Here is a 144,179-nt window from a genome sequence, read left to right as displayed (position 1 = left end):
GTATTTCTGCCATGTTCCATACCTGCTATAGGTTGTAAACTACCTGAAATGAGTAGTGCCCTAAGTGTTTGGTTTATTTTGTTCAACCTTCTAAAACTTCAAAACAAGCCTCTATACAATCGACTTTTAAAAAAATTAAAAATTATAAGTTTTGAAAAGTAAAACATTGTTAAGATATGCCTATCACTTCTTGCCTAACTCACTACTACCTGTTTATATTCTAGAAATAATTTTCAGAGTTTTTATTTTAAAGTAGTTCATTTTTACAGCATTTATTTTATTTAGACTGACCTAGTATAAATGGCCTTTGCAAAACGTTTGTCATTAATCTTTTTATTATGATGCCAGCAGAGAGTTGGGTCATCTAAATGGCCTGTCCACATGTATTTTAAAGATGATTAATCATTATTTGGAGAAAGGAAATTGACTAACTGTGTGCCTGAAGATATTTTTCAACTTGGCCAGTCTCCTTTTTAAAGTTCTGTGTACAATCCCATAGTTACCAGGAAAAGAAACAAAATGTTCTTCATTAATATTGATTGGTAAAAGGTTTGAGCTTTATAAATGACAGCCAGAGATCAGGATCATTGTTCCTGATGGATTAAATATGATAATCCAGAGAAAATGCAAGCTTTCTTTTTCATTGTCACAATGGTTTTTAAATTATATTTATGCAGATCTAGCATAAGGTTTAAAGAATATTTTATAAACAAATAGCTGAGTGTAAAAAGCAACATGGATGACAACATAGAAAGGCTTAACAATATTATGGAACCTTCATGTGTTCTTAAATGGGATTCCCACTGATGATATGGACACACATTGCTTAAAGGACATCATCAGAACATTATATATATATATATATATATATATATTTTTTTTTTTTTAATATTTCAGTGCTTCTTTGCGACTTTCACTACTGCTGTTATAGAGGACTGCAGAAAATATTTTGTGATGTCAATATATCTATATGTGAGCTAGATTGCTAACAATTAAAATTTTAAAGGAAAAATGTCATAAGAGAAATATATAGGCTGCCACCCCTTGCCTCTTCTGACAAAACCTTGACTGGCTGTCAAAATGATGCTTAGGCTTTCATATCTTGTATCACTGAGTATGGAAGGGAGTTCTGGCTTGTTTAACATTCATTTGCTGCATGCTTGTTTCTGACTTAGAAGTGAAGCCAAACACAACCAGTTAACTAGTATTTTAAAGAACAGAAGCAATATCAGTCCCCATATTTTTCCTGTAAGATATATTTTAAGTGGTAAAGTTGCCTTTTACACTATAGCTGTCTGAAAGAAACACTATGCCTGAAGGAAATCATAAGTACTAGACAGGTAGGTAGTGATTTTCTCTATACAGTATATTTCATAGCTAAAGATTCAACATTATCTGGAATTTACTGAAAAAATAGCACCATGTTTATAAAAGTCTAGATGCAGCCAGTGGCAATATCTCTTTCTGAAAATCTAGTTTCTTGGCTGTAATGATATTTTCTTATACAGTATGTCAACTTTGGACCATGACTGTGTAGTGAGTATTGAAATGCCCACTTGTCGTCTCAGTCAGAAGCTAAGGGGGAGAAAGGGAAAGAGTGTTGTCACCCTATAATAAGAAGTGCTCAAATTAGAACCTTGATGGCAATGTTATCAGGTATTATTTTAATGAGGACTGCAGATTTAAAGGAATGTAATAAGTGCATATAAGAATCTAGTGATTGGGTTTACATCTGATTTAAACATACTTGTGCGGTGACTCCAGAATCATACAGCTACTTATCTGTACACATAATTGCTTTCTTTAATTGCTAAAGCTGGCCATACTGTAGATGGATCCAAATTCAACAAGTTCAGCAGGGACTGGCCAAATTTCAATCTATGTGTGGTTCCTTCCACTTCACAGAAGTTGATCTAGTGATCGACTTCTGTTGAAGGGGATTTTTGTAAAATGTTTCTTGATCAGCTGCAGCTGCTGAACATTGTATTATGACAGTGGAAGAGTCCCGATGCCAAAATACAGTATCACAGTGGGGAGGATTCCTTCATCCACCTCAATTGTATAGATGGGGGAAATCTGTTTGTTTTATCATAAATAATGAACAATATTTTGATTGTTGCTGCTTAACCCCATGTCCATGTTTGTGGTTCCACATTCAAAAACATAAAAAAAAATTACATTTGTGCAGTGCTAATAACTATCCCCTGCCACCACAGCTGTCCAATATTACTGGAGTTGCATTGCAAGATTTATGAACTTTTAACATTCCAACAATCTGATATAATGTGAGTGCGATCGTGTGTGTGTATGTGTGTATGTGTTTTTGTGTGTGTGTATATTTATATATATATATATATATATATATTCAGCCTTCATTCTGCTAAACATTGTAAACAACTGGAAGATGAAGGATGAGGGTCCCACTGTTGCAAGGAAAAGGGCATAGTGGTTATTTTATAACGTAAATATAGTGCACTCCATGCTTGTACATTATACTGCTTGGCATAAGAGTTTTAATTTTTCTAATCCTGACTACTGGGAAGTTTGGGTTAGATTTACAGGTATAATTGTTGTTCTACCTCCAGCAGGGGACTATATTATGCTTGTCCTGCCTGCAATATCAAATGTGACCACTAGATGTAGCCAGTAATAAATCGATCATTTAACAGAAACTAGAGACTGCTTAGTTAAGAGTTAGGAGTCAAAAGTGCTACTAAACCTAGGGCCCTGCATTCACCATACAGTATCTGGTCTCCCACAGTAAACAGAATATGGAAATGCTATTATTTTAGTAAATATAAACTGCTAAATACCTTTTCTCATCAACAGTTAGAGCAGTCTTGTGGCTTCTATCAGTGTCCAGCAGAGCACTGGTAAAGCTTGTAGGAGGAGTTTTCATTCTCCCCCGATTGGTCCTTGAGGCTGCATAACCTCTGGACCCAGCAACTCTAGACAGCACTGATTGGCCCTGTGATGATCACATGCACCCCCCCCCCCAAAAAAAGAGAAAAACGCTCTAGCAATGCACACCAAACTGAGCATGTGCAGCTTGCCTCCAAGGCTCTGTTCTATCAGCAGATGGACTTAGGACAGTAGAAAAAGGGGAGGATCAGAGAAGACAGGATCAAACATCCTTTTTTACACAATGCAGAGGATTAACCCCTTAGGTTTCACAGTGAGTATAGCAGGTGCGCTTTGCTGCATATAGCAACTGATTTTACTGTTATGGGTTTAGTAACACTTTAATAAAAATTCCTGCAATTCTGAGAGATAGAAAAAAGATGCATCTTGGGAGCTCAAACTCCATCTTAGAAACTGGGAGAGAAGAAGCCAGCTATCAGAGCACATGTTGGACTAAATGCATCTCTTTGCATCCCCTAAAGGCAGCAACGCTGGTAGGCATGGACTTTCTTCCATCAATAGCCTAACTGTTCATCGTGTTTTTTGTATGTTCTTAGATAGATTGCATTCAGTCTGGCTTATTGCAGAATAGGAGGGTTTAGCTGCATTTCAAGTTACACACAGGGAAACGTGTAACGAGGAAAGAACAACTGTGCTAAAATCAAAACTATCTCTAGTGTGCGTATGACACACATAAATGAACCTCCCCTTTTTAGATTACCTTATGTGATACATACATAAAATACAGAAATCACTAATCTGAAAGAACTCAAGACATGATGTTTTGCTCACTTTTATGTATGGTAAAAGTACCGTACATACTTTTATGTCCAGTAAAAATTTAAATTTTTAAAGTATTGCCAACAAACAGTACATCTGAGCAAAGGCTGATTAATAAATCAGTCTCACTGAAAACTTGTAAGTACCATTAAACTATACAGTGTATAAATAGTCAAACTTCAGTCTGCTGAGCATTTTAAACAACTATAGAATGAAAGATGAGGGTCCCACTGTTGCATAAAGGATGTTGCAAAGATGAAGCACAGATATGTTAGAAAAACTGCATATATACAACTTTTACTGGAAAACTATTTTAAAGTGATGGACATTTTCACTTTTTTGGACAAAAAACATCAGCACATAGCCATCAGACAGAATTTATGTAGACATTTATGATGAAACCAAAAGTATGTAATGGACTGTTTTACAATGCATATAGTGTTCAGGGCAAAAATAATAGTATATGAGCCTGGTGATTGACATACAGATCTCTAGATACATAGTTACGTCCTAGCAATAGTTTCTTTCTATTTGTACAAATTCTTTCTTGTTGCATATAGTGCATATAGAAGTGGTGTTATAAGATGAATATAACACAATCCACACCAGCTGAGCAGCCTGTTTGGCATGAGAGCTTTAGTATTCTTGACTACATAAAAGCCTGGGTTATATTTACAGATGTTATTGTATTAGAAATCTAGTTTGAATGTGACATGTGAAAACAATATTGCTCTCCTTGAGATTGCCAATAACACGTGGAACATAGATAAATTACTGCAAGTACCATGTTTATTCTGAAAGACTCCATGCCATGTGGTTTTGCTTGTTTTTGCAGTTCTTCGCTGAAATGATACTTATGTATGTGAAGTAAAGTAGTAACAACAAACCTCATAGCTGTTATAAAAAACAGACTGCAAAATGTCAAAGTGCTTTATCAGATTGTGCCCTTAAAAACAAATTCCAAACAGCATGAGGAGAGGAGGAATAAGTGCAAGGTGGTCTAGACATGCAAGATACAGTATAATGACAAGCCATTTGAAACTAGCCTTTTTAAAACTGCTGAGCAAACACGCTTGGAGTTATAAAGTTTCATTTTTTTTCCAGTTGGATGACCTTCTCTTTTCTCAGAGGATATTTTTTTTTTTAACTGCCAGAAAACAGTACATTTTGACAATTGGAGTTGGAGAAAAGTTTATTGAATATAAAGCAGGACTCCTACTAACTGTTCAACATAAAACTGAAATGCATTTTAGTAAACTCTCTTACTTGTCAAAATATATTTAATTCTGTTTGGCTATATTTGTGATACACACACACGCTAACATATTACTTAGCTGGGGAGATGACACAAGGAGGGATAAGTCAACCAATGTGTACGAGTTTAGCTCAAAACATCAGCCAAAATCAGATACAGCAGAAACTGGCCAACTTTCGGGCAGTGTGTACAATTGCTTGTCACTCCACTCATGACCAGCTTCTGTTGAATGAGCATGCTGGAAACCAGCAGCCGATCAGCATCCGATCACCACTTACAGCCAGTGGCTGTGAGTGCTGACCAGTGTGTTCTGGAAGGAGGGGGAGGGGGTGGGCGTAGGTCCATCGCATAGTTAGTACCAGGGGCAGACTGACCATTTGGAAACTCGGGCACTGCCCGAGGGCCGGGGTCAGTAGGGGGCCCCATGAGATGCCCCTGGTACCTTTTTCATAGGCTTTTTTGAGTTTGGGCAAGGACACAGGGGCCCCATGATCCCCTATTGCCTGGGGGCCCCATGAGTTGCCAGTCCGCCCCTGGTTAGTACAGAGTCCTCCTCAGTTTTTTTTTACATTCAGACCTCTGGGTTGAATGAAAAAACCTATTGTGTGAACCAGGCATTAGAGTTTGGGCAGCTTCTTACAGATTGCTCTTTCAAGCGATTCACAGTGGATTGATTTTCAGAGGGTGGTATAGCATTGGTTAGCAGACAGTCAAGAGATGATATTGTTGCCTCCGAATGCCTGTTTTTTTTTTAAATTGTTTAATTGACAAATTACAATTTTACATTGTAGGATTGAGCCTTGATGGTCAAATTTGACAGGTGCCAGGAGTAGCCACTGGAAAGAATGCTGTGGCCACCAAGCAGAGCTTTATGGCTATGGCATATGTACAGCCCTGTCAGGCTGTAATGTTAGAATTCATACCATGGCTCAACTGCCTGCTTTTAATGCCACCCCTCCCCCCTAAGGCTCCATTCACACCAATGCGTTTTTAGTGCTTTTTGCAGAAACGCACTACAGTCCATTTAACATGGTTTCCTATGGAACATGTTCACATCTGTTTTTTTGAGCTGCTACATTTTTGGAAAGGGTCAGGGAATTTTTTTTAAAAGCAAAAAGCAGTGTTTTTGCTACAAAAATTTCAATGGGGAATTTGCTGAAATGCATAGTAGTGCGTTTTCGCTGCCGCTTTTTTACTGCGTTTTGCTTTTTTCATTTTTATTTTGCCCAGCAACAAAAAAAATTCAACTGAAAATAAAAAACGGACAAAAAACAAATCTCATAGGTGTGAACGAAGCCTTAGTGACCACCACACAGTTCTGATTTATGTGATTTTGCTGCCATGCCTGTGTCTGTTTTGAAAGTAGTAGGCCTTTGCAGAAAGCATTCTTCCTGCCATCTATATATGTAAATCATCAGTCTCTCACAAAATATCTTAAAAGGGTAACTCCACTTTTGTGGGGAAAAAATAGCAAAAAAAAAAGATAATTTAGTATATACAGTTGCTACAAAAGCTATATTGTAACTGAATGTTATTAAAAATTACCTTTCCTTTTTAATCTGCAGCGCTGTCATTTTCTATAAAATGCAATGCAATATGGCAACATGGAGGGATTCTGTACACAGTGGTTGTGTAGAAAGCCCCCCAATAATGAAATTTCCTGCTTTAGCGATTGGTTCTCTGATTTTCCCTAAAGTCTGCACTAACATGCAAGTCAGATTTGGGGATCCCCTGCAACAAAAATGTCATTTTTGGTGAGATACTCCCAAAGGGAAATCACGTCTAAAGGGATACAGACCCTGCCACTTTCCTTTATAGAACCCAGCAAGTGCAGCACCTGATTGCTAATTATAAAGTCTCACAATGGTTTTTTTTCTCAACAAACGTTAAGTTACTCTTTAAAATACTTAGCACCTTAGCATTGATATTGTATGGACTGGGATGAGAGGGAAAACAGGGGGTTTTGGTAGTGGCTACTGTTACATAGGAGTTTTCTGTCACAGCATTAGTTGAGTATTGTACCATGTTAGCTAATAATTAATTAGTGAATAATTAATTAGCAACAAGTTTGAATACCAAGATTTTTGCAGGAGGATTTAAAATAAATTCAGCATCAGTTATGGTCAGTAATTTGGGACATGGATGATGCAGAACTCACTGTGCCATAACCATTTAAAAAAAATGCCAATGTAAGCAAATGTGCCAATGACATCTGCTGATTCACAACATTACCACAGTGCTAAAGCATTTGTGTAACAGAGAAAACTGCCAATCTATGTTTTTTTTTTTTAATTGGCAACAGAGTTGTCACTTCTCATATCGTTAAATGTTTCACTTTAAGAAGTCAATACTAAAGACAACGTGTAATAGAATATATATACAATATGAACTATATTGCCAAAAGTAATGGGACGCCTGCCTTTACACAAGTGAACTTTAATGGCATCCCAGTCTTAGTCCGTAGGGTTCAATATTGAGTTGGCCCACCCTTTGCAGCTATAACAGCTTCAACTCTTCTGGGAAGGCTGACCACAAGGTTTAGGAGTGTATCTATGGGAACGCTTGACCATTCTTCCAGAAGCGCATTTGTGCTAATCTGGGAACTACACAAAGTTTGGAGGTCTTTAGCTATTGACTCTGCAAACAGTTGGCGACTTCTGCACACTCTGTGCTTCAGCATGTGCTGACCCTTCTCTGTCAATTTACGTGACCTACCACTTGGTGGTTGAGTTGCTCTTGTTCCCAATAGCTTCCACTTTGTTATAATACCACTAACAGTTAACCATGGAATATTTAGTAGCAAGGACATTTCATGGATCGACTTATTGCACAGATGGCAACCTATCACGGTACCACTCTTGAATTAACTCCTGAGCTCCTGAGAGTGCCCTACTCTTTCAAAAATGTTTGTAGAAGCAGTCTGCATGCCTAGGTGCTTGATTTTTTATGCCTGTGGCCATGAACGTTATTACAACACCTGAATACAATGATTTAGAGGGGTGTCCCAATACTTTTGACAATATAGTGTATATGACCAAATGCTAGAAAGGCTTACATTTTAACCACTTGACCTCCGGAGGATTTACCCCCCTTAATGACCAGGCCTCCTTTTGCTACTCGGCACTGCACTAATTCAACTGATAATTGCGCAGTCATGCAATGCTGCACCCAAACGAAATTTACGGCCCTTTTTTCACACAAATAGAGCTTTCTTTTGGTGGTATTTGATCACCTGTGCGCTTTTTATTTTTCACGCTATAAACAAAAAAAGGCCAAAAAGTTTAAAGAAAAACAATATTTTTTACTTTCAGCTATAAAAAATATATAGTAAACTCAAAGTTGGTTATAAATTTAGGCCAAAATGTATTCTGCTACATGTTTTTGGTAAAAAAAATCCCAATAAGTGTATATTGATTGCTTTGTGTGAAAGTTATAGCGTCTACAAACTGTGGTATAGATACTGCAATTTACACCATTTTTTTGCTATACAGCACTGCGCTAGTTTAACGGACAATTGCGCGGTCATGTAATATGGTACATAAATGAAATTTACATCCTTTTTTTCCCCACAAATTGAGCTTTCTTTCGGTGGTATTTGATCGCCTGTGTGGTTTTTATTTTTTGCGCTATAAAAAAAAAGGCTGACAATTTTGAGGAAAAAAAACAATATTTTGGACTGTTTGCTATAAAACATTTCCAGTAAAAAAAACTATTTAAAAATCAAATTTAGTCATAAATTTCTGCCAAAATGCACGTCTTTGCTAAAAAAAAAACCCAATACGTGTAAATTAATTGGTTTACGTGAAAGTTATAGCATTTACAAATGGCGGGAAAGATACTGGTATTTTTAGTTTTTTTTTTACTAATAATGACGGCGATCAGCGACTTATGGCGGCGATCGGGGACTTATGGCAGCGATCAGCAACTTATGGCGGGGCTGCGGGACTGCGGCGGACATTCTGACACTGGGGGGGTACTGACTTGGGGTCACTGACATCCCCAGTGACACCAATACAGTGATCAGTGCAAAAAAAAAAAAACACTGACACTGTACTAATGGCACTGGGGAGGAAGAGGTTAAGTTTATTTTGCAGGGAAGGGTTATCTATGTGAGGGGGAGTGTTTTACTAGGGGGCGGGGGTGTGTACTGCAGGGGACACGGCTGATCGGGAGAGTGAAACTCTTCTGTCCCGATTAGCTTGTCCTCGAGCTGTCAGGGAAGTGACAGAAAGCACAGCTACTTCAGCTGTGCTCTCTGTCACTGATTGCCGCCGATCGCCGGGAGATAGCAGGTAAGGACCGGCTGTGACCCGGCGACTGACATCTGCGGCTGTGATCGGCGGGACAGGTAGGGCGGCGGCGCGCCCTACCTGTTTACAAAACACACGTTTTAAAACGTGGTTTTGCCTTCCCGTGTCGCCCTGCCGCCGTATTTCTACAATGGCAGGGCGGCAAGTGGTTAACACAGCAATTAAACTGTAACTAAAGGCAAAACGTTTGGTTTTGGACAGAGTGGAGAGGGATTAGAACCCCTATCGGGTTTTATCATTGTCTGTGCCTCCGTTAGGGAGATTCACCCTCTCAAAGGTGAAAGTAAAAGAAAATCACAAATTTTGGGTTGACTCCAGAACAGGAATAAAGGGGAATCGTTCAATGGGGACTCTAGTTCTGGTGACACCCCGCAATACTCTCACTTTAGAGGGGCTTCATCTCACTTCCTGTTCTGACTATGGGAATTAAAGGGAAATCTCCCCTATGGGATGCAGATGGCAAAAAAGAACCAACAAAAACCCTGGCAGTTATTATAACCCACCTTTACTCTATCCAAAATGAAAAAAATAAATATATAAATAGAAGCACCTTTAGTTACACTTTAACTGTCAATTTATACCCATAGTAATGAATACAAAAGCTTTCATTATTAGTAAATATCAAAAGACATACATTTTGAATGCTTATCTTTCCTCTGTAGAAACACAAATTTAAAGGCATTTAAAATTCCTCAGCTGTACATAAAACCAACAACAAGTTAAAAATAAACAATCTTCATATTTCTCCTCTATATAATCTTGAAATTGTAAGGTTCCTGCACTCAACATTTTTTTTAGGTGAATATACATTGCTCCAAAAAAATTAAAGGAACACTATGAAAACACATTAGATTTCAATGGGGAAAAATATCATGCAGGATATCTATCCTGATATGGATTCGGTAATGTATTAGGAACATAAGGATGCCCCATTGTTTGATGGAAATGAAAATTATCAACCTACAGAGGACTTAATTCAAAGACACTCCAAAAATCAAAGTGAAAAAAATGATGCAGCAGGTTAGCCCATTTTTGCTGAAATTTCATTGCAGCAACTCAAAATGGTACTCAGTACTTTGTATGGCCCCCACATGCTTGTATGCATGCCTGACAATGTCGGGGAATGCTCCTAATGAGATGGGGTATTTCCTCCCACATCTGGACCAGGGCATTACTGAGCTCCTGGACAGTCTGAGGTGCAACCTGGTGGCATAGCATGGACCGAAATATTATATCCTAGAGGTGTTCTATTGGATTTAGGTCAGGTGAGTGTGGGGGCAATTCAATGATATCAATTTCTTCATCCTCCAGGAACTGCCTGCATACTCTTGCCACAAGAGGCCGGGCATTTTCATGCATCAGGGGGAACCCAAGACCCACTGCACCAGTGTAGGGTCTGACAATGGGTCCAAGGATTTCATCCCGATACCTAATGGCAGTCAAGGTGCCATTGTCTAGCCTGTAGGGGTCTGTGCATCCCTCCATAGATATAACTCCCCAGACCATCACTCACCCACCACCTAAACGGTCATGCTGAACAATGTTACAGGCAGCATAATGTTCTCCACGGCTTCTCTAGACCCTTTCACATCTGTCACAGCTTCTCAGGGTGAACCTACTCTCATCTGTGAAAAGCACAGGGCTCCAGTGGCAGACCTGCCAATTCTGGTGCTTAATAGCAAATGCCAATCGAGCTCTATGGTGCTGGGCAGTGAGCACAGGGCCCACTAGAGGACATTGGGCCCTCAGACCACCTTCATGACGTTTGTTTCTGATTGTTTGGTCAGAGACATTCACACCAGTGGCCTGTTGGAGGTCATATTGTAGGGCTCTGGCAGTGCTCATTGTGTTCCCCCTTGCACAAAGGAGCAGATACCGGTCCCACTGATGGGTTAAGGACATTCTATGGCCCTGTACAGCTCTCCTAGAGTAACTGTCTGTCTTCTGGAATCTCCTCCATGCTTTTGAGACCATGCTGGGAGACACAGCAAACCTTCTGGCAATGGCATTTATTGATGTGCCATCCTGGAGGAGTTGGACTGCCTGTGCAACCTCTGTAGGGTCCGGGTATCACCTCATGCTACCTGTAGTGACACTGACCCTAGCCAATTGCAAAAATAGTGAAAAACAGTCAGAAAAGATGAGTAGGGAAAAAAATGTCAGTGGCCTCCACCCGTAAAACCATTCCTGTTTGGGGGGTCGTCTCATTGTTGCCCATCTAGTGTACCTGTTATTAACTTCATAAACATCAAAGCAGCTGAAACTGATTAACAACCCCCTCTGATGCTTAACTGACCAGATCCATATCCCATGAGTTTAATTGACTTGATGCATTACTCCGATTAAAAAGTGTTCCTTTAATTTTCTTGAGCAGTGTACTGTGATTTGGATGTACAGTCAGTGTCCCCTATTTATTAATGTGGAATAGTAATAGTACACTAGTCAATACAGTACCAGTGCATTTACCAGACTCCTAAGAAGGTACAATGCCAAGCTACATTTCTCTAGCTTTTTGAATTATTGCCTGTTTTCACTTTGAGAAGTGAAATGTTTAGTTGTGTTTAGCAATAGTATTTGCCTTACTATCGTCCAAACTGCCAGCAGAGGATCTGCTTCTTTGCCTGAAAAGCTCACACTCTTACTCTGGAAAACAACTCAGCATACCAAGCAACTATATATATTATAGATAGAGAGCTATTTGTTGTTTAGAGTTATGCCTAGGTAATTAAAAAATGTATCTACATTTTTCCTCATCTTTGTTCTTTCTGTATATGATTGCTGTCAGTAATTATTTGGAACATCCCATTAAAAACATTACTATTACCATAGGACAAATGATAAAAAGAGGGAGGAGTGACATACATACTTGAAACAACATTGTTAAGAACTGAACTGTATAAGTTTAATACAACAAAAAGAGCAATTCATGCTTTCACTCAGAATTTGGTTTTATTGAGGTCCTAGCCTGACATTTTAGCAGTCTCAAGGTAATAATACTAATCAAAAAATCATTAGCTAGATTAAAATATAATCACCAAAGTGTATAATATGTCAAACATATAATCCCATTATTAACAATGCTTTGGTGTTAAGTAGTCATGGCTGCAAATGAATTAATTTCTTGAACTGATAATATTTTAAACAGTGCAGTAAAAACAGAATATGACTACATCCTTTTTCTTTTTTTTTTTTTTTTTAACAACATGGCACAGGATAATGAATGTTTTGTGTATGCATCAGACATCAACCAGCCTGCAGTCTGCATAGAGGGTGAATCAATTGTTGCACACATGGAACATTTTTTCTACATACTGTGGAACAGCTGGAAATGAAACTCATGAAACCAAGTCAACTCCAGGAAAGATCCTCAACAACTATCCACATAAATGTTCTAGATTAACCTAAACAGGAATATGAATGTATTATAAGACAAACTATACAGTGTATATAGATAGATAGATAGATAGATAGATAGATAGATAGATAGATAGTATTTCTTAAATATATATTTACTGTATATAGACAGGGAGAGATGGAGAATGCCAAAATAAATGAAAGTGGCATGGACACACGATCTGTTTTTTTTGCATAACAGCGATTTCTGTGGCTCTCAGCGAGACTTCTGCACCTGCCAACAGGTAGTTTAGCCCACTTTTCCTGGACAAATCAATCAAGCTGTCTTTGGTCAGCAAAGTAGCCCCAAAACATAAATGATCCTCCTCCATGTTTCACAGTAGGTATGGTGTTCTTTTCTTTGAAAGATTTATTTTTTGTTTGTTAATATTGAGCTTATGTGACTTACTGAAAAACTCCAGTTTTGTTTGTCCACTGTCAAATTTTGTCTCCTCTGTACAGAAGCATTGTAGCTTGTCAATATACATTTTATCATTTAACATTTCTTGTTGCCTGCTCTTGATTTCTATATGCTTTAAAGGCATGGCTAGCATTGTGCCACCTACTATGCTTAAAAGAGTAAAACCTTTTTCTGGATTTGTTTAATCTCTTTTTTATTAGGTTTTGTGTTTATTAAAGTACAAAAGAACAATGTCCATGATGGACCAAAAGGTACAAACACATCAATAAAAGGCAAACATATGCATACTCATACCTATAAGTGCTATACAGTGAGGCAATTATAAACCACAACATTTTGGTCAAAAACCGAAGAAATAGGAAGGACAATAATCCTCATATCAGAAGCTAGCCAAATACACACTGGGTATGGTAATATATAGTAAGCAGACAGAGGACAAAAAAGGTTCCCATCTATAATATAGAGGAGAGAGCATCTACATATGTGGATATTCAGTACTAAAGCCACCGCTTTGTAAAGGATGCTATCTCTAAACAGTGGACCCAAAAATGGGACATTTCAAAGAGAAAAGAGTATCGAAAGAAAAGAGCAAAAGAGAAAAGAAGAGGGAGAAAGAAAAAAAAGGGGGGGCAAATGGAAAGAAAAGGGGAGGAGTGGGGAAATGGCTATTAAATGGCTATTATCCTCATAACAGGATCCTGGCAGTAAACACACATTCAAACCCTAGTAGAAATGAAAGTAGAAAAATTGTAAGAATAACAGAAATAAGTCCAAACTGTCCACATGAGACTGTGAGATTCGAATTCGTACACATTCTTTGCAATCATGTTTTCCACATATTCAATATTGTTCATTTCACAAGCCCAGGAAGCCAAAGATGATGGTTCAGGCTGATGCCAACATCTGGCAATGCCAAAACAGGCTGCTGTCAGGAAGTGTCTAATATTACATTTCTTAATTTGTTTGTAGGATCCTGGCAGCATACAGAGTATTGTGATTTGGGGTTGATTTGGATATTTATCGCCCACCAAAGCATCATACAAGTACCCCAGATATGGAACAATGTGCCAGGAGCCTAAAAACAACACCAAAATACATCGTTGACAGAAGGGTGAATTATGTGGAGGGTGGTGGGGCAATTATCAGCCAAGAATTCAGTAATTGCATTCTTGGGCATAGTATAGGATCGATAGGTTATAGGATAAGGCAAATATTTTGTCCCATTCCAGTTCATCTGCTGCTGTTATGTTCAGTTAATGTCCCCTTTTAGAAAGAAATGAAGGTAGAATTCCCAGGGAAAAATTTGGTATATCTGAGACAGCAGATGATTGAATGATAAATAATGACTCAAAGTCCATGTGTAATCTTGTCAGTAGGTCATAGGAGGGGTATTGTCTAAGGCAGGGGTGGGCAAACTTTTTGACTTGAGGGCAGCAATGGGTTCATATATTGGACCTGGGGGCCGGACCAAGAGTAGATGAATGATGTGTCTGTGTCATGCATAGTAAGTATAGTAATATTCCCCCATAGTAAGCATAGTAATTAATCCCCCATATAGTAATTCATCCCCCATAGTAATTCATCCCCATATAGTAATTTATCCCCCATATAGTAATTCATCCCCCATAGTAATTCATCCCCCATATAGTAATTCATCCCCCATAGTAATTCATCCCCCATATAGTAATTCATCCCCCATAGTAATTCATCCCCCATAGTAATTCATCCCCCATATAGTAATTCATCCCCCATACAGTAATTCATCCCCCATATAGTAATTCATCCCCCATATAGTAATTCATCCCCCATAGTAATTCATCCCCCATATAGTAATTCATCCCCCATAGTAATTCATCCCCCATATAGTAATTCATCCCCCTATAGTAATTCATCCCCCCTATAGTAATTCATTCCCCATATTAAGTCCCCAAGTCCCCCCTGTGTCAATTCACTTACCTTTGCTCCGTGCGTTCCTCTCGCCGTGTTCCCGCGCCGTTCTGGTCTTCAGGGCGGACTGTGAGAGGAGCCTAGCTCCCCTCACGTTCCTCACGCTGCCCCGCCTACACACATTCTGACAGCCGATGTTTGCCACGCTCCGCGGGCCGTATTAAAAGGTCCGCCGGGCCATATACGGCCCGCGGGCCGTAGTTTGCCCAATGCTGGTCTAAGGTAATGTTGCAACTGCTTATATTCAAGTCACGCTTTTTAAGGGATTGAGAAAATCTGAGAAAACTGTAAAAATTTTCTGCAACATGTGACATAATAACGGATTATTGCTCTTCTGCCCAGAGAGGAATTTGGAACTAGTAAATGTAACAGAGTATACTCAGAGATGGACGCGGTTCAACCATTTTGGCTTCAACCTCCATCTTGGCAAAGGGATTCACCATCCTGACAAATATATTTCTCCCTCATTCTCCCCCCCTCCCTCCTTAGAGAGGCCCAGCGACATTTGGCCAGTATGTGTGTGAGTTGGGAATGTCACAGGAGGGTCAGAGGAGCTATAAAGCCCCCCCAAGGGAGCAGGGGCCTCCCTGTCCAAAGAACCTGCAAATTGTAACACCTCAAAAGAGATAAGGCAAGCTTTCCCAGGAGTTGAAAGAGATTCCAACCTAATAAACCTAACTCAGCGTATGTGACAGAATCAGATAAACACTTTTCAAAATCCATTTCTCCCCTATGTCTCATATCTTGGAATATGAGAAACTTACATAAAAACTGGACCTATAGTCAGATTGGCCACGAGAAGGCGAACAGTTTGAAAGGTCACTCGCATTGTCTCGGATACATAGGAAAACAGAAAAGTAGATCTCGTGAACCGTACAGTGTATAATTTCATAATTCATATCTAATCAATCCTCAGACATGTCTGCATAATAATCTACCTGCGGGTGGAATGTCACTTGTGCAGCTGGAAAGTTATGGGCCAAAATATGAGTTACGGGAGATTTTGGCTCTAGTTGAGGTATCCACCCATACCTACACGCCCTAAACGAGGTATTGGTCCTTGACTTCAGAGACACCCCCTGCTGGGGAACTACAAAATAGGCTGTCAGGCCTAAGAGAGCTGAGTTGAAGATGTCTCCCATTTTAACATCAATACCACCTGGGGAGACCCGTGCCCTTTTGCTCTGAAACTTGGATCTGCTAGCCCAGGACTTTGGCAAGTACCTTAACCCTTTCACCTCTCTCTGATATCTCTTTGCTGTGCTTTTGGTCTCTGTATGTTTATATATATACTGTATCTTAGTTCAATCTTTTTCTGTAAATATTTTTATTGCACCTGTTTGACCTTTTAGTAATAAATCTTTCCTTCTGAAAGTGTTGAAAGGTTTCTATAGCGCTTTATTGCAATTTACGAATTCCTGCCTCTAAAGAGACGCTACTGTGTGTATTTAACCCTCTGCATAATCGGCCTGCGGTGACCGTATTATGCAGGCGATTATCTCAACCATTATAGTGTTTTAGCTGATATTGCCGAGTTTCCTCTTTGTCTGTACAAAAAGGAGGCGGTGGCAGTGTGAAGGGTTAATTGCATAATTAACCTGACCCAGTAACAATCGCTCAGGCTGCTGGTACATCGATTGTGGTCCAATTAGCTGGAAAATCGTTGTGCAGGGTGCAGCTGGGTGTGGCATTGTTACGCACATGACATCGCGGTTTTAGAATGGCTAGTCCTTCGGTCACGAGTTTGGTGAGAAGGTCTGGGGTCTGACGCCGCGATCGTGACAGTAAACATTGGCCAGCTCCAAAAAAAAGTAGTAAACATTGGAGGGAAAGAGGCATTGCCAAATAAAGGGGCCATAGCAAGTTTCGTTAACCAGTGTTGGCAACAGGTCTTTCAATAGTCTTTTTTCTGGATTTGTGATAAAAGTGATGTCATTAATTTGTCATTTTAGTTCCCCTTTTTTAAAGTTTGCATTACTTTCTGTAATAGAGACAATACAACCACCCAGCAGCAATCGCTTCTCCCACAAAACACATGAACCATTCATATTTTGTACGGAGTATTGTAAGTGAAAAAACATCTCAAATAATATCATCATTTTCATTTTGGTCCACACATAGAATTATATTTTTTTTATTGTTTTGTTTTTTCAGTGTCCTTTTATTGTGCACGATTGTCATTGTCCTGTTGTATTTCAAAGGCTATTATCATTACTGGATGCAGATATTTTTTGTAGCCTTTTAATTTTGTAAAATGGCCAAACCCTTGGAAAGCCCAATAGTCAGAATTTATCTCAGGCTAAAGAAAATTGTTTATTCCTATTATTCTTCAAAGGTGTAAAAGTTAAACTTCATGATCTCATTGGAAAATAAGTGTGATGGCTGTATGCATGGCACAGATAACTCCTGTGCACCATTCACCAAAAGTATAAATGATATGATGGGAGGTAGGTTTTTGTTCACTAGTGTTACATATCTGCAAGTCATTTATTTATCTCAAGAAGTCTAAGATTGAAAAAAACAGTAGATAGAAATAATCTTCAGTTAACTGAATTATGTGAAAGAAATCCCAAAAATGTACCTATATAAAAAGAGAACGGTTATTTTTTTTTTCAAGTATCATGTAGTATATTCCAAACCCAAGTTACCCCTTAAACATATCCATAAGAGAACACATTTACAGTTATACTATTGTATGTATATTTAAATGTGTTGCAAAATAATACATCATATTTAGACCAAAATGCCATTAATATTATTAAACATATCCAAGTAGAAGCACAAGGTCCCAGCAATCTGCATATAGGCAGGGAAAATATATGGAAATATCACCATCAAACATATAGGGCCACATGGGAAAGTGGAACCCCCATACAAGAGATCCAAGCAATATCGCCTTCAAATACATAAATCCCACTTACTGGTCCAAGAAGGTACCCACAATCAACCATGTCTTGGGGGAAGAACCTACAACCTGGAATGACAGAGCAGGTAAAGAGGGAGATGAGGATGACACTTCCTCCTTAAATAACTCTCCAACCCTCTGTGTGTGCCATACCTGACACAATGGCATCACAATACAGTCCAGAAGTGACGTCATGATGTCAAGAAGCACATTGAAATTGAATACTTTTCAATCTGATCATACAAGAAAAAGAGCTTTTCACTATGAAACAAGCTTGCTAGTGTGCTCACAACACATTTCACCCTGGAAGTGAGGCAAAGGGCATCCAGTTCAACATGGAGGAGATCAGCTATGAGGAAAGATTAGAGGAACTGAATTTATTCTCTCTTGAGAAGAGGAGATTAAGGGGGATATGATCAACATGCATAAATACATCAGTGGTTCATATAGTGAACTCGGTGTAGAGCTATTCACCCTGAGGTCATCAGAGAGGACAAGGGGCACTCTTTATGTCTCAAGGAAAAGAAATTTAATCTCCAAACACAGAAGGGTTTCTTCACAGTGGGAGCTGTGAAAATGTGGAATAGACTCCCTCAAGAGTTGGTTCTGGACAGCTCAGTGGGTTGCTTCAAAAAAGGCCTGGATTGTTTCTTAGATACACAGAATATAACTGGATACTAACATTTATAGGTAAAGTTGATCCAGGGAATATCCGATTGCCTCTCAGGGGATCAGGGAGGATTTTTTTTTTCCCAGCAGGAGCGAATTTGATCATGCTTTGCTGGGTTTTTTTTGCCTTCCTCTGGATCAAATGTGGGTATATTAAGATTAGGATTATAACTTTTTTTTTTCTATGGTTGAACTGGATGGATGTTTGCCTTTTTTCAGCCAGACTAACTATGTAACAATTGATGGATTGTACAGCCTTAGTGGTCAAGTCTGTTTTAAACTCGTGAGGAAGCATGCTATTGGGCTTTATTACACCTTTCATAAATTATTTAGTGGTTGTTAAAGATCATTTTTTCTATGTTAGCTATGTCTAATTGCTAAATTTTGGACCCAACAGAGGCTTTGTGTCAGATAGTGGCAAGAGAGGGTTTCAGTAATAGTTTCTTTCAAAGGATTTCTAGAGAGGGTTTCTAGGTGAGCATTGTAATTGGGCATCTTTGTTTCAGTTTTGAGAATAGTGCTATCCAATTACCTTTGTTAGTTGCTTTATGATCTTCCTACAGTGCACTATTGATGAACTGATTGTGGGTTAAGTAGTTGGGAGTCAAATATTAAATCTTGTGAATATTGTTGGTATACTGTATTTATGTGTTGGAGCTCTGCCCTTTGGATCACCCATGAATCAAGTGTCTTGGGGTTAAGGGTAGATCCCAAGATATCCATTCATGAAGGTATATCTAATTACCAAGGTGGTTTATTTGAACCTCCCAAACTGCCTTTCATATCATTTAAACTAGAAGGATCATACCTTTCTTTGAAGGTGAGATTTATGCTTTTAAATGTAAAAGGAGGACATTTAAGAATCAAATAAGATATAGAAATCTGGCTGGAATTTAATTTAAGTTAGATGTGTGGGATGGATTAAGATAATACAACATCATAATTTACTGTACATAAATTAAATATACAGTATATCCTGCTGGGAGAGGTAGTCTGTTGTATGTTGGGGTTAAAGAAAAGGAGAAGGAGGAAAAGAGAATGCTAAAGGAAGGTGGGGGGACTTAGGAAGGGGAGGTTAGGGTAGGAAGGGTGGTGTGAGGATACAAGGAGTAAGGAATGAATTGGTCTATGATAGTAGTTACTTAATAGCAAAAACTCTGGTAAATGAATATTACCGGAAAAAGAGGAAATAGTTTTGTGAAAATTTAAAGTGCCTTGATTGGTATTCCCAAGTTATTCTTTGGTTTATAACTTCTCTTTGGCTGTGTATTTAAGGTAAACAGATGCTTAGAGTAAGGCACTAGTTACAATGGGTCCAAACAGCAATATCCTTTTTTCTGCATCACATGAAGATAAAAATAATATAGTTAATAGATTAGGGCACTGTATAAGGTGGACACAATCCCATAAAAGAGAAGGTCCTGTTGTGGGAGAGATGAATTGAGTAGAAATATGAAAGAGTGATTTTGAGAATTTGATCAACACACATTAAAAAACTGTATAGCACTCAGAAGGCAAATGCTATGTTTAGTATGTTGTGATCCTTCTGCATGGGATCTCCAAAGATATTGTTTAAGATCATCTGCAGAGTATTCTTTAGGTGTTTTTGGCTTATGGCCTGTAGTAGACCTCTACTTTAACGTTGGTTGTGTGACCTCAGATGGCTAAATCCCTTGGCCATGAATTGATGTGTATCTTTAAAAAAATTGTGAAATGCAGCTCTATAAATATGATAAAAAACAAGGCACTAGTGCATAAATGAATGAATACATAAATTAATAATGTGACAATAGTGACAGATACAAAGTGAGGCACTTAAATTAAGCGCTGACGTGAGTAATATTCCATAAGTGCCTCACAATTTGGCAGCAAGAAAGTGATATTAGTAAATATAAAGTGACAATGGTGAACAGTCCAGTATAAAATATGATTATTCAGGAAAAAATGGCAAAAACAGCAAAAACTGTCCACATAATCTCAGCGATGAATAAGTGAAAGTGACTCCGTGCTAGAAAATGCTGTATGAATGCACTCACCAAAAGCGCATATTAAATGCGCATAATAATATATCCAGCTCTTCCACATGTAGGGAAAAATTCCATCAGTAGAATCATGGTATAGAGACAGGAAAAACCCCACTGGCTTCTCACAGCATGACAAGGGAGACTCAAACACCACCACTGGCCTAGCTGCATTACAGGGATGGCTCAGAGTACCTCTCCACTATGGACAGAGCCAGCAGAAACAGTATATTCTACCTTAGGGAAATAGCTCACACAAACGAGCCATGGCAGGAGTGCTAATAGTGTAGTAGTTTTATTATTGCATAGGGTAAAAAAAAATCCACGTGAGTAACAGAGAAAAAGAACACAAGCTGGCAGCAAACACTCACAAAAATGGCCATAGGACCTCCATGAGGACACGACGGCGTGACGTCAGTACGGCAGGCTCCTCTCTGACACGTTTCATGCGCAGGCACATTGTCAAAGGGATGTGCCTGTTACCGATGCCATAGACAGCCTTATATAGCCCTGAGTGTGTGCGCGGTCGGGCACCATTTTGACGAAGAACAAGTGATCGGCACACCACAATCTGGAAGGACCGAAGCCAAAAATCTACAAACAATGCAAGTAGAAGGGATATGTTAATCCCAGAATATATTTGCTAATGTATACGGGAATGCTTTCACAGCATAATAGAAATGTAATATAAGGAAAAAAACTCATAAATAGCCGCGGTCGCCATATTGTTGTGGTCTACAGGAACCACGAGTACCAGTGGCTATGAAGTTTACAAAAAAACAGCTGGAATGGAATGAATATACTATTAAAATGAATAAATATGCGTTTAATACATCAAGGAGTGACACATGATTTCTAAATATGTGTATATCAAGAAAGTGTGTAAAATTATAGGTCCTAGCTGATGTGGGTGATTATGGGTCACAAACAAAGTTACAATATATAATAATGAATCATAATCAAGATGAAAATCATCACAGCATGATACAATGTAAATCAAAGAAATATCAAGATGTATATATGATATGAGAATAAAGAAAATTATGAAAATATAAAAGACACCTATGGTGTTGCATAGTATTAAAAACAATATCAGAAAACACTACAAGATATTAAATAAAACACTTATTTAAAAGAATATTAAATATAATATTTAATATCAAATGAATATAAAAAAGAATAAAAATAAAAATTGCAAATGGACATAACTAATATTATTCAACATAGGAAAATGAAACAAAAATGGAAGAGAGGAATGGCATATAATAAGCCATACTAATGTGACCTGTATAGAGGCACAGATAAAAATAATTAACGAATAATAATAATAATGGATAGAGCGAGGGTATACTGTGACCCCCGAAGATGGATAAGCAAAAGGAACAAAACAACCAAAAAACTGGAAGAAAATATATATGTGTAAAAAACGTATGTAAACGAGACAAGGTATGGTCAACTGTTGTCTATAAAACAATTAATGTCAATGTCGATATTATGTCCCTGTGGCGCTACGGTTTGCATCTCAAAAATCCACCTCGTCTCGAGCATTGATACTGCTCGGTGTTTGTTATTGCCTCTCCAGTATGGACAAATTGAAACAATGCCCATAAATTTTGGGACTGTGGGGTCCCTGTGATGATGGTATCTAAAATCTTTCGAAAGGGAATGTTCCTTCAGACCTTTCTTGATATTATAAACGTGTTCCCTAAGTCTCTCCCTTAGCCTTCTTGTTGTCCTGCCGATGTATTGCTTCTTGCATGGACATTCAAGAAGGTATACTACATGCATGCTATTGCAAGTGATGAGAGATTCCAAGTTATAAAATTTGCCCGTAGAGTTGGATGTGAAAGTGTCAGTCATTCTTTTCTGAGTACCATCACATCTGCAGATAACGCATTTGTTACATGGGTAAAAGCCTTTCATCCCAGAGAAAACAGATGTATTAGTGGTTGGATCTATAATATTAGGTGCTATTCTATTTCTCTACGAAAGCAACTTCAGGTCTATCAGGCAATATATTGGCCAATAATGGGTCATTTTCAATACTCCCCAATTATTTCTCAGGATCCTGGTTACCTCTTTATATTGGACCGAAAAATTGGTTACAAAAAGAACAAAATCGTATGGACTTGTCCTTATTAGAAGATGTGAGGAGAGATGTTCTGTCTAGGTTTGCAACATCATCAATATCTTGGTTAAGGGAGGATAGATTATATCCTATTTCAACAAATCTTTACTTTAGGTCCTCCACTTGGGAGAAAAAAATCATCCAAGTTGATGCAATTTCTGCGTATTCGTAAAAACTGTCCCCTGGGTATATTCCTAAGCCAGGAAGGATGGTGACAACTATCCATGGGTATATACTGTAGCTGTTCCTATCTGTGGTCTTGAAGAATGATTTTGTTACAACCCTGGTACCAGCATTCATCAAAGTTAGATTTAAAGCACTGAAGAAGTTAAGCAATGCAAATTCACTACCTTGCCATAGAAGGAAGATGTTATCTATGTAACAACGATAAAAAAAATCAGCTCTGACCGTTCCCTTGAATATATTAAGTCCTCCTCCCATCTGGACATAAATAGTTTGCCAGACTGGGTGCGAACTTTGCCCCCATTGCAACGCTCATGATTTGAAGGTAGAATTATTATCAAACCAAAAGTAATTATGCTGCATTGCATATTCCAAAGTTTCAAAATGTATTTCTTTTGGCGAAGAGGGATATCTACAGCCTCATTCAAATAAAATTACCATCAGCATGCTTAATGTTGCTATAGAAAGAAGCAACATCAGCAGTAACTAAAAAAGTTGAAGAGTTAACCGAAATGTATGGGCATTGATTTAATTCGTCCACACAATAACAAATGCCGAGCAGTATCAATGCTCGAGACGAGGTGGATTTTTGAGATAAAACCGTAGCGCCACAGGGACATAATATCGACATTGACATTAATTGTTTTATAGACAACAGTTGACCATACCTTGTCTCGGTTACATGCGTTTTTTACAGATATATATTTTCTTCCATTTTTTTTTGTTATTTTGTTTCTTTCACTTATACATCATCGGGGGTTACAGTATACCCTTGCTCTATCCATTAATATTTTTATCTGTGCCTCTACACATGTCACATCAGTATGCCTTATTAAATGCCATTCCTCTCTTCCGTTTTTGTTTCACACCCCTGTGTTGAATAATGTTAGTTATGTCTATATACAATTTTTTATTCTTTTTTATATTCATTTGATGTTAAATATTATATTTAATATTCTTTTTAAATAAGTGTTTTATTTAAATCTTGTAGTATTTTCTGATATTGTTTTTAATACTATGCCACACCATAGGTGCCTTTTATATTTTCATAATTTTCTTTATTCTCATATCATATATACATCTTTATATTTGTATGATTTACATTGTATCATGCTGTGATGATTTTCATATTGATTAGGATTCATTATAATATATTGTAACTTTGTGACCCATGATTACCCACATCTGCTAGGACCTATAATTTGACACTTTTGTTATATACACATCATGTGCCGCTCCTTGATGTATTAAATGCATATTTATTCATTTTAATAGTATATTCATTTCATTGCAGCTGTTTTTTGTAAACTTCATAGCCGCTGGTTTTTTTGGTTCCTCTAGACCACAACAATATGGCAACCATGGCTTTTTATGAGTTTTTTTCCTTATATTACATTGCTATTATGCTGTAAAAGCATTCCCATATACATTAGTAACTTTTTTATATATATATATATATATATATATATATACACACAGTTGCAAGAAAAAGTATGTGAACCCCTTGGGATTACGTGGAGTTTTGCATGAATTGGACATAAAATGTGCTCTGAACGTCATCTGAGTCACAACAATGGAAGAACACAGTCTGCTGAACATAATGCTACACAAACATTAGATGTTGCCATGGTTTCATTGCACATAACATGTAAACATTCACAGTGCAGGGAGGAAAAAGTATGTGAGGCTCTAGCTTAATGACTTCTCCCAGAGCTAATTGGAGCCAGGAGTGAGCCAACCTTGACTCCAATCAGTGTGATGATATTGGATGTGTTGCTGACAGCTGTCCTGCCCTTAAAAAACACACACCTGTTTTGGGTTTACTGGTTTCAAGAAGCACTGTCTGATGTGAACCATGCCTCGCAGAAAAGAGCTCTCAGAAGACCTACGATCAAGAATTGTTGACTTGCATGAAGCTGGAAAGGGTTACAAAAGTATCTCCAAAAGCCTTGATGTTCATGTGTCCACGGTAAGAGACTGTCTACAAATGGAGAAAGTTTAGCACAGTTGCTACTCTCCCTAGGCATGGTCGTCCTGTAAAAATGACTGCAAGAGCACAGCGCAGAATGCTGCATGAGGTAAAGAAGAATCCCAGAGTGTCAGCTAAAGACCTACAGAAATCTCTGGCACATGCTAACATTTTTGTTGAGACATCTACAATAAGGAAAACATTAAACAAGAATGGAGTACATAGGAGGACACCATGGAGGAAGCCATTGCTGTCCAAAAAGAATATTGCAGCACGTTTGAAGTTTGCAAAAGAGCACCTGGATGTTCCACAGCACTACTGGCAAAATATACTGTGGACAGATGAAACCAAGATTAAGTTGTTTGGGAAGAACACACAACACTATGTGTGGAGAAAAAAAGGCACAGCACACCAACATCAAAACCTCATCCCCACTGTAAAACATGGCGGAGGGAGCATCATGGTTTGGGGCTGCTTTGCTGCCTCAGGGCCTGGACGGATTGTTGTCATTGATGGGAAAATGAATTCCAGAGTTTATCAAGACATTTTGCAGGAAAACATACGACCATCTGTCCGCCAACTGAAGCTCCACAGAGGAAGGGTGATGCAACAGGACAATGACCCAAAGCAGACAAGTAATCCAACAAAACAATGGCTGCAACAGCACAGAATACCCCTTCTGGAGTGGTCCAGTCAGAGTCCTGTCCTCAACCCAATTGAAATGCTGTGGCATGACCTTAAGAGAGCGATTCACACCAGACATCCCAAGAATATTGCTACACTGAAAAGGTTTTGTGAACAGGAGTGGTCCAAAATTACTCCAGATCATTGTGCGGGTCTGATCTTCAACTACAGGAAACGTTTGGTTGAGGTTATTGCTGCCAAAGGAGGGTCAACCAGTTATTAAGTCCAAAGGTTCACATACTTTTTCCTCCCTGCACTGTGAATGTTTACATGTTATGTGCAATGAAACCATGGCAACATCTAATGTTTGTGTAGTATTATGTTCAGCAGACTGTGTTCTTCTATTGTTGTGACTTTTATGCCCAATTCATGCAAAACTCCACATAATCCCAAGGGGTTCACATACTTTATCTTGCAACTGTAACAGTGAGACTTCTACTCATTGTTTATGTGCAACACTCGGTGTCAAATACCACCTTGTTAAACATTTATAATTCATTTCAACCGTGTTCATGTTGATCACCCCATGTGTTAATTTAAACATTTTATTTTTCTGTGATTCATTCATTTTTGTTCCCAGTTTCCTTTCACATTTCTTTAAGTACAGCGGAGGACTCCCTAACCCCCCCCCCATTCAACGAGGAGCTTATATATCCCAGAAGTGACGTGTTTTGGAGCCATATTGGAACCCAACATCTTTTCAAAGAGGAGCATGTCCTCCTTCATCCTCAGTAGTTGAGGCAACTTCGCAACAAAATGTCTTAATTGATATCTCAGTTCGTGTAATGCCACAAATAGAGATGAGCGAATTATTCAAAAATTCGATTCGGCTGATTTGCCGAATTTGCGGAATAAATTCGATTCAATGCGAATTTATTCGCTGCGAATTTAACTTATTAAAAGGGTTTCTAGGCTTCAGAGAGCCTTTATATTAGTGCAGAACACTGTACCTTTAATTTAAATGCCCTTGGAGTCTGCTGGGGAAGAGAAATAATACTGTCAGTCAGTATGACATGCAGATGAGTGCCGTCGATCTTAGAATCACCGCACACTTCACTCATTTGGGCAGTCACGGGGCAAGAAGAAGAAGAAGAAGAAGAAGAAGGAGAAGGAGAAGGAGAAGGAGGAGAAGGAGAAGGAGAAGGAGAAGGAGGAGAAGGATGAGAAGAAGAAGAATGAAAAGAAGAAGAAGAATGAAAAGAAGAATGAAAAGAAGAAGAAGAAGAATGAAAAGAAGAAGAAGAAGAATGAAAAGAAGAATGAAAAGAAGAAGAAGAAGAATGAAAAGAAGAAGAAGAAGAAGAATGAAAAGAAGAATGAAAAGAAGAAGAAGAATGAAAAGAAGAAGAAGAAGAATGAAAAGAAGAAGAAGAAGAATGAAAAGAAGAAGAAGAAGAAGAAGAATGAAAAGAAGAATGAAAAGAAGAAGAAGAATGAAAAGAAGAATGAAAAGAAGAAGAAGAAGAATGAAAAGAAGAAGAAGAAGAATGAAAAGAAGAAGAAGAATGAAAAGAAGAAGAAGAATGAAAAGAAGAAGAAGAAGAATGAAAAGAAGAAGAAGAAGAAGAATGAAAAGAAGAATGAAAAGAAGAAGAAGAATGAAAAGAAGAATGAAAAGAAGAAGAAGAATGAAAAGAAGAAGAAGAATGAAAAGAAGAAGAAGAAGAATGAAAAGAAGAAGAAGAAGAATGAAAAGAAGAAGAAGAAGAATGAAAAGAACGAGAAGAAGAATGAAAAGAAGAATGAAGAAGAAGAATGAAAAGAAGAAGAAGAAGAAGAAGAATGAAGAAGAAGAATGAAAAGAAGAAGAAGAAGAAGAAGAAGAAGAATGAAAAGAAGAAGAAGAAGAAGAATGAAAAGAAGAAGAAGAATGAAAAGAAGAAGAAGAATGAAAAGAAGAAGAAGAAGAAGAATGAAAAGAAGAAGAAGAAGAAGAATGAAAAGAAGAAGAAGAAGAATGAAAAGAAGAAGAAGAATGAAAAGAAGAAGAATTCCAGTACAGCAAAAAGTGTATCTGCAGAGAGCTCCGCTATTTCTGACAGTTCTCTGACAGTTCCTTCACATTTACAGCGGTTGAAACATTGTATCATTTGTTTCCGAATAAAAACATCTGTATCCTAAATGGAAACAAATAGATACAATGTTTCAACCGCTGTAAATGTGAAGGAACTGTCAGAGAACTGTCAGAAATAGCGGAGCTCTCTGCAGGGACACTTTTTGCCGGCTGTAGAAGGGATGAAAATCGGCCGATCGGGAAAAATTCGATTCGTGCATCCGAAGTTTGCTAATTTTCGGATTCGGTGCGAATCGAATTTTTCCTAATATTCGAAACGAATTCCACTTCGCCAAGTTCGATTCGCTCATCTCTAGCCACAAATAACTTTTTATGATTTAAATCTTGAAAAATGCCCAACTTCCCTTTAACTACTATATCCCTCAAACGTGCATCTTCATCTTTAAACCATTTCACATTGGCTCATTTAATAAGCCGAAATGTTTTAAATCTTTCTTGTGTTTTCTTCACTTTGATTTCCATATAATGTAAACGATCATATTGCTAATTTCTTTTGAAGGTAATCTCATATTAGCCGAGTAGAACTTTATTCAGGATCAATATAAAGTTTTTTTTTTTATTTCAAATACCATTTTACATTCTGTTCTACTCAGGTAAACCTGGTATTTTATTGATGCAGTATTCCAGTATTCTTACTCTATATTTTTTATTTCAAATATTCATTGTTATAAGTTATAACAGCTTTTCATTTTATTACATAATTAACAGTGCTATTTCTCAGTCCTTTTGATCATTCCTTCCTTTTACTTTTTAGAGTATAACTAGATCATTATGGAACTGCTCCATTCTGTATGCATTATTGCTGTGGATGTGACCCTACAATGCATATAGCTCAAATCACTTCTAATGGGACTCTGGAGACATTCTGCAGGCTAATTACCTGAGGCACATAATAGATTTAGTCTTTGATTTTAGCATCCAAAATATACTTAAACTCCTTTACCTAAGCATTAATGAAATGCTGAAAGCAGGCAGCAAAATCAAAAAGTTTCCACGAAGGTCATTTTAACATAAAATATATGAAAAAAATATATATTTATAAATGTTTGAATTAAAATAAAATTAAATCATTGAATAAAAGCTTGCTAAAATATTAAAGTATTTTAAAAAACAAGGTGTACTTTATATACTGTACAGTCATGGGCAAAAATATTGGCACCCCTGCATTTCTGTCAGATAATGCACCACTTTGCCCAGAAAACTGTTGCAGTTACAAATGTTTAGGCATTCTCATGTTTATTTCTTTTGTATGTATTGGTATAACACAAAAACGTGGAGAAACAAAAAGCCAAATCTGACACATTCCACGCAAAACCCCAAAAATGGACTGGACACAATTTTTGGCCCCTTCTCAAAATTGTAAGAAATAATTGCATTCTAAGTTTATGTTGCTCTTGTAATTTGTAATTAAACGCACTTAACAGGCGCTGACAATATATAAATCACACTGGCAACCAGTTAAAATGGTTAAAAATGTACTTAACGTTTCTGTTGTGTGTCTCTGTGTGCCACATGGAGCATGGAGAAGAGAGAGAGCAGCAAAGAATTATCTGAGGATATGAGAACAAACATTGTGGAAAAAATATACCCCTATGGGTCTTTATTGCAGCAAACATATCATCACACATATACTCAAAAGGAACTCGTTTTTAGTCATATACGTTATTATCCAAAAATATTGGTAAAAAGTACATTGCCTTTAAAAACACTGGCTCTGATAACTATTGCAGGAATATATTTCCTTAAAGTTGCAACAATACAACATTCCCAAAATTACTCCATTGAGTTTAAATCGTTCCAATTTAAAGATCTTCCTCAGGGAACATAAATGCAAAAAAGATCTCGAAATATACATATGTGAGATTAGGAATAGTTTGTATATAAAAATTCATCAATGACAGTAATATAATTTTCATTTTCATACTTTCATACAAGGGAATTAAGCAATCAATATTGATCAGAGTGGTCATAAAATACTGACATCCAAGATGAGACTGCATTGTCCCAAATTCAATGGTGTAAACCGTCGGAGGGGCCAGGGTGGTCAAATATCCATCTCGTAATACTGACAGCAGAGGAGGAAAGACAAATTCAAGCTGACCTACAGGCACAGGGTACAAATGTGTCAGCTCGCATCATATGTCGCCATCTGAATGAAAAGGGATACTATGGTAGGAGACCCAGGAGGACCCCACTGCTGACACAGAAACATAAAAAAGTCAGCTTGGAGTTTGCCAAAACTTACTTGAGGAAGCCAAAATCCTTTTGGGAGGAATGTGTTGTGGACAGACAAAACAAAAATTATAGCTTTTTGGTAAAGCCTGTTCCTACTGTTTTCAGAAAAAGGAGGCCTTTAAAGAAAAGAATAGAGTCCCTACAGTCAAACTTGGTGGAGGTTTGCTGATGTTTTGGGGTTGCTTTGCAGCTTCAGGCACTGGATGTCTTGGTGAAGCATTAGATAATTGTCTATGTCATTTCACACTGGATGTCTTGACCGTGTGCATGGCATTATGAAATCTGATGACTATGCTGAAGAATTCCAGGGTGCAATGTAGGGCCCAGTGTCAGAAAGCTGGGTCTACGTCAGAGGTCATGGGTCTTACAGCAGGACAATGACCCAAAGCACACGTCAAAAAGCACCCAGAAATGGTTTCAGACAAAGCACTGGAGAGTACTGAACTGACCAGCAATGAGTCCAGATCTCAATCCCATACAGCATCTGCGGAGAGATCTCAAAACAACAGTTGGGAAAAGGAAGCCTTCCAATCCAAGACACCTGGAGCAGTTGGTGAAAGAAGAGTGGTCCAAAATTCCAGTAGAGAGGTGTAAGAAACTCATTGATGGTTACAGGAAGAGATTAATTTCAGTCATTTTTTCCAAGGGATGTGCTAGCAAATATTAAATTGATGGTGCCAATAATTTTGACCAGTCCATTTTTGGGGCTTTGCATGGAATGTGTCACATTTGGCTTTTTATTTCTCCACTTTTTTGTGTCATACCAATACAAAAAAGAAATAAACATGAGAATGCCTAAACATTTGTAATTGCAACAATTTTCTGGGCGAAGTGGTGCATTATCTCACAGAAATGCAGGACTGCCAATATTTTTGGCCCTGATTGTATATAGTTCAGTCCATCCCTTTTTTCTTGTATTATCTAGCATATTCAATAAATATTTAAAAAATTAATTCCACCCCTCTGCTATATGTTATACTGTACCAACATTAATTAATATTATATACATTATATATAAATATATATTGTGTGTGTATTTGTATATATAATAGTAATTATTGCTAGTTTGTTTTATCCCATGTTAGAATAGATGCAGACAGTAAATAATAAAGGAGTGAAATCTGGCAAATGGACCAAAGGATACATAGAGGTGCTGTATAATGTGACAAAAGTTTTGCAAAATATATTTCAGTAGAAATACACACTTTACCTGATGGATGTAATATAGTATAGCAGTAGGGAACAAAAGATAAACAGATAGCAATGCCGTTCTGCTCCCCCAGACCGGAAAGGGAACCAACCAGGAAGAGAAGAGGGTGCTGCTGGTAAGATATACTGTATGGGTGACTATAACAGAAAATAAAAAGACAGAAATGAAGAGAATGAGGTGATCATACTGTTGAGGCCTGGAATAAAAAGAAAAAAGGTAAGTTAAGGTTAGTAAGTTAGCAAGAAGATCCCTGGGAGGGAGGTAGTGGAAGGAGAAAGAAGGGATTAAGGGAGAGAAAAGAAGGGCCACTGGATACAGCTGTTATTAATGCAGCCATTGAGCTTAGGGGTTTGTCATTAATGAGAAAGTATTTAAATAAGAAATACATGCTCTCACCCCACATATTAGGTGGATAGTCAGAGAAGACTTGTATTTCGTAAAGGGCCACTCCGTGAAGAACATAAAGAAATGCCTCTGGTTATTGCTAAAGTCTACAAAGGTGAGTTGTTTAATAGTATAAACAAATAGTGCAGCGCATAAAATATACAGTAAATATATAAATTTGGAAATTACCCTAAAAACATCTGCAAACCACACAAAGTGTCCAAACAAAAAACAAAGTGAACAATAAAAACAAATAATAATATATTCACTAATTAATAGTGCTTATAAAGTGCCAAGTGATTAAATGTAACAAAAGTCCATTATACGGAAAAAAGTCCTATAAGGATTTTTGATAATCATTGCAAAAGTGTTCAGTTCAATGTGCTCATCCACAGTGCAAGGTCCTCCACTACCATGCACTCACCAGAAGGCCAACGATAAATAGCCTATAGCTCAATTATAAAAGAGCTTCATAGACTGCTCTGCAATACTGCTGGAAATACAACCACAACAGGATCATGTCTTTGTTTACTCCTCACCTTCCAGCAGGTTCCACCTGATTTCAGTTATTTGAGGTAGGAGAAAGAGGCATGATGAACCCTTCGGAAACCCACTGAGGAAAAGACTCCCCCTGTGAAACTCCAGGAGAGTGGTTGCAAGGTTCCATAGAAACAGTAGATGGTCAGTATTAGGAAAATATACATTAGGTATAACATTTCAGATTTTACAAAACAAAAAATAGGGACGCCAACCCTAACCAAAATAAATATGAACCAAAAGGAGATAGCAGCTCTTCAAAGTGTACACCACCTTAATCAATATCAAAAGCAAAAAAGCTCTTATCTCCCATAGAAATGTGCCATCACAAAAATCAATAGAATGTGAATTAAAAAATGGTAATAAATAATGAATATAATTTAGGATGGTTAATATGTGCCGTAATCTGTAGATGCAAACACATGCATAAGCATTCTAAACATCAACTCAAGAGTGAACCAAATAAATCAGTGAAATAAAGAATTCTGTGAAAAATAAAACATTCATAAAATTGCATAAAATAGCATACGTGAAGTCCCCATTCATATATTTACATAAAGTAAATGAGTGAAGTGTCTATTATATAATTGATCAGTGCCGTGATGTACTGATAGATAATTTATTTTCCATGTGCCCATGAAACACATGCAATACAGGTGATCCACTAATACTTCACCACGTGATGGTGGAACACACTCCGGCTGGAATACAGCGAACAGCGTAGTACAGTGTTTTTGACCTGTGTTTTATTCTGGTGCCTGGGGGGCACAGTACCATGTAAGTACAATACTTTTATGTATTTATATTGATTCCATTAAACATACCTTACTATGGGAGTGATCTTTTCTCTTCTTTTTTGAACATATATAGGGTTGATACCGCTCTCTGCATCTTCAGAATATTGCAAGAGTCTCTGCTGTTTTATTTTCATTTCCCTTCAACATGATGATGTTATTTTGGCTACTGAATAGGCTGGTTAAGATGGGCATCTGGTAAGTTGTCAACCTCAGTACACGTCATGAAGGATTAGTGGGGGAAAAGGAAACGTGGAGCTGGGAACTGTATGCTAGTCAGAAAAAGCTGCACAGAGGAAAAGGCCCCAACAAAAAGGATGTGAAGATGTATATAGTAAAATGCCAAAAATAAAAAAGTAAAGGCAAAGGGACTCAGGGGTCAAAGGTATCACAGACATCCAGCAAGATTGACCAGATCAATGAGCTAGACCATAAGAAATCAGGAAGCAGGCTGAGTAAAGTTAAATTAAGTTTATTAACATAAATATCACTCTTACAACACCAATACAAAGCTATAGACAAATAGAGGGAGCACACAAGAGCAGGGCAAGATCAGGACTGAGACAGGAAACAAGAGGAGAAGGAAGCAAAGTACTGGGAGAGCTGGATGCAGGGTACAGAGAGCAGGTCACAGGAGCAGGTCTCATTGTCAGATGCAGGTACAGGAACAAGGATCAGGAACAAAGATCAGGCTCAGGCAGGGACATGGTTTGCAGGAAAAATACTGACTCACTGAACCTCAGTTATGAGTGGGACTATATACCTCCCAGCAGCCCACGTCAGGTGCATCCTAATTACTCGGACATCACAGCTGATGGGAGACACCCACTTGTTACCACCAGAACTGTACCCGTTGACTCTGGGAACAATAGTGCCACCAGCAGGTGACCCAGGTGATGACACAAGGCCAAACTGCCTCCTTGAGGAGTGGTCTCCAGACACTCCTTTCTGCCTTTAATTTGAAAGTCCATGTGGGTGCAGGATAAGTCCAAGAAGGTTTCCCTTCAGTTTCTGAAGACTCTCTCAAGCTCTTCAGGCCCAAGTCTTTTAACCCGCTAGATGGTGTGCCACCTGAGTCTAATAGCTGGTCATGCTCCCCACCGCCAGGGTCTGAAAGCTGTCTGGTTTCCCCACAGGTCAGATCACTAAAGAGGTGCAACATCTGAAATGTGTACATCCCAAATGCAGCATATGCCCCAATGCTGGGACCCCAAAGGCCAGCTGAAGGGCTAACACCACTATAACAAAAGAAGTAGCAGTTGCCATGAGCCAACTACCAAAGTAGGTAATAAACACCCAAGCAATGTGGCTTATATGTAAAATCACATATTTCTATAATTCCCTTTGGGAGAAAAGGTAATATCCGTAGATGGTGACTAGAGATGAGCGAATCGAAGTAGGCGAAGTGGAATTCGCTTCGAATATTAGAAAAATTTCGCGCCGAATCCGAAAATAAGCAGACTTCGGATGCGCGAATCGAAATTTTTCCTAAAATGGCGGCGACATGTGCGGCGACGGAGCGGGGATGTCTGGGAAGGCGCGCAGACAAGGCGCGCTGACCCATAATGCATTCATTCATGACATGTGATCGCATTAGCCAATCAGCAGCCAGCCACCCAGCACTGTGTAATGGTCGAGCTATAAATGGCGGCCATTTTAGAATTCTCCATTTGCCTCCAGTCATTCAACAGAGGCAGACCTGGCTGTATTCAGGGAGAGAGTTAGGGACACAGAAACGTTACTTAGGGACACAGAAACGTTAGTTAGGGCCACAGAAACGTTACTTAGGGCCACAGAAACGTTACTTAGGGCCACAGAATCGTTACTTAGGGCCACAGAATCGTTACTTAGGGCCACAGAAACGTTACTTAGGGCCACAGAAACGTTACTTAGGGCCACAGAAACGTTACTTAGGGACAGACACAGAATTGTTACTGAGGGACAAAGAATTGTTACTGAGGGCCACAGAACTGTTACTTAGGGCCACAGAAACGTTACTTAGGGACACAGAATTGTTACTCAGGGACAGACACAGAATTGTTACTGAGGGACACAGAATTGTTACTGAGGGCCACAGAACTGTTACTTAGGGCCACAGAAACGTTACTTAGGGCCACAGAATTGTTACTTAGGGACAGACACAGAATTGTTACTGAGGGACACAGAATTGTTACTGAGGGCCACAGAACTGTTACTTAGGGCCACAGAAACGTTACTTAGGGCCACAGAATTGTTACTTAGGGACAGACACAGAATTGCTACTGAGGGACACATAATTGTTACTGAGGGCCACAGAACTGTTACTTAGGGACACAGAAACGTTACTTAGGGACACAGAAACGTTACTCAGGGACAGACACAGAATTGTTACTTAGGGACAGACACAGAATTGTTACTGAGGGACACAGAATCGTTACTTAGGGCCACAGAAATGTTACTTAGGGCCACAGAAACGTTACTTAAGGCCACAGAATTGTTACTTAGGGACAGACACAGAATTGTTACTGAGGGCCACAGAACCGTTACTTAGGGCCACAGAAACGTTACTTAGAGACACAGAATTGTTACTCAGGGACAGACACAGAATTGTTACTGAGGGACACAGAATTGTTACTGAGGGCCACAGAACTGTTACTTAGGGCCACAGAACTGTTACTTAGGGCAACAGAAACGTTACTTAGGGAAACAGAAACGTTACTTAGGGCCACAGAAACGTTACTTAGGGCTACAGAAACGTTACTTAGGGCCACAGAATCGTTACTTAGGGCCACAGAAACTTTACTTAGTGCCACAGAAACGTTACTTAGTGCCACAGAATTGTTACTTAGGGACAGACACAGAATTGTTACTGAGGGACACAGATTTGTTACTGAGGGACACAGAATTGTTACTGAGGGACACAGAATTGTTACTGAGGGACACAGAATTGTTACTCAGGGACACAGAATTGTTACTGAGGGACACAGAATTGTTACTGAGGGACACAGAATTGTTACTCAGGGACAGACACAGAATTGTTACTGAGGGACACAGAATTGTTACTGAGGGACACAGAATTGTTACTCAGCGACAGACACAGAATTGTTACTCAGGGACAGACACAGAATTGTTACTGAGGGACACAGAATTGCTACTGAGGGACACAGAATTGTTACTCAGGGACACAGAATTGTTACTCAGGGACACAGAATTGTTACTGAGGGACACAGAATTGTTACTGAGGGACACATAATTGTTACTCAGGGACAGACACAGAATTGTTACTCAGGGACAGACACAGTATTGTTACTGAGGGACACAGAATTGTTACTGAGGGACACAGAATTGTTACTCAGGGACACAGAATTGTTACTCAGGGACACAGAATTGTTACTCAGGGACACAGAATTGTTACTGAGGGACACAGAATTGTTACTCAAGGACAGACACAGAATTGTTACTCAGGGACAGACACAGAATTGTTACTGAGGGACACAGAATTGTTACTGAGGGACACAGAATTGTTACTCAGCGAAAGACACAGAATTGTTACTCAGGGACAGACACAGAATTGTTTCTGAGGAACACAGAATTGTTACTGAGGGACACAGAATTGTTACTCAGGGACACAGAATTGTTACTGAGGGACACAGAATTGTTACTCAGGGACACAGAATTGTTACTCAGGGACACAGAATTCTTACTGAGGGACACAGAATTGTTACTGAGGGACACAGAATTGTTACTCAGGGACAGACACAGAATTGTTACTGAGGGACAGACACAGAATTGTTACTGAGGGACAGACACAGAATTGTTACTGAGGGACACAGAATTGTTACTGAGGGACACAGAATTGTTACTCAGCGACAGACACAGAATTGTTACTCAGGGACACAGAATTGTTACTGAGGGACACAGAATTGTTACTGAGGGACACAGAATTGTTACTCAGGGACAGACACAGAATTGTTACTGAGGGACACAGAATTGTTACTGAGGGACACAGAATTGTTACTCAGGGACAGACACAGAATTGTTACTCAGGGACAGACACAGAATTGTTACTGAGGGACACAGAATTGTTACTGAGGGACACAGAATTGTTACTCAGGGACAGACACAGAATTGTTACTCAGGGACAGACACAGAATTGTTACTCAGGGACAGACACAGAATTGTTACTCAGGGACAGACACAGAATTGTTACTGAGGGACAGACACAGAATTGTTACTGAGGGACACAGAATTGTTACTGAGGGACAGACACAGAATTGTTACTCAGGGACAGACACAGAATTGTTACTGAGGGACACAGAATTGTTACTGAGGGACACAGAATTGTTACTCAGGGACAGACACAGAATTGTTACTCAGGGACAGACACAGAATTGTTACTCAGGGACACAGAATCGTTTAATTAAAGAGTATGTCAGACAACATGCATAGGAGTGGCAGAGGAGGCAATGTTTTAGGAGCGAGCAGACGTGGCAGCAGAGGAAGGGGTCGAGGCAGCACTAGTCGCAGCCAGAGGCCAGTGCTCCCGGTGTCATCCAGCGGTCGTGTCTCCACCGACAACCCTGCCGTCATCGATTGGTTGGCTCGGTCGTCTTCCTCTTCCCAGGTCACCTCTGACACCTACAGCCAACGGTCGGTGGGTACGTCAGACACAACCGTTAGTTGGCATGGCCCGGGAGCAAGCCCACTGAAATCACGTGTCCTCGACCTGCCCCTGTCCTTTGGTGTTCCCTCACCAAGCGAAGTATCGTATGCTGTGGGCTCAGCCCCACTGTACAGTGAGGAAGAGCTAACAGAGGGCGGTCAGGAACGGGGGGAGACATCCGCCTCTTCAGCAGCCAGGCGAAGAAGTAGTGGCGAGGAGAGTGGCTCGGTAGCCGTTCTAGAGACAGGTCTGTCTCCTGACCCACACGCAGCCGAGGGGGCTAGTAGTGAGGCGGAGACCCTAATTGATGATGATGAGGCTGATCGCACTTGGCAGCCTCGTCGTCATCAGGCTATTGCTTTCGCATCATCAGGAGAAGAGGGTGGCAGCTTGGCAGCGAGCAAAACAGTCGGTGGGTTGCCCAGGAGGCAGCAGGGTCGCAGCAGTGTCAGTGGAGGCAAATGGCCACGGAGTAGAGCACCAGCTCCACTGCAGCCTACCACCACGGCCAGTAGTGGTGCCGGTGTGCACGGAGGAAGTAGCAGTCAGCCAGTGAGGAGTATCGGGGGCAAAGTTTCCTACTCGGCGGTGTGGCAATTTTTTGTCAAGCCGCCCGAGGAAGTAAACGTAGCCGTATGTCGACTATGTGGCCAGAAAGTCAAACGTGGCCAGGGGGCCCATGTTGGGACTACAGCGTTGCGGCAGCATATGCAGCGTCGCCATTTGGTGGCCTGGGAAAACCGTGATAAAGATACGGCGGTTCTGCCCGCCCCAGCCCCCGCTCCATCACCCGCTCCGTTACTTGCTCCGTCACCCGACGTCAATCGCCCTCTATCAGCCAGTCAAGGCTCCAACACCTCTGCTGAGGGGAGTTGTCGCTCGTTGGCATCTTCCGCTCGTTCTGATGCTCCTTCTCCTGCTACTCCTCTTCACGGATTCCGTCAGCAGTCTTTCTTGGAATCCGTTTCCAAGAGACAACAGTTTGCAAGCACGCACCCGACGGTGCAAAAGCTGAACGTCCTCCTGTCCAAGTTGCTGGTGCTGCAGTCCCTCCCTTTCCAAGTGGTGGACTCAGCACCTTTCCGAGAAATGATGGCTTGTGCCGCGCCGCGGTGGAGAGTGCCAAGCCGTCATTTCTTCGCCAAAAAGGCAGTGCCAGCCCTGCATTCACATGTAGAAGAGATGGTGGGCCAGTCTTTGAGCATGTCGGTCTCTGCCAAAGTGCACGGCAGCGCCGACGTATGGAGCTGTAACTACGGTCAGGGACAGTACATGTCATTTACAGCCCACTGGGTGAACGTGGTGCCGTCACAGCCGCACCAGCAACTTGGACAGGTCACGCCGCTTTTGCCTCCACATTTGCATGTCCTTGGTCCGGCAAAGATGTCCGCCTCTACCACCTCTTCTTCCGCCGTGTCCTCAGCCGCCACCCCCGTGCCAAGTCCCATTACCCGACCGGCATATCACATGTGCAGGGTGCAACGGTGTCACGCTGTGCTGCACCTGGTATGCCTTGGCGAACGTAGTCACACAGGGGAGGAACTTCTGAGTGTAATGAACAGAGAAATCGACAGATGGCTGTCTCCGCGCAAACTGAAAATCGGAACCATGTTGACCGACAACGGAAAGAACATGGTGTCTGCTCTGCGTCAAGGAAGGTTGTGCCATGTGCCATGCATGGCTCACGTGTTCAATCTGGTTGTCAAGCGGTTCCTAAAATCCACCATCCCACTGCAAGACATCCTTAAAATGTCACGTAAACTTTGCATGCATTTCAGCCATTCCTACACCGCAAAGCACACCCTCCTTGAGCTGCAGCGGCAGAACGGAATTCCACAGCATAGCCTGATCTGCGACGTTGCAACAAGGTGGAATTCAACCCTACACATGTTAGACCGCCTTTACGAACAGCGAAAGGCCATCACCGATTTCCTGATGTTACAAGTGGATAAAGGTACTCCCCTGTGTAACTTCGATGTCAGCCATTGGCAGCTCATGCGTGACACCTGCCGCTTGCTCAGGCCCTTTGAGGAGGCCACGTTATTCGTGAGTCGGCAGGACTATGGGATGAACGACGTCATTCCTCTGTTGCACGTCCTGGAACAAATGCTGTTAACAATGGCTGGTCAGGGTGCGGTAGACGTGGCGCACAGATCTCAACGCCACATGACCCCTGTGGGGGCAGGACAGGAAGAAGAGGAGGAGGTAGAGGAGGACATTTGTGCTCAGGAATTATTGAGTGAAATGGGTGGTTTTTCCACTCAGCGGACAGGAGTGGAGGAGCAGGAGCATCTGGTAAAGGAGGAGGAGGAGGAGACAGAGGACCCAGACGCACCGTGGCAGTATGCTGTGGAGATGGAAGCAGGGAGTCCCTCGCATTCCTTGGCACAAATGGCCCATAGCATGCTCGCTTGCTTGCGTAGCGACAGCCGAATAATAACCATCAGACAGAGGGATGACTTTTGGCTGTCCACCTTGTTGGACCCTCGCTACCGTTCAAAAATGGTGGCCTTTTTCACACCTGCTGAGAGGGAGGCCAAAATAACGTACTATAAAAACCACCTATGTAGTCAGCTGGTCTCTGCCTTTCTGCGCCAACGTCCATCCTCAGACACTGTGGGCCCTGTGCGCTCGCGTTCCGCTGCCATGGCAGCAGGGGAGGGGTGGGGTGGTAGGAGCAGTGGCAGCTCCACCAGCAGCGGCTGCCTCAGTCTGCAGTCGATGATGAGTAGCTTTCTTCACCTGCGCAGTGAGGAAACTACTAACCAGCCTCAGCAGCAGCATCAGGTGGACCTGGAGCAGGACCTCAAACAACAGGCTTGGGCCTACTTGGACAGCACCCTGCCAACCGAGGTAGACAATCCCCTTGACTACTGGGCAACGAAACTTGACATTTGGCCCCAACTAGCTGAATTTGCCCTTGAAAGGCTGTCATGCCCGGCCAGTAGCGTGGCATCGGAGCGCGTGTTTAGTGCGGCAGGAGGTATTGTAACTCCGCGGAGGACACGACTGTCCACCCAAAGTGTGGAGAGACTCACGTTTGTGAAAATGAATCAGGCGTGGATTAGTCTGGATTTCAAACCACCAGTTCCTGACACAACTGACTAAATCCGCCATGAATCATGCCCCAAACATGTGCCACTTTCAGGTCTCCTCACACTGCTGGTGTGTTCCATTTTTTGTCATAGGGTGCTGGCAGATTACGGGCCTCCCATAGCTGCTGCCAGGCCCCTAATCTGCCATGGGCCCCTGTACCGCCTCCTCATGCTGCTGCCAGGTCCACAGTGTCTCATGCCATGTGCCACTTTCAGGTCTCCTCACACTGCTGGTGTGTTACATTTTTTGTCATAGGGTGCTGGCAGATTACGGGCCTCCCATAGCTGCTGCCAGGCCCCTAATCTGCCATGGGCCCCTATACCGCCTCCTCATGCTGCTGCCAGGTCCAGAGTCTCTCATGGGTCCCTGTACGGCCTCCCATTGCTGCTGTCTCCATCGCCACACTCTGCCATGTGCCACTTTCAGGTCTCCTCACACTGCTGGTGTGTTCCATTTTTTGTCATAGGGTGCTGGCAGATTACGGGCCTCCCATAGCTGCTGCCAGGCCCCTATTCTGCCATGGGCCCCTATACCGCCTCCTCATGCTGCTGCCAAGTCCAGAGTCTCTCATGGGTCCCTGTACGGCCTCCCATTGCTGCTGTCTCCATCGCCACACTCTGCCATGTGCCACTTTCAGGTCTCCTCACACTGCTGGTGTGTTCCATTTTTTGTCATAGGGTGCTGGCAGATTACGGGCCTCCCATAGCTGCTGCCAGGCCCCTATTCTGCCATGGGCCCCTATACCGCCTCCTCATGCTGCTGCCAAGTCCAGAGTCTCTCATGGGTCCCTGTACGGCCTCCCATTGCTGCTGTCTCCATCGCCACACTCTGCCATGTGCCACTTTCAGGTCTCCTCACACTGCTGGTGTGTTCCATTTTTTGTCATAGGGTGCTGGCAGATTACGGGCCTCCCATAGCTGCTGCCAGGCCCCTAATCTGCCATGGGCCCCTATACCGCCTCCTCATGCTGCTGCCAGGTCCAGAGTCTCTCATGGGTCCCTGTACGGCCTCCCATTGCTGCTGTCTCCATCGCCACACTCTGCCATGTGCCACTTTCAGGTCTCCTCACACTGCTGGTGTGTTCCATTTTTTGTCATAGGGTGCTGGCAGATTACGGGCCTCCCATAGCTGCTGCCAGGCCCCTAATCTGCCATGGGCCCCTATACCACCTCCTCATGCTGCTGCCAGGTCCAGAGTCTCTCATGGGTCCCTTTACGGCCTCCCATTGCTGCTGTCTCCATCGCCACAGTCTGCCACGTGCCACTCTCAGATCTCCTCACACTGCTGGTGTGTTACATTTTTTGTCATAGGGTGCTGGCAGATTACGGGCCTCCCATTGCTGCTGCCAAGCCCGTAATCTGCCATGGGCCCCTGTACCGCCTCCTCATGCTGCTGCCAGGTCCACAGTGTCTCATGCCATGTGCCACTTTCAGGTCTCCTCACACTGCTGGTGTGTTCCATTTTTTGTCATAGGGTGCTGGCAGATTACGGGCCTCCCATAGCTGCTGCCAGGCCCCTAATCTGCCATGGGCCCCTATACCGCCTCCTCATGCTGCTGCCAGGTCCAGAGTCTCTCATGGGTCCCTGTACGGCCTCCCATTGCTGCTGTCTCCATCGCCACACTCTGCCATGTGCCACTTTCAGATCTCCTCACACTGCTGGTGTGTTCCATTTTTTGTCATAGGGTGCTGGCAGATTACGGGCCTCCCATTGCTGCTGCCAGGCCCGTTATCTGCCATGGGCCCCTGTACCGCCTCCTCATGCTGCTGCCAGGTCCACAGTGTCTCATGCCATGTGCCACTTTCAGGTCTCCTCACACTGCTGGTGTGTTCCATTTTTTGTCATAGGGTGCTGGCAGATTACGGGCCTCCCATAGCTGCTGCCAGGCCCCTAATCTGCCATGGGCCCCTGTACCGCCTCCTCATGCTGCTGCCAGGTCCAGAGTCTCTCATGGGTCCCTGTACGGCCTCCCATTGCTGCTGTCTCCATCGCCACACTCTGCCATGTGCCACTTTCAGGTCTCCTCACACTGCTGGTGTGTTACATTTTTTGTCATAGGGTGCTGGCAGATTACGGGCCTCCCATAGCTGCTGCCAGGCCCCTAATCTGCCATGGGCCCCTATACCGCCTCCTCATGCTGCTGCCAGGTACAGAGTCTCTCATGGGTCCCTGTACGGCCTCCCATTGCTGCTGTCTCCATTGCCACACTCTGCCATGTGCCACTTTCAGGTCTCCTCACACTGCTGGTGTGTTCCATTTTTTGTCATAGGGTGCTGGCAGATTACGGGCCTCCCATAGCTGCTGCCAGGCCCCTAATCTGCCATGGGCCCCTATACCGCCTCCTCATGCTGCTGCCAGGTCCAGAGTCTCTCATGGGTCCCTTTACGGCATCCCATTGCTGCTGTCTCCATCGCCACACTCTGCCATGTGCCACTTTCAGATCTCCTCACACTGCTGGTGTGTTACATTTTTTGTCATAGGGTGCTGGCAGATTACGGGCCTCCCATTGCTGCTGCCAGGCCTGTAATCTGCCATGGGCCCCTGTACTGCCTCCTCATGCTGCTGCCAGGTTCACAGTGTCTCATGCCATGTGCCACTTTCAGGTCTCCTCACACTGCTGGTGTGTTCCATTTTTTGTCATAGGGTGCTGGCAGATTACGGGCCTCCCATAGCTGCTGCCAGGCCCCTAATCTGCCATGGGCCCCTGTACCGCCTCCTCATGCTGCTGCCAGGTCCAGAGTCTCTCATGGGTCCCTGTACGGCCTCCCATTGCTGCTGTCTCCATCGCCACACTCTGCCATGTGCCACTTTCAGGTCTCCTCACACTGCTGGTGTGTTCCATTTTTTGTCATAGGGTGCTGGCAGATTACGGGCCTCCCATAACTGCTGCCAGGCCCCTAATCTGCCATGGGCCCCTATACCGCCTCCTCATGCTGCTGCCAGGTACAGAGTCTCTCATGGGTCCCTGTACAGCCTCCCATTGCTGCTGTCTTCATCGCCACACTCTGCCATGTGCCACTTTCAGGTCTCCTCACACTGCTAGTGTGTTCCATTTTTTGTCATAGGGTGCTGGCAGATTACGGGCCTCCCATAGCTGCTGCCAGGCCCCTAATCTGCCATGGGCCCCTATACCGCCTCCTCATGCTGCTGCCAGGTCCAGAGTCTCTCATGGGTCCCTGTACGGCCTCCCATTGCTGCTGTCTCCATCGCCACACTCTGCCATGTGCCACTTTCAGATCTCCTCACACTGCTGGTGTGTTACATTTTTTGTCATAGGGTGCTGGCAGATTACGGGCCTCCCATTGCTGCTGCCAGGCCCATAATCTGCCATGGGCCCCTGTACCGCCTCCTCATGCTGCTGCCAGGTCCACAGTGTCTCATTCCATGTGCCACTTTCAGGTCTCTTCACACTACTGGTGTGTTCCATTTTTTGTCATAGGGTGCTGGCAGATTACGGGCCTCCCATAGCTGCTGCCAGGCCCCTAATCTGCCATGGGCCCCTATACCACCTCCTCATGCTGCTGCCAGGTCCAGAGTCTCTCATGGGTCCCTGTACGGCCTCCCATTGCTGCTGTCTCCATCGCCACACTCTGCCATGTGCCACTTTCAGGTCTCCTCACACTGCTGGTGTGTTCCATTTTTTGTCATAGGGTGCTGGCAGATTACGGACCTCCCATAGCTGCTGCCAGGCCCCTAATCTGCCATGGGCCCCTATACCGCCTCCTCATGCTGCTGCCAGGTCCAGAGTGTGTCATGGGTCCCTGTACGGCCTCCCATTGCTGCTGTCTCCATCGCCACACTCTGCCACGTGCCACTTTCAGGTCTCCTCACACTGCTGGTGTGTTACATTTTTTGTCATAGGGTGCTGGCAGATTACGGGCCTCCCATAGCTGCTGCCAGGCCCCTAATCTGCCATGGGCCCCTATACCGCCTCCTCATGCTGCTGCCAGGTCCAGAGTCTCTCATGGGTCCCTGTACGGCCTCCTATTGCTGCTGTCTACATCGCCACACTCTGCCATGTGCCACTTTCAGATCTCCTCACACTGCTGGTGTGTTACATTTTTTGTCATAGGGTGCTGGCAGATTACGGGCCTCCCATTGCTGCTGCCAGGCCCGTAATCTGCCATGGGCCCCCGTACCGACTCCTCATGCTGTGACGTTGCAACAAGGTGGAATTCAACCCTACATATGTTAGACCGCCTTTACGAACAGCGAAAGGCCATCACAGATTTCCTGATGTTACAATCGGATAAAGGTACTCCCTGTGTAACTTAGATGTCAGCCATTGGCAGCTCATGTGTGACACCTGCGCTTGCTCAGGCCCTTTGAGGAGGCCACGCTATTCGTGAGTCGGCAGGACTATGCGATGAACGACGTCATTCCTCTGTTGCACGTCCTGGAACAAATGCTGTTAACAATGGCTGGTCAGGGTGCGGTAGACGTGGCACACAGATCTCAACGCCACATGACCCCTGTGGGGGCAGGACAGGAAGAAGAGGAGGAGGTAGAGGAGGACATTGGTGCTCAGGAATTATTGAGTGAAATGGGTGGTTTTTCCACTCAGCGGACAGGAGTGGAGGAGCAGGAGCATCTGGTAGAGGAGGAGGAGGAGGAGACAGAGGACCCAGACGCACCGTGGCAGTATGCTGTGGAGATGGAGGCAGGGAGTCCCTCGCATTCCTTGGCACAAATGGCCCATAGCATGCTCGCTTGCTTGCGTAGCGACAGCCGAATAATAACCATCAGACAGAGGGATGACTTTTGGCTGTCCACCTTGTTGGACCCTCGCTACCATTCAAAAATGGTGGCCTTTTTCACACCTGCTGAGAGGGAGGCCAAAATAACGTACTATAAAAACCACCTATGTAGTCAGCTGGTCTCTGCCTTTCTGCGCCAACGTCCATCCTCAGACACTGTGGGCCCTGTGCGCTCGCGTTCCGCTGCCAACGTCCATCCTCAGACACTGTGGGCCCTGTGCGCTCGCGTTCCGCTGCCATGGCAGCAGGGGAGGGGTGGGGTGGTAGGAGCAGTGGCAGCTCCACCAGCAGCAGCTGCCTCAGTCTGCAGTCGATGATGAGTAGCTTTCTTCACCAGCGCAGTGAGGAAACTACTAACCAGCCGCAGCAGCATCAGGTGGACCTGGAGCAGGACCTCAAACAACAGGCTTAGGCCTACTTGGACAGCACCCTGCCAACCGAGGTAGACAATCCCCTTGACTACTGGGCAACAAAACTTGACCTTTGGCCCCAACTAGCTGAATTTGCCCTTGAAAGGCTGTCATGCCCGGCCAGTAGCGTGGCATCGGAGCGCGTGTTTAGTGCGGCAGGAGGTATTGTAACTCCGCGGAGGACACGACTGTCCACCCAAAGTGTGCAGAGACTCACGTTTGTGAAAATGAATCAGGCGTGGATTTGTCTGGATTTCAAACCACCAGTTCCTGACACAACTGACTAAATCCGCCATGAATCATGCCCCAAACATGTGCCACTTTCAGGTCTCCTCACACTGCTGGTGTGTTCCATTTTTTGTCATAGGGTGCTGGCAGATTACGGGCCTCCCATTGCTGCTGCCAGGCCCGTAATCTGCCATGGGCCCCCGTACCAACTCCTCATGCTGTGACGTTGCAACAAGGTGGAATTCAACCCTACATATGTTAGACCGCCTTTACGAACAGCGAAAGGCCATCACAGATTTCCTGATGTTACAAGCGGATAAAGGTACTCCCTGTGTAACTTAGATGTCAGCCATTGGCAGCTCATGCGTGACACCTGCGCTTGCTCAGGCCCTTTGAGGAGGCCACGCTATTCGTGAGTCGGCAGGACTATGCGATGAACGACGTCATTCCTCTGTTGCACGTCCTGGAACAAATGCTGTTAACAATGGCTGGTCAGGGTGCGCTAGACGTGGCGCACAGATCTCAACGCCACATGACCCCTGTGGGGGCAGGACAGGAAGAAGAGGAGGAGGTAGAGGAGGACATTGGTGCTCAGGAATTATTGAGTGAAATGGGTGGTTTTTCCACTCAGCGGACAGGAGTGGAGGAGCAGGAGCATCTGGTAGAGGAGGAGGAGGAGGAGACAGAGGACCCAGACGCACCGTGGCAGTATGCTGTGGAGATGGAGGCAGGGAGTCCCTCGCATTCCTTGGCACAAATGGCCCATAGCATGCTCGCTTGCTTGCGTAGCGACAGCCGAATAATAACCATCAGACAGAGGGATGACTTTTGGCTGTCCACCTTGTAGGACCCTCGCTACCATTCAAAAATGGTGGCCTTTTTCACACCTGCTGAGAGGGAGGCCAAAATAACGTACTATAAAAACCACCTATGTAGTCAGCTGGTCTCTGCCTTTCTGCGCCAACGTCCATCCTCAGACACTGTGGGCCCTGTGCGCTCGCGTTCCGCTGCCATGGCAGCAGGGGAGGGGTGGGGTGGTAGGAGCAGTGGCAGCTCCACCAGCAGCAGCTGCCTCAGTCTGCAGTCGATGATGAGTAGCTTTCTTCACCAGTGCAGTGAGGAAACTACTAACCAGCCGCAGCAGCATCAGGTGGACCTGGAGCAGGACCTCAAACAACAGGCTTAGGCCTACTTGGACAGCACCCTGCCAACTGAGGTAGACAATCCCCTTGACTACTGGGCAACGAAACTTGACCTTTGGCCCCAACTAGCTGAATTTGCCCTTGAAAGGCTGTCATGCCCGGCCAGTAGCGTGGCATCGGAGCGCGTGTTTAGTGCAGCAGGAGGTATTGTAACTCCGCGGAGGACACGACTGTCCACCCAAAGTGTGGAGAGACTCACGTTTGTGAAAATGAATCAGGCGTGGATTAGTCTGGATTTCAAACCACCAGTTCCTGACACAACTGACTAAATCCGCCATGAATCATGCCCCAAACATGTGCCACTTTCAGGTCTCCTCACACTGCTGGTGTGTTCCATTTTTTGTCATAGGGTGCTGGCAGATTACGGGCCTCCCATTGCTGCTGCCAGGCCCGTAATCTGCCATGGGCCCCTGTACCGCCTCCTCATGCTGCTGCCAGGTCCAGAGTCTCTCATGGGTCCCTTTGCGGCCTCCCATTGCTGCTGTCTCCATCGCCACACTCTGCCATGTGCCACTTTCAGGTCTCCTCACACACTGCTGGTGTGTTCCATTTTTTGTCATAGGGTGCTGGCAGATTACGGGCCTCCCATAGCTGCTGCCAGGCCCCTAATCTGCCATGGGCCCCTGTACCGCCTCCTCATGCTGCTGCCAGGTCCACAGTGTCTCATGCCATGTGCCACTTTCAGGTCTCCTCACACTGCTGGTGTGTTCCATTTTTTGTCATAGGGTGCTGGCAGATTACGGCCTCCCATAGCTGCTGCCAGGCCCCTAATCTGCCATGGGCCCCTGTATCGCCTCCTCATGCTGCTGGCAGGTCCACAGTGTCTCATGCCATGTGCCACTTTCAGGTCTCCTCACACTGCTGGTATGTTCCATTTTTTGTCATAGGGTGCTGGCAGATTACGGGCCTCCCATTGCTGCTGCCAGGCCCGTAATCTGCCATGGCCCCCTGTACCGCCTCCTCATGCTGCTGCCAGGTCCAGAGTCTCTCATGGGTCCCTGTACGGCCTCCCATTGCTGCTGTCTCCATCGCCACACTCTGCCATGTGCCACTTTCAGGTCTCCTCACACACTGCTGGTGTGTTCCATTTTTTGTCATAGGGTGCTGGCAGATTACGGGCCTCCCATAGCTGCTGCCAGGCCCCTAATCTGCCATGGGCCCCTGTACCGCCTCCTCATGCTTGTGCCAGGTCCACAGTGTCTCATGCCATGTGCCACTTTCAGGTCTCCTCACACTGCTGGTGTGTTCCATTTTTTGTCATAGGGTGCTGGCAGATTACGGGCCTCCCATTGCTGCTGCCAGGCCCCTAATCTGCCATGGGTCCCTGTGCCGCCTCTTCATGCTGCTGCCAGGTCCAGAGTGTGTCATGGGTCCCTGTACGGCCTCCCATTGCTGCTGCCAGGAGGCAGCAGGGTCGCAGCAGTGTCAGTGGAAGCAAACGGCCACGGAGTAGAGCACCAGCTCCACTGCAGCCTACCACCACGGCCAGTAGTGGTGCCGGTGTGCACGGAGGAAGTAGCAGTCAGCCAGTGAGGAGTAGCGGGGGCAAAGTTTCCTACTCGGCGGTGTGGCAATTTTTCGTCAAGCCGCCCGAGGAAGTAAACGTAGCCGTATGTCGACTATGTGGCCAGAAAGTCAAGCGTGGCCAGGGGGCCCATGTTGGGACTACAGCGTTGCGTCAGCATATGCAGCGTCGCCATTCGGTGGCCTGGGAAAACCGTGATAAAGATACGGCGGTTCTGCCTGCCCCAGCCCAGGGTTCCATTTTGTCATAGGGTGCTGGCAGATTACGGGCCTCCCATTGCTGCTGCCAGGCCTTAATCTGCCATGGGTCCCTGTGCCGCCTCCTCATGCTGCTGCCAGGTCCACAGTGTCTCATGGGTCCCTGAACCGCCTCCCATTGCTGCTGTCTCCATCGCCATACTCTGCCATGTGCCACTTTCAGGTCTCCTCACACTGCTGGTGTGTTACATTTTTTGTCATAGGGTGCTGGCAGATTACGGGCCTCCCATTGCTGCTGCCAGGCCCGTAATCTGCCATGGGCCCCAGTACCGCCTCCTCATGCTGCTGCCAGGTCCACAGTCTCTCATGGGTCCCTGTACGGCCTCCCATTGCTGCTGTCTCCATCGCCACACTCTGCCATGTGCCACTTTCAGGTCTCCTCACACTGCTGGTGGGTTAAATTTTTTGTCATAGGGTGCTGGCAGATTACGGGCCTCCCATAGCTGCTGCCAGGCCCGTAATCTGCCATGGGCCCCCGTACCAACTCCTCATGCTGCTGCCAGGCCCGTAATCTGTCATGGGCCCCTGTACCGCCTCCTCATGCTGCTGCCAGGTCCAGAGTGTGTCATGGGTCCCTGTACGGCCTCCCATTGCTGCTGTCTCCATCGCCACACTCTGCCATGTGCCACTTTCAGGTCTCCTCACACTGCTGGTGGTTGCCATTTTTGTCATAGGGTGCTGTATGGCCTCCCATTGCTGCTGCCTCCACCGCCACACTGTGGCTCCACACTCTGGTTTTGGCCCCGTGACTGCCCAAATGAGTGAAGTGTGCGGTGATTCTAAGATCGACGGCACTCATCTGCATGTCATACTGACTGTCAGTATTATTTCTCTTCCCCAGCAGACTCCAAGGGCATTTAAATTAAAGGTACAGTGTTCTGCACTAATATAAAGGCTCTCTGAAGCCTAGAAACACCCTTTTATAAGTTAAATTCGCAGCGAATATATTCGACTCGAATCGAAATTTTTTCACGAATTCGCCGAATCAGTCGAATCGAATTTTTGAATAATTCGCTCATCTCTAATGGTGACACATACAATCACTGAATACACATTAAAAACAATGAAACACAAGCAATCCGGATTGCAACATTGAATATGTCTAGTGGTATTCACTTTAACTGGTTGAGATATACAGCAGCATATTAGCAAAGATAGCCAAAATTCAGCCGTTTATCGCAAGGCTTTGTGTTGTACACATATATATCCTGCATATACAATGATAGCAGTGAGACAAAAAATTAGCCAAGTATATAGGTAGATATGCATAATCATGATCATTAGATATGTGAGAACTGCAAAAAAATGCAAGTTGAAAAAAGAAATGAGTATGTCCAGTTGCTAGTATTAATATTATAGAGAGTAATAGTCTGAGGATATTATCAGGGTAAAAAGCACAGGAACAAACAGATGGGGGGACAAAAATAGATCCCCCAACATCTCTACCAGTTCTGCACCCTCAACCCCAGACACCAATGCCCAGTGGGTGCAAACTAAAAGGGATGTTCGGATAAGAGATACTATTACACACAGTTTTTGAAGGAAATCAACAATAGTCAACAATATGTTTAGATTTCAAATTCGATTTAGTTTTCAAACTTAAGTCTAATTTGTTTTAAATTCGGATAATTCATTTAAATGTGTTACCACTGTAATTCAAAAATTCAGATATATCTGGATCTTTAAATAATTAAAATTTCATCTGAATTTTGATTCAGAATGAAATGAATCTCACATGTCTAGCTGGATCCTTGGACAGGTGAGTGTCTGTTTATTAAAAGTCAGCAGCTACAGTTTTTGTAGCTGCTGACTTTTAATTTTTCCACATCTGACTGAAGAACTGCTTTAACCACTTGTCCCTTATACCCTCTTCGTGCCCAGGCCTATTTTTAGCTTTCAGCGCTGTCACACTTTGAATGACAATTGAGCAATCATCCAACATTGTACCCATATGAAATTTGTATCATATTCTTCACACATATAGAGCTTTCTTTTTGTGGTATTCAGTCACCACTGGGTGTTTTATTTTTTGTGCTATAAACAAGGCAACAAATATGAAAAAAAAGTGTTTTCTATTATAACTTTTTGCAAACAGGTAATTTTTCTTTCACTGATGTGCGTTGATGAGGCTGCACTGATAGGCAGCACTGATGGGCATTGATGAGGTGGCATGGATAGGCAGCACTGATGGGCACTGATGATACTGCACTGATAGGCGGCACTGACTGATGGCCCTGACTGGCGGCACTGACTGGAGGCACTGCTGGGCACTGATAGGCGGTGTCACTAACGCGGCATCAGACCCCAGCCCTTCTCACCAAACTCGTGACTAAAGGACTAGCCAATCTAAAACCACGATGTCACGTGCTTAACAATGCCACACCCAGCTGCACCCTGCACAACGATTTTCCAGCTAATTAGACCACAATTGATGTACTGGCAGCCTGAGCGATTGTTACTGGGTCAGGTTAATTACGCAATTAACCCTTCACACTGCCACCACCTCCTTTTTTTACAGAGAAGGAGGAAACTCTGCAATATCCACAATAACACTATAATGGTTGAGGTAACACGGTTATACAGAGGGTGAAACAAACACAGTAGCATTCTCTTTTGAGGCAGGAATTCATAAATTGCAATAAAGCGCTATAGAAACAGTTCAACACTTTCAGAAGGAAAGATTTATTACTAAAAGGTCAAACGGGTGCAATAAAAATATTTACAGAAAAAGATGTAACTAAGATATATATATATACAGTGGGGCAAAAAAGTATTTAGTCAGCCAGCAATTGTGCAAGTTCTCCCACTTAAAAAGATGAGAGAGGCCTGTAATTGGCATCATAGGTAGACCTCAACTATGAGAGACAAAATGAGAAAAAAAATCCAGACAATCATATTGGCTGATTTGGAAAGAATTTATTTGCAAATTATGGTGGAAAATAAGTATTTGGTCACCTACAAACAAACATGATTTCTGGCTCTCACAGATCTGTACCTTCTTCTTTAAGAGGCTCCTCTGTCCTGCACTCATTACTTGTATCAATGGCACCTGTTTGAACTTGTTATCAGTATAAAAGACACCTGTCCACAACGTCAAACAGTCACACTCCAAACTCCACTATGGTGAAGACTAAAGAGCTGTTGAAGGACACCAGAAACAAAATTGTAGACCTACACCAGGCTGGGAAGACTGAATCTGCAATAGGTAAGCAGCTTGGTGTGAACAAATCAACTGTGGGAGCAATAATTAGAAAATGGAAGACATACAAGACCACTGATAATCTCCCTCGATCTGGGGCTCCACGCAAGATCTCACCCCGTGGGGTCAAAATGATCACAAGAATGGTGAGCAAAAATCCCAGGACCACACGGGGGACCTAGTGAATGACCTGCAGAGAGCTGGGACCAACGTAACAAAGGCTACCATCAGTAACACACTACACCGCCAGGGACTCAGATCCTGCAGTGCCAGACGTGTACCCCTGCTTAAGCCAGTACATGTCCGAGCCCATCTGAAGTTTGCTAGAGAGCATTTGGATGATCCAGAAGAGGATTTGGAGAATGTCATGATGTCAGATGAAACCAAAATAGAACTGTTTGGTAGAAACACAACTCATCATGTTTGGAGGAGAGAAAATGCTGAGTTGCATCCAAAGAACACCATACCTACTGTGAAGCATGGGGGTGGCAACATCATGCTTTGGGGCTGTTTCTCCGCAAAGGGACCAGGACGACTGATCCATGTACAGGACAGAATGAATAGGGCCATGTATCGTGAGACTTTGAGTGGAAACCTCCTGTCAGGGCTCCCGGGTGTGACCAGAGGTGTGTGACTGACGCAGGGAAACGCAGACTTCAGATAAGTTATAAACAATTTATTAACACTAACAATACAAACATAAACGCAGTGCAATACTAAAACATAACACAGTGCAAACGAACCAAACCAACCACAGATAACAGTACATACAGTGCAAGCGTCGTCAGGCAGGCTGGGTCAATATCAATCGGGCAGGTAGGTACAGGGGGAGCAAGCGGAGAATAGTCAGGTCACGAGCAGGGTACAGCAACTAACAGGCAGGTAGGTACAGGGGGTCAGGCAGAGAATGGTCGGGGTCACAAGCCAGGGATCAGAACAGGAGAAGTCATCAGAGGTCAGAATCAAGCCGGGTCAGCAACAAGACAGGAACAGGAACAGGAGCAGGAGCAGGATGCAGGAACAAGATACAGGGCCCAGGAAAAACACAACACCAAGGCAGAGTCTGCAGGTCTGAATGTCCTTTAAATACACCTGTATAATTAGTTCCAGGTGTTTGACTGGCTGCAAGGTTGAGTCTCTGATTGCTGGGAGCACCCGCTGGCCAGCCCTGGTACTGCAGCTCACAAGGCAGGTGAGTCCCACTATTGCTGGCCAGTCCATTCCTGACAGTACCCCCCCCTCAAGGAGCGGCCTCAGGACGCTCCAAACAGTCCTAGCTGGGCAAAAAGTTCCACAGCCCGGGTCTGGTAACTGGCGGGATATCAAAGACTGGCACACCGGGCAGGACTCCGGGCAGCGGCACACCGGGCAGCGGCACACCGGGCAGAGGCACACCGGGCAGAGGCACATCGGGCTGGACTCCGGGCAGAGGCACATCGGGCTGGACTCCGGGCAGAGGCACATCGGGCTGGACTCCGGGCAGAGGCACATCGGGCTGGACTCCGGGCAGAGGCACATCGGGCTGGACTCCGGGCAGAGGCACATCGGGCTGGACTCCGGGCAGAGGCACATCGGGCTGGACTCCGGGCAGAGGCACATCGGGCTGGACTCCGGGCAGAGGCACATCGGGCTGGACTCCGGGCAGAGGCACTCCGAGCAGCGGCACACCAGGCAGAGGCACATCGGGCTGGACTCCGGGCAGAGGCACTCCGAGCAGCGGCACACCGGGCAGAGGCACATCGGGCTGGACTCCGGGCAGAGGCACATCGGGCTGGACTTCGGGCAGAGGCACATCGGGAGATTACCAGGTGAAGCAGCAGGCACCGGGCCCCCAGGTGGGGCGACAGGCATAGGGCCCCCAAGCGGGGCGACAGGCATCGGGCCCCCAAGCGGGGCGACAGGCATCGGGCCCCCAAGCGGGGCGATAGGCATCGGGCCCCCCGGCGGGGCGACAGGCATCGGGCCCCCAGGAGGGGCGACAGGCATCGCACCCCCAGGCGGAGCAGCGGGCGCCGGGCCCCCAGGCGGAGCGGCGGGCGCCGGACCCCCAGGCGGAGCGACAGGCATCGGGCCCCCAGGAGGGGCGACAGGCATCGGGCCCCCAGGCGGGGCGACAGGCATCGGGCCCCCAGGCGGAGCGGCGGGCACCGGACCCCCAGGCGGAGCGACAGGTCTCGGGCCCCCAGGCGGAGCGGCGGGCGCCGGACCCCCAGGCGGAGCGACAGGTCTCGGGCCCCCAGGCGGAGCGGCGGGCGCCGGACCCCCAGGCGGAGCGACAGGTCTCGGGCCCCCAGGCGGAGCGGCGGGCGCCGGACCCCCAGGCGGAGCGACAGGTCTCGGGCCCCCAGGCGGAGCGGCGGGCGCCGGACCCCCAGGCGGAGCGACAGGTCTCAGGCCCCCAGGCGGAGTGTCGGGCGCCGGACCCCCAGGCGGAGCGACAGGTCTCAGGCCCCCAGGCGGAGCGGCGGGCGCCGGACCCCCAGGCGGAGCGACAGGTCTCAGGCCCCCAGGCGGAGCGGCGGGCGCCGGACCCCCAGGCGGAGCGGCGGGCGCCGGACCCCCAGGCGGAGCGACAGGTCTCGGGCCCCCAGGCGGAGCGGCGGGCACCGAGTCACCAGGCACGACAGTGGGCACCGAGTCGTCTGGCAAGACTGCGGGCACCGAGTCGTCTGGCAAGACTGCGGGCACCGAGTCAACTGGCGGAACAGCGGGCATCGAGTCAACTGGCGGAACTGCGGGCACCGAGTCGTCTGGCAAGACTGCGGGCACCGAGTCGTCTGGCAAGACTGCGGGCACCGAGTCGTCTGGCAAGACTGCGGGCACCGAGTCGTCTGGCAAGACTGCGGGCACCGAGTAGTCTGGCAAGACTGCGGGCACCGAGTCGTCTGGCAAGACTGCGGGCACCGAGTCGTCTGGCGGAACAGCGGGCATCGAGTCAACTGGCGGAACAGCGGGCACCGAGTCGTCTGGCAAGACTGTGGGCACCGAGTCGTCTGGCAAGACTGCGGGCACCGAGTCGTCTGGCAAGGCTGCGGGCACCGAGTCGTCTGGCGGAACTGCGGGCACCGAGTCAACTGGCGGAACTGCGGGCATCGAGTCAACTGGCGGAACTGCGGGCACCGAGTCATCTGGCAAGACTGCGGGCACCGAGTCGTCTGGCGGAACAGCGGGCATCGAGTCAACTGGCGGAACAGCGGGCACCGAGTCGTCTGGCAAGACTGCGGGCACCGATTCGTCTGGCAAGACTGCGGGCACCGAGTCGTCTGGCAAGACTGCGGGCACAGAGTCAACTGGCGGAACAGCGGGCATCGAGTCAACTGGTGGGACTGCGGGCACCGAGTCGTCTGGCAAGACTGCGGGCACCGAGTCGTCTGGTGGAACAGCGGGCATCGAGTCAACTGGCGGAACAGCGGGCATCGAGTCAACTGGCGGAACAGCGGGCACCGAGTCGCCTGGCAAGACTGCGGGCACCGAGTCGTCTGGCAAGACTGCGGGCACCGAGTCACCAGGTATGACAGCGAGCACTGGGTCACCAGGCATTGGATCGTCTGGCTCGACAGCGGGCATCGGGTCACCAGGTATGACAGCGGGCACTGGGTCACCAGGCATCAGGTCATTTAGCTCGCCAGCGGGCACCGCGTCATCTGGCACGGCAGTGGGCACCGAGTTACCAGGCACGACAGTGGACTCTGACTCAATTGGCACGACAGCGGGCACCGGGTCATCAGGTACCGGATTGTCTGGCTCGACAGCGGGCATCGGGTCACCAGGTATGACAGCGGGCACTGGGTCACCAGGCATCAGGTCATTTGGCTCGCCAGCGGGCACCGCGTCATCTGGCAAGGCAGTGGGCACCGAGTCACCAGGTACGACAGCGGGCTCTGAGTCAATTGGCACGACAGCGGGCACCGGATCATCTGGATCAACAGCGGGCATCGAGTCAACTGGCCTAATAGGATCATCAGGCTGGATCAGTTCATTATGCTGGGTAGAAGCATCCGGCTGAGTAGAGGCATCCGGCTGAGTAGAGGCTTCAGGCTGAGTAGAGGCTTCAGGCTGAGTAAGGCTTCAGGCTGAGTAGAGGCTTCAGGCTGAGTAGAGGCTTCAGGCTGAGTAGAGGCTTCAGGCTGAGTAGAGGCTTCAGGCTGAGTAGAGGCTTCAGGCTGAGTGGAGGCATCAGGCTGAAGAGAGGCATCAGGATGAGTAGAGGCATCCGGCTGAGTAGAGGCATCCGGCTGAGTAGAGGCATCCGGCTGAGTAGAGGCTTCAGGCTGAGTAGAGGCTTCAGGCTGAGTAGAGGCTGAGTGGAGGCATCAGGCTGAAGAGAGGCATCAGGATGAGTAGAGGCATCCGGCTGAGTAGAGGCATCCGGCTGAGTAGAGGCTTCAGGCTGAGTAGAGGCTTCAGGCTGAGTAGAGGCTTCAGGCTGAGTACAGGCATCAGGCTGGGTACAGACATCAGGCTGGGTACAGGCATCAGGCTGAGTAGAGGCATCAGGCTGAAGAGAGGCATCAGGCTGAACCACGGAAGGCAGGTTCTCAGACGGCAGGCTCACCGGTTTGGATACTGGCAGGATGGTACTGGTTGGAAAGAATTTTCGCTTTTTTCTGGTTTTAACTACTGGGGCACTGCAAGTAAACGCAGGTCTGCAAATGAATGGAGCAGCTGGAGACAGAGAAGAGCTGGAGGATGGAACAGAGGAAGGAACAGTCGCTACAGAGAGCTTCTTTACAGGGTTAAAGGCAGGATAGGTGCAGCGAGTGGGAACAGGGGACTGACATGCGGTAGATAGCCAAGTATACTGGGCTGTAACTGGAGGAGCTGTTGGGAATACAGGAGTAGAGCTTTGAGGAGATAGATTAGAAGCAGGACTGGGTCTTTGTAAGCTGACTGAGGCTGGGTGTAACAAATCTGTCCATGTCTGCAGTATGGGTTGAACAAATCTGAGCTTACACAAAGCCTGTCTGACCAAAGACTGCACTGCGTTTATACAATCTCTTAGTACCTGTGGTAAACATGTGGAATAACGCTCCAGAAAGCAATCCACATCATCCTCTAATAACCATACCAGGGACTCTACCTGGTCTGCACTAAATGGTGGCACAAATTCATCCCTGCATTCGGGGGTACCAGATGAAACCAACTCAGCACAAACCTCAATCAATGGCTGCACCTCAGAGAACTCTGTGCCCTGATCTACTAGAACATGAGCGAGCCGTATACATTCTAGCAGTTCATCCCGGGTATACTCCTTCAGAGTTTGATAAGCATACTCCCTGTCATCAAACACTAGCAGATATAAATACGCAACCTCATCCAGATCCATCCTTCCCATCAACAAATCAAGATGGCTTCCCTGTGCAGCCACTTCTGGTCAGGATTGGCCTTGGTGTAATGTCAGGGCTCCCGGGTATGACCAGAGGTGTGTGACTGACGCAGGGAAACGCAGACTTCAGATAAGTTATAAACAATTTATTAACACTAACAATACAAACATAAACGCAGTGCAATACTAAAACATAACACAGTGCAAACGAACCAAACCAAACCACCCACAGGTAACAGTACATACAGTGCAAGCGTCGTCAGGCAGGCCGGGTCAATATCAATCGGGCAGGTAGGTACAGGGGGAGCAAGCGGAGAATAGTCAGGTCACGAGCAGGGTACAGCAACTAACAGGCAGGTAGGTACAGGGGGGTCAGGCAGAGAATGGTCGGGGTCACAAGCCAGGGATCAGAACAGGAGAAGTCAGCAGAGGTCAGAATCAAGCCGGGTCAGCAACAAGACAGGAACAGGAACAGGAGCAGGAGCAGGAGCAGGATGCAGGAACAAGATACAGGGCCCAGGAAAAACACAACACCAAGGCAGAGTCTGCAGGTCTGAATGTCCCTTAAATACACCAGTATAATTAGTTCCAGGTATTTGACTGGCTGCAAGGTTGAGTCTCTGATTGCTGGGAGCACCCGCTGGCCAGCCCTGGTACTGCAGCTCACAAGGCAGGTGAGTCCCACTATTGCTTGCCAGTCCATTCCTGACACCTCCTTCCATCAGCAAGGGCAATAAAGATGAAACGTGGCTGGGTCTTCCAACATGACAATGATCCCAAACATACCGCCCGGGCAACAAAGGAGTGGCTTCGTAAGAAGCATTTCAAGGTCCTGGAGTGGCCTAGCTAGTCTCCAGATCTCAACCCCATAGAAAACCTTTGGAGGGAGTTGAAAGTCCATGTTGCCCAGCGACAGCCCCAAAACATCACTGCTCTAGAGGAGATCTGCATGGAGGAATGGGCCAACATACCAGCAACAGTGTGTGCCAACCTTGTGAAGACTTACAGGAAACGTTTGACCTCTGTCATTGCCAACAAAGGATATATAACAGAGTATTGAGATGAACTTTTGATATTGACCAAATACTTATTTTCCATCATAATTTGCAAATAAATTATTTCCAAATCAGCCAATGTGATTGTCTGGATTTTTTTTTTCATTTTGTCTCTCATAGTTGAGGTCTACCTATGATGCAAATTACAGGCCTCTCTCATCTTTTTAAGTGGGAGAACTTGCACAATTGGTGGCTGACTAAATACTTTTTTGCCCCACTGTATACAGTGGGGATCGAAAGTTTGGGCACCCCAGCTAAAAGTTTGTATTAATGTGCATAAAGAAGCCAAGGAAAGATGAAAAAATCTCCAAAAGGCATCAAATTACAGATTAGACATTCTTATAATATGTCAACAAAAGTTAGATTTTATTTCCATCATTTACACTTTCAAAATAACAGAGTTATCTTGTACTGCCCCCTTTGGCAAGTATCACAGCTTGTAAACGCTTATTGTAGCCAGCCAAGAGTCTTTCAATTCTTGTTTGAGGTATCTTTGCCCATTCTTCCTTACAAAAGTCTTCCAGTTCTTTGAGATTTCTGGGCTGTCTGTCACGCACTGCTCTTTTAAGGTCTATCCATAGATTTTCAATTATGTTGAGGTCATGAGATTGTGAAGGCCATGGCAAAACCTTCAGTTTACGCCTCTTGATGTAATCCCCTGTGGATTTTGAGGTGTGTTTAGGATCATTATCCATTTGTAGAAGCCATCCTCTCTTTAACTTCAGCTTTTTCATAGATGGCATCAAGTTACCATCCAAAATTTGCTGAAATTTTATTGAATCCATTTTTCCTTCTACTCGTGAGATGTTCCCTGTGCCACTGGCTGCAGCACAACCCCAAAGCATGATTGATCCAACTCCATGCTTAACAGTTGGACAGAGGTTCTTTTCATTAAATTCTGTGCCCCTTCTTCTCCAAACGTACCTTTGCTCATTCCAGCCAAAAAGTTAAATTTTAACCTCATCGGTCCACAGAACTTGTTTCCAAAATGCATCAGGCTTGTCTATATGTTCATTTGCAAAGTTCAAATGATGATTTTTGTGGTGAGGACGTAGAAGAGGTTTTCTTCTGATGACTCTTCCATGAAGACCATATTTGTACAAGTATCTCTTTATAGTGGAATAGTGTACCACAACTCCAGTGTCTGCCAGATCTTTCTGGAGGGATCGTGCAGTCAAACGTGGGTTTTGAATTGTTTTTCTCACAATCCTGCGAGCTGTTCTGTCTGATATTTTTCTTGGTCTTCCAGATCTTGCTTTAACTTCCACTGTTCCTGATGACTGCCATTTCTTAATTACATTCCGAACAGAGGATACTGACATCTGAAAACGCTTTGCTATCTTCTTATAGCCTTCTCCAGCTTTGTGAGCGTCAACTATTTTCAGTTTCAGTTATCTAGACAACTGCTTAGAAGAACCCATGGTGCTGATTGTTGGGGCAAGGTCAGATGAGTCTGGGCATTTAAAACCTTTGAGATTGACATCACCTGGTCTTCCCAGACGATGATTGAGAACAATCCATGACACTGGCAGGTCTCAGCTTTGCAAAGGGGGCAGTGCATGCTATAAATTCTGCAGGGTGCCCAAACTTTTGCAGACGCCATTTTTTGGTTTTCTGTTATTTTGAAAGTGTAAATGATGGAAATAAAATCTAACTTTTGTTGACATATTATAAGAATGTCTAATCTGTAATTCGATGCCTTTTGGAGATTTTTCCATCTTTCCTTGGCTTCTTTATGCACATTAATACAAAGTTTTAGCTGGGGTGTCCAAACTTTCGATCCCCACTGTATATATATATATATATATATATATATCTAAATATATAGAGACTAACAGCACAGCAAAGAGATATCAGAGAGAGGTGAAAGGGTTAAGGTACTTGCCAAAGTCCTGGGTTAGCAGATCCAAGTTTCAGAGCGAAAGGCCACGGGTCTCCCCAGGTGGTACTGATGTTAAAATGGGAAGCGTCTTCAACTTTTTTCTCTTAGGCCTGACAGCCCAATTTGTAGTTCCCCAGCAGGGGGTGTCTTTGAAGTCAAGGAACAATACCCCGTCTAGGGCGTGGAGGTCTGGGCGTAGCCCTAAACTAGAACCAAAATTTTGTGTAGTTCAAATTTTGGCTCATAACTTTTCCTATGCACAAGTGACACTCTACCAGCGGGTAGATTATTATGCAGACATGTCTGAGGATTGATTAGATATGAATTATGAAATTATACACTGAATGGTTCACAAGATCTATTTTTCGGCTTTCCTATGTATTCAAGACAAGGCGAGTGACCCATCAAATTGTTCATCTTCTCTTAGCCAATCTGACGATATGTCTGGTTTTTATGTAAGTCTCTCATATTCCAAGATAGGAGACATAGGGGAAAATGGATTTTTAAAAGTGTTAGCTGGTCCAGCCTTCCTTGGAATGTCTTGAACTCCAGGGAAAGCTTGCCTTATCTTATACGAGGTGTTACATTTTACAGGTTCTTCAGACAGCTAGGCCCCAGCTCCCTTGGGGACTTTATAGCTCCTAGACCCCTGCTAGGCCCTGGCCTCCTGTGACACTCCTAACACATACACACTGGTCAAATGTCACTGTGACTCTCAGAGAGGGAAGGGGGAAAGTATGAGGGGAGAAAATGGAGGTTCTCAACAAAATGGAGGCCTGTGTCAGTCTCTGGGTATACGCCGGTTACAGGCGGCACTGATGAGAACTGATGGGTGGCACTGTTGGGAGGGCACTGATGTGTGGCACTGCTGGGGGCACTGATGGGTGACAGTACTGGGCACTGGTGGGTGGCACTGCTGGTAACTGTTGGGTGGCACTAGTGGGTGTCACTGCTGGGCGGCACTGTAGGGTACTGATCATCAGTGCCCTGATGATCAGTGGTGATCTCTGTGACAGCTGTTGGTTATCGGCAGTACTTTCCTCACGCTAAGAGCATGAGGAAAGTGCTGCCGTTACCCAGCAACTGTATCTACTCCGTGATCTGCTGTGTCATTGGATACAGCTGATCACGTGGTAAATGGCCGCTGTGATTGCCCTTTTACCTCATCACTTGATCATCACGTAATCTATGGACACATAGATTACGGAGATCGCCAGGTGCGCACCCCTGGGGGCTCACGGGAGGGCGCGTTCTGGGAGGACATCATATGACACCCTCCCAGAACTGGGTAACCACGCTGTAGCCATCTGTCAGGAATGGACTGGCCAGCAATAGTGGGACTCACCTGCCTTATGAGCTGCAGTACCAGGGCTGGCCAGCGGGTGCTCCCAGCAATCAGAGACTCAACCTTGCAGCCAGTCAAACACCTGGAACTGATTATACTGGTGTATTTAAGGGATGGCCAGACCTGCAGACTCTGCCTTGGTGTGTGTTTTTCCTGGGCCCTGTATCCTGTTCCTGCATCCTGTTCCTGCATCCTGTTCCTGTCTTGTCGCTGACCCTGCCTGATCTGACCTCTGCTGACTTCTCCTGCTCTGACCCCGGCTCGTTCCTGACCATCCCTCTGCCTGACCCTCTGTACCACTCTGCCCGCTACCTGCTGAACCTGGCTTGTGACCCCGACCATTCTCCGCTTGCTCCCCCTGTACCTACCTGCCCGATTGATATTGACCCGGCCTGCCTGACGACGCTTGCATTGTATGTACTGTTATCTGTGGGTGGTTGGTTTGGTTTGTTTGCACTGTGTTATGTTTTAGTATTGCACTGCGTTTATGTTTGTATTGTTAGTGTTAATAAATTACATTGTTTATAACATATCTGAAGTCTGCGTTTCCCTGCGTCAGTCACACACCTCTGGTCATACCCGGGAGCCCTGACACCATCATTTGGCTATAGAGTGGTTACAAAGTGGTTAAACTACCAGAAGAGGAGATAGGCTTCTGTTCAGAAAGTTACCTCTAATTAAATCTGGAGGGAAATACGGTTAAAAATTCTACATAAAAGCATAATAGACCTTTATTATCCCCATTCAACAACCTACTCAGATTAATTACCTTACTAAATGTCCAAACTGCCACCTTAACGCACCTGATTATTATGGGCCTGTCCACAGATTCAATCAGCATGGTCCCAAACTTGTGATATTTTACTCAATTAACAGGACAGGTATGCCCTGTTTTCCCTTTCCGGTTATTATTGCAAGCTCACTTTTTTGTAGGAAGCACATCCTCTCTGTTAAATAGATTTGAACATCTTGCTCTCTAATGAAAAAATTATTATTAACCATTTGGATTAATCCGGTTATTCCTGCACCTGAAGATCTATCCCCAAAAATGTATATGTTTATGCGTTTTGATAAAATGGAAGCTGTTAAACACAAAGAGTCCCTTACAAAAAAGTTTTTTTGATACTTGGACCCCATAATTACTTTGAGAGCCATCCAGCCTGGAAAACTTCTATTGTTGTTTATATATTCTAGATAATACACAGAAATTGAAAAGCTCTCTGGGCCTTTTAGATTTTTTTTTGATTAAAGTAGAATTCTGTGTGAGGAAAATGCAGACTGGGCATCTCACAAGGCTGCATGAAAGGGCAAGGCCACCATGATGTTTAGAATTTGCCATTACAGTTGGTAGCAATAGGAGATCCCCTTTACATCCTCACAGGAAGGCATCTGCGAAAACAGACTTTTAGCTGGTTTCCAGAACATTCTGATTAATCTATTGAGAAGACACCAAATCTTATCAACCCTATTAATCCAAACCACATTTCAGCCTCACCCTAAGTTTAGTAATTAGGAAAGCCAGCAGATATCCTCTCACTAACCTGCTATCATAAATAACTTAACAGGAGTAGTCAGCGAATACACATTGCTGTCTATCTTTTCTTGTAGGATCAAAAACTTCAATGTATTCCATTACTACTAAGACAATAACAATAAACATCTGACCTGGCTATCAGCACTTTCCACCAAGGGAATTAGGATTAGCCATTGTAAAATGAAAACATTTTAATTCTATCATGCTTGGAGCCTCAAGGTAATTTAACCCATAAAAGTATATAGTGTGGCATAAAATGTCTTACCCAGGGCTAATTGATGTTGTAAAAGCTATTTAGGCCTAAAGTGACCTGCAAAAGACCTCTGTCTACCTCACAGCTTTGAAATATACACATAATTCATAAAATCAGCAGGGCCCAAGTTAGATTACTACTATTACTATACAGTATATTTGAATGTGGAAGAAAATACTGAACAAATCAAGGTCACACATAACTAGGCTATCACATACAGAAGGCGAGATAGCTGTCTCCCACCTCCCAGGTGGCAGATCAATCTGCGGGATACCATAATTAGTATCTCTGAAATAGCAATGCAATGCTGAGCAATAATCTAATAGTTCCCAAAATGCATCTGGTACATATTTGAAGATATTAACATCTGTATAAAACTGTATTGTAAGCAGTAGCAACTGTGCAGTCGTAGGCTTGTGACATCCCATTGCCCATTCCTCAGGCTTCTGATTGGTCAGATAATTTGTGACAACGCCCTGCTCATGAACAAGAAAAGAGGGGCTGCACCTGCAGTCTATAGCTCTTGTTTTACCACCAAAAAGACATTAGAGCCCCTTTTTCATCTTGTTCATTACTTGGAATCTGTGGAATGCACAAACCAGGACATTGTTAAGTATGTTCACCCTTAATTCCTCTTTATTACTAGGTTGCATTATTAAACAATCTTTTGAAAAGTTTTTAAATTGTCTTTAATGCACAAACACAGAACTTAAAGAATCTCTGTCTCCTGAAGAGCTCTACTATAGTGTAAATCTCTGGATATACAGTACCTGTCTCTGGTGACAGTGTGTGTTACAGACATTTATTCTAAAGTTATATTTGCTATTACTAATGATGTGAACAAGTGATAGGCTGATCTTCCTGTCTGTTGGCACTTAAATTTTGGTCCCGTGAGCTGGAAAATCTTTGTGCAGGGTGAGGCTGACAGTGTCATTGTTGCATATTAGTTGCAGCCCTGTGTTTAACCAGTCATTTGTCACAAGTTGGTGAAGGTCATGGGTTCGATTCCTGACCATGGCACCTCCTGCATGGAGTTTGCATGTTCTCCCTGTGCTTGCGTGGGTTTCCTCCGGGTACTCCGGTTTCCTCCCACACTCCAAAGACATGCTGGTAAGTGAATTGATTCCTGTCCAAATTGGCCCTAGTATGTGTATGTATGAATGTAAGTTAGGGACCTTAGATTGTACACCCCTTGAGGGTTAGGGATTGATGTGAATGTACAATATATATATGTAAAGTGCTGCGTAAATTGATGGCGCTATATAAGTACCTGAAATAAATAAATAAGGTGGCAGTGGACTGATGCTGCATCCACCACATTGGTTTTTTTTTGGAATGCAATTTGTGAATATTCTTGAATTATATCTTTTAACCTAGGTGCTAAGATAGAAAACGGTTGCTTGTTTGCGCGTACAAAGAGATGCTTATTGACGGTTTATGGTTTTTTAAATTTTGTTTTGTGATTAAGGTAGCTCAAATAATAATGTTTATAAAGGTTAAAAGGGTTTTCCCTCTTTGTTCCTTGCTGGGAACAGCTCTCCCTGCTTCACTATATGTGATTATAGATCTGTTCTTTATATACCCTGGAGGTACTCTGAATATTATCATTTTTGATTTGTGTGTATCTTGTGTGCTACAATGTGAACATATTTGTATATTTTGTATTTATGAAAATGCAAATAAATATATTTCTTAGAAAAAAAAATAATTCTTCCTATGCTTTAAGTTATTTTTAGCAAAATTACATTTTGATTTATAAATGATATAAATTATAAACATATAAAATGAATGTCTCATAAATCATGAAATCATGGCACTCCTACTAAGTACATGATGTTTTAGATGCATCTTTTGCAATCAAGGAGTTAAAACAAACTCATGCTTGCTAACGAAACTAAAATTAGCCTTAGTTAAAATATTTATTTTTCACAGTTCCTAGACCATATCTATAGCCACATGTCAAAAGCCAAGGCATTGCATACAATAGCTGTAGGTCTCAGTATGTTAAGAACAATGAATTTCAAAATCCCCATTCCTCAAGCTGCATCATACTTTCTCCAGGCAATGCTAGTAATTGTAAAATATACTACATACAATTAAAGAGTACAGAATATTTAGTAGCTTTAAAGAACAATATTTATTGATATATATATATATATATATATAATATTTAAAAGATGAACTCCAATTAAATACAAAAATATGTAGTTGACATAGACACAGTTAAATGGTAGTATCTGCCAAAGGATTTGTAATTCAGTCCAGCAATTTTGTGATTTATATACCTCTGGTAGACAGCACAGTCAGGAGGGTGACACCTTTGTCTCTGTTAGGCAAAGGAATAGCATAATGTCCCCCCCATGCTTGCTTATTAAATAAGGACATCAGCAACACACTGATAAACAGGGCCACCATTAAAGATCATGGGTCCCCATACAGCATACCTGCCTACTACTGGAAAATTTAAAGGGTTGATTATGATATCAAGGTATACAGAATACAAATAGATATGGATGTATAAATGTATAGAGTCTTGACACTGAACATGATCAAAATAATTCTGAAATATTTGCAGTGATAGATATATCATGATATTGGAATATATAAAATATGTGCACAATTGGGTATGTATAATATCAGAATGTACAGAAGTGCAGAACATGATGCATGGCATACTCACAGTACTGAGAATATATACCCTACATACTGAGGGAAGAAATATTTTAAGACTCATTTACACTTGTGGTGTACTCTTAAGTCAATCTGCATTGAATCACTTTTCAGATGGCTTTGACATGCAGAGAGAAGGGATTATGTTGCCTTCTCACTGTCTTTTTAACCCCTAAAACCCCCAACACCACCCTTTCGCAACTGTAAGCACTGCACATGATCATAGGACTGTTGCAGCGCAACCCTATTCAGGTAAATGGGTAGCAGGCAGTACTGCCCATTGAGCGCAACAGGGGGATTAACTTGTGCTGTGTCTATGGCATGTGTACAACCCTACCTGCTACCTTTGCATTTCAAGAGGGAGTGGTTGGAGGGCAGTAAAAACATGTTTACCACCCCACAACCACAAGTGTAAATGAGGCTTCAAGACAGAAAGAGTTATTGGCAAGGTAACATCTTTTCTCCTTCTGTAGACACCTTCGGAGAGATTAACTAAAAAAAATGTGACCAATTGTGCCATGGATGCCCTGGATTACTGAAAGAACATGAAGGCTGAGCTGTAGCTGGTCTCTCTGAACATCTACCATACCCTAAGCCCATGCCTAGGTTTCCCTATAGCTGAGCCATCTCTGCTCTAGGAATTACAAATCCTGGAAACTTTTGATCAACTACATCACACCTAGCATAGTGAATAGCAGAGATCTTGGATTGTGGTAAATCAAAGAGTACGAGTGGACCAATTTTGTTTTTCTTTTTTTTTTATTCTATATAGAATGGGTGAGTTAAAACCCCTAACATGTTGTTTTGTGCTGTTTGTGCCTCACTGGGGAGACTTCCCTTAACCTCCTATCCTGGAGAAACAGCAGAAAATGAGAAGAAGCGCATGGGGAATTCCCATCTTAGATAGTTGCCATCTAAACATTTGTTCCCATTGGATGGTTTCTCCTCACTTCTTGCTTTGGTGACAACTATAAAATGTTTCATTCCCTCTCACCCTTTGTGGTGGGGTGTATGGTCATCAGTACATATAAAGGGTTGAAAACACACAGAGCAAAAAAAAAAAAAAAAAGGTAAACAGATGGTCTAACCCTTCTCTACTTTATCCAAACCAAAAAACAAATGTTTTCCTTTACATACACTGTAGGCAATTTTTTCCAATTTTAGCACAACTGAAGTGTTTGGTAAAATGTTTTAGATACTCTCTGGCTAGCTTTTGTATTTCTCTGAAACTGCTTTTTATTGAAATATTATCAACAAAATAAATCAACATATTATTTCTATTATTCATGGACATCTGGAAGACAGGGATAGTTCTCAATGCCTGAAAATAATCATGTTAATCAAATTTAAAGAAAAAAAAAAAAAAAAGAAAGAGGATTTAATATAATGCAATAGATAGTGTAACATAATAATTCTCTCCATAGTAAGTAAAATATTTACCCAAATCTAGAGTAGAGTATGCCAGGTATAGAGAAATTAGATCATGTGGTGATCAAATAAACATGCTTAAGATGATTATCAAGCAGTCAGTTGGATATAATTCACCTCTTTACATGATGTCTGTGGACTTTGAGCAAGCCTTTGATAGGATTAACAGAGAGAAAATTTGTAGGGCCTCAAGATTGTCTGGCATAATATCAAACATCATAAAATAGATAAAGGAAATGTACAGTGACTTGAATACCAAGTGAAACTCAACAAAGAATTATCAGAACCTTTTGAAATTTAGACAGGTGTACAGCAGGGAGGACTGATGACATTTGTCTGCTATCATTGCCATGCAGAGATGTGAGGGAAAAACTGGAAGATCTAAATATCTAAAAAGGATCTAATGTGTGTCTTACACACTAGAAAAATAGACATAAATAGGCTGATCATGTTGCTAGGGAAGTTGGACTTTGCAAGGGAATTGTCCCCAGACCGTCAAGTGGTTGTAAACCTCATGCATGGAATACGAACAAAGCATATCCCTCAATAGAGTAGACTTGTCTTATTTAAGAGCGATAAGTGTAATTTCTGTCTTCTGCCTTGTTGCTTTGCTATCAGTATGAATCCCTTCTAACACCAAGAGAAAAATGGTGAAGAGGAGGGACCTCCAACAGATTGACAGCTTCAAATCTGTTCCTGTGAGCTGAAATATGGGGGAGTGTGTCCCTTTCCTCCAATCAGCTCTCAGAGTTCTCCTCACTGAGCTCTGCAGTGTGTAATTTCATCTCTCCGCCCCCTTTTTTCAAAATCTCAGACAAGCGTTATAAGTTCAGCACTTTGAATGGATGTAGAGAAGAAAAGACCGAAGAAAAACAGGTACAACTTATGTAGGGTGATTTGTTTAGTCTCTGTATATCACTTGAGTCCAGCCATTTCACTGGATACTGTATATGTAAGGATTTACAACCACTTTAATGACCTTAATGAATGGGGTAAAATTTCACTTTGCAACACATACATAGAAAATAAAATGTTGCTTGCACAAGATTGAATAAAGGAAATCAGCAGTGCTTCCCCTAAAAAGAACCTTCATGCGACTAGAAAATATAACAATAAAACAACATCTGCTGTTTGAAACAAAGTTAAAAAAGGGAGGCATACAAATCAGCATCCCTTTGTAAAACCAGGGAGGTTACAGTCAACATCAAAGAGAAGGTAACAATATTCTTCAACAAACACTTTTTATTGATATAAATTATCTGGTAACCCAATGTTATCTTATATATAGACTTAAAGGAAAAAAGCATACTGGAAATCTTCAGAAATACAAATTACAGAGGGAATGTGCAAATTGATTGATCGAGTACAAATGCATAATGTTTAGTGAAGATGCTTTTACACTTTGCGAAGAGAACTAGATTATTATTGTAGATATTTATTGTTTACAATAAGAAAAATTCTTAAATTGGATTAATGATTGAATTTCATTGCTTCTCTGATATATGGACATTTCAAAACAACTCTTATTTGAGGTGAGGAATATTCCTGGACTGCTTATCTTTGGGTCAAGTAGCCCAATGATTCTTGTAAACTAATTTTATCTCTATAGCATAACCCTTTACAATAGCTGTTACTACTCAAGTCTGTCAGAAAAGTTATTAATGTTTTACTGTAAATGTTTCTATTTCATTGCTCTACCTTGTAACTATTTGTAAAAATATTTGGGTTTCAGAACCATTTTCAGAATTGTATAAAGCCTTACAGTGGAGATCCACCCAAAAGGGGATGTTCCACTGAAAGGCCTTGTCCTCCACTCCCCATTAAGGATTAGCATCTTTGGGGAGAGAGCGGGTACCCAATTTTGTCAGGTACCCACTCCCACTTCAGCTGCGATCACCAAAGGAGGGACCATTCACAATGCGCAACTTAAGATGCCAGTGCCGGGGACACAGGACAGCCGGTGAACCCGGCTGCAGTGAGTACACACCTGGATCCTAGGACAGGTAAGTGGCTGTTTTTTAAAAGTCAGCAGCTACAATTTTTATTTTTTTTGACATAAGACTGGAGCTCTGCTTTAAGAAAGGATCAAAGGTAACCAAAAATCTTACTCCTTTAATAAATTTAGTTAGGCAAAAAATGTGTATCACTTAAAGGGGAACTCCAGGCACAAGTACAGGAAGTACGGTTTTTTACCACAGTGTCTGGCACATACCAGTTTATAAGTTGCAACGTAAAATGAAGTGATCAACACTGTTAGCATACCTGCCCAGAGATAACTTTTTCTTACACCTAATAGTCTATAAAGTTGTCTATGAATGGAGTGCCTCTGTAATTACTTCACTACCACCATAAAAATAATGAAGTGGTGGATGCTTATTTCTGGACTACTGTTTATAAATGTTACAAGCAATCAGTGCACCTATTGAAGGTCATGAAACAGCTCAGATTATAGGCTAAAGGACAATCTGGGTGTCTCTGTGCCTTGTGACTGCTCTGATGGCCAATCACAAATGTAAATAGTATTAATGTTTCCAATTCCTCTTCCTTTTCCACTTTCCTTTTCCATGCCCTTCCTCCTCTGCTTGTCAATTCTCCCAATCCTCTTTCTCCCTCCTCTCTCAGCGGTTATCCTGCCAATCCTGCAAGTTAAACTTCTACTGATTGTTAACAAAAGAGAGACAAACTGAGCAGCAAGAGGGGAACACTTGTAAGCAGGTTGGAATTAGCTATATAAGTGCTATATACCCCGGAAGGGAGGGTAGGGGGTTAACGCCTTTCCCAGTTCTTTGGCTTTTGGCGGGAGCTCTGGGTTCAACCCATTGCACCTCTGGTAATAAGAGGAAACAGTGGGCCAAGTCCAGTAGACTTGCTCAAGTCTTTAGCCCTTTTTGCCTTTGTGGTCTTTGTCTTATCTATTTCCCGGTCCCCTGAGGAGAGCCGCACCTGGGAGGATTACAGGATGCTGCTTCCTACTACTCTGATGTAAAGTCGTCAGAACTTACATGCTTACTTTTGATCTTAATATAATGTAGCTGTGGTCTTGTTTTGTGATTGTTGTGATGCATAATACTTATACATGAAAAGCATATTGTACAAAATAAAATGTAACTTCTGGTTTTGGAGCTTTGTGAGGATGGAGTGAGCCATCACTAGACAAGATAGAAGATCTTGAAAACAGGTCTCGCAGGAATAATTTGCACATTATAGAATTACCCGAGTTCTATAAGCCATCCTCATTAATGGAGCTATGCAGTTATCGCATCTCTGAGGCATTGGGTCTTCGCTACCCCTGTGTAGTAGAGTGCGTACAACAGGTGGGCCCCCCGCAAGAACACCAACCCAAATCAAAAATGATTATTGTCCGCTATTTAAATTATGTAGATAAACATGCTCTACTGCAACACTGTCGCAAGGCTCAGAGCCTTTCTGTGGACAACCAAAAATTACTACTCTTTGCTGACTACTCGGTGGAAGTCTCCAAACCGAGCATATCTTTCGCTCCCACCTTCTCTCTTCTTTACCAACATAATCTGAAATTCTCTCATGCATATCCAGCGACCTTACACCTACAGTCTCCCCAAGGAGAGCAGCTATCCTTCACATCTCCTATGTTAGCTCAACAATATGTGGAGTCCATGCTATCTGGAGACCTGACTTCTGCTCACCTCATGAATGATACCCCCGTTATCCCATCCACCACAGCTTCAACTACAGCAAAACATCAAAGCAGCCCTATGAAACACCCTTCCAAGTGTGGTCAGCCTGATATAGCCCTTCTCCAGGAGACACACTTGACTGAGAATGATCTCCACCGTCTCAAGAAACTTTGTGTAGGAGAGGTTATTGGTTCCTCAGAAGTAGGGAGCAAAGAAGGAGAAGCCATCCTCTTCCACAAACGACTGTCATATTTTATTCGTTCAATAGACAGGGACCAGGAGGGCCATAAACAGATGATCCATTTAGCCAGTGCATCAAAAGACCTAGCCCTTACCAATGTTTATGCAGTCAATTCTCCAGGCACAGCTTTTTTTCAGGCTCTATCCTGATGGGTCATGCATGCCCCTGAACCTTTACATATATTAGGTAGGGACTTGAGCAGCCTAATGGATAAAAATAGCTATCTCAATAGGACCATAGTCCTGTTGTGGTCACAATGGATGACATCAAGCCCTGTGACATGCCTGACCCATTGAAGTTTCCATCTTATTTAGCAGATAATGAAGATTTTCACCATGCAATCTTTCATGCTTGGAACAATCTTGTTCTCACTAATGCTGACATACCTATGATCCCAATCTGTTTTAGGAGACAGGTAAGGCTGTCTTACGGGGAAAGATCATCCATCTCATATACCACCCAGCATTCCTTGGAACAATATTGTTAGGCGAGTGATGCACTCTGAAAATCCCAAGCAGATTTACATCTGAATCGTTCTCTGGAGACTAGACAGGCCTGGACTACAGCTAAATGATATTTTGATATATGAATATATCAAAGGGAATGGATTAAGTCATCCTACCACTCCCTACAATTCCATAGATTCATCAACAAGTTGCTAGCCAGTCTCTGTTGAGGACCTCACTCATGGCTCTTAAGGACGCCAATGGGAATCTTACAACTTACATCTTACAACTTCTTCACCAGAAAAAAACTCTTTGCTGACTGAATTTTACCAGCAACTATGCTCTGAGCATGCTGTAGACTTAGACAAAGCAGAATCACTTCTCTTCCCTCAAATTACCTATTCTGTCATATTTTCAGCTGGATATGCTAAACGCCTCTTTCTCAATAGACAAGATCCTCTTTACCATTTAAAGCCTATCGAACAATAGAGCGCCAGGCCCTGATGGATATTCATCTGAGTTTTACAAATTGACCCAAGAATATGTACCCTACACACTATTGCATGTTTTCAATGGCATCTGGGAAGGAGGGCCTTATCTTTCAATGGGATCAATGGCATTTATAAAGCTCTTGGCCAAAAAAGGTAAGGACCCAACCCTCCCTGGCTCCTATCATCCCATATCTCTCATTAATGTTGATGCCAAAACTCGATCTCTAAAATAGTTTCCTCCCATTTAGCCAGCATCCTTCCTAAACTCCTACACCCAGCACAGGCAGGGTTTGTTATGAGCAAATCAGCTGTCCTTCATATCCGTAAGGTTATTCTAGCCCTAGAACACTCCAAGCTTCATCTCAAACATGACACAGCTATCCTCTCCCTTGATGCAGAAAAGCATTTGACAATATTAACTTTCAATGGTTATTTTTGGTGTTAAGGAAATTTGAGTCCCTGGGTCCGAAAATTCCTACAGTCACTGTACTCCTTCCTCACAGCATGTCTGGTCACCTAAGGAAATAATTCAGCCTCTATTCATCTATTAAAGGGAACACACCAGGGATACCCTTTATCCCAATTACTCTTCAATTTGGCTATAAAAACCCCTTTCCCTGCTCAATAACTATCCTCTTCTTACAGGTATTCCAATTGGCGACGTTAGAATGCACATAGCCCTCTTCGCAGGTGATATCCTTTTCCTCGGCGGTATCCTCTGATTTTTCTATCATCCAAGATCTTTTCTCCACTTTTAGGCATTGCTCCAGTCTATGCATTAATTTCACCAAGAGTGAAATCCTTCCACAAAATCCATCATGCTCCTGACTCTGGAAGAAATCTTCTCCACTTCAGGTGGCCACTCAATACATAACATAATAATAAAATAAGCAAACATAATGAGTGACTACCCAAACAAACAAAAATAATATAACCAAAAAATTATATATCAAATATAAATAAAGTCCCATACACCTAAAGTCCAAATAAAGTATAAAGTCCAAAATCTTTATAAGTGATCTCTCAATATGTCTTTATCCCCGGATAGGATTGGTGATATATTCCAGATAATCTTCCAGTGCCTCAAAAAAACAAAAAACTCAACATAGTGTGTTACCCTAAAAAATATATATATTATGTGCCACACGTGTAACATGCAAAATACACAATAAAGGTGTCACAGCAATCGTGAAATCTTCAGGGTATAATTTAAGTAAATAGCTTCACTGCACACAATAGATGAAGTGCATAATTACCCCCATCAAAGATATAATCAGCATAGAATCCATATTAGAGGTGAAAGTGTCTCCACACATGGATCAGATAGCGTCTCCTGCCTTTGCCCACAGACCTCATAAAATAGACCAGGGATCAGTATATATATAAAATATAATCAATTTTATTGTAGCAACTTACACTTAAGTTAGATGAGTACAGCTTCCATACACTGGGAACGTCCCATAAAGAGAGCCCACTCCTTCGTGGTGGCTGTTTACAGCCCCTTATTCCTAAAGCCGAGAGAGCCAGGTAACCATGGGAGTCTCAGGGGTTGGAACTACCGCATGTTCCCGAATCCAAGATGGCCGCCCGGTACTTCCGGAGAACGTCAATACGTCACAACGTCACGTGCCCCGGACGCGTTTCGTCACATCCGGACTTTTTCAACAGGGATACGGACGTGTGCCCTCACTTGCCTTAAATATCCGCTAACTGGCAAGTAAACTCCAGACGCGGCCATCTTACTTTCTGGAAAATACAGCATATATCTCCATGCTTCCCAGGCATATACTGGCTGACAGAAAGGGCAAAAACATTAGCCCCCTCATATACCTTGGTCCAGCAGGAGCATATAACTATATGACCATCATAAGGTGGACAGCAAGTCACAAACGGCCATTTACACCAATAATACCAATTACAAACTTAAAAACGGACAACTTAAAACCAATAAATTAAAATTATATGAAATTATATTCTAATATATTATATTACTCCTTCTCACCTATCCTCCAAACTTAAACTCTTTTTAATAATATATACCTATCAAATATAACTGCATAAATATAAATACAACAAATCAATAAAAATAAAATAAAATAAAATAAAAAATTAAAGGAAAATAAAAATAAAAAATGTATTAAATAAAAATAAGAATAAAAATAAAAATAATAATAAAAATTAAAATAAAAATACAAATAAGAATAAAATAAAAATAAATGTAAATAAAAATAAAAATAAAAATAGAAATAAAAATAAAAATAATAGTAAAATTAAAATAAAAAAAAAATAAAAATAAAAGTAAAAATAAAAATAAAATTAAAAAAAAAAAAAATATATAATAAATAAATCAGTTAATACAGATCTTAGAATCAAAGTGAATAAATATTCCCTAAACCAATAATATATATATAGTCCTACATATCTTCCCATCCCTCATAGTGAAGAAACCATAGATCCCCCTTTTTTTTAAACTTTACCTGATTCCCCCACTTATTGATCAGAAATGAAACAGTTCAGATCTAGCTCAACATTGAGACCTCTGGGTTTCAAGGTATTTAACCTATAAATCCAGAAGGTCTCATTCCGGGATATCTCTTGTACTTTATTGCACCCCCTCCAATGGGTATCCAAGATGTCAATACCACAAAATTTTATCAGACTTGGATCGGAATTGTGAAAATCCCGAAAGTGTTTGGATACACTATGTTCTTTCTTCCCTTTTATTATATTACCTACATGTTCTTTAAGTCTGACTTTGAGCTCCCTTTTTGTTCTGCCGACATATTGAATTTTACAAGGGCATTCAAGTAAATAGGTTACATATTTCATATTACAGGTAATAAAACTCTTGATAACAAATATCTCCCCCGTAACTGAGGATGTAAACGTAGCAATTTTTCTCTCTTTCATGCCTGTAATTTTGCATATCCTACATTTTTTACACGGGAAAAAACAGCCACCACGCAGGGGTGGGCTCTCTTTATGGGACGTTCCCAGTGTATGGAAGCTGTACTCATCTAACTTAAGTGTAAGTTGCTACAATAAAATTGATTATATTTTATATATATACTGATCCCTGGTCTATTTTATGAGGTCTGTGGGCAAAGGCAGGAGACGCTATCTGATCCATGTGTGGAGACACTTTCACCTCTAATATGGATTCTATGCTGATTATATCTTTGATGGGGGTAATTATGCACTTCATTTATTGTGTGCAGTGAAGCTATTTACTTAAATTATACCCTGAAGATTTCACGATTGCTGTGACACCTTTATTGTGTATTTTGCATGTTACACGTGTGGCACATAATATATATATTTTTTAGGGTAACACACTATGTTGAGTTTTTTGTTTTTTTGAGGCACTGGAAGATTATCTGGAATATATCACCAATCCTATCCGGGGATAAAGACATATTGGGAGATCACTTATAAAGATTTTGGACTTTATACTTTATTTGGACTTTAGGTGTATGGGACTTTATTTATATTTGATATATAATTTTTTGGTTATATTATTTTTTTGGTTATATTATTTTTGTTTGTTTGGGTAGTCACTCATTATGTTTGCTTATTTTATTATTATGTTTGTACTTCAGGGGAAGGAATGTTAAGCAATTCATTAAGTTTTTGGTAGAGGAAGAAAGTGCTACTTATTTTGGATCAATACATAACATGTTTGGGCATTAGAATAGGACAGGAACCATCATCTTTATGTCATCTTACCTTTTCTCCAATTTTTTAAAGGGATCACACATGAACTGAAAGCGTGCACTTTCCTTCCCATCTTGTTTTTCAGAAGATGCCACCTTTATAAGATGGTCTCATTTGCCAGGTTACTATACTATACCCCCTACAAACACTACCATTATTGCTCAAGCATAAAGATGTACAAAATCTCAACAAGACCTTGACAAGCTTTCTCGGGCACTCCAAAAGCCCTTCTATTGCTCTTTATGAACTGCATCTTCTGAAAAACAAAGGGGGGTGGGGTTTCCTAATCTCCACCTATAAAACTTAGCTTGTCTTCTTAGATAGGGCATACACTGACTGTTATATAGGTCCACATATTCCAATTATGCCCTAGAAATGGCCCTGGCATCCCTCCTAAATCTATCAGCAGTGCTCCATTCTCCACTCAAAGTCTTACAAACTCACTTGAAAAACAACTCGCTAATACTGTGTTAGCTTGGCGGGAAATATGTAAACTTACAGGTGCCCCTTCTAATATGTCTAATCACTTGCCTGTGCAGGGCAACACTATGTTCCCCCCAGGAATGGATCATGAGCCCTTCATTTATTGGACTTCCAGAGGCCTAACTTGTGATAATTTTCTACTTTGCCCTGGCTCGTTCCTTCAAGGAGATATCTCAACAGTACCCTCTCATCACATTTTCCATTACTGCCAACTGGTGGACTTTATTAAATCTCAGCTAGGCCGAGGGAGGACGGAACTGGCACAACTGGTGGTGAATAGGGCAATAAAACAAAAAATATTACTCTATTTCAACATTGTACTCTCAGCTATTGCAACAAAACACCTCCTCGCTGACCCTATCCCTACTGATAGGCTGGTCTAAAGATATCCCAGAATTGGAGGACACCACTAAACTCATGGAGGGATACAAGACAATCCACAAAATTATCAGCAATGGGCATAGGACATTCATACCCGCCCTGATGGACACGTCAAATCCTATTTAGCTGTGCACTGTCTACAAACACTACCCCTCTGGATACAGGGAAACCACTTTCCTTCTCCCCATGGATACGTCTATGCCTCTTGATGGCTAGGAGAGTTTTACTCTGGGTCTGGACTTCTCCACACAGCCCAGCACCTTCCTCAGTTAAGAAAGACCTGAAAACGCTCCTATACCTGGAAAAATTGGATGCTTTGGTACAGAACTTTGGGCCCATCAAAGTTTCTTTACACAGCTAAGAACTTTTATTGAATACACCTTCACACCAACTGAAATTCGACAACTCATGACCACCTTTCAGTTTACCACCTGGTAAGCAAAGGCCAACCTTGCCAACACCCTGGGCAAACTTAAGATACCTGAATCTGCTCCCACCCTAGGTAATGAACCCTCTCGCCCTAGTTGGATGTTAACTACACCCATCTATTAAAATGTATCATCACACTTTATGACCACATTAGTTGTACATAATGTTCTCTTACTGTGACTCTACGCAGATTTATCTTAGGCTAAAGGTTCGTGTATAGTCTAGTTACAATATGGTTCTCTGTTTATGGTCCATTTCCTGAACAGAGACCCCGTTCCTTTTCAAACCAATACATTGTGGTATGAGACAAAGATACTCATAACCTACATGTTTCTCAGTTCTTATGACAATAAACATATCTGCCCCTGATCCTTGGGACGATAAGCCTTGCAATGGTCAGCTATTTTATATAAAGCTATGTTGAATGTTACTTTTTAAAATGTATGATGTCTGTGTGTGATATACTGTATATAACTTATAGTTTTGCTTTTTCGACTTTGCTGTAATATACAAAATTTGAATAAAGATGAAAAAAAAACCCAAAAAAACAAAATTTACTATTTAGTGAGCTAAAATAATTCCAAGAATTCTATTTAGAAGGCATTACATGAAAAGTCTCTGTCTTCATTGCAGGGTCCCATATTTATCCAGAATCTGATTAAATATTAGTGCTCATCATAAATGAGTACATCCCAACAGATTTGTCAGAAAACCTTTTCTTTCCTTTCAGAATCAACATTTTCTATGGGACACTATACTACAAAATACTCCCACAAATGTGATCCATTGATTGCAAACAAGGTTTGTTAATTTGCACACACAAAAAAAGTATTTTTCCTAACAAATTAATTCAAGACCATACTGCAAAAATGAATACACCCCAATGAAAGTCTTTGCAGAAAAGCTGAATCAATCAAAAAAATCCTAATTAACAAGAATACAACTACAGGTGAGTCTAATTATTCATTAAACAGGTGTCCAGCAGACAGTTTATTATAGAAGAGCGTAACTTAACAAATAAAACCCCTTTGCATTTCATGCTGTCAGCAATGGCGCCACATGGAAGAGAAATATCACAAGACCTGAGAAAAAAAATAATTTCTTTACACAAGAAAGGTGAAGGCTACAAGAAGATCAGCAAAGCTTTACTTATCAGTCAGAATAATGTAGCAAATGTGATACAAAAATTTAACAATGATGGAACTTCAGACATCTCACAGAGACATCATGCCTGCCCATGGTGATTAACACCTCAACAAGAGCGTCTTCTGATGAGAAGGAAGAAAATTGCCACGCAAGTTCACCTCAGTTAGACAAAGAAGCAGAAATCCAAACTGGGGTGATTGTTTCCCGTGACACAATACAGCACTCACTGCAGAGGAATGGCGTGTATGGGTGTTGTCCATGAAGGAAGCCTCTCCTAAAGACCATGCACAAAATTCCCACCTAGAATTTGCCAGGGTCTAGGCTGAAAAAGACTACTGGGACTCTGTATTCTGGAGTGATGAGACCAAGATAAATGTTTTTGGAACTGATGGCTTCAAAACTATGTGGTGTTGCAAAGGTGAGGAGTACAAAGAAAAATGCATGGTGCCTACAGTGAACCATGGTGGTGGTAGTGTCCTTTCCTGGGGCTGCATGAGTGCTGCTGGTGTCAGGGAGCTGCATTTCATTGATGGTATCATGAATTCACAGATGTACTGCTCTATATTGAAAGAGAAGATGCTACAATCACTCCATGCCCTTGGTCGTCATGGACTTTTCCAACATGACAATGATCCAAAACACACATCTAAGGCCACTCTTGCATTTCTGAAGAAGAACAGGTTGAAAGTGATTCAGTGGCCAAGGATGTCTCCTGATCTGAACACCTATGGGGAATTCTGAAGAGACAGGTTGAGCATAACTCTCCATCCAGCATCCAGGCTCTAAAAGAGGTAGTTCTTGAAGATTGGAAAAAGATGTTTCAATATGTCGCCAACTTGTTCATTCCATGCCTAGAAGACTTGGTGTTGTCCTTACAAATCATGAAGGTCATACATAATACTAGATGTAGTAGTTTTTGTTGTGGGGTGTATTCATTTTTGCATCAACTAATTTGAGTAAAACTGAAGATTTTGTAATCTAAGTTATATTATTACCCTTACTTTCATGTAATGAGCTAAGTAAAATGTTCTATAAAACTTAGTTTTGTCAACATTTTGGAAAGTATTCTTGTGTTCATTGATATATTTATTAAAATCTTACTTTTCAAAAGGGGTGTACTCATTTATGCTGAGCACTGTATTGATACTGTCTTGATAGAGTGAGGAGGAGTTAGAGCCTCCATCAGGTTTTCATTGCCATCTACTTTTCTTTTGACATTTCCTTTTACTTTCTGTCAGGACAGGAATTGATGAAAATCTTCCTAATGGAGGCATACTGTAGGTCAAAATACAAATCACATTTTTAGAAAGATTGCAACTTCCGATGATGCCAGTGCTCTCTTTGCCTCTGCAGTAAGCACTACTCTCCTCATTTCCTGTGTAGAAATGCATCACAGGAAGAGAACATAAGGAACGCTTCCTAATGGGGCCAAAGATTGGCTTTACGTGGCATTAAACCCAAACATAAAATTTTATTGCAGCTTACCAATCATTAGATGCGCTGGCTGCATCAGTTTTCTTTCCTTTGGTTTTTTCCCCATCATTGTCAGTCTGTAAGGGGAATGTTAAATGTATTAGCAGATTTGAATACAAATGATGATTTGAATCCAACTCTAGCTAACACTTTGCAGAAAAGGGTCTCATCCATGTAAGCTGATACATTCTGTTAGAGAACCTGAACTTCTAAAAAACAGTAGAGTTGCTGGCTGATTTAAAGAAAGAAAGAAAGAAAGAAAGAAAGAAAGAAAGAAAGAAAGAAAGAAAGAAAGAAAAGTAAACTAATACAGCCATCACATCTAAGAATTGGTAAGCTGTAATATAATAAATGTTTGCTTTTGGGTGTAAAGTGGTTATATAGGCTGAAGGTTTTTTTACCTTAATGCATTCTTTGCTGAAGGTTTTTGTACCTTCATGCATTCTTTGCATGAAGGAAAAAAACCTTCAGTGTGCAGCTCCCTGCTCAGCCCCCCTTATACCGATCCAGCCCTGTGCACGAATGCCGTGGTTCTTCCTGGTCTCACCCTCTTCATTGGCTGAGACATAGAAGTGGGAGCCATTGACACACAGAAGCAGCTCAGGAGTTAGCACGCATGAGTGCCCCCAGAGCAAGCAGCTTGCTTTGGGGGCACTCAACAAGGATGAGGGGCCAGAAATGGTGGAAAAGGACTCGAGAAGAGGAGGATCAGGCTGTTTTGTGCAAAACCATTGCACAGAGTAGATAAGTACAACATGTTTGTTAATTTAATAAAAAAGGAACTTTTAGACAAGTTTCAGATACACTGTATAGTATATTGTTTCTTTTTTTGTGCCTGATATTGAAGATTGCAGCTTTTGAGCTTCGGCACCCTGTGATTTGACTTAATCTCTGTCTATAACATTGTTGTATAGGACCCTTTGTATCTGTGAGCCTTGAGGATCTATGGGGCAACGTACACCTATTTCTATGTTCTACTCTTAAAACACAAATATTGAAATAGGGACCTTTAGGAAATAGGAACCTTTAGAATCACCTTAATGCTGTTTTAAAGTGATAGTAAACATAAAAAATAACAACAACAAAAAATAGCAACATGCCATATTTACTTGTTTTGTGTAATGGTTTTGCAAAAAACAGCCCAGATCCTTTCTTCTTGGATCCCTTGTAGGCTTTCCTGGCTCCTCCCCTCCGCTGAGTGCCCCCATAGCAAGCCGGTTGCTATGGGTCCACTAATGTGGGCTCACTCCCGAGCCATGCTGTGTGAGTCCATAGGCACAAACAGTGAGGCTTGGTCCGTCTCCTGGTTCTCTCTCCTCACAGGCTGTGATTGACAGCAGGAGCCAATGGCTCCTGCTGCTGCCTCCATGTTCAGGGAGGAGAGAGAGAGTGGAGAGAGCCACTGCTCTCGGGCACAGCATTGGATCAAGATCAGGCTCAGGTAAGTATTTAGGGGGGCTGAGTAGGAGCTGGAAACAAAGGTTTTTCACCTTAGTGCATAGAATTCATTAAGGTAAAACACCTTCTACTTTCATTTCGGCATAGGAGTCATAACAAAGTTACTGTTTTTCTCATATCTATAGACAAAAAAATGTGAAGCAGGAAAATGCTAGAATTTTAAAAATTACTTTATTCTATTACTGATTTAGGCTATCTGGCAATATATGTTTTTGTAAACAATCCTACCTGCATAAGGTGATACATTAATCATGTAGACACAAACATGAAGAGTATTCACAGACACACAGAGAACTCACAATGCAGCTGGGGGATTTTTATATTACATTAGCACTCCCACATTTGGGATGGCATTGCATTGCATGCAGCGGGATCTGGAACAGGAAGTCGCCTTGTCTATTTGGTGGGGCAGGGTAGCTGTAAAAATGCAGGGATACAGGGGAACTGATGAGCCATGACAATACAAAATATAGCTCAACATGTGGGCCCATCATTACAAGGTAAGGCAAACAAATAGCACAGGGAATATATTTACACTAATACCTAGTTAAAACAACAAAAGCATTTGAAAGTGAACAATACCTGTAAAGAGGGAAAAGAGTCATTTTTAGCTTTTTCCAACAGAAACAATTGAGTACTGTCCGTGATACTTTTTTAATTTGCACTAACATACAATTTTGAGGACAAGCTTTTGGGGTATATCCCCTTCTTCAAAGTCCAAACAGTACTGTTTGGACTTTGAAGAAGGGGACATACCCCGAAAGCTTGTCCTCAAAATTGTATGTTAGTGCAAATAAAAAAAGTATCACGGACAGTACTCAATTGTTTCTGTCGCAAATGCACTAATACGGCTACAATCACCTCTAGCTTTTTCAAAGAAACTGTATTCCACACACCATAATCTAATTTTGTTCTTATTTATTAATAGTTTTCTTACTTTGATCCATTCCACTTTTAAAATAAATATATATTAGTAACTGCTCAAACACAGTATGTACCTTATTATTTAGTATCTAAACCTTTAATACACTTTGACATGTTCAAATATATTAATCAGTAGCTTTGTCACAGCCATATTACCAGTAAATCTGATCTCTGCATAGAAACTAAAGGAACATCTAACTAAAATTATATCTTTTTTACCAACATGAATGATGCACCATATGATGCTAATTTATGCAAAGCAGTGCATTCGGCTACTTTTTTATTAGCTAAGAATTGAATGTGAATGTTATAGAGATTTTGTTTTATTCTTGTTGTTTTTTTTTATATAATGCATTTAATCCAAATGATGTGGTCTGGATTCATTTGAGTTATTGCGAAGTTACTAAAATTCTGTTTTATTCCAGCAAAGTAGATATCCCCCATGGAGTAGACTGCAATAAAAAGAGTAAATGCATTAAATTGTTTTAAATTTCAGTAGTAAGTCAGATGGAACCTTTTTAAATGGAATGGTACTCCCATGGTCCAGTTCTGACATCAAAGCTTCCCTTTGGAAAACACTACAGAAATGCACATTTCTAATAGCTATACTCAACTATTTCTACATTTTGGAAAATATACTGTATCTGCAGTATGATGTAGTAGACTAAGAATAGACATCCATTACTATCTCTAAATGACTGCACATCAGGACTCTTTAAACCAAAAAACGAGAATATTTTTCTTCTTGTGTACCCACAGTAAGAGAGGTCATTGTTAGAGAAGAATGACAACCCTGTTTCTAGGACTGACATCTCTTTTGCACACTTATGGGTTTTCCACTTTTGTTTGGGGTAGTATCTAATAAGCCTCTGGAAGCTTCTACTAATACAAGAGTTGTATACAGATATCTGTATTTTCAACCCAAGGCACAACAAGAGAGATAGTCCAAACTGTATCCAACCTTGTAGCATGCACGTAGGTGCAACATTAAAAGTCTACTGTAATTCTACCAGTATCTTGAACTTTTCAGGAAATTTAAACATTCTCTAGCCTGGTTAAAGTTAACTCCCTTCTGCCCTGGGTGCACACTGCATGGCTAGTCAATCCTGACAGTACTGACATGAAAAGAAAACCATTTTGACCACAGACCAGGAAGTCTTGCTCTGGACAGTTTATAGTGACAGATGATCCCCCCACAGACTGGGTCCTCACTCTATTTCACCACATGAGGAGCTTGGTTAGAGTATGAATATAATTCTAAGACTATGAATGCATTGGATGGAGAGACCAGTCTGGGTCTGTATCACTTGCTGCAATAAATTGCCATGAGCTGCTGTATAGCTGTTTTTGTTTCCTTTACAGTTCTTTGATCTGTTTTGTTTACCAAGTAGATCAGGCTTTGCAATCCTAGCTACAAGGTTGGATAGGGTGCCGTCTACAGCCATCCAACAATGTAGCTAGCAAGAAGGATATTTGATAACTAGTTTGTCTTGGCTCCAAGTACTTGCCCAAGACAATGAGCGGCAAAAGGAATGCAGAGGAATGGGAAGCTGTCACCAACCCCCATCCTGGATTTCTCTTGTTCCCACTTGTTTTGGGAAAGTACTTTGAACCGAGACATGAGACAGTTGACAAGCAATCATCTCCTTGGTTGCTATATTGTGGGACATCTTTGAGGGGGAGGAGGGGGTTCCCTGTTTGATCTCCTAGATAGGATTACAAAGCACAAAAGAACAGGGGTCAAGTACTCCATGTACTTCGTCCCCTGGGGGACTGAACACTGAAAAAAAATGTGAAGTCAGAGTTCTTCTTTAAAAAAAAACAGCACTGTAGACAAGGATAAGCAAACTTCACCAGTTTGCAATTAAGGTGCTCTGTTTTTGCCGAGGAAACCTTTTTGCTGTTCTGGAAGTGCTCAGAAAAAGCATAAGTCATGCCTGACATCCAATTTTCCTACTAGAGATTCATTATAAACCTGGAATTAATCATATTACCCTATCTTTACAACAAATATGGTGCTAAATTGCAATGAAAACATTGAAATAGTATTAAATCCAGCCATGCAGGAACCAGCCAAATTTCGATCCATGTATGGTCAGGTTGGTTGTACACAAGTTGCTCTATCAATCAAGCTACAGCCAGCAACACTAATCATTGTATTCTAATGGTATTGTCAGAATACAAAATAACAGTGGGAGAGATTCTCCCATCCACCTTGAACGTGTGGAGGCATTTTCTTTTGTTCAAAAACAAACAAACAAAAAATCATAATGTATAGGCTGACTAAGGAACAGTTCTGACACTGCTTTTCTGTAAAGACAGAAAACTGCAACATTGTACTTCTTATCAGTAGTTAATACAGATAATAATCAATGGTGGGGGGTGGACATATGGATAATAGAGGGTAGAAGGAAGAAAGAAATGAATAAGGGAGAGAAAGAAGAAAGGATGGATGGATGAATAACAGAAAAAGGGAGGGAAACATTTATGGTGAGATGGAGTTGTGTTGGGAGAGGATAATGGAGAGTGAGTTGAACAACGGATAATGGAATAAGAAATAAATACACAAATGGAAGGATTAAGGGGAAAAGGGTGAGCATTTGGACAGTTAGAAAGATTGTGAATTAAATATGCCCCCAAGCCAATAGCTTTACTTAAAGGATTATACTGCAACAGTATTAACAATGTTTGCTAAATATCTTCTGGCTGTAGTATACATTCACCATTTTCTTAAACAAAACATATTTTTGAAAGATTTCACTGTTAAACAATTTTTATAAAGAAATTGAAGAATTTTAGAAAATAAAAAAAAGAGTCCATCACTTTCAACTTACCGTAGTGAAATGAATGGTTAAAAATGAAGTACTTTGTCTGATGACCTGGCCATATGTTTATTGTAACACTTTTAGTAGTAATAAACAATTGTCGACAATGAAAACTCAAATAGTGCCTCAAATCCTCTATGCAGTAACTGCCTCTTTTTCACAACTGTTATTTTCTTTTACTGCTGATAAACCTCTTCCTAATCCACAAACATGTTAATATTTTGAACTGATGTAAATTACAGATAAACTACATATTCATGCTTAATTTAAGTGTAATTGGTAGCGTAATCATCTTTATAATATGTAATGAAATGATATACCAGGATGCAATCATTTCCATAGGCAATCATTTGCTTTTTTACTGAGCACTGTTTGCTATTATCCCTCTGAGTACTGATGTTTAATCTCCATCCCATTCTTTTACTAGTCTGTTAGCATCTTCATTAAATGAATTAATCACCAGGACTTTCATGTGTGTCACAAATCCTGTAAAGACATGATTAATGACATTTGTATGATAGTTAATAACTAACACTTGGTTTAAGTAAAAATGACAGATACATGAACTAGTTCCCAAGGGTCTGTCTGTTACATGTCAGATATAGAGAACTGTTATTTTGTAGAATATTGTGCTACATTTATGCACTTGTAGTACAACTTTTGGAGATTTTTTTCTCACTTTAAAGCTTCTTAACCCTTTACCCAACATGACTAGGGTACCCCATATGTCTCCAATCATTTTAAACTTGTTACCACAGATATCCCCTCCCCCAACTCATTCTAAGAACAAACGACTAAGGACACAATCTGTAGTAAATTTGACCAGCCTGGCCATTTATTAACAAATAACCAAAGATGACGTTTCTTAAAACAGAAACAATACTCATAATCCATAACATACAGGTTGCTGGAATTGGGAGGCACCTAAGAAAGAACATCAGGTTGTGTATCTGCATTACTACTTAATGATCCCTAGCCGCAAAACCCACTTCCCTGCAGATACCTACTTGTTACCACTTCCCAGGTAATACACCATTAACTGGGATCCAAAAGAGGACGCCATACCTTAGGTGGGTCATTACTATGAGCGGTTCTGAAAATGTTAATGCCTCCAAAGACCCCAACTGCCACCACTCACAGGTGTTACACCTGACAGCGCCTCCAAAGCCCACTGAACACCATCCTGTAGTTCCAGAAACCACAGATCCATTCCAATAGCATTTAAGTGGACCCCATCGCTCCGTAGATACCTCCAGGTATCCACTTCAAGATCCAAATACAACAAAACCACCATTGCGAACCACAGAGTTACCCACTTTCTTATCGACCTTGATGCGTGCAGCTTCTTGACCGACCATGCACAAAATGCGACTGATAATCTCTGACCTAACTGCTATCATGGCTGAGAAGGCAGTGCGCAGCCAAAGAAAATCAAACTTAATGTCACTGATGAGGTGGCTGCCCCGATACAGAAGGATTGTGAAGAGTAACTCCTTGAATCATAACCCGCAGCGGACAAGCAGCACTGAAAAGCAGATAAAAACTGAAAGGTGGACAAGGCCAAACCATCCTGGTGCATAAGGAAGGAACCCAATTTGCGGATATGGAGAGCCCCATAAAATGGCAACAAGAATGCCAAATTTAACAACAGCGTCTCATAATGGGAGGAACAGAGCGAACTCACCTGACCCAACAACTGCTGTAGAATACTGAAGGTGACTGGATGGCAACAGTCCTGCCTATGGAAAGCCCTCTTATAACCCTTTAAGGCCTTCTTGACTAAGAAGTCCTTCATGAAATCCTGGACTCCAGACATTTTTTAACAAGAAGGCCAAACCTGCCAACTTGGGATTGATGGCTGAGATAGACACATCTTCCTAATTTAAACAGATAAAGTATAAGAGAGAGCGAAGTTCCATACCAACCAAACCCACTCCAACTCACCACAAAAAGGTCCCTCCATTCTTGCCACACCTTAGAATAAGCATACCAGATAGACCCACTCAAGGAATTATGGAGCAAGCCTGAGGCAACTCCAATGCAATTTGCTGAAGCTGTGTTGGACAAGAAGCTCTGTGTAGCTCCACAGCCGCGGCCAACTCCCGAAACTTGTCCAGCTGAAATTGAGAAAAGAATCAGCCAATGTGTTAGTATCCCCTGGCAGATGCACGTCATATAAAAATACATTTAACTGCAAACAATGTAAAACTAAGTGACGTGACAGCCATATAACTGGAAAGGAGGAAGCGATAAGGTTAATAACCTGCACTACCCCCATGTTGTCACAGTTCAAACGGACGTTCTTGTTGTGGAAAGAGTACCCCCAGAGTTCCACTGCCATAACCAAAAAGAGTTCCAAAAGAACCAGGTTCTGCAAGACACCAGCCTCTCGCCACTGCCCGGGCCATCACTTTGCACTCTATCAGCTACCAAGGAATGCTCCACAGCCAGTGGAACCTACAGCTTCCATGTAAAGCTTTAAATCAAAATTACTGACTGGGCCTTGAAGCCAAAGGGAACAGCCATTGAAAGTGTCCAGAAAAACATGCCAAACTCATAAGTCCTTCCTGTGTTCACTGTTTAATGGGATGAAGTGGCATGGCGAAGAGACCCCTGCAGTGGCCGCCGCTAACTGGCGGCTAAAAATCCTGTGCATAGGCATAATTCAACACACAAGGTTGAACTTGCTGAGTAGAAACTGTAGCTGCCGCAGTTGGATTCTGCACTTACGGACCACCATACAAATCTCAGCCTTGTGGGCGAGTAGCTTGTTGTCAGGCAGATGGCATTCCATGGCCAGAAAGTCAATCATGATTCCCAAAAAACAAATCATCGCTGTCGGGCCTTCCATCTTATCCGCTAGCTGCTGTGTTCAGCCACATGTTGAATCGTTGCCAGTAAAATGCCGCACAAGTTGGACGAGGCTGGCCTACACACAAAAAGTCATCCAAATAGAGGATAACGGAATTGACCCTCGACATCTCACAGACCACCCACTCAACAAACAAACTGCATATTTCAAAAAAAGAACAGGAAATAAAACAGCTCACGGTTAGAAAGCAGTCGACATAAAAGGAATCCAGCCACCAACAACCCAAGAGGTGAAAACTCTGAGGATGCACTGGCAGCAACTGGAAAGCCGCCTCTATGTCTGTTTTAGCTATGAGGGAACCTTGCCAGTAATGCCGCACTCAACAGATAGCAGCATCAAAAGAGGTGTAGGACACTGCACAAACCTCAGGATTGATCGTATCATTGACTGAACCATCTTTGGGAAGGACAAGTGGTGGATTAAGCAAAATTTATTAGGCTCCTTCTTTGGAAGACCAAAACCATGTCTGGATGTAACTGGGTTGAATGCAAGTTGTCCACCATGGAGGGAATATGAGCAAGAGAACAAGGAATAACAAAACCAACTGAAAAAACAGATTTCAGCAGCTGTGTTGCTGCCTGATCCGGATACCTATTTAAGAGAGGCAGCATTCTTTCTACCCTCACCGGTGTCATCCCTTCTGCTCGAATCGTCTCTGGAATGACTCTTGCCCTGTTTAAAGCATTGAGAGAGAGCGTGGACACCTCCACAACTGGAGCATTCATGTTTGAATTGACAGGCAGTATCGAAGTGGCACGCACCTTTGTTGAATTGCCAGCAATACTTCCATCGCTTAGCGGGCAACTGCTCTGGGGCACTTGGACTAGTGGCCTCAGTCAGAAAAAAGGACAAAGAAGCCCACACCAAAGTGATCAGCTTTATCCATAAGCTCATGTCCTTATGATCTCAATGTAAAGACGGGTGGATGGCTTTTCATTGACAAAACTGCTCATCATACTATACTAGCAACCATGCTACCCCACCGTACATCCTCTGGGTCTCACTGATGGTATCCAAATAATAAAAGAGGGCTGAACAGTAATCCAGATGTTTTTCCCCGATCACACTAGCCAAGATGGTGAAGGGCTGCAACCAATTACTGAAAGTGCACAGTATGAACCGGAAACTACGCTTCTCCTCACCTTCTTGGATTCTTCCGGCTTCAGCCTATCCAGGTTTAACTTCTCCAAAGGAAGCAACATGAAGATCTCAACATACTCGTCTTTCCAGATTTTTTCCCACACTTCAGGCTTGAGATGCACCCCTAAGGGGCCCTCAAAGCACACTTATACTTATGCATTTCGGCTAATCCACCAAGTGGATGATGTCGGTGGACTTACCTCCCCTTTAGGGTCCCCTGATGAATCCCTCACTGTTGGTGCCAGTGAAGGAGCCCCCAGCGACACCACCTGTCCAGAACTAGAAGATGAATCCGGGCCAATCCTGGACCCTGCGGAAACTCCAGAAGCTATGCTGGCTGGGGCCATGGGCACCCAGGCAGCCACCGGGATAAAGCCAGCAAGCAAACCCATGTCGAATTGCTGGACCAAAGTCCACAAGCATACTAGCAACCCCTGCAGGTGGGGGGGCACCCTGGACACAGCAGACCCATGATCCACTGTGTGAGGAGCGGGAGTTGCTGGTACCCCAGAGAGAGAACCTCCAAAACCTGCAGCCTCACTCTGCCCCACCCCCAAACTGAGCACCGCATTTAAAGCAGACTATAGAGAAGAAAAAACTGACAAAGGACACTCACCAGGCTGGCCAAACAGAAGCCCCCAGAGCTGCTGATCCTGAATCCACTGCTGGAGAACCCCTGGTCACCTCCCCATCTTCAGAGCTGGACAGTTCAACCTTGGACATTGCAGCTGAAACATCCATCCTGCCATCCTGGAGATTGCTGGGTGACACCGAAGTTCCAGGCCACCTACCCACACTGCACCCACGGGAAACCTCCTCCTGCCATCGGAACTCCTGGGCCTCTTCCTCCTGGCTATCCAGTCTCCCACAATGACCAGGCGAGACAGGGGGCACAGGCGAGAGGAGGTGCTACCTGTAAGAGCTCCACCTGTGGTGGCGATTTCTCTCAGGGTGCACGCCTGATACAGCAGGAGAGTGCAGTGACGACAGGCCTGGAGGGTCCCCGAAGGAACTCCCAACTTGATGCTGAGCTCCAGAGGATGCAGAAGGGCTAAAACGCAACAGAGGCGGAGACCTTCAAATGCACTGAAGAGGCACCTCCCCTGAGGCAGAATTCCCCCCCTCGAGCAGGGAGGAAACCTGTTGTTGCAATAGTCCATGCTGCTTGAGGTGGTGACAGACCGCAGTTGCCCCAAAATGGAATCCATGTTGCCAATGATGAAAGGACAGCAGGCCAGTCCAGATAGGATAGGGAAGATTCCTTCATGTCCATTGCTCCAAGGGATTTGCCGCTCTTCTTTGGATCTTATCCCTGTATACCCCCAACAGCTCCACCTACTCTCCATGAACTGGCCAATAACGGTAAGTGGCTGCCCTTCTACAGTATCTATATTGAACCCTGTCCTTCCTTGTATCTCCTGTCATCCCTGGTCATGTTGCCCTTCGCCTATTTCTTTTTTCTTGGGGCTTATCTTTTACGACAGATCTTTATCCTGATGAAATGTTTCTGCTATGCTATTTATTGTACAGCCTGCATTGCTGCGCAGGGATCCCAAAAGGATAAAGGAGACAATTATGGTAGTACAAAGAAACAGTGTGGTTTACCTGAGCTAGCACAAGAGATAAAGGGCCAAGTTCCATGCCTTGAAGAAGGACCAATCACAACAGAGGTTTTACCAGTGCTGCTGATGTTGTGTGGCCAGTGTTTAAAAGTGTAGGGATAGAAGGGTGCAAAATTATTTGAAAAAAAACAAACAGGCCTTTTCTGTCATAAAGAAATCTCTAAAGAAGATATGTATGCCCTTTTTAAAGTTACTCTGTTGCTTGTTAAAAAAAAGTTAAAAGTTGATCCCTGTAAAACCATAAGCTTCTAGTAATATATATATATATATATATATATACTGTATATATATATATATATTGAGAACTAGCATCAAGCGTAGCGTTTTTAAAGCACACAGCCACGCACTTTCTTCTTTTTCAGGGCCATTTTAGCCCAATTCTATTTAAAAAAAAGTTCCAGACATTTCCCTCACAGGGGTTTTTGGCATTTCACTCTTCAAAAAAAAACCCAGATATTTAGCCTCCTGGCTTTGACACACAATTCTTCTGCTCTGGCCTTCCACTTCAGGCTCACAGCTGTCTCCTGCAGACTCCTTCCTAAATGGCTTTTTCTGCACACAGCTAGCAGCCACTTGCACACAGCTAGCAGCCCCTTGCTGCTCTGGCTCCCACCTCTCCTAGGTGGAGCTCTCCTGACTCCTGGGCAACGATCTCCTGTCGGCCAGGGTGGAGCCCAGAACCCTGGTTATGCCTCTACAAAAAGGCCTGCACACACCTGTGTAATCAGTGTGCTGGATGTTCACAAAACATGGTCCCAAGATTGGAGATTTAATCCCTCCCAAATCCCTTAGAAATCTCCAGGTCACAGGTCCCAAAATGGGCTTTACAAACCAAAGAGGAAACTGACAAACCAGTTTCCTCTGCATTAAGAGAACTGCCTGGAGCCCCTCAACCTGTATAGTTGAGAATCCAGGGTTATAATTTTCATTTTCACTGTGGCAAGATACCGCACTGCCACAATATATACATATACACACTGTATAACAAACATATCATATTTTTCCTGCTTTTTTAAAAAAATAACAAACATGTCATACTTACCTGCTTTGTGCATAGGTTTTGCACAAAGCGACCCCCGATCCTCTTCTTCTTCTTGGGTCTCTCACCGGAGCTTCTGTTTGCTCCAGTACCCCCAGTAGAAGGCCACTTGCTTTGGGGGCACAGATGCATGCTCGCTTCTAATCCCTACTCTATGGCCCTGATTCACTATTGGGCGTGGGCGCATATTTATGGGCTTAAGCCCAATTTTCATGGGCGTCCGTCCATTTTTGACCCTGCAACCTAATTCACTATTGAGCAGAGCCCATAAGCAGACGCCCAATCTAATTCACAAAAAGACACACGCCCGGAATCAGACTCACAAAAGCAGACTTGCTAAGAAGCACATCTAACACCATGAAAAATCACTGTAGAGACATGTTCACTTAGAAATTTGCTTTGCCAAATATCAGGACTTCACTTTAAACAATATCTGCTATTTCCAAAAAAATTAAGAATGTGTTAAAAATCGTTTTTCTCAAGGAAATCGACACAGTAAAAATCTAGATGCCCGTGCAGTGTCTTTGGCAGATAGAACTGAGCATGTGCAGAACACCTTTTAGTCCTCTGCCATGGGCGTTTGCTTTTTAGCCACTGACTAATAGTGAATCTGATTGTGGATTCCTCTGACAGCCGGCACTCGGTCGCGACTACTGTGTTTAATAAACAGCATTAAGCATATCTTCATGTAATCTAATTAGATTTCCTTCGTTTTAGTGATTATATTTTTGTTTCTTATCCTTTATAATTATTTCTGTTATGATTTTACTTATTTTGAAGGTCTAGATAAAATTTATTTTGAAAGCTGAATGTAAAAATAAAGGTCCGCAATAAAAATAAAAAAAAAAAAAACAGCGTGGGTCCCCCCTCTCATCCATACCAAGCCCTTCAGGTCTGGTATGGATATTAAGGGGGAACTCCATGCTGAAATTTAAAAAAAAAACAGCGTGGGTCCCCCTCAATATCCATACCAGACCTTTATCCGAGCATGCAGCCCGGCAGGTCAGGAAAGGGGGGGGGGACGAGCGAGCGCCCCCCCCCCTCCTGAACCATACCAGGCCACATGCCCTCAACATGGGGGGGGTGCTTTGGGGCAGGGGGGCTCCCCCCCCAAAGCACCTTGTCCCCATGTTGATGAGGACAAGGGCCTCTTCCCCACAACCCTGGCCGGTGGTTGTGGGGGTCTGCGGGCGGGGGGCTTATCAGAATCTGGAAGCCCCCTTTAACAAGGGGGCCCCCAGATCCCGGTCCCCCCCCCTACGTGAATGATTCTGCGGTACACGGTCCACAGACTCATTCACAAAAAAACTAAGTGTGGTGTAAAAAAAACACAGTACAGGGTCTTTGACAAGTCCTTTATTAAAACAATGTCCCCCGAAGTAGATCCAACGTCAATCGCGGCGGCGGCGACCCGAAAAAAGGAAAAAAAAAAAAAAGGTTCCGCTCCCGTCCAAGGCTTCCAGCCTAGTGAAGAAAAGCCTAGCTGACAGTTCTTATATAGGTATGGGGCGGGGCCAGCCGGGAACAGCAAGCATGTGACATGGGGCGGGTCACTGGGATGATGTCCCCGGCTGGCCCCGCCCATACCTATATAAGAACTGTCAGCTAGGCTTTTCTTCACTAGGCTGGAAGCCTCGGACGGGAGTGGAACCTTTTTTTTTTTACCTTTTTTCGGGTCGCCGCCGCCGCGATTGACGTTGGATCTACTTCGGGGGACATTGTTTTAATAAAGGACTTGTCAAAGACCCTGTACTGTGTTTTTTTTACACCACACTTAGTTTTTTTGTGAATGAGTCTGCGGACCGTGTACCGCGGAATCATTCACGTAGGGGGGGGGCCGGGATCTGGGGGCCCCCTTGTTAAAGGGGGCTTCCAGATTCTGATAAGCCCCCCGCCCGCAGACCCCCACAACCACCGGCCAGGGTTGTGGGGAAGAGGCCCTTGTCCTCATCAACATGGGGACAAGGTGCTTTGGGGGGGAGCCCCCCCTGCCCCAAAGCACCCCCCCATGTTGAGGGCATGTGGCCTGGTATGGTTCAGGAGGGGGGGGGCGCTCGCTCGTCCCCCCCCTTTCCTGACCTGCCGGGCTGCATGCTCGGATAAAGGTCTGGTATGGATATTGAGGGGGACCCACGCTGGTTTTTTTTTTAATTCCAGCGTGGAGTTCCCCCTTAATATTCATACCAGATCCGAAGGGCTTGGTACAGATGGGAGGGGGGACCCCACGCTTTTTTTTTATTATTTATGCAATAAAGGGAATTATTTTACATTCAGCTGTCAGTGGGGAACCCCGCTGACAGATGAAACATTAACTCATGGCTGTCGCTCCTACAATCCCGCATGAGTTATGTTATCAACTCATGCAGCATTTTAGTAATGAAAACCAATGCAGCGCTCATGTTTCAGCTGTCGGCGGATTTCCCCACTGACAGTTGAATGTCAAAGTATTGCAGTGATTTATAAACAGTTCTTTAAATAACTGGCGTGGGGTCCCCCCTCCCATCCATACTAAGCCCTTCGGGTCTCGTATGGATGTTAAGGGGTAACTCCACGCTGAAATAAAATAAAAAACAGCATGGGGTACCCCCCTAAATCCATAACACATACTTATCCGAGCATGCAGCCCGGCAGGTCAGGAAAGGGGGGGACGACGACGAGCGAGTGCCTCCCCCCCTCCTGAACCATACCAGGCCACATGCCCATACCAAATTATTCAAACATTTGTAAACAGACCAATTAACTGAAATGGTTTGACATTTGTACCCCAAATATGACGTTCCCTGAGGCGTTGGTAAACCGAGGTACGCCTGTATTAGTATTGCAATCCTTTGTATTGGGATACATAGAACCAACATACATCTGAATTGGCAACATAGCACAACATTTGTGTCACATTGGAGATATCTGGCTAGTTAAACTGACCATGCCCAGGGACCTAGGATTGATTCACAGCACAGAAATACAGGCTGGGTTAGCAATGTAGCTCCGTGGATTAGTGGTTAGCACTGCTGCCTTACAACTCTAGGGTTGTCGGTTCGAATCCCAACCCCGGCGAGGTAGTAGCATGATCTCCGTGTGTGGCTGTCTTCACATACATGTTCTGGCAACATCTTTGCATTCTGTCTAAATGATCCCTAAAATGTGAATTAGAATGAGGCCTTGTCTGTTGAAACACCTTCAAAGCTGCACCTTATGTGAATGTCATACAATGGGATAAGATAAGGGCCTGAATTATTTGATAATGATGGTTTACACTCCACCCACTTTTGTGAAGGATTTGGCAAGCAAAGAGCTGACAGAGAGAGAGAAGAGTGAGACGAAGAAGAGTGAGCGAGAGATACATATGAAGAGTGATAAAGAGAGACATTCAGAAGAGTGAGCGAGAGAGAAGAGCGAGCCAGTGAGACAAAGAAGAGTGAGCAAGAGATACATACTGAAGAGTGATAAAGAGAGACATTCAGAAGAGTGAACGAGAGAGAAAAGACTTGGTTGGTGAATCCACACATCAAACTTGTCACAAATCCTGGCGTGCATTTTTCCCCCAAATGCATAGCAGACCCTTATCCCAGCAGGCAGGTACCGCACGCCTTCAAAGATTTATTTCCTTTGTTGATTTTCCTGCTTCGCTCACACTATATGCAATTGAAAATTACTCTTTAAGTTGCCAATTTTACTGTGTTTTCTAGAGAATTACTAACTAGTTGTGTTTTCAATTGTGTGTAGCATTGCGATTTCTATTTGAGTCTAGATGTTAAATTGCTAATAAATGGCCACAATTCTCAAATACCTTTGAACTCTCGCTGCAACAAATGGTGTATGTTAATACACTCACATTCATTATATCCAATATCAGGTACGATGTCAATGCACAAATCGCACCTGAAATTGCACACCCTGGATGTGACTTGTCATGTGATTGGCATGGCCAGCAGCTTGCTCTCTGCATGGCAAATTGCACCCAATGTTACTGGGGGCCAACACCACTGTCACATCTAATCCGATGCGGCAATTGTCCAACTTACAGTGAAGTTGCACGAGTTCACAATCCAATTGGATGTGAACAGAGCCTACAGTGGCCAATAGGGTGCGACTTGGTCTACGATTTGCAAGTCGCCTGTCATGCCAATTGCATGGCAATCGCAAACAATGTTACTGGGGGCTACCCGGTCACATTAAAGCAGATTTCTAAGTGGTGTTATTGACACCACAGTCACATCATGTGACTTGCATAGAAGTTGCATGATTTCAAAGTCGGGGTACATGGTGATTTCAAGTGCAATTTGCAAGACATTCGACATCGATCTCTCAGCAAATTGCATGAAAAGTAGTGTATTCATTACTCTATTATTACTTGCGGCTCCTACCAAGTTTGAACCACAACAATATGCACGCTCCAATAGCGTGCTCATTGAGTGGGACTTGGCATGTGATTTGCACAACATGCAAGCTGTAAATCGTCTGCAAAGTCGCACCCTATTGTCTGCTATTAGAGTGACCACATGGGTGCGTTTCAAACACTGATTTCTATAGTAGTACATGTACTACTTTAGTGGCAATTTGCATAGAGATCTGTGTCAGATGTCTTGAAAATTGCATTGAAATGGTCAACTTTACTGTAAGTTGCATGATTTGTAAATCAGCTTTGCCCAGAGTGTAATGTTTGGTGATGTTTGATTTCTGGAGTGTTTTACCAATTGATGGGAAATTCACCATACTAGTCAAATCGATTTGTCATTTTCAGTATTGCATACAAGATGTGGTCATGTGACTGTCTTAACTCATGCGAGAATCTGGAGGGAATTGTGACCATAGTAGCAATAAAGGTTCCAATTGGGGTTCCCTTTCACATCCCTGCTCAATGTTCTGTTGTATGCTGCACACGTACATTTCACTGTATATATCTTTCTGATTTGTGGGTCCTGTATACCAAGGGTTAATGCAGGTAGGAAGCGGATTCATCAGGTGAAAACACTTTCACTGACCAAACTAAGGTCAGTGGTGGGTGTGGCTTCATTGGGTGTGGGGCCTTGTTTGGCACGCTCCAAATACAACCTAGTTTATATAAAGACGTGCAGTAGGGAGTGATTTGGCCTGTTACTAGGCCGGGTGGTTTGTGACTAAGTCCTTGCTTGTAGTGGTTTGGGGGAGGAAGAGATTTTGTGCTGAATTGCCCCAGACACCACTCAGGCTGTGTTTGGAAGTGGGCTGGAAATGTTTGCATATTTTTGGCCTTGTAAAGTGTTTGTGTGTTATTGCACAATGATTGTGTTTTTTCTCTTTGCATTGAAAGCCTCACACATGTCAATCGTTTTGTTTAAAATCTGCTCTTGTTTTAATTTTGCTTGCTTATTTAGACTCAAATGCTTTTTTCTTACAAACCTGCTGACAAATGTATGTGTAGGGTGTTTGTAGAGGTGGGAGGGGATTTGTAGAGGTGGGAGGGGTTTTTCACATATGTCTTGTTTTCTTTATATTTTGATGTGTAGACTTTTTTTGTGAATGGATCTTTATACTAAATGATTGTGTAAGTAAACCTTATGTGCACGAAAATGTTACTTGATTCATCTTCCCCTTTGTTTCCTGCTATAACCTGAGCACACACAGTTCATTAGAAGTATCTTTAGATTGTAAGCTCTTATGAGCAGGAGTGTTTTATTTTTGCCACATCAATCCTATTTTTGTGACTCACCAAGATATTGACTGTACCTACTTGTTCCTGCTGACCAAATAAATGAAGATATATTTGATCAATAAATGTTTCACCGATGTTTTTGTGTTTATTTTATGTTCAATATATGAACAACCTTAATAGTTACTTTGTATACTTATATAATCTGCTCAAGAGCTTGTAAGAGCGTGAATATGCAAGTGGGTGCAAACTGGCTTTTTCAAAACCAAACAAAAAAATAAAAAACCTGCTTGCACCACAATATTGTTATGTACTAATGAATATGTCACATTCACTGTGCAGCCAGCTACAGGTTTTCTACAATTTGATTTACAGTAATAAAATAGTCCCCACTGTATGTTGATTTTTGGCCTTTGGCAACAAATATATATTAGCCAAGGTTTAAAAAGAAAAAAATCACTAAAACACACATTCGCGAAAGCTATCATAGCCGTGCATAGAAATGAGCGATCGTGCATAGATATGCGCGATCGTGCACAAATAAACGCCAAACAGGTGTCCCCCATGGCGCACGAGCAGCTATCCTCCTGGAAGTCCGTCATCTGGTGCGCGTGCACCCGGAAGTGGTTGTTGGGAGTGTAAGTGGATGAGAAGTGGTTGGAGGTTTTGTGTTGGTTGAAAATTTTGATAACTTTATTGACAACTTTATTGGCATTTGGACATGGCGAGAGCACAGTTCTCAACTGAGGAGATGATCCTTATATGTAAAGTAACTGTGGCCATTGCAAATATGTTTATAACATGTGAGGAACAAGTAATTGTAATTTTGTGGGTGGGGCCTAGCAGAATCTCACTTGGTGCACATGCTACTTATCTGTACATTAGCTCCTGGGTATTGATGGGTCAATTATATTAACCACTTGCCTACTGGGTACTCATACCCCCTTCCTGTCCTGGCCAATTTTCATCTTTCTGCACTGTTACCCTTTGAATGACAATTGTGCGGTCATGCCACATTGTACCCATCTTAAATTTGTATCAGTTTTTTCAGACAAATAGAGCTTTCTTTGGGTGGTATTGACTTGCTGCTGTGAGTTTCACTTTTTGCTCGATAAACCAAAAAATAGCTCATAATGAATAAAAGTCTGTTTATATTATAACATTTGGTAAACTGGTAATTTAGCAACACTGATGTGCGTTGATGAGGCGGCACTGCTGGCCACAGGTGGGCGGAACTGTTGGGTGGCACTGGTGGGCACTGATCATCGGGGCCGACCCCTGCTTTGATAACTGCTGGTTCTCGGCAGTACTTTCCACACATTCTGACAGCGTGATGAAAGTGCAGCCAAGACCCTGCAAATGCATTTCCCGGTGATCAGCGTGTCATTGGACATGGCTGATCACATGGTAAAAAGCCGCTGTGATTGGTCTTTACCACATCACGTGATCAGCTGTGTCCTTAGGACACAGCAATCATGGAGAGCGCGTTCTGCCAGGATGTCATATGACACCCTCCCAGAGCTGCCTGGATGCAGTGTAGCGTTATTCGGCTATCTGCGGTCACCAAATAGGTAACCAGCTAGGCCTTCATGGCTAATCTTTGAATATCTGGACATGTATACTGCGTATAATGCATTACATTCTACAATGTGTTGGTGTACATGGTATAACAGTGTGCAATGCGTTGCTGGATTCTGCATGACAGTGGACAGCGTATCACAGTGTGCAATGCGTAGCTCCAGCCTGCATGACGGTGTACAGTGCATTACAGTCTACAATGTGTGGGTGTACACGGTATCACAGTGTGCAATGCGTTGCTCCATCCTGCATGACAGTGTACAGTGCATTACAGTCTACAATGTGTGGGTGTACACGGTATCACAGTGTGCAATGCGTTGCTCCATCCTGCATGACAGAGTACAGTGCATTACAGTCTACAATGTGTGGGTGTACACGGTATTACTTTGTACAGAGTATTACAGTGTGCAATGCGTTGTACACTGCAGTGTGCACTAAAGCATTTTACACTCATGCACTGTACACACTAACGCATTTGACATTTCTAGTGTGCAATGCGTTCGTGTGCAATGCCTTGGACAGTACAATGCATTTGCAGTATTGGTGTATGTTTATTAAGCACAGATAATTCATCTGATTTTAGTTATCAAGGAGAAGTCTTCTCTGTCCCCCTGTTTATGAGGTGGAGGACAATTGTTTTCCGAAGAGGAGAGGAGACTTTTTTTCAAGGAGATCTGTATAGATTTCCAGAGATATGTGTAGATGGTTGAGGGGCTGCATGTGATCTCCGGAGATAATTGTGATTAATGATCACCTGAGTTAAACCAGTGAATGAAAAGTGTAAAAAAACATGGATTGAAAATAATCTGCACTGACCACTGTGCTTTGTCAAGCCACATATTGGCACATTCTGGTGTCACACAGATGCGATGTGAAATTTGCAGTGTTTTCTGTGCAAGCGCTGCACTGCATCACAACCGCAACCCCTTCATGCCACCTGCTGCGGCTTTCTAGGTGAAGTTACCAACACACCAATATTGGTACACAAAGCGTATTGCGATTTGCCAAATTGGATGGCATGCCTATTCACACCCATGTGCATACCCTGAAAAAGGGTCCTGCACATTTTTGGCCCGGATGCGGTGCAATTTGAGGTGTGCAAAATGTTTGTCTCTAATTGCAACGCACACAAATTGCATGTGATTTGCCCAGGAGTGCGGTGTTAGACCACAATGCATGTATGTGAAGCCAGAATAAAAGGATGTGGATTTTGTCTATTTTTACTTGCGCATGTTAACATTATGGAAGTGCGTTATTCTTCTGTTTAACATGCTATAGAAATGCAACATGCATTTGGATGTAGTGTTTTTGTATGTGCATTTTGGAAGTATTCTAAACACACATTGACCCTAGGGCCACACCATATCTCATGCAGGCCATAGATGGGTCGAAAATCGGCCGATTTTTCGGCCGAAAATAAAATCGGCCGATTTTCGGATCGTTAGTGGGCTATTTGTTCGGCCGTTTTTCGGTATTTTGGCAGATTTTTTTTTTTGGTAAAGTTGGAAAAAAACGGCCGAATTTGCCGATCGGCCGATTTTCGCGGCAATGATGGGCAAATCGGCCGATTTTTTTACTGATAAAAAATCTGCACATGAGCAGTGACCTGCAAGAGGAAGACAAAAAGAAGAAAAAGAAGAAGAGGATGATGATGAAGATGATGAAGAAGAGGATGATGATGATGAAGAAGAAGAAGAAGATGATGAAGAGGAAGAAGAGGATGATGATGAAGAAGAAGAGGAAGAAGAAGAGGAAGAAGGATGAAAAATGAGAGGAATTCCAGTATGGCAAAAAGTGTCCCTGCAGAGAGCTCCGCTATTTCTTTGACAGTTCCTTGACATTTACAGCGGTTGCAACATTGTATCTATTTGTTTCCGAATAAAAACATCTGTATCCGAAATGGATACAAATACATTGTTGCAACCGCTATAAATGTCAAAGAACTGTCAAAGAAATAGCGGAGCTCTCTGCAGGGACACTTTTTGCCGGCTGTAGACGGGATGAAAATCGGCCGATTTTTTTTTTTACCATTGCTGGTAACGTCGGCCGCTTGAACAACCGATTTTTCATTTTTTAAAAGAAAAATCGGCTGTTTTTCTCCCCGTCTATGGCCTGCATAAGCATTAGTGTGCCTGGGGGAGGGGGGGGGCCTTTGGCCTTTCCAAACACAGTAGATGCTCCAAGAATGTTTCCTTGAACTCTTGAAATGGTTAAAAAGGAAAGACACTCTAGATAGCCTGCACTGAGAATTGACTGTCATGATGACGTGTCAATGATTATTTGCTCTCATTTTTCAGGAGTGGTACTGCTTGCGGTTGAAGCTGGTAGAAATCCACCTTCACGTCCTCCACTCACCTTCACTTGTGGCCAGTGGATATTTTGTGGCCGCAGGCAAGAACTGGCATCGAGGACCTGCATAATGACCCTGGCATGCCAGAGGTGGTTTGGAAGCAGCACAGCAATTTGACCATCCCTTTCCTCTATGTTGGTTTTAGGGTGCAGAATTGCTTCTCGTTCGTGAACGGACTGTCGCCGGATATCAGAGTCCCCATATTTTCAAGATATGTTTTAGCCATGTTGGCTTATTTTTATGTTATTTTCCAAGTGTGTCGCACCTAACCGCACAATAGTGTGGTGCCATGCGTATTTGTGGCTGTGAATGGGGCTGTTTTTAATAGACGTGTGTAGGTGCAACAACGTTTTCATCATGGTACCTGCGCACATCTACATAGGGCATTGCATTTCTTTGCTGTGCTGGAAAATGTGTGTTCTTGCATGCGTTTCTGCACCACCAATGGTGTGAACAAGTCCTAAGGGCTGGTTCACACTATAGAAACAGTCTAGATGTGTTCCTGATGGGGTTTTTTCATGCCCTTTTGGCATGCATGTTTAGTGTGTTCCAGTACATTTTGGATGCGTTTTGGACATGTTTACATTGCATTTTTGTATCCCTTCCACTTATTTTTTTCTATTTTCTTTGTATTCAATGTAGTTAGGGACATGTGCGTTTTAGTACATTCAAGGACGTTTCAATGTGTTCCAGTACAGTTCTGTGCAGAAACAATGCAGCGCTGATGTGAACTATGACATTGACAACCATATAACCTTCTTTCTGTGCGTTTGTGATGCTGAAAAAGCAACTGAAACACATGTAGTGTGAACTGGCCCTAAAGGTTATTAGAGGTCAGGGAACAGGACTGACCAGGAATTGTGAATTCAATCAGACTAGTGGTGAGATACAATCAGCAATTGTATAATAATGTGAGATCTGAGCTGTAGCTGATAGAAAATGAGACACATTCACTTGATCAGTAAATAGATAGTTAAAGAGTGGGGCGGTGATCCATAGATTTGCATATGGGACAGGTGATGATGGGGTGGGGGAGGGGGTCAAGTTGTATAAGGAGACAGATTTAAAAGAGAAAAAAGTTACAATGAAATATACACGGCATGAAACTTGCACATGACCTAATTGGCAGAAGAACAGTACGCAAGTAACATTCATCCACTTTCTAGTCACTAGGCAAAATCATAATTGATTGATCAATATTCCTGCCACAACCCAGAAAATTGATCTCCATTTTTTTGGGATGTTGCCAAGACTGGGATTAGAACCCATGACCCAAGTGCTGTAAGTTCTGAGCTCTAACCACTAAACCACTGTGGGAAACACAGTTTGAGCTATAATGTAGAATAGTTACATTGTTTAAAAATGATAAAGCGAGCGCTGGTCAAATGATATAGACTAGTAAAATGGTATTACACAAGATAAATATAACCACGAACAGTAGTGCATGAACTCGTGAAAGGTCATCCACCCCTGTGACAGTGTACTACACTATTGAGCACCTTTCTGGCTCCTGTGGCTGAGCTAATTCCTCCCCAGGACCATGTGGGCACCCACCCTGATGGATGGATGGATGGAGCTGGATGACTAACCCATAGCTGCCAGCATACCGCTGCACCCCCAGATGTGCGATGTGTATAACCCATGCACATTAATACTTTTTTTCTGGTGAGTGTAGACCAGTCCCAAGGGTGGTTTACCTTTCACGAGTTCATGCACTACTGTCCGTCACGGAGAGACCACACGTGCCATTCATAGGCACTCTCTGAGTTGGTACTCTCACACGAAGGACATTCCATTATTCAGGAATGATTCTATGAACTTATTTTAGCACGATTTACCAGTTTACATCATTATTGCAATTCTTTGCACTTTTTGGTTTTTACATGCGTTCATTATTGATCACATGCATTTATAGCGCTGCACTTGTCTTTAACATAGAATAGTTATGTGATTAAAGAGAATGAAGATATATAACTATATTGGGAAATTAGAAGTATATAAATTATTTGAGATATAAGTGTGAAAATGTTTAACATTTGAATATAGAATGTATGACATTCATTAGTAAATGCAATACTTTCCTGATCATTTTGGAGAAACAGCAAAAAAAAAAACATAGCAAAAGAGAATTTTCAGAATGTAATAATACAGCTGTATTAGAATTTTCTATCAGGAAAACGCCAATGTTAATAAAGCCCGCGCTTATGCGCCATCTAGCGAATATATCCGGTATTGCACCTAAAGATGTGCCAGACGGGATACCTCATTCACTAATGGCAAAGTAGTCAGTAGACGCTCGTTAATGAGCTTGCTAGACGCTGGTCAGACCACTGATTGATTGACCGGAGTCTGCCTGAATGGTCAGTCTCTGCTATTACACTCACATCTTAGTGAATCAGGGCCTATGTGTCCATAAGACACATAGAGCCGCGGCTCTCCCCACCCACCACTCTCTCCTCATTGGATTACTGGTAGTAATTGAAAGCAGTGGCAGCCAATGGCTCCCACTGCTGTGTCTTGGCCAATGAGGAGAGAGAGACCTGGGACAGCCGAGGCTCCCATGCACATTGCTGGACCAAGAAGGGGCTTTGCTGAGTATTAGGGGGCTGTGGGGGGAGCAGCACACAGAAGGTTTTTTAAAAAACCTTCAGCCTGTATAACCACTTTAATATGTACCTATTTAGTGGGTAATTAGTCAAAATTCATTTCCTTTCAGAGATATTAAGTTGTTGCTATCTGTGTGTCAAATACATATCCCCTTTTGGATCCTTCCAGCTGGCCTCTGTGTCCTTTAATGACATTGCAGCCAGCAGGTGGAACAGCAGAGAGCAGCAGGTACCCTGACTTTGGAAGTAAATCTACTGGACATGCAAGTATTTTACAGGCGAGCTAGCGAAGCAACAGAGTTGCTTTACCAATTGAATTTCAAGTATTTAGTCAAAGTGAATGTATAGTGCATTTGTGTATTTTATCTTATCTTATTATTTTTTATAGTCAAAGATAAAATAAATTATACTTTTAATTTCTTCAGGTAAATATGACATAATTCATATCATTATTATATAGTATGCTTGTTAGCCAGCAGGTGATAATCTAATCTGTTTTTCATGTGAAGTTTTGTATCATAATGCGATATGCTGAAAGACGTCTGTTTTTACACTCAAAGTGTCATAATAACAGCGACTCTTTCTTTATCAGATGGCTTAAAGGATAAGTTTGCCTTTAAGATTAAATTAATAAATGCACATATTTTTGCTGGGAAAAAAAGTGCATTTATTATTTTTCTTTTCTGATAAGCCTACATAGCAATGTCATGCTCCTGCAGACACTGCTTCCACCTTGCCTGCCCATACCTCCATGCAGACAATTACAAAGCTGGGGGAAGTGTCAATGAACTGAGAGAACTCATCAGCGCCCTCACAGTAAATGAGAACTACAAGCTGTCTGCAGTGGTGGAAGACTGGACTTGTAGTTCATTAATTTACAGATCACTTGAGCCCCAAACAGCTGTTTTTGAAAAGTGACAGTGGTTGCGGGGAAAAAATTCCCCCACTTGCTGTCAAGAGGGATTGGGAGGAGAGGCAGGGGAAAGGGGGGATAGAGTGGAGCATGTTACACATTCCAGCCTAAATATGGATGTGATGCGTAATATGCTTCAAGAGGTGAACCTATCTTTTAATAATCAGAATCTCAAAACAGGATATATTTGCTGATTTGTCTCTTTAGCCATACTGTGGTGCTCTGATAATCCTTTCACATGTATTAATTGTTTGTTTGTAAAACAAGTTTTTTTTTCTATCAATGGTAACTAAAAAATAGTTTGATAAAATGTTTCCCTTTACATACTTTCCCTTTAACCAGTCTACTCTCCGTTTACAATAAGGTTGGGAATCTGATACATCCAAACCCAGATTTGCATTAAATTGCAGATTTGCTCTGCCGAATAATCCATTTCTGCAGTTGACGGCTTAGTCATGAAGCCAGGGAGAAGCAAGCCCTGTAACAAAGAGACTGTATATCAGAAAGACTAAAAAGAGGCTTTTCTGGCTAAAGGTAATAGCTAACATCTGGTGGTATATACATTTTGGCAAGACCTTCACATTTAAAAGTTTAAAAATAGTACGGATGTACTTTTATGAATTTATTATTAGCACTTGTATTAGCACAATCTATCAGTGCTCATGAAATTGTGAGCAGTGAAGTGGCTATATCGTAAGAAAACTATGAGGGTTCTATCTGAGGTGACCTGTGTATTTCCACACTCTGTGTATTTCCAGCTCTATAGCATTTCAAATAAAGTTTAAAAAGGGGAACAAAAAGCAAGCAGTGTAATGCACTGAAGTTCAAATCCCACTGCACCCTGCTAAAGCTGACACTCACCTGCATACTGTAGTAACATGCTGCATTTTGCCATGTGGACTAGTGTGAACCAAGACCTGGGGCGTACTAACCATTTGGAAATTCGGGCAGTGCTCGAGGGCCCGGGGTCAGTAGGGGGCCCGATGAGATGCCCCTGGTACCTTTTTCATAGGCTTTTTTGAGTTTGGGCAAGCATACAGGGGCCCCATGATCCCCTATTGCCTGGGGGTCCCATGAGTTGTCAGTCCGCCCCTGACCAAGACTAAGGTATAACAAAAGCAGTGAGAGCAGTAAGATAGGTTAAATAGGAATCCATAGAGGAGTCATTTTTTTGTTCAACTAGCGGGTTGAATGAAAAAAACTGGCCCGATCCTTGCATCCATACATTCGAGGTGGATGGGGGAATCCTCCCCACTGTGTCACTGTGTTCTGACAGAGGGGAGCCTTCCTTGCCATCAGTTTACACAGATCAGCATTGCAGGCTATAGCCTGCAGTGATGATCAAACAGGAAAAATCGGACAGGGAGGCTGTACAGAAGTTGATTGATAGACAGACTTCAGTACAACCACAGTGCCCATACATTGATCAAAATTTGGCCAGCTCTTGCTAAACTTGCCTAATTTTGATTTATGTATGGCCAGCCTAACTCTTAGGAAGATCCAGTTAGAGTAACCAGTGACATCCTGGTAGGGAAAGGCTAGGTCTCTTGATTTATAGATGCACATGTGATGCTTGTTGAAAAGGGACATAATCTATTTTTCTAGTCTGCTGCAGACGACAAATATCGTCATACATTTCCGGTGGACATTTAGGGTTATTAGAGAATGGTCAAACACAATACAAAATCCCTTGCATGTGCACATAACTTTAAAAAGTTAGCTATAAATTAATAGGAGCAGTTGCCATTTTGTTTATCTTTCTGAAGTGAGGACACACTGGGGGTCTTCAGCTGCCATTGTACTGTGCTGGGCTTCCAGTGTCCCTCTGACCCATCAAGAAGGAATGCACTCCCTTCTGGCCTACCTGCCCTCAATTTATCCATTGCTATATATGCTCCAAAATGGAGACTCTCATAGGTTAGGCCTAGGGGCTTTGAGACCACACTTCATGAGGGGCCTTGATGAGGCAGTGCAGGCAGGCAGGCTTCCATTTATATTTACAAACGTGCAACCAAATCTTATGTTTTTAATGTAAATTATTAAACAATGCTCTTTTTTTGCTGGCTAGCTAATAAGTGTTCTGGAAATGTTTTGCATTGTGTTTGTTCTTTGAAAAGTCCTTCCATGTGAACCTTTTTTAAAAAAAGACAGTTGTAATTTGATTGGAGAATTTGCCATTTCTGTTTAACTCAATAGAGAATGATCACTTAAAGCTGGCTACAATCTACCCAATTTCAATAACAACATTTAAATTTGTTAAAATCTCACAGTAAAGTGAATGCAACTATCTAGAAGCGGAATTTGGTTCAGATGAATATACGTAGTGTTGATTGAAATATTTTTCAATTTTGTGTTAATTTTCTTTCCTCAGGGGAATCTTTTGAATACAATTGTAAAGTCATGACTCTATAGAGAAGTAGAGAAGTTTACTTTCTACCTATCTTGGTCTACAGTTTTACAGTTTAGGTAAAGCCTAGAAACCGTTGTAAATATTCAGCAGCTCATAAAATTGGGCACTACAACTTGCTGATACTATTTCAATACCTTCTTAGACCACAAGAATAACAAGTTAAAGCTGGCCATACATGGCTTCAAATTTGGGGGGTTCAGCAGGGACCAGCCGAATTCTGAGCCATGTATGGGCAGGCCCGCTGTACTCAAGTTGATCTATTGATCGATGTGTTCACAAGCAGCCTGTTGGGGTTTTTCCTGAACAGTCAGTGCTGCCAGCTGTAACAGACAACACTGATCATTGTATTCTGAGGGCGGGGAAGGCTTCTTGCTCTCGGAACACAATACCACAGTGGGAAGGATTCCCCTTTCCACCTTGAATGTGTGGATGGGGAAATAGGTTCTTTTCTTTCAACCAGGTGGTAGAATGAAAAAAAAAAAATATTTAAACATGTATGGCCAGTCCTAACATCTAGAATTTATTCATTGTTATCCCTACCTACCTTAGCTATTCACTGGGGTTTATTTACTAAACCTAGAGAGTGCAAAATATGGTGCAGTTCAGCTTCAATTAAGCTTTGACAAAAAAAAAAATAAAAAACCTGGAAGCTGATTGGTTTCTATGCAGAGCTGCAAGAGATTTTGCCCTCTACAGTTTTAGTAAATCAGCCCAATTGTGATGCTGTTTCTAATCTAAATAAACTACACCCTTTAGTTAGTTGATGCATCACCTGGATTGCGAATCAGAATTCTTTTTTTTTTTTACACAAATGTTTGTATTGCATTTCTATTTAGCTGAATGGGTTGTTTTACAAACTAAGGGTTCACATATACTTTAAGCTCAACTCTGGCACAATGTTTTTCCTTTTTGTTTCAGATAGACTAGGAAGTGCGAAAACCTGTGTCTGTGTCCCTATTCAGTGGATTTCACCCCAAGCCCTGTCTTTTTGATGAATGTAACAACAAACAGGAACTGGGGAGAAATGTATCCATATGGAACAGTAGTGTGGGTATAGGCTAGAATGGGTTTTATTGCTTTCTTTGTCCCCACTGGAACATGTTTTCTTTTCCTTTGCAGGTAATGAGTGTCAGGAAGAAAAGGAAGTGAGATTCCCCTAAAGGCAATGCTGCTGGTGTTTAAAAACAGAGAGTGTAACCCTTCCCTATACTATCCAGAACTGGAAATAGTTACTGCTATAGATGAAGGCTCTGCACAGAATGATTGTATTCTGTCCAAATCTGGTAATGATAAGGAAAGATAAAATAGGATATTAGAGGACAAACTGAAAGGAAGCAATTGATCAATGGAAATCTAACTATTGACATTATTCTTGAGTAATGTCAAAACAGAAATGCTATTGTGCTGTTAGTCTCCTGTTATGCCTTAGGAGCCTTTTATTTTATTTAGTAAACACTAACAGTAGGATACCCAAGCGGAACATATGGCATATATAAAAACAGATAATTACAAAACTATAACTATGACCTATGTGACTATAACGTTTATGTTATTATTTAGATCACACAGTGATAATCTTCTATTTAGACTGATAATGAATTGCAAATTCAATACAAATTTTTTTCACTGGGAGTTGAGGCAGTCATGGTTATATTTTCTAAAATTAAAAGGATAACTCTATTTTTAACCAAGGTTTTCATGAACTATTTTCTGCACATTTCCAAACTCACTTCAATTAGGCTTCAACAACATTTTTTTTTTCATTTTTTGACAGTGAGGAGAGGTCACGTTTTTCATTGTTATCCGTATACCACTGAGGAGCTTTTATATACTTTCCTATTTGAAGAGAATCTGTGAGAAAGAAAAGAAAGTGTCCTCAGTGGGGACAGAAATATTTTTTGATTGATTCAGGCTTTGACCACTTCTCATGTCCCTGAGGGAATTTCTCATAATTTCTTGTTCAGGTGATGGGTGTAAAACTAAACAGTAAATCTTCAGAACAGTGACACAACCAGCAGTATAAATCTACAAGGGTTCTATCCCTTTCCCACCCTACCCAGTATAAAAAAAGTTTTGGCTGGAGTTGGACGTTAATGCAAATTTTTGATCTATTCATATTTCTCATATTACGTGCCCTTGGTAATTTTTCATCTTCTATATGAAAAAAAACTTCATATGTTATATTAAGAGTCACAATGCATTGTTTTAGTAACTTTAATATGTATCCATACTCGGGTCATTAAAGAAAATCACTTAAACTTTGATTTAAACCAGGGGTGTCCAACCTATTGAGTTTCCTGGGCCACATTGGAAGAAGAGGAATTGTCTTGGGCCACACATAATATACACTAATAATAAGTATAACTGATGAGCAAAAAAAGTTGGGCAGATCACAAGTTAATGCTCAATGATATAGATAATGTACCTGAGTAATAAAACTTTTTTTGTATTTGAAAAGTAAAAGAGGGCAACATAAAACGAGAGCAATATTTGACAGTTGTTTTGATAAACTGACACATCAATATCTGGTTCAATGGATGTAGTAACAATTCTCAATGAATTCTCAATATGCTCATCAGATATTTTGGTTCTAATCTGGACAACATGAATAAGGCATGATTGTGAACAGTGAAAATGTTTTCATTGATAAGATAAAACTTATAAAAGTCCAGACACTGTCAAATTTTTCTGTGGCTGCATTTTCGCAAAAATATTTAAAAAAAAAAACAATATTTTTAAGTAACTTTATGGTTTGTGTTGGGACACAGCCATAGCTGTGTTGCGCAGCATGTGGAACATGGGCTTCAGGTTGGAAACCCCTGATCTAAACCCTAACTACATGACATTTATTTTGTAATAAACTATGTCAACAAATGCCAATTTTATCATAAAATACTGTTTTCTAACTTTTTACATTTTTTTTTGCCTCTCAGTGCTGCTGATTTCCTCCAGCCACCTTCATTCACTTTCTGTCAGCATAGACTTACTCCACTGTCAGCTGCTCATCATTGCTCTAGACCAGTTTTTCTGATATAAATCGAAACAGGCTGTGTTGGAAAACCACTTTTAAGCTGTTTTATTTCATGCACAGTTACACAAGCAGTGTAGATGGAGGAATCTCCCCACCAGGACATTGTATTCTGACTGAACTCCTCCTCCCCAGCTGTCAGAATACACTGGTCAGCAGCTGCAGCTGATTGGCTGTAGCCACTTATTGGCAGAAGTCGATTAAACCATTGACTTCTGTCAAGTGGGAGAGTCCACACACTGAACGGAATTCATCTGGTACCTGTAGGGACTTGCCAACTGAGAGACAGTTGTCACACCATAACAAGTACCTGAACACGTTTCAAAATTATATTTACATGTTAAAGCTTGCATGAGATTGTAGTGATTGGGTTTAGATCTACTATAATAAAATTGTTATATTTCTCACACAGAGAGTTTTTTTTAATTCTACTACTGTTGAATTATTGAATGATTAAAGCTGAACTTTGGTCAACTTATAAAAATAACATTTTCATATTCTAAGGGTCTAACTCTTGTTTCTCTAGTTGTTGGTATAGCTAGTTGGGTTTGTATGACACAGAGAGGAATTCTTATCTTATTCCTTACTCCCACAGGCTTCATCCCTGATTGTTCCATTTTTTCATGACTAATCACACAAAGCCACTCCTCTTCTTTGGTTATGCCACCACTCTCTTAGCAATATTATTACGTACAATGTGATAAAGTGATCCTGCAATGTACAGGGGGATATTGAGGGCTCAACCACTTTCCTGGGCTGAATTGGGAGCATAGACTGTTGGCAAGGCTGTTGGCAGATGGAAATAGTGAGGAATATGGTAAGTTTTTATCTCTGTTATATGCACTTAGACTAAACAAGCTTTAGACCCTTAGCACACTTGGGGGAAGCACTAAAATTTTATTTTTATAGGCTGACCAGAGTTCAGTTTTGGAGGAGACATTTGTATCCCTTAACTAGTTACCTAAAATGAGAAGGTTGAAATTTGAAGGTCATTTTTACAAAAAAACACCTTCTAACAGGAAGCTACTTTTAGGCAGGTATTTACTTTTTGTTTTAGCCTTTTCTTGAAAAAATCTTCTATTTATAGCCTTCCAGTGTTGGGGTTATTAGTATTTATACTTAGAACACTGAGCTACTTGTCTTAAAGCAGAACGCCAGACAAATCTTATTTTTTTATTGGTGCTTGGTGTGAAATTGTGCTGATTGTTTTCTATTTTTTTCTTCTCTCCACTGTGCTCCCCTGAATTTTAACTGAAGGGCATTGCTGCAGACACACCTCCTGTCTTAGGACACCCATTCTCCAAACAAGTGTTATAAATATGCCTCCTGGGCTACAGAGGGTATCAGCCACTGCTATTGTTGTGCCACAACTTCCACAGAACCAATTATCTCAGTAAGAATGACCCCCCTCCTTGTGCACACTGAATCATGGGACTCAGGAATTCAGAACTTTGATAAATTGCCACATAGTAGTGTCTGTGTAGTGTAAAATGGACTGCAAACATTTATAACAACATCTAGTTTACATGGATAAGACATTGTTGCCTGTGCGCAAGGCAGTGTGCACTGTATGCAGTCATGTTGCTTGTATATGTAAATGCCATGTTATTTCTCAGTGAGTGCAACCCCATTCACAAAGTCCTGGGCCTGTTCTATTGTTCCAGTCCAAAGAATGAAAACGTTGTCTATGTAATTCCCCCTACACAAATAGCCAGGATTCCCAATCCCCCCAAATAGATGTTAGCATATGCTGGGGCACATTTGGTGAGCATGGCTGTGCCGTGGGTCTGGCAAAATGTCTTGCCACCAAACAAACTTATTATGGGTTAAACGAAATTCCAACAGGTCAACAATAAATGGGTTATATTTGTGTTTGTCTACTGCCCTGCTACTTAACATTTTCTTGATGACCTGAAGTCCCTTGGAATGTGGAATTGAAGAATAGAGAGCTTCGATGTCAAGAGTAAGAAGATTTCTCTGTCAAGGACCCCATCCCAGAAATCATAGGGCGGCCTGGAGGATCGTCAATTGATTTGTGGATTTTTGGGAGGGCATAAAACACTGGAATTCGAGGGTGCATAACCCTCAAGAATTCCACTGTTTCCTTGAAAATAATATGTTCATGAAAAGCCTGGTCTATAATGGAAATTAAACATGCTTTCTCCCTTTCCAAATTTATACCAGGAATAGGAGTGTACCAATCCTTCGTACTTAAAATGTACCTACACATTTTCATATATTTGATCCTATCCATGATTACAATATTTCCTCCTTTGTCCACCATTGTGATCAACAAATCAGGGTTCAAACGTAGTTCCTGTAACGCATCGCTTTCCATGGAGGTCAAGTTATCATTAGAGACACCTCTCCATCTTAGATTTCTCAATTCTTTTGTAATTGCCTTAAAGCAAGAAACTCCAGGAACAGCGTACAAAGGGAGAGATACCCTGGATCTTTTAAAGAGGTTAGTATCCTTTAAAGTTACAGTGTTGGTTTGTTGTTCCTGTATTTCAAGTACTTCTCCACTCCGCTCTAATGTTAAATTCAACATCATTTTGGAGAATTCCTCTTCAGCTAAATCATCCAGGTTAGTAATCTGTCCTTCTTCCCAGAGGCTCACCAAATCCCGTAGGGCTCTATATTCACGTCGACTCAGATGCATCCAATGCCCTAGAAGACCTAAGGCGAAAGCTTGAGATTTGCATTTGTGTAACACATATAAGACCAATCTACAGGCAAAGAAATAAATGTCCTTGACTACCTTGAAGATATTACCTCTCAAGGTGGGACAAAAACTGAGCCCCCTGAGGAGGGAAAGTTTGGCATCAGGGAGTTTCACCTTAGAAAAGTTAACTCTTATATTTTCTTGTTCTCTGGTGGTATCATACACTGATTTATCCCATATTTTTTGGGAAGAGGTGTAAATATTGTTTGAGCGATCACCCTTTGAGGCAATGTTTGCATCACCATTCCTAGTGTGTTTATAACCAGTTGACTGATGATTGAAGTTTGATCCAGAACTCCCCGATGTCCTGCTTCTAAAAGGTCCTCCCCCTTCTGCACCTTTTGGACCTCCCTTGTTTTTTTGACTGTGGCAAATGTTGTAATTGTCTCTTCTCCAAACCACCCCCTTCGTTAGAACCACTAGTTTCATTCTCCTCTAATGATACATTTTTCCTTTTGATCGAGTCTCCTCTACCTAGTCCCCTACTGCCTCTAAATCCCCTCCTTGGAATATGCTGTTTGTGATTTAGATAAACTACTTTCCTCTTTTGTTGTATAATCCCATACCTGGGCTTGGGCTCTACAGTGATGTTGTGTCTTGTTCCATCTGTAAGCATTGTCAGTGGCATATGCTTGTCTGTCCCTATGCAGTTTTTTGTCTTTAGATTTTACAATGTCTTTATTCAGTTTTTCCACTAACATACATATGTCTTTCTTCTTCTGAATAACAGCTGAGTTTTATTTGAAAGGCCTTAACCACTTCAAGTCTGGACACTTTTACCCCCTTCCTGTCCAGGCCAATTTTCAGCTTTCAGTGCTATCACACTTTGAATGACAATTGCGTGGTCATGCAACACTGTACCCATATGAATTTTTTAGCATTTTTTGAGACAGATAAACCTTTATTTTGTTGGTATTTATTCACCACTGGGATTTTTATTTTTTTTTTGCTCTATAAATGAAAAAGTCCAAACATTTTTTTTAAAAAAAAAAGTGTTTTTCTTATAAAATTTTGCAAATAAATAATCTTTCTTCATAAATCTTGGCCAAAATGTATTCAGTTATCTTTTTAGTAAAACAAATAACCCAAATTAGTTTATAACCAAAAATTATAATTTTTCTAATTTTTCTTTACATTTTTCTTTTCTTTTTATATATATATATATATATATATATATATATATATATATATATATATATATATATATATATATATATGTATATATACACTGTATATATATTTTTTTTTTTAAACTTACTGTCACCCTAGCAGTACAGTGTCACCATAGTGACACTGTAATACTTGCGGGCGGTGATGAAGATTTTATTTATTTTTGTTTTACACTGATTGCTTTTACACCCATAAAGGCTGTAAAAGCAATTATTCTCCTTCTCTCTGGCTGCATTCTTCATTGGTCACAGCTTGTCACATGGTACAAGATAAAAAGAAAAAGCGCCACACTCTTTAAATAATAAACTATGTACCGCCCCTTGATGATGTCGAGGTGACGAAACGCGTTGGATGTGGCCTACTCGATGTTGACGTCAGGATGTTCTTTTCCCAGTGTTTGTCGGAGGTGATCCGCGGTGAGCGGGGATCGTTCATCACCTCATTGCTGTTTAAGCTGGTGTCTGTCTGGACACCTTTTTTGTGAGTTGCTTGAGCTTTTATTAAATTTTCAAATGTTTTAAACGTACTGCACCATCGTGCTTTTTCCTTTGTACCCGAGTGTGATTCATACATATATGGAGGTATGGAATTAAATGGAGAGATTCATCATGAGATCCTTGGCTGCAGAGTATTGCTCTTGGTAGTGATACGTTATCCCTCATACTGATTCACCATTATTGATTACCTGGACGTGATTAAGAATTACCACATCTAATATCTGGACATCGTTCATTCACCGCTCCCAGAGCACAAGCGTTATTGCTGGTCTATAATTTGATCAGCATATAGCTCTGGTGAGTTTATTTAATTCATTTGGTGGTGGATTATTCACATTGTTATGAAGTCACAGAGAATATTTTGAGTTTGTTTTGGACACTAGTTTATTTTTGGACACTTAATATATGGTGATATATATATAGATATATATATATATTTATGTAGCGCATACTCTTATGAGATTTTGTTCACATGGTACAAGGCTGTTGTGAATAGCCGTGTACCATGTGATCTCTGTGATCATTCACAGATATCACACGTAGTAAGCAATGATGTCAGAAGTGACATCTTGCTTACTACTATTCATGTGATTACTGATTGGCCAATCAGTGATCACATGATCGGGACCTCACACAGAGGTCCTGTACAATGATGTCCTGTACAATGATCGGTGTTCCTCTGTGTCGCGGTGCTGTGCGCTCCCGGGGAGCGTGCACAAGAAGGGAAACAGGGAGGACATTTATAAATGGCCACCTGCCCCTGCACTGCTCCCATCTGTCCATTTATATACATGGGGTGGATGGGAAGTGGTTAAAGAGTCCAGTGTCTCCTTAAGATCTTTATCAATATCCATTATTTGTTGTTCATAGAAATCTTGCAATAATCGCACCGCATTATGGGAGCACTGATGAGATTCTCCTCCCATTTTTTCTTAAAATCTGCAGTAATTTCTCTAATCTTAGGGAATGTCTGCTCCCTTAGACCTCTTGGGTAAACCTGTTCCTTCAAATATTTCCTAAAATAGGAAATATTCCACCAGACACTCGATTTTCTTTCATTGAGATCTTTCAATTTAAATATGAGTTTATGATTTAATATATGTATTTATAACATAAAACGCCGCTAATCCTGGTTGAGTCCATAACTAGTCATTTTTAGTTTGGTTTACTACAGTGTATGATAGCAAAGGACACACCTGAGCAATGTTTCTCCAGTGAAAAAAATATGTTCTGACATAATTTTGTACCTGTGGATCAAACTAGCATCAGATATCACCCCTATATTTTTCAATTTAGATTGTATAAAAGTATAGAAGGGTAATTAAGACTAGAGTCTTATGCTGTACATGATGATATGAAAGGAAAAAAGATGTAACAAAGCAGCATCAGATTTACTACCTTGCACGCTTTATATTTAAGAGAAACTTTGTACATCTGTGAACTTCAGCATGCACTGATCCTGCTCGGTCATTTTATCTGGCCTACCACTTCATAGCTGAGTTGCTGCTGTTTCCAGTTGCTTCCACTATGTTATAATACCACTAACAGTTGAAGGTGGAATATTTAGCAAGGGAATTTCACGGATGGACTTATTGCACAGGTGGCAACCTATCACGGTACCACACTGAGCTCCTGAGAGCGACCCATTCTTTCATACATTTTTGTAGTAGCAGTCTGCATGCCTAGGTGCTTGATTTTATATGCCTATGGCCATGGATGTGATTAGAACACCTGAATCCAATGATTTGGAGGGGTGTACCAATATTTTTGGCAATATAGGGTAAATAAATACATAAATTGGAAGGTTAGGATGCATCAGACTGAAATTTTGGAATATTTGAGGACCCATGGATGTGATTTGTTTTTATTCTATTTTATTTAGTCACCTCTAATAAACAAATGGATAAATTAAAATATGTCAGAACCATCTAACACATATTTAGAAAATATAAATGTGTCATTATAGCGAGATTTTTTTGTTCTCTTTGTGTACTGTTAAAACCAAAAGAAAAAAAGTATTTTTAATTTTTGAACCAGTATTCAGGTTAAGCTTCAAGACAGATGTGGCACAATATGACACAGGTCAAGATGCATTGAATTCCACAGTTAAAAAGAAGCTTTATAAAAATTGCTGAGGTAAGAAGAGACATGGAGAGCAGATGGCACAGATACCAGAGTCTTTGAACAAAAGTCACAAACTATTCTTGCAATGCATTATAACGAACAATAGAACAAAATGAATACATATTCTCAAAAAATGCAGATGATTAACCAGGGCAGGTGAAAACATTGGAATAGTAGCCTTTGATATATAACATGTTATAAAACCATATTGCAGAGTTTTAATGAGTCTTTACTATTTTGATTCATCAGCAAAAATGACTCCATTGCTATCAATTCCATTCACTGGGCAACTAAAGTGTTTTTTGTAGCCAAAACCTTTCTTTTTAGTTTTGAATGAAGTGGTGAGAGGTTGAAACCCCTTTCAGTTCATTTTTGTGCTGTCATTGTCCCATTGGGAAGATTTTCCCTTACTACCTTTTCCCAGAGATATAACAGTAAACAAGTGGATATCTCTAAAAAGGGAGAGGGAATCCCCTTTCAGACAGTTGTCACCAATACAAGTTTCCCTGTTCTGGTGGCAAATGTAAATTTGTGGATTTTCAATTATTGTCTTAGTGGTCACTGGGCCAAAAAGAGAGTATATTAACAGAAAGCACTATACATTTGACAGAGTTTCTAATCCTTCTATATCCTATTCAAAATGTAAAAATGTTTTGGCTGTGCACACACTTGAATTAATGGGATGGAAAATAACTGAATCCAATAATAGTCCCTTTGGAACACTATTACAAATCTTGTCTCATTTGGAATATGCAAACTAAACAATTTTACAAATAAAACTAACGTATCCAAACCCAAGCAAAATATCTTAACATATTGCAGCTTTAGATGTGGTGACTGTATTTTTTTTTTTCTCCTGTTTACCTGGTGGTCTTGTCAATAACACTTTACCGGTCTTAGGGTGACAAAACTCACTTACAGTACTGTATCTAAGTCAGAGCAGTGCTGTTATCCTGGGCTGCTTCCTTGATTTGGACTACAGATACCTCTCTCTCTCTTCATTTCCATCACATGGGAAAAGATGTCCTGTCGTTCACAGAAGATAGCTGGGAAAGCTGATAACATGCTTGAAATTTCAGTTCAGTGCACAGAAAGTTTCAAGGACCCAATATTTCACTGATTAAAGGACATAGTGGATGAATTAGATTTGTGAGACTTTTTAGCACTAGTCAGTAAACATATATTTTCATATATTCTTATTTTGGCACATTATTTACACACACACACACACACACACACACACACACACACACACACACACACATATATATATATATATATAAAAATGTAGTTATTATTTTTTTTTTGGGGGGGGGGGACTGCAGCAGTCAGTACAAACACTGAACACTTAATTTTCAGTTAATTGCAGCAATCCTGAAACATCACTTTACAGTGAAATTGCATTGGCACAGAATTATTTTTTCCAAATTCTCGGTGATGGAAAATAAGAATATGTGGTGAGGAGATGACAATCTATTGCTCAATAGCCCTAGGATTTGGGCACAGATGTAGGGACTGCAGGATGCCTAAAGTACTGTATGTGTGAGCACCGCTAGGTGAATTAATTACCGTATTTTCCGGCGTATAAGACGACCCCCTACTTTTCCTGCTAAAATGTAGTGTTTGGGCTATACTTGCCGTATAAGACTACCCCTCTAGCAATGCACACCAGTGGGAGGAATACTGTCCCATCATTGGTATTAGTGGGAGGAATAGTGCTCCATCATTGGTATTAGTGGGAGGAATAGTGCCTCATCATTCGTATTAGTGGAAGGAATAGTGCCCCATCATTTGTATTAGTGGGAGGAATAGTGCCCCATCATTGGTATTAGTGGGAGGAATAGTGCCCCATCATTGGTGTCAGAGCGATGAATCGTGCCCCATCATTGGTGTCAGTGGGAGGAATAGCACCCCATCATTGGTGTCAGTGAGAGGAATCGTGCCCCATCATTGGTATCAGTGGCAGGAATAGTGCCCCATCATTAGTATCAGTGGGGGGAATAGTGCCCCATCATTGGTGTCAGTGGGAGGAATAGTGTCCCATCATTAGTATCAGTGGGAGGAATAGTGCCCCATCTTTGGTGTCAGTGGGGGGAATCGTGCCCCATCATTGGTATCAGTGGCAGGAATAGTGCCCCATCATTAGTATCAGTGGGGGGAATAGTGCCCCACCATTGGTGTCAGTGGGAGGAATAGTGCCCCATCATTGGTGTCAGTGGGAGGAATAGTGTCCCATCATTGGTGTCAGTGGGGGGTGGAATAGTGCCCCATCATTGGTGTCAGTGGGGGGGGAATAGTGCCCCATCATTGGTGTCAGTGGGAGGAATAGTGTCCCATCATTTGTGTCAGTGGGGGGGGAGGAATAGTGCCCCATCATTGGTGTCAGTGGGGGGGGGAGGAATAGTGCCCCATCATTGGTGTCAGTGGGAGGAATAGTGCCCCATCGTTGGTGTCAGTGGGAGGAATAGTGCTCCAATGATGGAGCACTATTCCTTCCACGGACACCAATTACACTTGCTGACCTCTGTTCTAGTATGGTGCTGCTGCAGCCAGCATACAGTTGTGACCAAAATTATTCAACCCCCACTGAAATTGAGTGTTTTGGCCAGTTTGACATTGCTTTTGATCATTCAGTCATCTTGCTTACATTTACATTAAAGAGGCACTTGTAGGTCAGACAAATATAACATAACAGTTATAATGAAATAACCACAAATGTCTTTTCTGTGCTCACAGCATTATCAGTTTTATTCAACCCCCAAGTGACATTCAATCTTAGTACTTAGTACAGCATCCTTTTACAGTTATAACAGCTTTTAAACGTGAAGCATAGCTTGACACAAGTGTCTTGCAGCGATCTACGGGTATCTTCGCCCATTCTTCATGGGCAAAGGCCTCCAGTTCAGTCACATTCTTAGGCTTGCGCACTGCAACTGCTTTCTTTAAGTCCCACCAGAGGTTCTCAATCGGATTTAAGTCTGGTGACTGCGATGGCCACTCCAAAATGTTCCAGCCTTTCCTCTGCAACCATGCTCTAGTGGACTTGGAGGTATGCTTGGGATCATTGTCCTGTTGAAAGGTCCAACGTCTCCCAAGCCTCAGGTGTGTGACGGACTGCATCACGTTTCCATCCAATATCTCCTGGTACTGAAGAGAATTCATGGTACCTTGCACACGCTGAAGCTTCCCTGTACCTGCAGAAGCAAAACAGCCCCAAAGCATGATTGACCCTCCACCATGCTTCACAGTAGGCAAGGTGTTCTTTTCATCATAGGCCTTGTTCTTCCTCCTCCAAACATAGCGTTGATCCATGGGCCCAAACAGTTCTAATTTTGTTTCATCAGTCCACAGAACACTATCCCACAACTTTTGTGGTTTGTCCACATGGCTTTTGGCATACTGCAGTCGACTCTTCTTATTCTTTGGAGACAGCAAGGGGGTACGCCTGGGAGTTCTGGCACGGAGGCCTTCATTACGCAGTGTGCGTCTTATTGTCTGGGCTGAAACTTCTGTACCCACATCTGACAAATCTTTTCTCAGTTCCTCAGCAGTCACACGGGGACTTCTCTCCACTCTACGCTTCAGGTAGCGCACAGCAGTCGAAGTCAGCATCTTCTTTCTGCCACGACCAGGTAGCGTTTCAACAGTGCCCTTTGCCTTGAATTTGCGAATGATGCTTCCTAAGGTGTCTCTTGGTATGTTTAACATCTTTGCAATCTTCTTATAGCCATTGCCCTTCCTGTGAAGAGAAATCACCTCTTCTCTTGTCTTCCTGGACCATTCTCTTGCCTTCACCATGTTTGTAACCACACCAGTAAATGTCTAGAAGGAGCTGAGTATCACAGTCATTTTAAAGCTGCCTAATTGGTGCTTATTATGCTTGATTGCTGCTCGGTGACATCCACAGGTGTTTTCAATACCTGATGGAAAGCACCTGTATGAACCTCTGTTCTTCAGAGTGGTAGTCTTTAAGGGGTTGAATAATTGTGGCAATGAAGAAACCACATAAGAACCATTTACTACTGTATTACATAAACAATTGATGTCATTTTAGTTGCATTTGGGTAGTTACAACGTCCTTGTAGGATTTGATTCTGAATACAATTCCAAATGTACACTATAGTCCCTAAACCCCTTTACAGCATTGGGGGTTGAATAATTTTGGTCACAACTGTATGTGGTTGCAGCAGCACCTCTACACGGCACACTTACCGGCCGCTCCTTCACTCGATTTTTGTTGGGCCGCTCGGCTCCGCCCCCTCGTCGATGATTGGCCGCCTGTGTGCCTTTCCTGAGCTACAGTTCTGGCGGCCAATCACCGGTGAGGAGGCGGAGCTGAGCAGCCGCGCGAACATCCAGTGGCCGAACTGAAGGAGCAGCCGCGCTTCCTGGACCGCATCGTCGTGGGACCGAAGCCAGGTAAGAGACAGCAGCCCCTGCCCACCCCTGTACTTAGTGTCCCTTCCATTGGAAGGGGGGGGGCGGCGGCGGCACCGCGCCGCCCCCCTAAAAAGTGTCAGTATGCCGTATACCAGCGTATAAGATGACCCCCGACTTTTGAGAAGATTTTCAAGGAGTAAAAAGTCGTCTTATACGCCGGAAAATACGGTACTTTTCCTTAGCTTAGGCTCCGTTCAGACCTATGCATTTTGCTTTTTGTCTGTTTTGCAGTGCTTTTTGCAGTTTGTTTTTGCGTTTTTCTAAACACATTTTTTACATGTTTTTGATGCTTTTTAAGTGTTTTGCATTTTGTTCAGACCTATTTTTTTTCTTAAATAAAATTATTTTTTTGGTTGGGCAGCATAAAAATTCAAAATGCGGCACTACCGTGCATTTCAGCAGATTCTCCATTGAACTCCAGTGTAGCAAAAACACTGCTTTTTGCTTTTAAAAAGTCCCTGACCCTTTCCAAAAGTGTAGCAGCTCAAAAAAAGCATAGATGTGAACATGTTCCATGCGAAACCATAGTAAATGGATTGTAGCGTGTTTCTGCAAAAGTACTAAAAAATGCATTGGTGTGAACGGAGCCTAATTGACATAGTTAATTTAAATGTGTTAAATTTAGCAAATGTTTAAACAGGAAATATCTTTTTTTAGGGTGTGTTCACAGCAGCATGTTGCACTAACTTGTTATAAAATACACCCAAATAAATACCCATATAAAATATACCCATATTAGGGAGATTTCCTCTCACTTTCCTTTTAAAAGGAAGTGATAGAAATCAAGGGAAATATTAATATTTTTCCTGACATAAGCATGGCAGCATACTCTTAGGTAAACTCCACCTCTTCTAACCCCATAGGACCTACTAACCTATACGTTTAAGACTTAGCCCAGGCTCCCCACTGACAGAAAAACAATAGCATTGCAGGAGGGATTCCCCCATCAACACTGATGGTGTTGATGGGGGAATCTAGCAGTTTTCTTTCCTGTCACCATGGTGGAAGGAAAGTATATTGCAAAATCTATGGATCGCCTTAGTCTCTCATAGCCTATTTGGTTAGTCAAATGTTGGTTTATGATAGACATTGCTAAAATGTAAATCACTCATTGTGGTCTCCAGGCCTGAACAAAAGAATTCTTATCTCTACAAACATATTTGCCGTTGCTACCACCTAACAACCTGCATCAGGACCTCAAGCTTAAAATGATAACTATCAGTTATTTCTGTATTATGTACAGTACTGTATGTAGTCTATGGCATTTCTCATTATCCATCAAGTTCCATGCTAATCTCTAAGAGACCTGTGAGGAAAAAGAAGTGATAAAAGTCTAAAATGACATACAAATAAGTTTCAAATCATGGAGAAAATAAAATGCAAACAATGGTCATGGCAACAATATAGAATGCACTGTAATGTAACTTATTAGAAAAAGCATATTAATCACTTCGCCTCTGGAAGATTTACCCCCCCTTCCAGGAGTTTTTGAGAAAGACCTGTTGGAGTGCTGGGAGCTGCTAAACAGCCAGAGTTGGACTGGGCTAAACTTGGGATCATTCCTGCATGTTAAGTGTACCACATCATTGAAAAGGAGTGATGGTGAATAAAGAAAAGTAAAATCCGAATGCCTACCAAAACACTCTTATTGCTGTGCATTACAGTCAGCAACTGTTGCTCCCTGCTGAGCTATTGATTTACAGAGCCCTTTCCCAGGAGATAGCTGTAGTTCACCACAGGATCCTGAGGAGGGAGTTTCCATCCCAGGCTGCAAACAACCATCCATCCTTAAAGGGGATCTCTGGCAGGACAAATTCCTTTATCACCAAGGAATTACCCGCTGTGCTGTATACCATCCAGAGGGAGGATATTCCATACCTGGCTTACCTCATCTATCCTTAAAGGGGACCTCTGATTACATATATATCATGCGTATTTACAATACGCATCTGGTGAGTGCGTATTCTTACCACATCTTTGAGCACATCACTGAATATTGAAACTGCTCACAACTGTGATTGACACCTTAGCACGGACTGTCACTTTATGAAAAATTTATCTTTATTTTATTCATACATATCCTAATTAATGGACACAAATTTATTTTAATTTTAGCGCTGCACTTTGATCTTATATGTTTATTGAGGTTTTATCTGGTTACCTTTTAGTGCAATAGCAGCTTCAATTGAGCGCTCACTGATTCCCACTTTTTATGACCATAGTAGCATTATACTACTCTGGGGAGTGATCAGGGATTTTTTTTACACTTTACTTAGCAGGAGCAATAAACATTATTGCTCCTGCAATGAAAAGCTTGCTTTGAACTGTCATGATTTAGTTAAGTTTATGACAGTTCAAAATAATAGTGATCTGTGATTGGCTAGAACAGGGTGCTGTGATTGGCCTCATGTACCATGTTAGAGCTGTGGGCCAATCACAGCTCCCCAGGAAGATAAGCAGAGCTGTTATGAATCAGATTTATTGCGAACATTGTGATCATGTGATCGCATAGCGATCACAAGATCACTGGGTCACTGGGTCCCATTCACCGAGATATTCATTTTACTGTGTCCCATGGACACAGCAGTCGCAGCGCCCCCCTGTGTTAGTATAGCCAGAGTACAATGTGGGCAGGTGGTCGGCAAGCTGCTTAAGCACATATAATACCGCATGCATTTTACAACTTTTGATTTGATTCCTAACTAATGTTATCACATTTATTTATTAAACATTACTACTGCAGGGAGGCAACATATCACATTTTAGGAACCTTGCTTGTTCTTCTTAACCCTTTTGCTGCCATATCCATTTATGCATTTTTTTTGCACACATTATATATTTTCTGAAAGCAGACATCCTAGAGAATAAAATAATGGTAGCTTACAATTTTTTATGTTAAACGTTTTACATGTTGTGCTACGGTCAGCAAGAAGAAGAGGGGGAGAGTGGATGGATGTCCACTTTGCTCCCTTCCTTCTTCCCTGTAGCACCTACCATGTTGTTTCCAGGCGAGCTAATGGGTGTGATACATGGAGGGGGTGCACAGGGAGTGGCTATCACAGAGGGTGTTTGTAAACAATTGGGGGGCTGCACTAGCTGTATTTTCAGAAGAAGGTCAATATTTGCAACCTCTGCTTTTCTCTTAGTACGTCTAATTTAAAGTGTACCTGTACTGAAAATGTAAAATCGAATAATACATTTTCAAATTACATTTCAGTTATTCTTAGCCGACTCCTATTATTCTAAATGATCTTGAAATTTTTAAACTTCCTTTGTGAAGATCCTCACATATTTACTTCTTTGAAATCGGTGACACATATTTACTATTTCCTGTAGGTAGGCTCTGCTGTGTCACACATTTCACAGAGCCTGCCTTCTGAACTACTGAGGTGCTAAGAGGAGGAGTCTCAGGAGGCAGAGTCAGTACAGGAATCACCGCTTGCAGGTGGCAAGGTACCATAAGATATGTAGTCCTTAGACATTGAAAGTAATAAGCAGAGCAGAAGCTGCAAAGTGTGTAGGGAATCCAGGAAGTTGTAGAAAGAAACGTTCAGTGGACAGGCAGTACTCACATGAAAGGAATTTTTTCAAGCAAGTTTTACATTGGATTGTCAAAAATAACTATTGTTTGTTTTGTTATTGAAATTTTGGTGTTATAAAATGAAATGGTATGCTGTGACTATAGAACTCCTAAGGAGATAGCTTAGGTGGAAAATTGTGATTGGTGGAACAACCCTTAATTAATGGCATAGTAATACACATAAAACCAAAAATCAGCACAGGCGTATTCCTTTTGTTTCCTTTAGTGAATATTGTAGGATTTTACAGTTCCTATACAAGAAGCAAAGATATAATAGGCAGGTTTAGCGCACTTATCTTCATGGTGGTATTACACACTGTAAATACAGAACTAATTGTTATTTCAGATTTTCTCTGACTTTTGTACAATGATGTTAGGCATTTTATAAAACCAAAATGCAATATTTACAATCCTGCTTTTGTATTGTTTATAATGTTTAGCATTTAATGCTTATAGCAATCCTATAAACAAGATTAATAATATATGAAAACAACACCTTGTGGATCCCGTGTTACGTATACAGTTTAAGTTGTTCTTCTGCTTAGCAGGATTTTTATGTTGGATTACCAGCAGGATATTTATGTTGGATTACCTGCGAGGCACTGATAATGAAATTCCCTATTTGACCTGCTGAACTATGTAAAAGATAGATAAACAACGAAATAGCAGTTAATTTGAAGACCTGCAAAATAAGTAGCTAAATTTGGAAATTGCTGTTTGGTTCCTAACGGAGTAGGCTGTAATTTAGATAAAAAGGGTCTATAAACAGACTGTATACATTTTTTATAGAACTGTATAAAAACAATAATAAAATAAAGTTATGGATGGCAATTTGCAAATGCATTTCTGGAGTTCATCTTTTAAAATATATGAGATCATGATGTATTTTAATTTTCAATTTTTTCTTAAATGTATTCACTTTGCACTTATAAGTATTGTCTTAGCTAAGCTGACATTTATTATGCACATCAGTTAGGCTTTTACAGCTGTCTATCAATAATTTGCTCATTAAAGTCGCATATGCTTAGTTATCAACTTTATATAATGCAACCTTTAATGACCCCAAACTAGAACATGTCTGTTCATTGTTTCCTGTAACAAACACTGGTCATTTCTTCTCTCGTGCTCTGTACAGGGGGACTGGTCTTGTATCTACCTCCCTGTTGTTTTCCACTGACAGCCTATAGTTGGCTTAAATTTTTACATAGTTGTACCTGAGGGCTAATGCTCTTTTTTTTGTAGTAAAATGTCTGTTTGTGCCTTGTAATTCAACACTGAATTCTATTCTAGCTACTGCAAAACTGTTCTGTTGCTATACATGTTTTAGACACCTCTTTTGAGGGTTGCCACTCTAATTTTATAGGACAACACCTGCCTATGCCTTTTGTCTCATATTTTGAGCCTGATTTCACTGATGCTTAACAAGTTACAATCCGCCACTGCTGGGAATTTCTTGTATCAATAGTGCCAATATAATCTATGTGTTTAGCTTTCTACTGTAATGAATAGTGTTGGAATGCATGATGTCACAATAAAGCAGATCTTATCACATAATAACTGACAGCCTTAAAGTGATTGCAAAGCTTTCATTTTTTTCTTTTTAAATAGAATAATAAAACATGTCATACTCACCTGCTCCATCCTCCACTTCTGGGGTCCCCTGCTGCTGCTCCTGTCTCCTCCTCTTAGGTGAGTGCTCCCGTATTAAGCTGCTTTCTATGGGGGCACTTGTGCAGGCTCGATCCTGAGCCACCCTCTCTGCGTCTATAGTTATAGTTACGGACAATGTGGCTCAACTTCACCCTCTAGTAACAGAATTTGATTGAAAGCAGCTGGAGCCAATGACTTCTGCTGCTATCAATCTGCCCTGTGAGGAGGGAGAGAGTGGAGAGAGACGCTGATCTTGTGCACAGCACTGGATTGAGAGTAGGCTCAGCTAAGTATAAGAGGGGTGAGAGGGGATCCTGAAGCACAGAAGTTTTTTTTTCCCTTAATGCATAAAATGCATTAAGGTTAAAAAACTTCAGGCTTTAGAACCACTTTGAGGATGTAAATGGTGTGAGGGTGCAATAATAGAGAGCCCCGGTCATTTAAATCATATATCTTTCATGCAACTAGATAGCCAACAGCACACCAATGGAAGATAAATGTGTTTTTCAGGATTCGGATTCAAACCCAGGGCCTCTACTGTGTCTGGAAGTGGCTCAGCAAGTGAAGTGTTGGATAGCTCCTTGCTTTATCTCTTAGTCAATCTTCTTAGATATCTAGTTTCTTGCTAAATTCTATACCCTGTGCTACTTCCCAGAACTTCTTATTTAAACCTGAACTCCAAAATCAGCAAACATTGTCTAAATACACGAGTCAGTACCCCCAACATACTGATCATATGTTCAGTGCTCTGTAGGCATCATTGATAAAATTAGTAAATACACATTGATCATGTGATCAATATTTCTGAATTTACTACATTTTTGCAAAAGGTGGACTATGTTTTCCCTCTTACTCTATTTTTTTTTCTACATATACTGTATTTTGTACACACATTTCTCCTCTTTTACTGAAAGAGGAGTATCCTTTTTCTGATTGTCTGTTACCTATGTTCCTATTCTTAATAAACTCTGTCCTGATTTGTCATGTGCACCAATGGACACACTTTTGCTAATATTTATTTAAATGCAAATCATTAGTGCTAATAATAATTGTAATTAATTCTTGCTACATGTGGTTTGCATATAGTATATATATATATATATATATACACATGAAGAAATATGAGAAACTGCTTGGGGTCAGATCTATTTTTTATCACTTAAGAGACACCTCTGCCTTCCTTCATCTCCTAGTGTTATCACATGTGTCCATAGATATGTGCCTATTAGGGGGTGTAGAGCATAAAGATTTTTACTGACATGCATTAATTTGCTGAAAATATGAAGTACTAATACATTTTGACTAGAAGTGAGAGATGACAAGCAGTTTGCTTGAAATGTTAAATGTCATTTAATTAGCGACAGTTTAAAAAAGGCTTTTAATATATAAAAGGAAAAGTGATTTTTTTTAGATTTTTTCAACATAATTATAGAAAAATAATTGTGCAGCTGCAATATAATTCTTTGATGAACATGTTTTGTCCAAATGTATTTTTTCTTTTTTTAAGTAAAATACAAATGTTTGTTACTTAAAAAATACTTTTTTTTTTTACATCATCTTTCATTTTGTTATGTAAAAGTAAAGATATAACAGGAGTGATCAGTAACAGATTCCAGACTGTAATGAAATTTGCTCTGACTAGGGATTGATGCTGGAGTTTCTGGGAAGGGTCTAGTAAAGCAGTTGCTTTACAGTTCTTGCTGTACAGGTATTTGGCGAGAAGAGGTACTTTTAGGACCCCTAGAGGTTTGTTGAACAAAACTTCCCCACACCCTGATCAATAAATGTATGACAAAGACTGATTTTTTTTAAAGTAAAAACAGTATTTAGTCCAAATGAAGACCCTTTTTTACAGGATTATCTGTATTTTACAGAAGGTGCATTAAAGGGTCAGAGTTGTGATCTGAATCTAGAGATGCTAATCACTGAAGCTTTTGCCAATGAACCCTTAGGGATGCCATAGATTAATTGATTTTCTTTCCTTCCACCACTGACTGTGTTGATGGGGGAATGCCCTCCTTAGCGCTCTTGTATTCTGCAGTCGGAGGGCATGGGGAGCTCTCTCAGCTAGTAGAATACAATGATTGCAGCTGTGGGCAGTAATTGCATGCTAAAAATTCAGCAGGCTGGCTTTACCAAAGTTGCTCGATGGATTGACTTGGGTACAATCAGCCTGTCCATAGATGGATCGAATCTAAACCGGTCCCTACTGAACCGGGCGAGATTTGATCCATCTATGGCTGGCAATACCAGGGAATGTTAAATAGTGATAGATGTGCTACAATGTATACCTTTCCTTGAGAAAATGCTGCTAACTTTCATTGCTTATCACATGCTGAAAGCTTAGTTGTTTACACAAATGAATATCGGCCAGTCTGAATTCTGATCTTTCCTTTTTATCAACAGAGATCACATGATGCTATTTTGGGGGGTGTGGAGAGCAGTCAGAGAAAATGGCTACAATTTGTTAAACTTCCTTAGGGGACACTGGCAAGTAAACATCTATAGGTTGTGGTGGGGGATAATGGATACCCTTTCACTCCAACCTGACAGAGCTCAGGGGCTGAAGGGAGCAGTTGGAGAAGCACAAATATGAGAAAGGGGCCATGGAAATTGAGATACATCTTCAGATCAGAAGGCACGTCATGTGGCCAAGATGGCGTTGGGTTGGACCATACTCCATCTTTCTCTTTATGATCGTCTCCTAGAGAAGTATCCCCTGCAACACAAGGCCATTCCACAGAGAACTATCATAGTGGTTCCAGCCTCTAGATTCCCTGGATTACGTTAGTCACTAGCATTCTGATGCCTTGTTTACTACAAAGCAGCTAATGCTGGGTACAACATGTAAAGATATGTCAGTTTCACTCAGGTACTTCCTCCACAATTATATGCTTTCATTTATGCACCAACTCAGAATGAAAGTAAACAAAATTCGTAAAAGAGTTAATCATGTGAAAAATAAGATGGGTGAATTGTCTAAGGCCTGCAATGAGCTTGTTAATGCACAGAATGAAGCGTATGTAGAAATTCAAGGTGAAAATAGCAGATTTAGAATACAGATCCCACAAAAATAATATTAATTTAAGGGGCATACCCAAATCTGCTTCTCTTGCTGAGCTCAAACAGCACATAATAAAGAAATCATCCTTACTGCCCTGCACTTCTCCTCTGAAAATAGTGCTAGACAGGGCTCACAGACTGCCTAAGACATTGTATATACATAAAGATTTACTTAACAAAATTCCTTTTTTTTTCCACGTGATAAAGAACCTGATGCAAATTGTACATAGCATTTCTCACTTGCCTGACCCCTACTCGAGTTAAATTGTTTGCATATCTGTCACAAGCTACTGTAATGATACATAAAAAGCTACTACCCATCACCAAGATGCTGCACAATTATAAATCTACTTATAGACAGGGATACCTATATCCACAAATATAGAGATGTCATATGGAGAGCAAGTGTCTATGGAGGAATGGGACATAGATGGAGGTGGAAAAGTAGTGGGAGAGAAATTACATTCTCCTTCACCCTTCCTGTCTGATATGGATTTTAAAGGGGAAATCCAGTGCAAACCCTTATCCAAACCTCATGCCCTCAACATGGGGGAGGGGAGGTGTACCTTACCAGTGGGACCTCTCAGGCAAAGCATGTTGTTCACTTGTTGATGAGGACAAGGACCTCTTTCCCACACCTCTGGCCAGGTGGTTGTGGGAGTCTGGGGGGGGGGGGGGGAAGTTTTTCAGAATCTGTAAGGCCCCTTTAACAATAAGAGGACAACCCAGATACCACCCCACTCCCATATGCATGAGTAAGGGGTGCATAGTACCCCTACTCATTCACAAAAAGTAAACAGTAAACAAACGCACAGAGCCTGTTTTTCACTAAAAGTAAAACCCTACAAAATGCCCCATGATGTACAATCAATGTCAATCCCCTCACCGAGTGATATGAATCCACATTAGTCATGTTGGCCAATGCCCACTGAGATAAAAAAAAAAAAAACCTGATGACAGATGTCTGGTCTTCTGGTCACTGGTCCAGTGGAAGGCAACTGATATATACTAAGGGCAGGGTCTCTTGAGTGACATCATTGACCATGTATAGTCAATGACATCACATGGATCCCAATGATGCCATTGACCATTTGCGGTAATGTCCATATATGGGTAATGACGACACTCAGGAGACCATGTCTCTTTATATACACATACATATTCATTTGCCAGGACTGAAGCAATGGGACCGGACATTTGTCAGCAAGTGGCTTTTTTTTTCCTTTTGGTGGGTTAGCAGACTTCAAGACTTATGACTGATGTGGATTTACATCAGCAGATTATAAATAAGGGTCAGAGGTGTATTTAGACTTGAAGGAAGAAAGCAATCAAGGTCTGTCAGGATAGAGAATAGTGGAATGCAGAAAGTGTTTGCTTTGTAAATTATAGAAAAGCTCACCACACAAGAGCCTTTTTCTTGCTGTAAGAGTGAAAAGGTTTTGACTCTGTGCCCGTGCTTAGTGACTAGATTCCTTACCTGTGTAGTACGTCTAGTGGATCACTCTTTAAAGGCCTCAGGGGAGCAAAAACCTAGGGGAACATGGCATTATACAGAAAGGAGTTTATCTGGAGACAGAGTATTTGACCTTGTCCCAAACTTGAAGTATCAATTTCGTAAAAGAGTTAGTGTCATGCCACCTCAAAAGGAAAGCACTCATATAAAATTTTCAGTTTTGATTAGGTCACAGTCTAAGGCTAGGTTCACATCTCTGCGTTCCTGCGGGCCGCGTTTTGCGCGGGCACGAGAGCCTATTCATTTGACACGCAGGGAAGAAGTCCCTGCACTCCTTTGGAAAACACAGCCCACATGGGAACCTTGGTTCCCAGTATGGTTGCGATTTCCAGTGGGGGCGGCTTGCCATTAAAATGAATGACATTGCTTTGTGTGGGTGGTGCAGATTTTTGTAAGGATCTGCAGTGGCACCACCCGCACAGATATGAACCAGAGGTCAGGGCTCTAGAGAGACCAAAATGGGGGTTTCAAAACAAGCAAGAAATTTAGTTATTTGAGCCAGCTGTGCTGTTTGAAAATATTTCTGAAGATGCGTGAGACCAAGACCACCTAAATATTTTACTCCTGATAAGGGTAGATTGTGCCAAGTGCATTATGCCACTCAAAAGAGACAGCTTGATGCTGTAGGGAATGAAGTGTCACAGAGGGGACCAGCATTGGGAGGATCCTAAAGCAGTATAGTAATTTAGGGAGGTATGTTATTTTGATGGCCACCACCCTCTTAAGCCAGAAAATTGGATATCTCATACAGATAACAAGGATTTAGGTTTCCTTAATAAAGGGGCATAGTTGGTGTGATAGAGGTCTTCATAGGAAGCAGTCAAGTGAATACTCAAGTAAAGAAGGGAGGATGGCTGCCATTGACAGTTATAAGTGTGTTTAAGTTGGAGGAGGCAGTCTGTTTTCAAGTGATATATTTAGCACCGTGGATATATTTAATTGACCCACAGTCCCAATACCATAGCAAAGTCAGATAAAATGGACCAAATGTTAGCTAGGAAGATGAGTGATTCAGTTACAGAAAGTATAACATCGTCTGAAAACAGGCTCAATTTGTGTTGGGTGTCAGCTAGAGACCCGAGATGTTAGGATTGTTTCTAATCATATTTATAGGGGCTATTTTCAAACTGGTGGCTAGGACTTTTAAAATCTAAATATGGTAAGGCAATCATTCTACAAATGGACCAAGTGGTAAGATCTGCATGGGTTTGAGAATTAAAGATGGGCCCTCCAAATCCTTCTGTTTCGAACGGTATTGTAATTATACTGTTCCCCTTATATTGTAAAGCACTGCGTAAACTGTTGGCTCTATATAAATTCTGTATAATAATAATAATATTAATAATAATAATGCCATTAGGTTTCCTGGCAAAAGTCAGAGCCCTTCAATATGCTATTAAGAGCATTCCTCAGAACAGGTACAAGAAGGTTGAGGAGTTTTTAGTAGTAATCTGCCCAAAAGTCTTCAGGGCCTGCATGCTTATGCAGTTTTAGCTTTTTTTTGCTTGAAAAACCTCCTAAGAGGTAATTGTTTCCTTTAGTTTGGTTCTGGAAGCAACAGGGGGGTAGGCACCGAAATTCTGGGGAGTAGTCTTTCGAAGGAATCAGCAGAGGGGGAGTCTGGACTTATTATATAGCTTGTCTAGCTGCATCTAAAATTCTGAGAGGATCATAGGTGGATTGTTAGGGATCCCATTTATTTTTTTTCTAATAGATGTGTATTCTGAGTCAGGAAATTTCAGTCTACATGCTAGCAGTACGTTCTGCTTATTATCTTTAGCATAAAAAATATGTCAAACCTGCTGTAAGTGTTTTCCATATCTTCAGTCCCCAAACTGTCCAGCTCCAGGTGAGCTTTTGCTATGATCTGTCTTTTGTATGGTGAAGGATGCAATTGGAAAGCCTGGTAGAAGGCAGATTTGAGACTGAGTGTAAGCTCCTGTTTCTCTCCTTCATATGTGATGCTAGTTTTCCCTGGCAAGGTGCCCCCAAGTTGAGGATATGTGTTTTGGTATAGTTCATAAAGTGAGCACACTCTTGCCTCCCTTCCTAGCTTGCCATTCTGCATGCGGATAGAGATCTGGTATGGATGTTTGGAGGGACCTCCCATGTGTTTCTTTATTCTTGCATGGGCTCCCCTTTAAAACGATCTGGATGAGTTAGAGTGAACTCCATGCCATTTTTACCATGGTAACAGCTATACCAGACTATCATTTAGGATAAGGGTCTGGTGTAGATGAAAGGAATCTCTGACTGCTTTGTTTACGAACAGAACAAAGTGGCTGGGAGCTGTCATTTTGCTGACAATTTAAACACATTTTAAATTGTAAATGTTAGCTTTGTTGCTTTAGTAATCTGTATACATTGCACAGAAGCACCACTTTACAGGAATAGCTAGGGCATCCCCTAGACATGTTATCTAATAGATTTTTTTTTATGTTTCACTTAAAGCATTACTAAAATCACTGCCCCTAGCAGTGACATTTTTAATATTTTTGCGGTTTTTTTTTTGCTTTGGTACATGTTGCCCATGCAGTGCCCATTACCCCATGCTATTTGTTTGTCAATCTCTTCCATATCAGCCTAGAAAATGGTCAAAACTTTTTTTTACATTCAGCTCCCTTTTGGGTTTGAATTTGGCTTCCAAACTTTAGTTATTTTTGCCAATCCCTGCTCAAACCTAACCTAGGTATTCAAAACTGGTTACATGAATGGGTCCAGAGAGCAGTAATAAATGGTCTAAAATTGTCAGTGGTGTACTCCAGGGTTCAGTATCCAATGCTGTTCAATGTACAGTATTTATTAATAATATAGAGATTTTAAATAGCTCAATTTCAGTATTTTCTGATGATACCAAATTATCAAGGGAAATATATTTGATACATCATTACAGAAACACCTTGCTAATATAGAGGATTAGACAACTACATGGTAGATGAGGTTCAATATTGAAAAATGTAAAATTATGCACTTGGTAACCATAAATACACATGCAAAATACACATTAGGAAGAGCTCAGCTGTGAGAATCAGTGATGGCAAAGGATCTGGGGGTGCTTGTAGATCACACACTTGATAAAAGCTAGCAAAATAATCCTATGCAATAAAAAGTTGCTGAATTAGAGTTCAATGAAGGACAATACAAATAATAAGGGGAGTGGAGGACTACAGCTATGTGTTGTCTTTCTCAGAAAGCAGGATATACAGGGCTATAGGAATTGCTAGAGAACATTAATCACACATGTATACACATATTGGATGGACCAATGTCTCTTGTCAACCTGACAAATTATGTAACTATGTACTCGATCAGCTCTGTTGAGAATAGTTTGCAACTAATGAAAAATTAGAAAAGGCCTTGTGCTTAGTTCAGAACACACCAAGGCTGCTGCACTTCCTGAATGCAATTCCTGAATACCTGACTGAGGTTAAATATGCATAAAAAAAAAGGTGCACATGTCCCTTTAAAAACATATATCATACCAAACAATTGCTTACCGAAAAAAAATAAACAAAACTGTATGCCACATAAACATAATTCATGTACAAGTAGCATGTGCAATCTGGCATACATGTGCAAAGTAGATCATAAACATACAGTAAATGTTCATGAATGATGAGAACCAACTTCAATTAAAATAAATTCCACGGCCTTACAGTGCTAAATCATGATTAAAAACAAAGAGGTGCTCCAGTGTTCAAGAGTGTTTTCCCACAGCCAAACCCAACCTGGATCTAAGTAAATCATCACTGGGTTAAGTGTCCCTGGATAGGGAAACACAACCACGATGACTACACTTTGTAACTATAGTGCCTTTTCATTCCCTTGGCTATTATCAAGTGTATCTTCTTACATTCCTTATTCAAATTACAATCCTTTAATTTCAGGCCAACACCTGTGCCTGGAAAGGTCTACTTTGAGTTCTTTATTCCCCCTAGTCTACAAAAACAGCAGTAAGCCACTTTTCAAGGTTGCCCAGCTGTTAATGATGTTTTACTCTTTATTTCTTCAGTTATGCTTCTTGTTTTAATCTTGGCCATCACTACAATGACACATGGATTACTGACTTTGTTTTCTATCTCTTAGTATATAACTGTAACCTCCATCTTCACATACTATGGACTGCCACCTCAGGGTAACCAGATTTACTATTTGACTGCTTTTGCATATTGAGACATCCATGCATATATCATTCTCAAACTTCCCATGGTACATAATAATCTATCTTTTAATGCTAAGGGACTGAAAAGCCCTTGTAAAAGAAAGAGCTTGTGGAGTGAGGCCAAAAGGTTGAATAGTGATATATTATACAGTATAGCTAAGAAATGTATTTTTAATCCCAGAAACAGCCTAGAAGTTTGCATAAAAAATACTTGTATGTCTTTTTGACCAATACAAATATGTAAAAAAGGAAAGTGATGACCACTAGGATGAACTTATTATCCTTTTATCTCTATAGTATTATTAATTTATTTTTAACATTTTATCAAAAAAAGCAGATACATCACCTTGTATATACAATATTACCAACACAATAAAACAATAGCAAACTTGTATGCGCACATAATATTTTTTCTAGACTGGGCTTTCAGATATGTTCCTGGCCAGGGACGGACTGATCATTTGGGCACTCATGAGATGCCCCTGGTACCTTTCATAGGCTTTATTGGGTGTGGTTTCAGTGTGGGCAAGGACATAGGGGCCCCATGATCCCCTATTGCCCGGGGGCCCCATGAGTTGTCAGTCCGCCCCTGTTCCTGGCATGCTAGGGTGCCTTGAACCTTTTTATGGCCAAAAGGTAGGTATTTCTTCCATTTTTTCATAGGGGCATGGCTGTAAACAAGGTTTTATGTTAACATTAACACAGTTACAGTATTTTTGATTTCTTCTTGTAGTGGTTATTTAGTTCTTTATTAATAACCACTCACCTACTGGGTACTTATACCTCCTTCCTGCCCAAGACAATTTTCAGTTTTCAGTGCTGTTACACTTTGAATAACAATTGCATGGTCATGCACACTGTACCCATATTCTATTTGTTTCACACAAATAGAGCTTTCTTTGCAAATAAGTAATTTTTCTCTAATTTTTCTATACTGCTACATTTATTTGGTAAAAATAACACAAATCAGTGTATAATATTTGGTCTGTGTTAAAGCTATAGAGTCTACAGTAATTGAAAATTGATCAGATCTGATCACACTTGATGTACTGACGGCCTATCTCATTTCTTGAGGCCCTAACAAGCCAGGACAGTACAATACCCCCCAAATCATAAAACATACATAAATAGTGTTGTGCTAACTCATATAGACATAAGAGTCCATAAACAGATTCAAACGTGATAGTTCAATCAAAACATGAAATATAAATATATACATAAAGTGCTTGAATGGTGAAAATCAAAAAAGGTGCTTGAATGGTGAAGAATCACTACAATGTGCTCCGAATAAATAAAGTCTATTTAAAAAACACAGTGCTCCACCTTAACTCAATGTTCCTCCACTTAAAAATATATATGCATGGCCACTCACCTCCTACTGTGAACCCATAAATGAATGTCAACCAAGCATGGTAATTCCAAAACGATGCTCTAAATGGCAGCAGAGAGGTGATGACAGGCACCACCTTCAATTACAGAATAATTCGGGACTCTTCTCAGTTTAACTCCACATATAAAAAGAACAGAGGACATCTTCCATAGTGTAATACTGTTTTAAATCCACATAAAATAATTCCAGAGTGTCACTCACATGATAGAAGCAGTCAAATAGCAATTTGCAATTCAAAACTCCCGCTCTGTAAAAAGCTGGCAATGACATCACTAGGCTCCGCGGAATCTGTTTATGGACTATTATATCTATATGCGTTAGCGCAACACTATTTATGTATGTTTTCTGCTACTTCTCCTGAGTATGGCGATGCCACGTGTGAGACTTTTCCACCCCAAAGTATATTATATGAGGGATAATGAGTCTTTTGAACATGTAATTTTTTTCCACAAGTTTTTGGAATATGTGGAAAGAAAATTCAAACTTTTTTTTTTTTTTTTTTTTTTTTTTTACACAAAATTGTCCATTTATAAGATTTTATCAATGCATAACATGTAAATACCAAAAAATACCCCAAAATACATTCTGCTACTTGAGTATGGAAATGCCAAATGTGTGAGACTCTTCTGCAGCCTGGCAATATACAGAGGCCCAACATCCAAGTAGCACCTTTAGGCATACAAGGGGGAAAAAAATACACATCTAAATTCCTGACAACCTATTACATTTTTGAGGGCCCTGGAGCACCAGGACAGAGGAAACACCCCTGAAATGACCCCATTTTGGAAAGCAAACACTCCAATCTATTTATGAGGCATAATGAGTCTTTTGAACATTTACTTTTTATCCAAAAGTTTTTGGACAATGTGGAAAAAAAATGAAAACTTATTTTTTTTTTTTTTACACAAAGTTGTCCATTTATAAGATATTTCTAACACATAACATGTAAATACCAAAAAATACACCCCAAAATACATTCTGCTAATTTTATTGCATATTGCGATACTATATGTGTGAGACTTTTCCACAACCTGGTCACATAGAGATGCCCAACATGCAAGGAGCACCATCAGGTGTTCTAGGGACATAAATTACACATCTAATGTCTTGACTACCTATTACACTTTTGAAGGCGCTGAAGCACCAGGACAATATAATTACTTACAAAATGACCCCACTTTAAGAAGAAAACACCCCAACATATATTCTATGAGGCATAATGAGCCTTTTGAAAGTGTCATTTTTTTCCACAAGTTTTTGGAATATGTGGAAAGAAAATGAAAACCTATTTTTTTACGAAACGTTGTCCATTTATAAGACATGTTTAAAACATGGCATAGAAAATACCAAAAAATACACCCCAAAATACATTCTGCTGATCCTCCTGAGTATAACTATACCAAATTTGTGAGACTTTTCCACAGCCTGGCCACATAGAGAGTCCCAACAGGCAAGGAGCACCATCAGGTGTTCTAGGGACATAAATTATAATTCTAATATCTTGACAACCTGATACACTTTTGAAGGTCCTGAAGCACCAGGACAATGGAATTACCCACACAATTACCCCATTTTGAGAAGCAAACACCCAACATATATTCTAAGAGGCATAATGAGTCTTTTGAACATTTTTTCCACATGTTTTTGGAAAATATGGAAAGAAAATTAAAAATTTTTTTTTGGTTTTTTTTTTACACAAAATTGTCCATTTATAAGATTTTTCCAACGCATAACATTATTATTATACAGTATTTATAAAGCGCCAATAGTTCGCTCAGCGCTGTACATTACAAAGGGGGACAGAACATGTGACAGAACAATAACAATACAATTAAATACTCTTTTGAGCTTACAATCTAGGAGGGAGGGGATGGTGGCACAGGAGGAGATAACTGTGGGGGATGGGGTGGTAGGAAGAGTGGAGGAGGTTGGCAAGTTAGCAGGGGGAGGGGTAGGCATTCCTGAAGAGGTGGGTTTTCAGGGTGCACCTAAAAGGAGAGGAGAGTAGGTGATAATCTGATGGGTTGGGGCAGGGAGTTCCAGAGGATGGGTGACACCCTGGAGAAGTCCTGGAGGCGGGCATGGGAGGAGGAGACCAGGGAACTAGAGAGAAGGAGGTCTTGTGAGGAGCGGAGTGTGCGTGCTGGGTGGTACTTGGATATTAGGTCAGTGATGTAGTTCGGGGCAGTGTGGTGGACGGCTTTGTACGTCAGTGTTAGGATTTTGAATTTGATCCGTTGCGCAATCGGAAGCCAGTGGAGGGAATGGCAGAGGGGGGTGGTGGAAATGGAGCGGTTGGAAAGGTGAATGAGTCTGGCAGCCGTATTCAGGATCGACTGAAGCGGGGATAGCCAGCGGCGAGGCAGGCCAGTAAGGAGGGAGTTGCAGTAGTCGAGTCGTGATATGATGAGGGAGTGGATGAGCTGTTTAGAGGTTTCTGGGGTTAGGAACGTGCGTATTGTGGCGATGTTGCGGAGGTGGAGTCTGCACAAGCTTGTTAAAGATTGGACTTGGGGCTGGAAGGATAGGTTGGAGTCCAGAATGACACCAAGTACTCTGGCCTGCGGGGCGGGTTTGATAGTGGCGTTGTTGGATGTGATGGAGAAGTCAATGGGGGGTGGTGTCCGGGCTGGCGGGAAGACAAGAAACTCGGTTTTGGAGAGGTTCAGTTTAAGGAAGTGGAGCGACATCCAGTCTGATATGTCGCTCAGTAGGTGTGTGATTCGGACAGAGACTGAGGTGTTGAGGTGGGGGGTTGAGAGATAGATTTGTGTGTTGTCGGCATATAGGTGGTAGTTGAAGCCGTGAGAGTGTATGAGTTGGCCAAGGAAAGAGGTGTAGATGGAGAAGAGGAGGGGCCCGAGGATGAAGCCTTGAGGAACCCCAACAGAGAGGGGGAGGTGGTAGCATTATAGGTAACACTGAAAGAGCGTTGGTAGGATGAGAGCCAGGAGAGAGCAGAATCTCTGAGGCCAAAGGAGTGTAGATTTTTGAGGAGGAGGGGGTGGTAGACTGTGTCGAAGGCCGCAGAGAGGTCAAGGAGTAGGAGCACTGAATAGTGGCCATTAGCTTTGGTGGTTAGCAGGTCGTTGGAGAGTTTAAGTAGGGCAGTTTTGGTGGAGTGTAGTGGACGGAAGCCGGACTGTAGGGGATCGAGGAGGTTGTTGTCGTTGAGGTGGGAGCTTAGGCGGGTGTAGACTAGGCACTCGAGGAGTTTGGATGTAAATGGGAGCAGGGAGATGGGTCTGAGGTTGTTCGGGTCATTGGGGTCCAGGGAGGGCTTTTTAAGTATGGGGGTGATGTGTAAATGTTTCAGAGGGGAGGGGAAGTGCCGGAGTATGGAAATACCAAAATGTGTGAGATTTTCCATAGCCTGGCCATATACAGAGGCCTAACATTCAAGCAGCACATTTAGGCATTCTAGGGGCAAAAATTACACATCTAATTTCCTGACATCCGATCACATTTTTGAAGGCCCTGGAGCACCAGGACAGAAGAAACACCCCCAAAATGACCCCATTTTGGAAAGCAAACACTCCAACGTATTTTTTTTTAGGCATAATGAGTCTTTTGAACATGTCATTTTTTAAACAAGTTTTCGGAATATGTGAAAAGAAAATGAAAACTTTTTTTTTTTTTTTTTTTTTTTACACAAAGCTGTCCATTTATAAGATATTTCTAATACATAGCATGTAAATAACAAAAAATACACCCCAAAATACATTCTGCTACTTATCCTGAGTATAGAAATACCATGTGTGAGACTTTTTAACAGTCTGGCCACATACAGAGACCCAACATCCAAGTAGCACTGCCAGGTGTTCTAGGGACATAAATTACACATCTAATTTCCAGACAACCTATAATTTTTGAAGGTCCTTCATATATCTAACACATAGCATGTACATACCAAGAATTACATCCCAAAATACAGTCTCCTGAGCAAAGGATAAACAAAAGATTACCTGTGGTTTTAGCAGTGCAGTTGTCCACAGAGGAGAGCATTAGTCCAGGCATCAGGCAGGAATATTGTCCATAGTTAGTACAGGCAGCAGGCAGAGATAACATCAGCACAGCCAAAATCTTGGTCCAGGCAGCAGGCAGAGATGTGGTCAGCAGCAGCCAAAAGGAATTGTTCGGGCAGAGACATGGTTACCACAGCTTAAATATCAGTCCTGGTAGTAGGCAGGAACATGGTCCATGGTACAGGTAGCAGGCAGAGGTGTGGTCAGTTCATGTGGCAGGCAGAGGTAAGATGGCAATAAGTTGGCAGCAGGCGGAAATATCAGGCTTAGGACCTTGGTCAGGTAAAACCTGGGCACAGGGGTAGAGGCTTTGTCCCATGCATCTCTTTAAAGCCTCCAGGCTAACAAACCCTTTTCTGGGAATTACAAAACCAGGAAAAAAAGTTTGTTTTTTGTCCACTCCAAAAAACTATTCTGAAGCCCCTCACATTTGTGAGACCCCTGTGTTATTTTGAATCCTACTACTATAGTAACAGGGCAGAAGATCAGTCTAAGCGGCAGGCAAAAAAATGTGGTCAATTAACAAGAACGAGGTCAGTTCGGATGGAAGGCAGAAACGTGGATGATAGTTCAGACGGCAAGCAGAGGCATCATCAATAAACAGGCCAGGGTCAGTTCCAGAGCAAACAAAGGTATGGTCAGTTTAGGCAGCAGGGAGAGGCGTTGTCAAATAACAGGCCAGTGTTAGTTCCAGAGCAGGCAGAGGTATGGTCAATTTAGGCAGCAGGCGTGACATAGTCAAATAACAGGCTAGGGTCAGTTCAGGAGCAGGCAGAGGCATGAGGAGTGAATGGCAGGAAATTCAGAATTATGTTTACCATACTTCACAAATATTGTAGAGATGTATGGTAACGGCGGAAACAGTCACTTTTGCAGTGGTCTGGTTGGGAAGGACACTGGGGACAATAATAACTGGTGTCTCATCTAACTCTTCTTCAGGAGCACACCCAACATTTTTTTTTTACATCTTTGATCTCTTTCTCCAGGATGGACTTTTTTGGGAAAATGCATTCATAGAATCTGCTCACTGCATCTGCGTGAATGCTTTCTGGTGGGCCTCCAGGGTACAAAAGGGCAGTGAAAATTTCCTCCTGATAGTGAAGAAAGGATATGAGTGTCTAGGTGGATTTCTGGCAGATCACTATTATTATAAATTTAAAAAATAAATGGAGACTTGTTTGTACCAATGGTGGGTTCTTCTTACAGCAAGGTAGGGCTGGATCATCTGATCATTGAAGTCGAATCCCCCCATGAACAAATTATAAACGTGGACACATTCTGGTTTATGGATTGTGCCATTTCTTCTGGTGATTTGCACGTTGGTGTCATTATGAATTGATGAGAGCATGTAGATGTTTTGTTTGTCCCTCCATTTCATAGCCAATATCTCTTCGTTCCGCAAACTCACCGACTCTCCTCGTTGCTGTCTTGTGTTCACCAGCCTTTGCGGTAAACCCTTCCTACTAGCTCTCATGATGCCACATGCTAGTGTTTTCCTTGCAGAAAAGGTGAAGATTGCAGAAAAGGGGCAAGCTGGTGTAAAAGTTATCAACATATAGATGATAACCCTTTTCAAGGAGTGGAAATACAAGCTCCCAAACAACTTTTCCACTTGATCCAATGTAATCTGGGCATTCAGGGAGATACAGCTGGGTGTCCTTTCCTTATGCACCTTAAAGCATACACGTACCCCGTGGCTCTGCCCTTTTGCTGGGGATAAATTGCTTGAAAATCAGCCGTCCAGTGAAGGGGACAAGCGACTCAACCACACAGATATTTTTGTCCGGAACAAATAATTGGGCACATTTCTCGGAGAAAAAATTAAGAAGTGGCCAAATTATATACAATTTATCATATGCTGGGTCATTTTGGGGAGGGCACTGGGTGTGATCATTGTAATTTAGGAACTGCATGATTAAATATCTTGTTCTGGGCATGACTGATGAGTAAATTGGCATGTGATGGATTGGGTGGGTGGACCAGTAGGAGTGTAATTGATTTTTTTTGTGAGTCCCATATTAAATGTGTCACAAAAAGGTTCTAAATTCCTCCACTGTTAACTGCTTCCATTCATAGGGATGGGCAAAACTTGAATCTGGGTTGTTGGTTATGAATTGTTAGGCATAGAGGTTGCACTGGTCCACAACTGAATTTAGTAAGTCATCAGTAACAATTAAATTAAAAAAATCAATGGCAAATTTTCTGTGTTCACTTGGGCTCCTGGCTGGGCAGTAAAAGGTTGAATGTTAGCTGCTCCAGAGTTATGGGGAAGCCATAGGGGGTTTGAAGAGCATATGTAAGAACGGCATGAGTATTATCCATGAAAAAATGGCGCTTGCCGACTACCTATGCGCCACATTATCCCTCGTGGTCCATGGAAAAATGGCGCTTGCTCAATGCCTATGCGCCACGTTATCCCTCGTGGTCCTAGGAAAAATGGTGCATGCACAAACACACGTGCGCACTGTGATCTGTCTCCAGGAAAATGGCGCTTGCCGAATACGCATGCGCCATTGCCTATATAAACCATTGGCACACGGTTTGTCGTTATTGACGATCCACCCAGACGACGTGTGTGTTACACGAAATGCGTAGGAGGAGTCAATAACGCCGTGACGTCACGCCGCCGGAGCAACGTGGAGCTCCAGCAGCCATCTATTCGCCAGGACGTTTAGTCCTAGTTGCACTGCTATTTGTATTTTCCACCTGGAAACCTGCCACCTTCTGGATGTTTTATGCCTAAATAAATGCCTTAACATACTACACTATGGAGTTTCTTCTGCTTTAAACTCCCTTGGGGAGGATTACTTCACAGATTCGCAGGACTCGCAGTAAGGATTCCCATACACTTGGTGAGCTGACCTGGCCATCCCTAAAAGGTCCCCGGTTACTTCACTATCACACCCCAGAGGTTACAAGATCCAGACGTATTCAGTGAGCGATTCATCTCCATTCCTGACCAGACCTTGATGATCCTTAGTGACTTCAGGATATTTATATACAAATGCGCATTTGATTATGCGCTCTGGTGAGTGCGCATTCTTATCACTTCTGATTGCACAAACACCAGTTTCTGGTTGGAATAAGGATTCATGTTTACTGACACCGGCTACGAACTTATTTTACTACAATTGTCACTTGTATCTATGATATATTTTAGCACTGCACTATATTTTAATTTGTCTGTTTAAGGTTTTTTTTGGTTACCTGAGTGCCTAGCAGCTTTTTAGTGCGCTCGCAACTGCACATTATCTGGACACCCCACTAGTACCTGACCTTTTTTGAAGTGGATGCCACTATGGTATTTGTGGCAGCCTGCTCCTCACCAGAACACCGTCGTTTGGTGGGCACACTTTCCGCCTCCTGCGATTCTGTAG

Source organism: Staurois parvus, unplaced genomic scaffold (assembly GCF_062004578.1).
Source record: "Staurois parvus isolate SC_StPar_1 unplaced genomic scaffold, SC_StPar_1.0 ptg000080l, whole genome shotgun sequence".
NCBI classification, from domain to species: domain Eukaryota; kingdom Metazoa; phylum Chordata; class Amphibia; order Anura; family Ranidae; genus Staurois; species Staurois parvus.
The sequence above is the reverse complement of the archived record's forward strand: the minus strand, read 5'-3'. Positions refer to the sequence as shown.